The sequence below is a fragment of the Staurois parvus genome, unplaced genomic scaffold (assembly GCF_062004578.1).
Source record: "Staurois parvus isolate SC_StPar_1 unplaced genomic scaffold, SC_StPar_1.0 ptg000312l, whole genome shotgun sequence".
NCBI lineage: Eukaryota > Metazoa > Chordata > Amphibia > Anura > Ranidae > Staurois > Staurois parvus.
The window spans coordinates 1,800,800-1,943,957 of NW_028318108.1; the positions used below are offsets into that span (position 1 = coordinate 1,800,800).

Genomic DNA, 143,158 nt, shown 5'->3' on the forward strand with positions numbered 1-143,158 from the left:
CAATTCATGCAAAACTCCACGTAATCCTAAGGGGTTCACATACTTTTTCTTGCAACTGTGTTAATGCAGCAACCACAAGCCGAGCTGTTGGTTTGCAGCTGCTGTGTGGTCCCATTTCAGTGGGCGTGTTTGACAGGCAGGGCCACCTGTCAAACTTGACATACAGAGATGGACTAGGGTCTATGGACTATGGACAATGTGTACTGTGCATATAGCATTGCACATGGCCACAACCAATGTGCACTGCTCATTTCCAACTAACGGAAGTGTGAGAAAAAGGGGAAGTTAGGGAGCTCAGGGAGGACGTTAGAAAGAGGCAGAAAAACACAGTGAGAAACAATTTAATGGAAAAAAAAAAGATTACAGGGCCATTAAAGTGGTTCTAAAGACTCAGATTTTTTTTTACCTTCATGCATTTTATGCATAAAGGTAAGAAACCTTCAGTGTGCAGCTTCCCACTCAGCCCCCCTAATACTTACCTGTGCCCGATCTCAATCCAGCACTGTGAACGAGAGCAGCAGCTCTCCGGGGTCTCTCCCTCCTCATAGGCTGAGAATACAGCCAGTGGGGAGGAAGCAGGGGGTGCGTGAACCATGCTCTGTATATCTCATGAACACACAGAGGCGGCTCGGAAGTGAGCACGCACTAGTGCCCCCAGAGCAAGCAGCTTGGGGGGAGAAGCCGGGAGCGCCGGCAGGGGACTCCAGAAGAGGAGGATCAGGGCTGCTCTGTGCAATACCATTGCATAGAGCAGGTAAGTATAACGTATTTGTTATTTTTTTCTTTTTTAAAAAACAAACCTTTAATATCAATTTAAGTAATGGATTACTTTTGGAGACCAGGGTTATTGTTTAGTGTCACTTTAACCAGTGTTTCCTTTATTAAAAATGAAGTGGTTCCAACTTATAAATAAGATGTAATGATTGATGGTGCTTAGCACAGCATCATATCGTAGTCTAGTGCTGGCCATAAGAATTTCCTCCAGAAGAAAACTGTGCCCTGGTCCTCTTGTGTTTTTCCTCCCTCTCCTGGCAGGGGGGTGGCTAACTTTCAAGCTTTTTTTTTAAACTATGCTGTATAAACTTTGAGAGGACATTCTCAGAGACAGACTAAAGCTGGGGAAAAAACACAGATGTTAGGAGTAAAGAGAAAACAAAAGCAGTCAGTGTCCTGAAATCATAACAAAAGAGGACTACAATCAGGAAGAACAAAGCCATTGCAAGGCAACATTCTCCAGTACAAACACTGCACAAGATAATGATGTACATAGGCAGGGATGAGACTTCTGAACTGATCACTGCATAGACAGCTCTCTCATCTGATATGCTAGTGTATGGATGACCCTTTAAAAATTGCTATCACCGGTCCTCTCTGTAGAAGTACAGATGCAATGATCTGTGTGGCCTTTTCAATCAGAACCAATTCATGCTTGCCCTCAGCCTGCATGTCATAAATATCCCCAGCAGCTGACAAGGGAGGGGAGCAATGAATACTGATGACTCCCTCTGTGAAGGGAGCACTAATTCATGTCTCCAGCCAGCACACACAGTCTCAGACACTCACATCACACCACAAGCTGGCTTTGTAGATGGAACCAATGAATTCTGAACCCCTTCCTTTCAATAAAAAAAAATCAACTATAATTCAGAGTGGGTTTGTCAGTTTAATAGGAACATTATCTGATGTGGAAGCCGACTTGAGTTTAATTTTCTGATCTCTACGTACTCTTTAGTGGAAAACTGAAGACTACGATCACATAATTGTTGCTTGATAAGCATATCAAAAAGCATATCAAAAACAGGGATAGTAAATGAGTGCATCTGAAATAAAGAAATTATCCCTTCAACAAACATTGACTTGATCACAAGGAACCCCAAAGGCCAATCCGCAGAAGACCAAAGATGAGCAAATTATCAGAGAAAATAAAACGCAATTGCCTATTCATAAATATACAAACAGGGGCGGACTGACCATTTGGAAACTCGGGCACTGCCCGAGGTCAGTAGGGGGCCCCATGAGATGCCCCTGGTACCTTTTTCATAGGCTTTTTTGAGTTTGGGCAAGGACACAGGGGCCCCATGATCCCCTATTGCCCGGGGGCCCCATGAGTTGTCAGTAGGCCCCTGCATAAAAACCATTCATTTCAAGACAAACAAGTTCTTTGATAGTGTTTCACCTGTATAAAGATCTTTTTCTAATGGAACAGGGGCAGACTGACCATTTGGAAACTCGGGCACTGCCCAAGGGCCCGGGGTCAGTAGGGGGCCCCATGAGATGCCCCTGGTACCTTTTTCACAGGCTTTTTTGAGTTTGGGCAAGGACACAGGGGCCCCATGATCCCCTATTGTCCGGGGGCCCCATGAGTTTTCAGTCCGCCCCTGAATAGGAATATCTCGGTTAGACAGTATGCCAACTTTGACTTATTTATTTATTTCAGGTACTTATACAGCGCTGTCAATTTACACAGTGCTTTACATATATATTGTACATTCACATCAGTACCTAACCCTCAAGAGGCCTACAATCTAATGTACCTAACTCACATTCATACATACACATACTAGGGCCAATTTAGACAGGATCCAATTAATCTACCAGCATGTCTTTGGAGTTTGGGAGGAAACCGGTGTACCTGGAGGAAACCCATGCAAACTCCAGGCAGGTGGTGCCATGGTTGGGATTCAAACCAATTACCCTAGTACTGCCAGGCAGAAGTGCTAACCATTTTTCCACTGAACGTCATTAAAAATATATTTGGGGCAGGGAGGTTTCACCCGTTTTCAGAGTTCTGGTGATTGAACACTTAGTCCATAAATGGTGCCATCTGTAAGGTACAATGGTTGGTAAGCAAAGCAAGAACAAGATGGTCTCCAATGGCATGGAATGGATACATTTACAGATGTGGTCATTGCTATGACTGTTGAACAACATGCCTTCTGGGAGCTAATAAGTGACCAAATGTGTGCAAGGAGCTAATAAGTTGCCAAATGTGTGCAAGGTTCAGCTGCTTACCTGTTGTCTTCCTGCAAATAGATATTTACAGTATATTTACAAAAGAACAAAATATGATGTATTATAATAAATTGCTAGGAAATAATCTATTAGATTGTAGATTTGATTGATTTGATTGATTGTAGAATGATTATTCCTATGCTGTTCGGCACCAAGATAAGTACAGTACTGTAGGCTGTTGAGTGGGCTGCTGGACTTTAGCATACATGTGGTCTGGTGGTTACCTGAAGCATATGAAGCATAGGTGCTCAAATGTTATCATGCTGTGGCTTCAAATGTCTTTTGTATTCTGCAACCCTCAAACTGTCTGCTTGCCTGTTTTAATAAAAGTATATCTAAAGCCACAGCTTTTTTCATTTTGGATAGAGTAGGAGAGGGTTAAAACCACTGTCAATTTTTTTGCCATCTGCGTCTTGTTAGGGAGATGTCTTTTCACTTATTGTCATGTAGACTTAACAGGAATTGAGAGCTTATCTTTCCTATAAGAGGAATATCCAAGCCTCCTACACATGATGACAATATCAGACGAATGATAGTCTGTTCTTTTTTTTTTAACACATATTTATTTATACACAATATACGCTGCATTTTTTGTTTATATGTGTTATATAAGGTCTTTGGGTTCCTTTTTAGTTCTTTTTTTTTTTGCATGCTAGTCTCATATCAAAAATGAAGAGGTACTAAAGTTATGAAAATTCTCATAAAACAAAATACAACTTTGGAAGTGATGTAATGTACTGTATTGTATTGTAATGTATTCTTCCATTTCTGAGCATGCGTGGTTTTGGTCTTCCATTTTATTTCAGATGAACCCTGTACTGATTCAACGAAAATCGTATGTTCTGGTATCGTTTAAGAAAAATTTTCATGTTTGTCCCTTCAGATAATTTTGCATGAACTATTGTGATTGGCTCTAAAAGGTTTATACTAATGATCAGATCATCGTACAATCACTTCGAAAGCGGTATTTTTCGCCTGATTTTCTAATCATGTGTACTAGGCATTAGACAGTTTTCATGGGAGCAAGTGTCTTCATTGGAAAATTTCCTCTCTATTCTTGTTCTGGTGACAACTCAAAATTTTACATTTACCTTCACTTTCATTCCCAATGCTTTGGTGATTGGGATAGGTTGAAACCTCTCAACACTCTATCAACAAAAAAGTTTTGCCTTTAGTTATACTTTTCATAATCTTTTTCCTAACAGAAACATATTAAAAAACATCATTGTATGTGCATCTAAGACCTAATAAAATCTAGCCTGTTTTTGTTTATATGCCCTTTTTCACAAGGCAATTCTGACCTGTAATCAATTTTTCTTAAAATTTTTTCTTACTGCATTCTGCCTCCTTGTAATGTCCATTTTGAGCAACTGAACTTCTCCTCTTCCCACTCACTTCTGTTTTCAGGCACTGCTCTGTGCACACCAAAAATCCCATAGTATATAATCCCTAGTCCATCTCGGGAGCAAACAAGAGAAGGTGACTACTTTCCTACATAGAGTGAGACCATGGAGAACATGGTCTCACTGTCACAGAAGCAAAAATAAAAGGAATTTGGAGATTTTTTTTTTTTTTGTAAACCAAAGTTTAGTGTCACTTTATAGCTCTGTCCACCTTCTTCTATAGCCTGCCCTTATTGTGTTGCTATAGTAACATCCAAACATTTTGGCGATATGCAGTAAGCTTCAATTTGATCTATCCAAAATGCAACAAGCCCCTTAAAGTGTAAGTCCACTTTTGTTGAGAAAACACATTTCCCCCTGGGTGATCTACAGTATGTACATTGCAAGAATTTTATTAAACATTGTTGTAGATTCCTACCTTTTGTTATTCTGAAGAAATAGCTGTTTGTTTGTCTGTGTTCATATGCAGAGTAAACCTGTATGGGAGTGGTTTCATAGTTATCAGTCAGCTACTGCACCTGCAGGGCCCTAATGAAGAAAACTGCAGGGTATGCATCCCTCTAGATGTGTTTTCCCTTTTGGAGTATTGCACCAAAAACGATATTTTTGTTGCAGGGGATGCCAAAAATCAGACTTATCTTAGTGCAGACTTCTGGAAAAATCAGTGAGCCAATCACACAAGCAAAAAATGACACATCTGTGTACGGAACACCTCCAGGTAGCCATATTGCATTGCATTTTACAGAAAATGACAACGCTGCAGATAGAAAATGAAAGGTACTGTAGGTTTTAATAACATTCAATTGCAATATGACATGTGTCTCATTTGTATACACTATACTATTCTTTTTTTTGTTTCCCAGGAAAATGGGGTTGTCCTTTAATGATTGTAAGAACCAATTGCAGCATATATATCTCTCATTGCAGATATGTGTACTAGTTCCAAAAAAGTGCATGGGAAAGGGCTCTTGGAGATGTAGTTCTGGGAGTTAGGAATTAAGCTCCCAATAGTTGTCCTTGCAAGACTTTTACAAATCTGGTGAAGATCTCACAGGAAGTAATAAAAGCTGTTTCTTGCAACACAAACAAGGTAAAAAAAGATCCTGGAACATGCTCTAGAAGGGGAGAGGGTCATTAAAAAAAATTGTTTAATTGTAACTAATCAGACTAGGGCTTTAAATTTCCTTCCTCCTATATAAGCCAACCAGCACTCTCTCTAACTAATGTATATACTGCACAACTTTTCACTGTCACTGTACCACCCATACATTAACTGTCTACATATGTACAGAATTACATATTTATTCATGTTTGCAAATTGCATATAATGATAAGGGAGGAGGCTTATTATATAATAATTAGAGATGAGCGAATCGAACATGGCGAAGTGGAATTCGTTTAGAATATTGGGAAATATTCGATTCGCGCCGAATCCGAAAATTAGCCAACTTCGGATGCACGAATCGAATTTTCCCAAAAATGGCGGCGACATGTGTGGCGACGGAGCGGGGATCTCTGGGAAGGCGCGCAGACAAGGCGCGCTGACCCATAATGCATTCATTCATGACATGTGATCGCATTAGCCAATCAGCAGCCAGCCAGCCAGCACTGTGTAATGGTGGAGCTATAAATTGCGGCCATCTTACAATTCTCCATTAGCCTGCGGTCATTCAAGAGAGACAGACCTGTCTAAATTAGGGACGGAGTTAGGGCCAGAGAGACTTTAGGGCCACAGAATCGTTACTTAAGGACACAGAATCGTTACTTAGGGACACAGAATCGTTACTCAGGGACACAGAATTGTTAATCAGGGACACAGAATTGTTACTCAGGGACACAGAATTGTTAATCAGGGACACAGAATTGTTACTCAGGGACAGACACAGAATTGTTACTGAGGGACACAGAATTGTTACTGAGGGACACAGAATTGTTACTCAGGGACACAGAATTGTTACTCAGGGACAGACACAGAATTGTTACTGAGGGACACAGAATTGTTACTGAGGGACACAGAATTGTTACTCAGGGACACAGAATTGATACTCAGGGACACAGAATTGTTACTCAGGGACAGACACAGAATTGTTACTGAGGGACACAGAATTGTTACTGAGGGACACAGAATTGTTACTCAGGGACACAGAATTGTTACTCAGGGACACATAATTGTTACTCAGGGACAGACACAGAATTGTTACTGAGGGACACAGAATTGCTACTCAGGGACACAGAATTGTTACTCAGGGACACAGAATTGTTACTCAGGGACACAGAATTGTTACTGAGGGACAGACACAGAATTGTTACTGAGGGACACATAATTGTTACTGAGGGACACAGAATTGTTACTGAGGGACACAGAATTGTTATTCAGGGACACAGAATTGTTACTCAGGGACACAGAATTGTTACTGAGGGACACAGAATTGTTACTCAGGGACAGACACAGAATTGTTACTGAGGGACACAAAATTGTTACTGAGGGACACAGAATTGTTACTGAGGGACACAGAATTGTTACTGAGGGACACAGAAACGTTACTCAGGGACACAGAATTGTTACTCAGGGACACAGAATTGTTACTCAGACACAGAATTGTTACTGAGGGACACAGAATTGTTACTGAGGGACACAGAATTGTTACTCAGGGACACAGAATTGTTACTCAGGGACAGACACAGAATTGTTACTGAGGGACACAGAATTGTTACTGAGGGACACATAATTGTTACTGAGGGACACATAATTGTTACTCAGGGACACAGAATTGTTACTCAGGGACAGACACAGAATTGTTACTGAGGGACACAGAATTGTTACTGAGGGACACAGAATTGTTACTCAGGGACAGACACAGAATTGTTACTGAGGGACACAGAATTGTTACTGAGGGACACAGAATTGTTACTCAGGGACACAGAATTGTTACTCAGACACAGACACAGAACTGTTACTGAGGGACACAGAATTGTTACTGAGGGACACAGAATTGTTACTCAGGGACACAGAATTGTTACTCAGACACAGAATTGTTACTGAGGGACACAGAATTGTTACTCAGGGACACAGAATTGTTACTCAGGGACACAGAATTGTTACTCAGGGACAGACACAGAATTGTTACTGAGGGACACAGAATTGTTACTGAGGAACACAGAATTGTTACTCAGGGACACAGAATTGTTACTCAGGGACAGACACAGAATTGTTACTGAGGGACACAGAATTGTTACTGAGGGACACAGAATTGTTACTCAGGGACACAGAATTGTTACTCAGGGACAGACACAGAATTGTTACTGAGGGACACAGAATTGTTACTCAGGGACACAGAATTGTTACTCAGGGACACAGAATTGTTACTCAGGGACAGACACAGAATTGTTACTGAGGGACACAGAATTGTTACTGAGGGACACAGAATTGTTACTGAGGGACACAGAATTGTTACTCAGGGACACAGAATTGTTACTCAGGGACAGACACAGAATTGTTACTCAGGGACACAGAATTGTTACTGAGGGACACAGAATTGTTACTGAGGGACACAGAATTGTTACTCAGGGACAGACACAGAACTGTTACTGAGGGACACAGAATTGTTACTGAGGGACACAGAATTGTTACTCAGGGACACAGAATTGTTACTCAGACACAGAATTGTTACTGAGGGACACAGAATTGTTACTCAGGGACACAGAATTGTTACTCAGGGACACAGAATTGTTACTCAGGGACACAGAATTGTTACTCAGGGACAGACACAGAATTGTTACTGAGGGACACAGAATTGTTACTGAGGAACACAGAATTGTTACTCAGGGACACAGAATTGTTACTCAGGGACAGACACAGAATTGTTACTGAGGGACACAGAATTGTTACTGAGGGACACAGAATTGTTACTCAGGGACACAGAATTGTTACTCAGGGACAGACACAGAATTGTTACTGAGGGACACAGAATTGTTACTCAGGGACACAGAATTGTTACTCAGGGACACAGAATTGTTACTCAGGGACAGACACAGAATTGTTACTGAGGGACACAGAATTGTTACTGAGGGACACAGAATTGTTACTCAGGGACACAGAATTGTTACTCAGGGACAGACACAGAATTGTTACTCAGGGACACAGAATTGTTACTGAGGGACACAGAATTGTTACTGAGGGACACAGAATTGTTACTCAGGGACAGACACAGAATTGTTACTCAGGGACACAGAATTGTTACTCAGGGACACAGAATTGTTACTCAGGGACAGACACAGAATTGTTACTCAGGGACACAGAATTGTTACTGAGGGACACAGAATTGTTACTCAGGGACACAGAATTGTTACTCAGGGACAGACACAGAATTGTTACTCAGGGACACAGAATTGTTACTCAGGGACAGACACAGAATTGTTACTGAGGGACACAGAATTGTTACTGAGGAACACAGAATTGTTACTCAGGGACACAGAATTGTTACTCAGGGACAGACACAGAATTGTTACTGAGGGACACAGAATTGTTACTGAGGGACACAGAATTGTTACTCAGGGACACAGAATTGTTACTCAGGGACAGACACAGAATTGTTACTGAGGGACACAGAATTGTTACTCAGGGACACAGAATTGTTACTCAGGGACACAGAATTGTTACTCAGGGACAGACACAGAATTGTTACTGAGGGACACAGAATTGTTACTGAGGGACACAGAATTGTTACTGAGGGACACAGAATTGTTACTCAGGGACACAGAATTGTTACTCAGGGACAGACACAGAATTGTTACTCAGGGACACAGAATTGTTACTGAGGGACACAGAATTGTTACTGAGGGACACAGAATTGTTACTGAGGGACACAGAATTGTTACTCAGGGACACAGAATTGTTACTCAGGGACAGACACAGAATTGTTACTCAGGGACACAGAATTGTTACTGAGGGACACAGAATTGTTACTCAGGGACAGACACAGAATTGTTACTCAGGGACACAGAATTGTTACTCAGGGACACAGAATTGTTACTCAGGGACAGACACAGAATTGTTACTCAGGGACACAGAATTGTTACTGAGGGACACAGAATTGTTACTCAGGGACACAGAATTGTTACTCAGGGACAGACACAGAATTGTTACTCAGGGACACAGAATTGTTACTGAGGGACACAGAATTGTTACTCAGGGACAGACACAGAATTGTTACTCAGGGACACAGAATTGTTACTGAGGGACACAGAATTGTTACTCAGGGACACAGAATTGTTACTCAGGGACACAGAATTGTTACTGAGGGACACAGAATCGTTACTGAGGGAGACAGAATTGTTACTCAGGGACACAGAATTGTTACTCAGGGACACAGAATCGTTGAATTAAAGAGTATGTCAGACAACACGCAGAGGAGTGGCAGAGGAGGCAATGTTTCAGGAGCGAGCAGACGTGGCAGCAGAGGAAGGGGTCGAGGCAGCACTAGTCGCAGCCAGAGGCCAGTGCTCCCGGTGTCATCCAGCGGTCGTGTCTCCACCGACAACCCTGCCGTCATCGTCTGGTTGGCTCGGTCGTCTTCCTCTTCCCAGGTCACCTCTGACACCTACAGCCAACGGTCGGTGGGTACGTCAGACACAACCGTTAGTTGGCATGGCCCGGGAGCAAGCCCACTGAAATCACGTGTCCTCTACCTGCCCCTGTCCTTTGGTGTTCCCTCACCAAGCGAAGTATCGCATGCTGTGGGCTCAGCCCCACTGTACAGTGAGGAAGAGCTAACAGAGGGCGGTCAGGAACGGGGGGAGACATCCGCCTCTTCAGCAGCCAGGCGAAGAAGTACTGGCGAGGAGAGTGGCTCGGTAGCCGGTCTAGAGACAGGTCTGTCTCCTGACCCACACGCAGCGAGGGGGCTAGTAGTGAGGCGGAGACCCTAATTGATGATGATGAGGCTGATCGCACTTGGCAGCCTCGTCGTCATCTGCCAGGCCCGTAATCTGCCATGGGCCCCCGTACCGCCTCCTCATGCTGCTGCCAGGTCCGTAATCTGTCATGGGCCCCCGTACCGCCTCCTCATGCTGCTGCCAGGTCCGTAATCTGTCATGGGCCCCTGTACCGCCTCCTCATGCTGCTGCCAGGTCCAGAGTGTCTCATGGGTCCCTGTACGGCCTCCCATTGCTGCTGTCTCCATTGCCACACTCTGCCATGTGCCACTTTCAGGTCTCCTCACACTGCTGGTGGGTTCCATTTTGTCATTGGGTGCTGGCAGATTACGGGCCTCCCATTGCTGCTGCCAGGCCCGTAATCTGTCATGGGCCCCCGTACCGACTCCTCATGCTGCTGCCAGGCCCGTAATCTGTCATGGGCCCCTGTACCGCCTCCTCATGCTGCTGCCAGGTCCAGAGTGTCTCATGGGTCCCTGTACGGCCTCCCATTGCTGCTGTCTCCATCGCCACACTCTGCCATGTGCCACTTTCAGGTCTCCTCACACTGCTGGTTGGTTCCATTTTGTCATAGGGTGCTGGCAGATTACGGGCCTCCCATTGCTGCTGCCAGGCCCGTAATCTGCCATGGGCCCCCGTACCGACTCCTCATGCTGCTGCCAGGCCCGTAATCTGTCATGGGCCCCTGTACCGCCTCCTCATGCTGCTGCCAGGTCCAGAGTGTCTCATGGGTCCCTGTCTGGCCTCCCATTGCTGCTGTCTCCATCGCCACACTCTGCCATGTGCCACTTTCAGGTCTCCTCACACTGCTGGTGGGTTCCATTTTGTCATAGGGTGCTGGCAGATTACGGGCCTCCCATTGCTGCTGCCAGGCCCGTAATCTGCCATGGGCCCCCGTACCGCCTCATCATGCTGCTGCCAGGTCCAGAGTGTCTCATGGGTCCCTGTACGGCCTCCCATTGCTGCTGTCTCCATCGCCACACTCTGCCATGTGCCACTTTCAGGTCTCCTCACACTGCTGGTGGGTTCCATTTTGTCATAGGGTGCTGGCAGATTACGGGCCTCCCATTGCTGCTGCCAGGCCCGTAATCTGCCATGGGCCCCCGTACCGACTCCTCATGCTGCTGCCAGGCCCGTAATCTGTCATGGGCCCCTGTACCGCCTCCTCATGCTGCTGCCAGGTCCAGAGTGTCTCATGGGTCCCTGTCTGGCCTCCCATTGCTGCTGTCTCCATCGCCACACTCTGCCATGTGCCACTTTCAGGTCTCCTCACACTGCTGGTGGGTTCCATTTTGTCATAGGGTGCTGGCAGATTACGGGCCTCCCATTGCTGCTGCCAGGCCCGTAATCTGCCATGGGCCCCCGTACCGCCTCATCATGCTGCTGCCAGGTCCAGAGTGTCTCATGGGTCCCTGTACGGCCTCCCATTGCTGCTGTCTCCATCGCCACACTCTGCCATGTGCCACTTTCAGGTCTCCTCACACTGCTGGTGGGTTCCATTTTGTCATAGGGTGCTGGCAGATTACGGGCCTCCCATTGCTGCTGCCAGGCCCGTAATCTGCCATGGGCCCCCGTACCGACTCCTTATGCTGCTGCCAGGCCCGTAATCTGTCATGGGCCCCTGTACCGCCTCCTCATGCTGCTGCCAGGTCCAGAGTGTCTCATGGGTCCCTGTACTCCCTCCCATTGCTGCTGTCTCCATCGCCACACTCTGCCATGTGCCACTTTCAGGTCTCCTCACACTGCTGGTGGGTTCCATTTTGTCATAGGGTGCTGGCAGATTCCGGGCCTCCCATTGCTGCTGCCAGGCCCGTAATCTGTCATGGGCCCCCGTACCAACTCCTCATGCTGCTGCCAGGCCCGTAATCTGTCATGGGCCCCTGTACCGCCTCCTCATGCTGCTGCCAGGTCCAGAGTGTCTCATGGGTCCCTGTACGGCCTCCCATTGCTGCTGTCTCCATCGCCACACTCTGCCATGTGCCACTTTCAGGTCTCCTCACACTGCTGGTGGGTTCCATTTTGTCATAGGGTGCTGTATGGCCTCCCATTGCTGCTGCCTCCACCGCCACACTGTGGCTCCACACTCTGGTTTTGGCCCCGTGACTGCCCAAATGAGTGAAGTGTGCGGTGATTCTAAGATCGACAGCACTCATCTGCATGTCATACTGACTGACAGTATTATTTCTCTTCCCCAGCAGACTCCAAGGGCATTTAAATTAAAGGTACAGTGTTCTGCACTAATATAAAGGCTCTCTGAAGCCTAGAAACACCCTTTTTATAAGTTAAATTCGCAGCGAATATATTCGACTCGAATCAAATTTATTCCGCGAATTCGCCGAATCAACCGAATCGAATTTTTGAATACTTCGCTCATCTCTAATAATAATGTTAACCCCCCTCTTTCTGAGCAATGTAGCAGCAGCTGCCTATACACTGCATAGAAAAAGGTTAGGTGAGCTGTAGCATGGACTAAAGTGTACAGTGTACACAAGTTATAGACCCTGGGGGCAATATTGGAGAAATCAATGGCTGGTGTGAGTAACAAAGCATATCAGTGGGGGACACTATAAATGGAGGGTAGGACCAGATAACATGTAGTTAAAAATGTGTATAGAGGCAGATTGTTAGAGACCTTGCTTTTTAGGGAAAGATCTCCAAAAACTTTGCTCTTAAAGTGAAGTTCCAGCTGAAAAAAAAAAAAAGTCAGCAGCTACAAAAACTGTAGCTGCTCACCTTTAAAATACAGCCACTTACCTTGTCCAGCAGTGTCCTCACCACAACTAGTTTCACTGGCCGTCTTCTCCCCCTGGCACCAGCATCTTTAGTGTGGGCACCCAGCTGTGACAGCTTGCAACTTCACAGCCGGGTGCCCACTGCACATGCGTGAGAAGCGCTGCGCTTTGTTAATGGCCCCATGCCAATCCTTAATGGGGAGCGGTGGACAAAGCATTAAAGCAGAACTTACCCTTTTGGGTGGAACTCTGCTTTAAGGAGGCTCCGTGAAAGTGTCAGTGAGTGACAGGAGACCTGGCAGCAAGCTGTCATACCAGGGTAGGTGTAAAGCTTCAGCTCCAGTGAAGAGGGTGATTCCCCTGAATACTTGTTTAAGAGCAGAGCTGAGATTGGGCTGCTGCAATTCAAACACGGGGTCTCACATAGACTAGAATAGCAAAAAGTAAAATGGTGAATAGAAAGAGAATCTGGAAACTGTAATTGACATTTAGGGGTTTATTTACTAAACCTGGTTGACTCAGAATCTTGGGCACCTGTGCATGGTATCCAATCAGCTTCTAACCTTAGCATGTTCAGTTAAGCTTCAGCAATAAAACCTGGAAGCTGATTGGTTTTTATGCAGAAGTAGACAAGATTCTGAGTCAGCCAGGTTTAGTAAATAAACCCCTTAAAGTCTACAGGAAAAAACTCTGATTACTATTGCTTTTCATAATACCTGTCTACAAGTCGATCAATATAGTTTTCTCATGATAGGCCTACTTTAAAAATTGTGCAGTAAATTGCTGCTAATTTATAATTTGTATTGAAATCAACCATACCAATGGGGTAGAACTGAAATGTATCTGCTAAAAGTACCAAGCCCCCTTGTTATAACATAGGTGTCTGTTTATGACACAGAGAATAGCTGCGATTCACAGGATCGCAGCTACTCTCTGGTCATTCACAATTTATGACACTCAGGAGATCAGCGGAGAACATGTTCAGCCCTTCACTGGAGATCTGTGTTCTCCCTCCAGATTCTCCAGCCCAGAGCTGGAGAATCGGAGGAACCACAAGCTAAGCAGAGATAATTTACCTCTGCTTAGTAAACTGATCTTTTACTGTAATCTCGTGCCATTATGGTAAAAGCAGCCGTTTTCCAGCGTTTGTAGACCGTTCTCCCTTCGTTTGGAGAACTGATCTACACCGCTTCATAAAAGGCATTCGCAGGAGAACTGTGTTCTCCTAGACTTCCAGAGAACTGAGCAGCAATTATTTACCGCTGGTTCATAAATGGACACCATACTACGTAAACAAGACCTATCTATCTAAATGGGATTTTTGAGGCACAACAAATATGTTTTTCATAAAACCTGTTTTTTATTTCTATATCCTATTATGATTTCTACACCATATTATTCAAATTTAATCAGTTCAGTTTAGCTGAATATGTTTTCCTTTACTTTGAATATTGACATGTTCTGTTAATCTTGCACCCTGAAATTATTAGATTATTATTGTTCTCCTTTTCATTGTTTTGTAATATTACAACCTTAATAAAAAATGTATTTCTCAAAAAAAAAAAAACAGTCAATACAAAAAGTGTACTATCATATGTGCATATATAAATTATAAAGTGCAGCGCTGATAAACTATATATATACAGTGGATATAAGGCTAACCACAACCTAAATATACAGTGTGAAGTCCAAAGACATAATGTCCAATAATGGTAACAAATAGATGAAACGGTGGCTTTGTTATTTTCCAGTGAGGAACTCACTCAAAAAACCGTGCAGGAAATATAAGAAATGCGCACTCATCAGATGCGCAATATGGAAGCGCAATAATATAAGCCAAAGATCCCCTTTTCCTCTTATGGAAGGTGCAGCTCACACTGGGCAGGTGTTTCCACAGTATTGGCGCCTTTAAAGGTCTTCTCTACGGGTGGAAACTGAAGTCACTCTCCTCTGGGCCTTAGGGTGGTCACCATAGGGTCCTGGGGGATTAAATGCTCAATGTGGAGCAGAGAATAGTGGCCATAGTGTAGTAGGTCAAAATATCAGATTTTATTGGAAAAAAAAGTAATGAACATACATGAAAAAGAACTTGGAGGCGTTCGCCGATCAAGTGTTTAAGGTAAAATCATTCAAACTATTCGGAACACTAACCAGCTGGTTGGTTATGGGGGCCACCGGACCTCCTTGATCCGGTGGCGTGACGTCTCAGGCGTGTGTGGCTCCTCCTTAATGCGTTTCATACACAAAGTGCAATTTCAATAGGGGTACCACCCCTTTTGAAAATGCACTTTGTGTGCAAAACGCGTCAAGGAGGAGCCACACACGCCTGAGACGGCACGCCACCGGATCAAGGAGGTCCGGTGGCCCCCATAACCATCCAGCTGTTTAGTGTTCCGAATAGTTTGAATGATTTTATCTGATACACTTGATCGGCGAACGCCTCCAAGTTCTTTTTTATGTATGTTCATTACTTTTATTTCCAATAAAATCTGATATTTTGACCTACTACACTATGGCCACTATTCTTTGCTCCACATCGAGCATTTAATTCCCCAGGACCTTATGGTGACCAACCTGAGGCCCAGAGGAGAGTGACTTACATGTGCCGACCTCCACTTCAGTTTCCACCCATAGAGAAGACCTTTAAAGGTGCCAATACTGTGGAATAACCTGCCCAGTGTGAGCTGCACCTTCCATAAGAGGAAAAGGGGATCTTTGGCTTATATTATTGCGCTTCCATTTTGCGCATCTGGTGAGTGGGCATTTCTTATATTTCCTGCACGGTTTTTTGAGTGAGTGCCTCACTGGAAAATAACAAAGCCACCGTTCCATCTATTTGTTACCATTATTGGACATTTTTTCTTTGGACTTCACACTGTATATTTAGGTTGTGGTTAGCCTTATATCCAGTGTATATATATACTTTTCAGCGCTGCACTTTATAATTTATATGCTTGAGAGGTTTATGGTTTCCTTTTAGTGTATCAGCTGCTTATGTTCTCATCATAGCGCTCACTGAACTACTTCTTTTCCATATGTGCATATATATCCATAAAATCAGCTCCATATTCATGGTACAAACAAGATTTTTTTGGAATACAAAAAGTATCTTTAAAAAGCCACCATTTATTTTTTGCAGATGTTATGCATCAAGAAGTATTAGGCTCGATGTGTTTGAATGAATGTTTTGGATGTGGTCTGGGTGGGGTGTGGGCCCCTGTGTGAGCCCCCCCCCCTATGTGGACTGCTGCAGGGGCGTCCCTAGTGTTGGTGCCACCCGGTGCTGGAACACTTGGTGACACCCCCTTCGACGATCCCCGCAGGATGGATCGGATCTGCGGATTGAGCATAATGGATCGGAGTCCGATCCATTATCCTCTGCAATCTGCAGATCCAATCCATCCTGTGGGGATCGTCGGCTTGCAACCTATACAGGTTTATCTGACCTCTCCACGACAAGGTAAGTTTTAAAGCAAGCCAACGATCCCCGCAAGATAGATCGGATCTGCGGATTGGGGAGCATAATGGATCGGACTCCGATCCATTATGCTCAGTCTGCAGATCCAATCCATCTTGCGGGGATTGTCAGCTTGCTTTAAAACTTACCTTTTCGTAGAGCGGGTCCGGTGTCATCCCGTGCAATAGGTGTCACCGGGTGCAGTGCGCACCCCCCGCACTTGCCTAGGGACGCCCCTGGGCTGCTGTATAGGAGGAAGTGTCATCTTTTGTTTCCCCAAGGTAACCAAGGTCTAGCAAATATGTATGTGTATATGTATATGCAAATATTAATATGTTTATCTGATTTTGGCTTCACCACATATTATTGTTTAGAATTCTTTATACTGTATTACTTATATGATTAATCCCTGGCTCCTGAAGAAGTGGACTACGTCCAGGAAATGTGTCAAGCCTAATGTTTCCTGCTGAATAACATCGGCAAAAATAAAGGGTGACTATGAATAGACACTTTTTGTAATCCAAAAAAATCTTCTTTGTACCATGCATGCGGAGCTGATTTTATGGAGATTTATGTACATATGACAGTACTTTTTTTGTATTGACTGTTATTTGATTAGAATATAGAAATAAAAAAGAAGTTTTATGAAAAAACATATTTGTTGAGCCTCAGAAATCCCATTTAGGGTCTTGTTTATGAAGTGTGTACATACCAATGGGGTAAATGCCAATGTGGTACACATGCAGAGCTGGATGTTGAGATAAAAACAAATATTTCAAATAATATACACGTACTTACAAATGAATGACATGATCTGCTTCAAAGAAATACACTCTCTAAAATATTATATTCTACTAAGTTTAATTACATTACATTACATTACATTACATTGAGTTTATATAGCGCCAAAGGGTTTGCTCAGCGCTGTACAAAAGAGGGGGGGACAATACATGAAACATTACAGCAGCTACGAACAGCACACGAGGGGTAAGAGGGCCCTACTCTTTCGAGCTTACAATCTGGGAGGGAGGGGGTAGTGGTACAGGAGGAAGTGGCTGTGGGGGATGGAGTAGTAGGAGGAATGAAGGAGAGCAGCAGTTAGGTGAGGGTGGGGTAGGCTTCCCTGAAGAGGTGGGTTTTCAGGGAGCGCCTGAAGGTGAGGAGGGAAGGTGACAGTCTGATGGATTGGGGTAGTGAGTTCCAGAGGATGGGGGAGGACCTGGAGAAGTCTTGCAGACGTGCGTGTGAGGAGGAGACCAGGGAGCAAGATAGAAGGAGGTCCTGTGAAGAGCGAAGGGTACGGGTAGGGTGGTACTTGGGAATCAGGTCGGTGAGGTAGTTAGGGGCAGTGTTGTGAATGGCTTTGTAGGTCAGAGTGAGTAGTTTGAATTTGATGCGTTGGGCGATAGGGAGCCAGTGGAGGGAGAGGCAGAGGGGGGTGGCAGAGGTGGAGCGGCTGGTGAGGTGGATGAGTCTGGCAGCTGAGTTCAGGGTGAGGTGGATGAGTCTGGCAGCTGAGTTCAGGATTTAATGATGTAATGATAGTATTCAGTACATGAATTCCTTGTTTAATCATGCCTTTACTTTTATAATGCTGTTATTTATATAATTAAATGTCATTGTTTTTTTCAATGGTTTCATTTTTGTTTGTGAAAAAAATGTTGCTGCAATTTTTCAAGCACAAATTCAACAAATTTCGAAATTCAAATACTAGAAGAGGTTTTTTGTTTCTTTATTGTTACTTTTGCAAAAATGTTAGTTTTACATTTTTTCATTGATTTTGTGTAGATGTAGCAAAGTCTTCAATAACTGCAGTATACATGTTTCATGTGCAGTCTTCACACTGCATGATCTGCTTTTGAGGCCCTTGCTCTTCAGTTGATGCCAATACAGTCCCTATCAGCAGCAGATGTAAATGCAGTTGATGTATTAATAAAGAAACCTGGTCATTGTAGTAAATAACAGTGTGTTGGGGCACGCGTGTGCCTGTAATAGGAGATATTACAGTGAGTTTAGTTTGTCTTCTGTGTTCTGTGTACATAGAGGTGTGCTGTCATGTGTTAATAAGTTGTGAGTGAGTCATCTCTCACAATACTGGACATCTGTTTATTTACGCCTCATCCCACTTCCAGGCGCTGTTCTCACGATAAAACTAGGCAATGAACTGCTAATGATAAAGATGATTTGGCTTTAAGCTGACAACTGACATGAGAGGGCAGTTGTTGGTTGGAACGGGCACACTTTTATAGCTAAAAGTGCCTGCAGACAATGGCAGCTTTCTTAAGATCCATCAGGTTCACAAAATGTGTCCAACTTAGGCTGGATTAACACATGAGTGTAGCGTTTTTGTGCGCTTTATGTGTGTTTTGTTGTGCGATTTATGTGTGTTTTTACACATTTATACAGCATTTTTCAGGCGTTTTTGAGCTTTGGCGTTTTTGTATTAGCCAATAGAGAAAAATATCATCTGTAGCATCATTAGGTTTTTCAGCTTTTGTAGCTTTTTTTTTTTGTAATTATTAATTTATTATCTTTTTTTTTGTTAGGGATAGGGGTAGGATTAGGGGTTATGGGTTAATATTTTATTTATTGTCTATTTTTTTGTTGTCAGGGGTAGGCTATTGATAATAATAATTGTAATAATATTAATAATAATACCAATAAATAAATAAATGCATGTAAAATAAATAAAATAATTATAAATAAAATACATGGATATAATAATAAATAATAATTAACCCCCAACCCTTAAAAAAATGTAAGTAATTTATTATTATTAATAATAATAATAATAATAATAAAATTACTAAACACCCTAACCCTAACACTAAATGAATACATTATTATAATAATATTTATTATTATTATTATTATTATTATTATTAATAATAATAATAATAATAATAATAATAATTGATTTTTATGTTCAGGTTTGGGGTTTTATTTATTATTTTATTATTATTAATATCATTATTCATAATTTATTACATATATATCTATATAGATCTATATATATACATATATATAGATATAGATAGATATATATATATATATATACCGGTGTGTGTGTGTGTGTGTGTATATATATATATATTATTTTTTTTTAGGGTTAGGGGGTTAAGGTTAGAGGTTAATTATTATTTATTATTATTATATATTATTATTATTATCATACAGGATTTATATAGTGCCAACAGTTTGCTCAGCGCTGTACAATATACATTTTATTAATGTATGTTATTTATTTATTATGATTATTTATTTTATATATATATTTACATTTTTACATTTGACCAGCAAAAATGTGCGAATATGCGCAAAAACACACAAATATTGCATTTCCATTAACCATTTCTGTGCCGCCCTATAGTAGAAATACTGCTATAGGGCATACGGGTACGCAAAATCACGTATATATACGTAATTTTGCTGCTCCGGGTAGAGGGCACACAGAGCCATACAAAGCAGTGTGCTTACACACAGCACACAGTAAAACAGCACACAGTTGACCCTTTGATCGCCCCAGATGTTAACCCCTTCCTGCCCAGTGCCATTAGTACAGTGTCAGTGCTTTTTATTAGCAGTGATCACTGTATTGGTGTCACTGGGGATGTCAGTGACACCAAGTCAGTTCCCCCCAGTGTCAGAATGCCCGCTGCAGTTCTGCAGTTCCGCTATAATTCAATCGTCAAAATTACTATTAAAAAAAAAAAATTCCAGTATATATGCCGCCATTTGTAAACGCTATAACTTTCACGTAAACCAATTAACTTACATGTATTGGGATTTTTTTTTTTAGCAAAGACATGTAGCAGAATACATTTTGTCCTAAATTTATGACAAAATTTAATTTTTACAATTTTTTTTACTGGACATGTTTAATAACAATAAGTAAAAAATATTGTTTTTTTTTATTGTCGGTCTTTTTTTGTTAATGACTCAAAAAGTAAAAAACACAGAGGCGATTAAATACCACCATTTGAAAGGTCTATTTGTGGAGGAAAAAGGATGTAAAAAAGCGCCATATCGCAAAAAATGGCCTGGTCAGGAAGCGGGGTAAATCCTCTGGAGGTAGTTAATTTCTATGGAAGTAGAAACACTCAAAATCACTCAAATCACTCAGATTTGAAAAAAGCTCCAGAACTTGTTTGCGCTTCAGGCATTTGCCTTGGAGTGGAGATCATCTCCATTGAGAATAATTGATTTTTTTCTTCTGAAGCGTTTTGGAGCTTCGATCTACAATTAGCTCAAGTGTGAATGGGGACTAAATCCAAGAAAATTGTAATTTGGTGTATAGAAACCAATCAGCTTCCAAAGTGTAATTGAACAAGCTGAAAATAGAAGCTGATTGGCTACCATGCACAGCTGCACCCGATTCTGAGTGCACCAATTTTAGTAAATCTGGTAATAGGCCTCCTTTGACTAGCAGATAGAAATTGGTCAGTAGTTCTCTGAGGCAGTCCTGTGGTGGTATGTGAACAGGGATTGCACCATACATGTGAGGTACCACCACGAACGTCAGATCAAGGGCAGTAATTCTAGAACTAACCCTCCTGTGTGAATCTAAAGTGTTAACCTGTAAAGACTTTTAAAACATCACCTATGGATATTAAAAATGTATGTAGTTTGTCGCCATTGCATGAGAGAGCACAATTTTAAAGCATGTCTTGTTTGGTATCTATTTACTCGGTGTAACATCATCTTTTATATGTTACCAATCAATTGGGCGATATATTGTATTTTTGGTCATTAAAATTAAAAAATATTGCATTTAAAATATTGCTGCATAAATACTGTTACATAAAAAATTCCAACACCCACCATTTTATTCTCTAGGGCCTCTGCTTTTACAAATATATATAATGTTTAGGGTTACTAGCAAAACATACTGATTTATTCACGTAAATAAAACATGACAGAAAAGACTTGGTCTTCAAGTGGTTAGAAGAGTGGTTAATGCGTGGCGGAAGCTTCTAACGTTGGCCATAAAATGCCAGGATAGTCCAAAACCCCCCAAATTACCCCTTTTTGGAAAGTAGACATCCAAGCTATTTGCTGAGAGGTAGGATGAGTATTGTAAAAATCTCATTTATTGCCACAAGTTTTTGGAAAATGAAGAAAGGAAACAAACATTTATTTTTTTCTTTTCTTATTTTTCAAAACCCTGTGACAAAAATTATATCTGAAAAATACCATGTGTCTTATACAATTTCTTGGATGTCTACTTTCCAAAAAAGGGTTATTTGGGGGGAGGGTGTTTGGACTGTCCTAGCATTTCAGGGCCTCATAAACTGTGATAGGTAGTGAGGAAGTGACATGAGGAAGTGTGTCCTTTGACAGCCTGAAGGTGGTCTTTGGATTTTGGGGACCTGCATGTGGCTAGGCTGCCAAAAAGACTCTCACATGTGTTATCCTCATACTTGGGAGAAGTAGCAGAATGTGTTTTGGGGTGTTATTCCACATATACCCATGGCATGTGTGAGCAATATATCATTTAACTGACAACTTTGTGTACAAAAAAAAGTTTTTTTGTCATTTTTGAAAAACCTGTGGCAAAAAATAAAATATTCCATGGACTCAACATGCCTCTCAGCAAATATCTTTGGATGTCTACTTTCTGAAAAGGGTAATTTGCTGGGGATTGAGGTATGCTGGCATTTCATGGCCTCTGAAACTGTGATAGGTAATGTGGAAGGGAAATGAGGAAATTAAGCACGTTGAAAGCCTGAAGGTAGTCATTGCTTTTTGGACCCTGTACGTGGCTAGGCTCCAAAAAAGTCTTACGCTTGGTATTCCCATACTCAGAAGAAGCAGCAGAATGTATTGGGGTGTAATTCCACATATACCTATGGCATGTGAGTAATATATCATTTAAGTGACAACTACATGTAAAAATAAAAAAGGAAAACTTTTTTTCTCATTTTTTTTAAAAACTTGCGACAAAAAATAAAATCTTCCAGCAAATTCCTTGGGCTGTCTCCTTTCCAAAATTCCAGTATATATACCACAGTTTGTAGACACACACAGGGCTGTGTACACAGACCAGCTATTTGGCAGGGAGAAAAAACAGCATGGTCTGTAACAGCAGCACACACACTTGTTAGGCACGCAGTTAACTTTTTGATTGCCCCTCAATGTTAACCCCTTGCCAGCCAGTGTTACTAGTACAGTGACAGTGTACAGCATTATATCTGATCACTTTTTAGGTGTCACTATTGATATCAGTGTCAGTTAGTCAGTTAGTGTACCTCCCAGCGAGGATCTGTTAGTGCCAGATTGCCTGCCACACTATCACAGTCCCACTATAAGTCACTGTAACTGTCATTACCAGTATAGCATCATAACTGCATTAATTCCACTGTATATACCATAGTTTGTAGACACTATAACTTTCACGCAAACCAATTAATATACACTTATTAATTAGGATTTTTTTTTTTTACCAAAGACATGTAGCAGAAGAAATTTTAGTTTATTGAAAATTTTGTGTAAAAGAAGATTGAAATTGTTTTCAAAATTTTTGGTCTTTTTTTTTTATATCGCTAAAAATGTGATCAAATACCACCAAAAGAAAGCTCTATTTTTGTGAAAAAAAGGATATACATTTTGTTCGGGGACAGCATTGCATGATCATGCAATTACCAGTGCTGAATAGCAAAAATGCCCTGGTCAGGAAGGGGGTAAAACCTTCTGGAGCTGAAGTGGTTAATTAGGAGACTAGTGATACAGTAGCAAAAAATTAGCCGGTAACAGGACAATTGTAATGAGTAGACATGTGCAGAACTAAAAAATATGTTTAGTTTTGATTCATTAATCAAATAATTTTGTTTAGTTTAATTCGTTTTTTTGGAATTCGTTTTGTTTATTGAAATCTTCTAAATTTGGTCAGACTGAATTCAATTTGACTAAATTCAGAAAATTTTAATTTGAATTTATTCTATTTGAAATTCAAATTTCGGAAAAGGGTTATATTCTTTCTATTTTATTGTTTTTTTCTATTCAATTTTTTTTATTTTCTATTCTATTTTATTCTACTCTATTCTGTTTGAATTTGAAATTATGTTATTTGAAATTTGAATTGTGGAAGATGGTTATATTCTATTTTATTGTATTCTATTATATTCTTATGGGTTTTTTTTATTTATCTATCTATTATATTTGAATTTATTTAATTTGAAATACGAATTTTGGAAGATGGTTATATTCTTTCTATTTTATTCTATTCTATTGTATTCTTTTTTTCTATTCAGTTTTCTTCTGTTATTTTTTATTCTGTTCTGTTTTTTTACTATTTTATTCTGATCTATTCTATTATATTCATTTTTTAATTTATTCTATTTGAAATTTGAATTTTGGAAGACGGTTAAATTCTTTCTATGCTATTGTTTTTGTTATTCTATTCTTTTCTATTTTTTTTATTATATTCTATTCTAATCTATTCTATTTGAATTCAAATGTATTTTATTCAAAATTCAAATTTCGGAAGACGGTTATATATTTTTTTTATTGTATTGTATTCTATTATTTTTGCTATTTTAGTCTATTCAATTCCTTTATTTTCTATTCTGTTCTTTTATTTTCTATTCTACTGTGTTTTACTCTATTATTTTCTAATCTATTCTTTTATTTTATATTCTATGCTTTTCTATTTAATTCCCTTATGTTCTATTTTATTCCATTCTTTTATTTTCTCTTCTATTCTATTCTGTTTCACAATTTTGTTTTCTTATTTAAAAAAATCAAAAAATGTCACGCTCCGAAATGCATAACAATAAAAGTAATAATAATAAATCTTTTAGTGTTGTATCTCAACATCCACTTTCATGATTTTCTAGTTAATACTAATTGTGCTTAGTGCCAAATATTAAATATTCAAATTAATATTTAATTCAATATGAAAATCCATACAAATTAATCATCTGTGCCATCTAATCAAAAAATTTGATAATAATCAAAAATTTAAATATTAATATTTAATATTTGGCACTAAGCACAATTAGTATCAAGTAGAAAATCATGAAATTGGATGTTCAGATACAACACTAAAAGATTTATTATTATTACTTTTATTGTTATGCATTTCGGAGCGCGACATTTTTTTATTTTTTTAAATAAGTATAAATATACATAAAATGAGGATGTGATTAATGTCAGCGAACCATAGTACTAATTAATTCACACACAAAGTGGCTCACAAGTACAAATTTGCATATTTACGATTTTGTTTTCTATTCTATTATATTCTATTGTTTATTTGATTCTTTTATATTCTGTTCCTTTACTTTCTATTCTATTCTATTTTATTGTATTCTTTTATTTTCTATTCTATCCTGATCTGTTTTACTCTCTTCCTTTCTATTCTGTTCTGTTTTGTTCTTTTCTATTCTATGCCTTTATTTTCTATTCTATTTTATTCTATTCTGATTTTCAAATTTGAATTTTCAGATATAGTTTTAATTTTGGATGTAATTTTGTTTTGTTATTTTGTATTCATTTAAAGTCATTGTAATTCAGAAATGTGGATACATCCAAATCTCTGAATAATGAAACATTTGTCTGAATTTCCATTCAGAGCGAAATGAACCGCACATGTCTAGTAGTGTGCAAGGCTAGGCCCAAACTGACTAAAGACAAATAGTACACTTCACATGGTGCATCAGTGTAAAACTGGCCAGTAACAGAACAATTTTAATCAGGGATAATTGGCGTAACCAGTGCATGCCTAGTATTGGAATAGGAGGTGCAGTGAATGTGACTGATCTAATTTGAGATTGTTTAGGTGCACAATTTTCTTGCCCTTGTCAACATACAATAAAAACAATATACGCCCAAAATAAATGGAAACCCAAAAATACCCTTTCTTATACAAAAGTGCATATTTTAAAGGAAATGCTTGCAGCAAAAAAAAAGTTTGCAATGAGCAGGATAGCTGCTAAAAGTGACCACTGACCTCAAATAAACCACAAAACAAGAACAAAATTAAGGCAGCAAAGAGGTTGATTGCCTAAGGAGCTAGAAATCAGAATTCAAGTATAACTTCCCAATCCTCATGTCTCCCTTCAGCTTTCCCTAACCTTTTCCTATAGCAACTTCCAATAAACTAACACAATGGCAGCTCTGTGCCCCTGTTTCATTGCAAAGAGCTTGACTTATCCAAAAGCCCCTTAATGGTCCTTCTAAGCCTGCTGGTCATAGTTCAAAGGCCATGCAGTGCATCGTGGTTTTAAAAAAAGACTGTCCTTGGCGTTTCTGCAGAAAAATGCACCAGGATTGTAAATTTCCAACTTCAAACCCATGGTAGCAGCGAACTTGAACCACATCCTTACAACTAGTCGAAAGCACAGTGAACAACAAGAATATGCCCTGTTTGTTCTTAATTCTAATCTAAGACATGCTACACTGTGCACAATATGTAGCAGGGTAGCCAGGCTATACATAAACAAAGCAGAGTTTACACTGGGTTGGTCATGTGATGTTCATGGGATGGCAGCTCTCAAAGCACAGAGAAAGAAAATACAATGGCTGAGGGTATATTTTCAAAGTTGCTAAAGAGGTAGTAACTAAGTCTAAAAAAAATACCTTTTTCCATGCAACTTAAAATGATTGTAAACCCTCCCTCATCTTGTAAAACAACACATTCAATTTACAAAAGAAATGGAAGGCAAAACATTTGTGTATAGATTAAAAAAAAAATAAAAAATATATATATATATATATATATATATATATATATATATAAAATTTCTCTTCCCTTTTTTATGTGAATACATGCCCTCTGTTCTCAGCTGGAGGGAGGAAAAACAGCAGTACACTGCTCTGCTCTGCACTGCTACACTGCTCTTCCCAGTGAAAGGCTGTACAAGGGAGGGTTGTCAGGACAAGTCTGACCATTGGAGGAGAGCACACTAAGTTCCCAGCTTAGCTAGAGAGCTGACCACTGTGTTTTCTCCTGCTTAGTAAGGTCAGTTATTAATATGAAAGAAGAGGGACTGGCATGAACACCAGGGAATTCATGCAAAGAAAGCAATACAAAGAGAACCTGATACTTTTTCATACAAGTACATGGTACAGCAGGCAGATATCAGGGATATGAAATAATGGGTTTATATATTCTTTAAGGGCATAATGTGCTAGTATACATCTCATACTGGCACATTATGAAAGACTTACCTATTCAAGGGATCCCTCCAGCGGTGCACTGTCACCGCCGACAGGGCTTCCATCTTCATTTGGTCTTCCCTCCAGATTCGTGGCCTCTGGCCATTTAAATGGCTGAGCTGCGATGACGTCACACCCACACATGCACACAGGAGCCACGATTGCAGCACAGCACTGGATTCAGAGTGCAGTGTGCAGGCACTGGTGCCGTCACCGGCTACTTCAAATCTAGCTATCGTTTATACCATATGGGGTGATTCTCTCTTTTAACTCAAGTTCCAATAGTTTGAAGCAAATTATTTTTGGAAATCATAATCATGTGTTAAAGTGTTACTAAACCCACAACAGTAAAATCAGTCTGTATATGCAGTAAAGCATGCTTGTTATACTCACTGTGGAAGCTAAGGGGTTAAATATCTGCATTGTGTAAAAACACTGCTTTATCCTCTCTTCTCTGATCCTGCCCTTCTTCCAGTGTCCCCCTCTTATCTCCTGATAAGACATATCAAGTGGAGTCACTCTGCACATGCTCAGTTTGGTGTGTATTGCTAGAGAGTTGTTTTTTTTCTTGGGAGAGTGCATGTGATCAGCACAGGGCCAATCAGCACTGTCCAGACAGATGTCAGGGATTCTGCATCCTCCTAGAGCAAAATGAAAACTCCTCCTACAAGCTTTAACATTTGCTCTACTGAACACTGATAGAAATCACAAGATTGCTCTAATTGCTGATGAGAAAAGGTATTTAGCAGCTTATATTTACTAAAATAATTGCACTTCCTTGTCCTGTGCACTGTGGGAGACCAGATATAGTGAATGAAGGGTCCTGGGTTTAGTAACACTTTAACATGGGACATTTGCTACAAGAAAATGGGTTTGTAAGCACATCAACTGAAGAAGAATCATAGATCTGTAACAGAAATATACAGATATCATGTCATATCTGAAGACTATGGTGTTGATGCAATAATAATCAGGCTTCTGAGAGCTTGGACCTGCATTATAAATGAAGTAAAAGCTTTCTCAGAAAGCAAATCAAATCTAGTCAAGGGATTTATCTTGTGGAGGTTCTGTGGAATCTGTTTGTAGTGAGCAGATGGCTGTAAATTGCTACAAACTGCAACTGCAGGATATTACATTTGGCAGAAGGGATTGCTGGTGATTGTGAGAAGTGCCTCTGAGAAGTGGTGACACAAAAACCTGAAATCACAGAAAAGTTACCCAGTAGAGCAGTCTATCTCTGGCAGGTCAACAGGATGGTAAAATGCAAAATTGTATTAACATGCATCCTATAATAGAATACATATACTGTATCTTGCTTCTAAACCCAAAAGTAGACCTGTCATTTACAAATAACAGAACTTCTGCAGAATAGGTCACTTTAGACCTTGTTTGCAGATAACCTCCTAAATATGATTCATGATTCCTCTAGACATCACAAGAGAAACAATTGGGTGTGAGCAAGAGAAGAGACAGCCAGCCTGCGGTACACATATATAAACAATATGGCAATTGTAGTGCATTTTTTCAGCAATCTCTAAGGCCCAATTCACACTATGGCATTTTGAAGTTCAGGAGTTTCTTTTGGGTGACACGCTTCAAGTGATGTGGTTTTCTATGATTGCAGTGAGATTTATCATGTGGCAATCATAATAGAACCTCACTGAGTTTTTAGGTGGCATGAATGAATGACACCTGAACACACTGTTGTGTGATTTGGTATTTTAGAAAAGCATTTTGAAATTGCAGGCAGTATCATGGCGATTCAGCCTGCAATTCAAAACACCATAGTGTGAATGGGGCCTAAAAGTATGTAACAACCAAGATGCATCAGCAATAATCAACCTTGCAACCTGCTGACACAGAGCATCATCAAGAGTACAGGAATATACTTTGAGCCCTTAGTCCCACTACACTAATCATACAACAGATTTCAGAGAGTGTTCAACAGGAAAAAGTACCATCTGTTTCCTTTTGGTATTCATTATACTTAGGTTCTGATCTTTTGTCTCTAAACTTCCCTAGTTTATAGCCAATCTTATAATGACTGCATCTACTTGTGTATGTGATAGTTCCATGATTGCCTCTTCTGTTCCAGCATAATTTCAAATTAGAGCTTTGGTTCAGAAACTTGATATCATTCAGGTTTGCATATAGCAGGTCCTCTAACATGACTCAAGGTAAAAGGCACTGCTTGTGATCATCTGGTCCTACATATTGTGATCATATTTAAAGAAAATGTGCAAGATTACCCAGAAAACATAAATATGCTCTCTTCCAAACCTCTTTATTCTATTAGCTTCAAAAAACTTTCCAATGCAGTAGCTGCCATACAATCCCTAACAAGTCAGCATTTGGATTTCCATAGAAACCCAAGCCCTGAGATGTCCTCTTCAGTTTGGCACATGTGCGTTGCAGCCCATAGCCTATAATTGATTCCTGTTTTTCATGTCCACTTGCAGGGAGACAGAAGTAATTTACAGCCAGGAGGAAGGTGCTTTCATTAAGATAAAAAGATATTTGAGAATTTGTGTTTCTATTTAAAAAATGGCTAACTTGTTAGGCACTGTACAACACCTTCTACATTGGAAAGTGAGAATTTTTGACTCTTAAAGGATAGAAAGGGTTGGATTTTAGGCCTGCTAATCATAGGCGGTTTTGTACCTACTGGAGTGGCAAGGCCTGATTTTTCCATTAGGCTTAATTGGCTTGTGCCTATAGTTGACACAGGCAAAAAGGTTTCTCCCCCAACATCAGCAAAAGTAAGATAATTTTTTTACACAGTTAAGGCCAGATTTAGACCTTGAGGGGCCCAGGGAACTTCAGGTTCAGGAGACCCCTTAAACACAGAGTTGGTTTACATTCTCAATGACAGTCACACATTTTTAAAATGCATGACACAAAGTCATTTTGAGGTCGTGCACACACACACGCAACCATAGCGCTCTATGTGTGGTTCAAAATTCATTTTTAAAAACAATAAGATATACCAGTCCAGAGTAAAAGCTTTTACAGATGAGAGCCGGCAAAATATTACTTCCCAAGATACATTTAATAAAATAAACAATTTTTTATTATTCATTTTATATTGTTAATTATTTTATATAATTTTTAAAAATTGTGTATAGAGAGGGGGCCCCTTCTGTCAGGGCTCAGGACAGTTGCCCCCTTATAAATCCGGCAATGTACACAGTCACAATATTATAAGCTAGATAAGGACCATTTAAATGAGAAATACTATATGTAGAAGAAGTGATCCTAGCAGAGGTGAGTTGTACTGGGCGCCAAACACTGTGTGCCTACAGGCCCTAGTGATGAAAATCCAACCCTCGGAAGGAGTTATGTTTGAAGATCTGGAATGGCCTATCACTCTCAAAGTCAGGCCTGTTTCTTTATGTGCATAAAGCTGGCCATGTACTGAGAGAATGTCAGATGGACTGTTTAGCATGGATGGAGAAATTCCCTAAGATGACTTAAAATTAGGGCGGCTTTATTTAGAAAACCTCAATTTATTTATAAAAATGCATGTAAAGTGAAAACCTTGCTCCCACTTCACAGCAGGGTGATTATGTTTGCTTGTACTTTATGCAAGACAGACAGAAAATTACCAAAACTTTGATGTTGTGTACCAATGTCTGTGAAGAGACCAACTCAACAATGGATGTCTGGGAGCAATAAACAAATAAGATGTGATCACAAAGGGATATGGGAGGGCTTGCTTGTGTAAACTGATGAAGGAAAGTGATGTTCACTTTGACAGGCAGGAGACACTGGCCCTTTTATTGTGTAGGATTAGAAGAAACAAAATAAGATTAGTAAATAATATCATTATATGCTCATCAGGTGAGATAGGAGCTGCAAAGAAGGACCATAGTACTGAAGTTCTCATGAAGATAATAGACATATACATAGCTGTTGTTTATTCGATCTATTTAAAGAGCATTGTCCTCTTCATTGTTTTATTTTAAGACAACTGGACACCAAACAATGCAACAATTAGCAGTGTGCTATTAGCATCTCTCTTATTTCAATGGATGTTGGGTATCTGTTTTGTTTGTACTTAATCATGCGCCACCTTTGTCCAGAATTTGGATCCCAAAGGAAAAGGTAAAGGGGTTTGATGCTAAATATAATACATATTTCTTCTGCTCCAGTTGTATGGTCCAATTTGCTAGGACAGCTTTGGATTTATTCAAGCAGGTTGTACGGAGTCCATGAGCGAATGTGAGACTGCAAGAGGGAGATGGTCATTTTGCATGTTGTGTTGCTTTTAATGAACGCTACCTCTGGTGACAGCACTTCAAGTATATGTAAACTGAATTACTAAAATCTCATATAAGCTATCACAAGTTACTGTAAATTCAAAAATAATTTTCAAAATGTTTAATCTACAACTTTCACTAAAATAATACCTGGTGATCCTATGATGGAGAAAAAAAGTGGTTGTTTTAACACACATTACTTACTGCCCTGAGAAATGTCATTGAGCCATTGCCAGAGATAGGATGCAGCTGCAATGAGACAGTAGGGCATCAGCATCACAGAGATGCAACAAAGGACAAAAATGGGAAAACAAATATTTTATTATATATGGTAATTGTTGCTTTGAAAACTAAATGTTAGTTAGGGTTTACCTCTAATTTAAAAACACACTATTCACTGCTTCTAAAAGCATACAGTATATATTGTGAATAAAACCAGGGTGAACTGCTGAATGATTCTCCTTTCACTCTGCATGTACATCAATGAAAACTGTGGCCCCAGGTTATAGCTATTTTTCAGCAGATTAGTAAGGTTTCATTCACACAGGCGCATAGACCCATTCCTCCGCGCAGAGGGTCATGTTTATGTGCCTGGAAAATGACAGGTGTTCTGTGCAGCCATGTTCAACCGACTTGTCAAACAAAAATGTAATCTATCGCAGCTTAGTTCATAAAGTGTTACTAAACCCAGGACCCTGCATTCACTATATCCGGTCTCCCACAGTACACAGAACATGGAAATGCAATTTTTTTAGTAAATATAAACTGCTAAACACATTTTCTCATCAACAGTATAGAGCAGTCTTGTGACTTCTATTAGTGTCCAGCAGAGCACTGGTTAAAGCTTGTAGGAAGAGTTTTCATTCTGTTCTAACTGTCCTATGAGGCTGCATAACCCCTGACCCTCTGTCTGGACAGTGCTGATTGGCCCTGTGCTGATCACATGCACCCTCACAAAAAAGAAAAAACGTTCCTGACAGATTCCATGGCAGCATACGTATGGGTTAGTCCCGCCCTCTCTTCTCCTATAGGACCCCACTCCCATAAATTTTTGCTCCTTGCCAGAGGCCGTGTTCCTTTTTTTCCTCCTCCTATGGACCTAGTGCAAGTCTTACCTGGTTACCGCACAGAAGATGGTCCGCAACCAAGGCCTGGCAAGCTTTTTCAGGAGATGCGAGGTGACTGGCCACTTGTCAGTTCCACGGGTGTATAGAAAACCCTCAACGCTATGGACCTCCTAAAAGAAGAAAAATTTAAATTTGTGCGGCTAGTATATAATGTGTTCCCACATATACAACATAAATAAACAAATCAAAAATGCAGTGCAACAATATAAATATAAAATATAGTGCTAGACAATAAATACGTGCAAAAAACAAACGACTATGCTTGTGAAAATCAATGTGTGCTATACAAGACGTCTAATCAATACATGCATATAGGACTCATACAGGTCTAAGTTCATGGACTATATCTCGACCGTGGATGGATCCTTTAGTAATCCGAGGATTCAGGATGTTCTGGGATTCCTGCAGTCAGGCCTGGACCTGCCCCTGTCAGTCAGCACCCTCAGAATTTAAGTGTCAGCCATTTCGGCCTTCACTGGAGTATTATGGGTGGACCACTCTCTGGTTTGGCAATTCTTCAAAGGGGTAGTAAGGTTGAGGCCGCAAAAGAAACAGAGGTTCCCAAAATGGGACCTGCCACTTGTCCTCAACTTCTTCTCTGGAGGCGTGCCAGAGTCAGCTGGGCCTCCCATAGTGAGGGAGCTCTCCATCATGGCGGCCTTTCTGGTGGCAGTTATATCGGCAAAAAGAGTCTCCGAAATCGGGAACCTTGGCTGTAAAGAGCCATTTTTGACATTCTTCCCGGATCGAGTGGTCCTCTTCCCTATGCTAGGTTCTAATCCTAAAGTGACCTCGGTCTTCCACGAGGTTGTCCTGCCAACATTTAGAGCCTCGGGAGTCGATGATGCTCACCCCCTGGACGTAGGTAAGCCCTTAAAGCATCCTTCTGCAGGTTGGACAGTCTATTCATCCTTTTTCATGGGAAGAGTAAAGGAGACCGGGTGTCTCCCAGGTCAATTGCGGCCTGGATCATCCAGGCCATCCAAATGGCCTACAGAGCTAACGGCTTGGCGCCTTCGGAGGCAGTGACCGCACACTCAACCAGAAGTGTGGCTACGTCCTGAGCGGATTTCTGGCATGTCGCCCCTGAGATGATCTGCAGAGCAGCCTCATTGTCCTCAATCAACACGTTATTGCTCATTACTGTGTAGAGCCTGCCTCCTTATCCTCTGTTAATTTTGGTTTGAAAGTCCTGTTGGTTGACGGGGCAAATGAAAGTCTTTGTTTGAGTATCTGCCCACCCGTGTGTGTATGGCTAGTTATTTTCCATACGTATGCTGCCATGGAGTCTGTCAGGAAAACGGAAAATTTCCTATCAAATACTTACTGTAATTTTCCTTTCCTGATCTCCATGGCAGCAGAAGTACCCTCCCAATGTCATAAGTAGGCTAGTTATGGAACACGGCCTCTGGCGAGGAGCAAAGAGAGTGGGGTCCTATAGGAGATGAGAGGGCAAGACTAACTCATATGTATGCTGCCATGGAGTCCATCAGGAAAGGAAAATTACGGTAAGTATTTGATAGGAAATTTTCCGTTTTCCAGCAATACACACCAAATAGAGCATCAGAACATGTACAGAGTGACTCCTGGAACTCTGTACTATCAGCAGATGGATTGGGGACTGTAGAAGAAGGGGAGGATTAGAGAAGACAGGATCAAACAGCCCTTTTACACAATACGGAGGATGAACCCCTTCGGTTCTACATTGAGTTTACCAAGCATGCTTCACTGCATATACATACTGATTTTACTGTTGTGGGTTTAGCAACACTTTAAATAATCATGGTTGCATTAGTTTTATTTTTCCAGACTTTCCTTATGTTTACCAGTATTTCTGTGAATAACACACTTCTGGCTGTGATGTTTCCTCCACTGTATCTGTGGAGGGATCCATAGTTACCAATCAGGCTGGACTTTAAAAAAGAATTCCAGGCATGGATATTTTTACATAGTTACATAGGTGCAGCTTGGACCAATGTAACTATGCATATACCTTGCATGCCGGATCTCTCTAGAAGCTGAAAGCCACTATAGTTGGCACCCCCACTACTTCAGTAATCTCCACTTGCTTCCAGCTCCCATGCCAGTGATTGGCCTTCTGGATTCTAAACACAGAAGGTCGGCCACTGGGCACATGCACTATTCAGAAATGCTTTGATTTTTTTCAAAGAATGCAAAGCAATTTCTGATTGGATGAGGTGGACAGCGTGATTTCATTGCCCAATCTCTCCACCTCATCCAATCAGAGAACACTTTGCACTCTGCAGCCATGTGAATGAGCTCTTTCAGGATGCTGGTCCAGAGAAATGATGTTCAGCCAATGAATGAGAATGGAATGAGAGCACGTAGACAGAAAATGGCCAAGAAATGCTGAAGGAGATCAGCAGCCAGAAGAAGCACAAAAGGATGGGAAAAAAGTTGAGAACAGTATTTTATGAAAATAATTGCAATTGTTTTTTAACGTAGATCGTTAGCAAAGTGAATGTCATGCATTTAGGGTTTACACATACTGTACTTAAAATACGTACTTACACTAAATATAAAGAGAACTGTTATATTAGTTGCAGTTCCTTTATATTCAGCAATGTGCAATGTAAAAAAGTTTGCTATGAGTATTTGTTACTCATGTCCAGTGTTACAATTACTCTCTTAGTAGTGCCATTAAATGCTTTGTTCACAGAGGATTGGACTCTGTATACTTGTGTTTTGTTTATACAGCGACTGGCATACTGACATGAAGGTGTCAGAAGAACAGGGTACATAGTGATTTTGGGATGGATTTAAATTGGCAAGTTTGCCATGACTGAAATTACATCCCATGAAGAAGGCAGAGGTGTTAATGCTAGAAGTGAATGAAGTGGCATCTAGCTCATTTACAGGGAATCATGCCCACAGACATCTTAGAAGCAGTCAGTTTAATTATAAGGTTGTTGGGTTCTCTTCACCTTGTTTTTCTGCCCATCTACAATTATAACTAATGTGTTTGAAATTCACACAGTGCTGAAGGTATTCCATGTGGAATGATATATACTGTTGTCTAAGCCAGAGGTAGGCAGTTCTTTTCTGGTACATAATTCAGTGGCAAAATATGCCAACTTTTTAACAATATTGCAGGAAGGTGTACAATGAGTTGTTCTGTCCTCACTACTTGTTTCCCTGTGTGTAGCTCAACATGCAGCTAAACCTTCCAATTCTGCAATAAGCCATACTGAATGTAATCTTGAATCTTTATTAACAAAACAAGGTGGGTGAAACTATTAGGAAAAAAACAGATCAGAAATACATTCAATGAATATATGAAATATACAGAAAACACAATTAATAGTTAGGCTATAGGTCTTGATTCTCACTAGCGATGTTGCCTTTAGGGAATGCAAAGGGATGCAGGTCTTAGTCCAACATTAGCTCTGATAACTGGTTCCTTTTCTCACAGTTTCTATGATGGAGTCTGTGCCCCCAAGATTAACTATTTTCTTTCTCTCAGAATTATAGAATTGTTTTAATAACTCCTGACTAAACAGTCTCTAGTTTCTGTAAAACAGCAAATTTATTACCAGCTCCATCTGGTGCTCAAATTTAATATTGCAGGCAGGACAGGCATAACATAGTTCCCTGCTGAAGGACGAACAAAAGGAAAATAGAGTGGCCCCCTCACACCTAAAGAGTGTAGCTATGGCATACAAATCCAACTCAACCCTGTCATGCTAATTGACTTACTTCTATGGAGATAGGAGGGGTGAGGAGTAGAACAAAGAGCAGAATAGGCTTCTGGTGCCAGCTTATTAGTTGGGAAAAAATTATGGTAGGGACAGATTTGTGATCAACCCCCCTTCTGCTTCCAGCACACAAAAGCCAGCGTGGGGGTCTTGGGGATTACCTACAGACATGAGACAAATGGCCAATCCAGAGGTAAATGCTATATTGAGCATCTATTATTTGTGGGAACTCTCAGACTGGAGATTTATGTGTACATACACTGGCTATACCAGGAGCCCAATGAGATTTTTAATAAAACAGTGGTTTTATTTCAACACTGTGATTTGTTGCTTGCAAAGTAAGGCAAAGAAGGCTTCAAAGCATGTGGAATCTTCAGTAAAGAGTGGAAAAAGCAGATAAAATAACATATGTGCTTAAAGCGGAATTTCACTCTCTCAGTCAACATTGACTATTTTAAATTCTTATGCTGTATGTATTAGTAAAATGATAGGTAATAGATAGGTAAATAGATATGTATATCATATTTACTTTTGTTGAACTATTTTTTTTTACATTTTTTCAGTTACTTCCTGGTTTCCATGCCTAGGCAAATGATGTCATACATCTCAAGAGTCTTCAGCAGGGGAGGAGGGTTGAAGGGTTTTGTCAGCTAAGTACATCCTTCTGTCTGCATGCCTGAGCTAAGGGCAGGAATAAATGCTACATAAATCATCTGCCCTTACTCAAGATGGCCATGGCCAAAAATAGAAGGGGGTGTTTTTCAAAGTGATTTCCCAGCAAAATAAAGCAGGAAGACATGGATGGATAAGTGAGTTTGCTTTGAATATTAAAAATGAATTAAATACTGTTTTTGGTTTGTGGTGCTCAGATGCAGTGAAGTTCCACTTTAAAACATACATTTGCCTTTTTACACCTTTGAAGTGAAAAGTTGTACCTTGGGCATGCAGCTTATTGAAATATCTCATTCCATGTGTATCTCATTCCATCCAATGATAGTTTTCAGTGCAGAGGTCCTACTCCGAGAGTGATGTCCTAATATAAGCCCTCCATACTATCCCTCCCAGTAACCCAACTGTAATCACAACCTTTACATTAAGCCTTGCAACTTCACAGCTGGTTTCCCACTGCTCTGTGCTTTTTGAATGGCCCCGCAGTCTTCTGGAACCTGTGACATATCCCAGAAGGCTGCGAGGGAAGGAGGGGGGCAGAACATCCGCTTGGATTGCCAAAACAAGGTACCCGCCCCCCTTCCCAAAAAAGTGCTGATTGTTAAAGAAGAGGGGGGGACTGCAAACAAGTGGAACGTCCCTTTTCAGGTGACGTTGCATTTTAAAATTCTAACTAACTGCATAAAGTATAGTCTTTTCCCTATGGCTATGCTATCTATAAATCCAGCAGGTTCAAAGTTTTAGGGATTCTATGTGAAATTTTTACTTTTTATAATTATTTTAAATGTTTGCTATATTGAAGACAGATATGGGGGCATATGTTAGCAAGTATGCATGTGTGGTTGTGTTATTTTTTTATTATTATTGCTGTTGTAAAGATTACATAGAGAAATCTTGTTGTACAGTATGTATACAATGACAATAAAGTAGTAGTGGTAGTAATCAGTAGATTTCCTGTCTTGGCTATGAGACAGGAAGTGAAGGGAAGTCTTCCCAGTGAGATACAGAAAGCAAAAAAAAACACAAAAAACTAATGGCTTATAAGCCTCCATTCCCATCTAAAATGAAAAAAAAATGTTTTTGTTTTTGGTTTATTTTAACCTCTTCTTTGCATGCTAGCCAATTGTGAATTGGGATCCTCTGCGTAAATTTGGTCCACAAAGGAGTTCACAATACGTCTTGTTCTAAACAATTGATTTTTAGTGTTACCTTTGCCAAACTAGTCGTTTTTCATACTGCAGTGTTCACTGCATAACAAGAGACAATACATGCATTCCATTCTCCATTTTGGAGGTCAGTTGGGTCATGTGGTCTTTAGAGTGAAGTTCACACTGTGACTGCAGGCTCTGGAGGAAGGATAGAAAAGACCTTCCATGGTGCACATGATTGAACATACCATCAGATAAATTTTACTACAATTATTAAACAGAACTGTTCAACAAATCCTTACCGATAAAGTCAATGGCTGTGTCGATTTGAATTATTTGTGACAGAATACAAATACTATTTCTATCACAGACAGAACTGCAGAAGGGAGGACACCACAGTGATTTGTTATGGCACCATGGCAACGTGTAACAGATCAATACTATTCCAAAAATGCAGGGCCAAATACTTTACTTTTTGTATCAGGGTTTTAAATTATGTATAGCACTTGTATGACTGTCTAAAGAAAGGCAATACATTTTTTGTATAAATGTGAATTGTGTTTTGCTTACTGACATATATTGTAACCAGACAAAACTTGTACATCCTATTAAAAACCTTATAAAAAACTATTGCAATGGAAATGTGAACTACAGTGGGCAGTTGTGGCATAGCCCCATCCACTTTAAATGGGCCATGTTCAGTGGCAACATCACCCGAAGAATGTGACATGCAGTTTAATTTTTCCTGTAACATGTATACAGCCCTGACAGGCCACATGCCCTTCTGTATGTGGGCAGTTGGAGGGCTGTAAAGCTGCGGCTTAACCGTCTGTTTTTACTGCTTCCCTGGCCACCCATGTGAACGAGCCCTAAAGGAAAACTTTGCATTCATTTGTATACAAAATATTTGGAAATATAAAACTGACCAAAGTTTTTATTTCTAGTCAAGGGCTCATAGTATGTCTAGGCCCTCCTGTTCCAGGCTTTGAGGCAAGCAGGGTTCCTCCAGAGGTTCTTTGAGCTGTGGCTGATTGACCTGCCATTTGATGGTGCCTGCATAGTTCCAGGACCAACACCACGTTCAAAACCACTGGCATGACACCAATTATCATTTCAGTTGTCTGTAAGGGTAGCATTCTGACCATTACTATAAGATCGGCATTCCTCCAGCTGACCATCAATGTAAGGGTGTATTTATCATTGATCAGTAGGTTTAAGTAAGGGTTTCCTGAGAGTTCAAAGTTATTTTAGGGATTCCTCTGGGGTGAAGAGGTTAAGAAAGGCTGCTCTGAAGGATACAGAGAGGAAGTCACTCTCTGTGATGCATGCAGCCATCATTGAATCCTATGGTCAGTACTGTTGTGTACATGGTGCTCTGAGATGGAGACTGGTGGAAGTGGATAGTGGAGGGTTTACTGCCCATAGGGTTCAGGATGCTTCATTCACAGATTGCATTTTCAGTGACTGGGTACACAAAATCTGAAGCAATCCTCTGAATCATTTAAACAATTAAATGTAAAGGATACCTGCTATTACCTTGCTAGGCTTCTCTTTGTTATGAGGGGCCCGAGTTCAGGGCTAACCTTCATTAGCTTACACATTCCTTTACTTAGTGGCCAGTAAAGGGGAAAAGCAATTAGCAGGGGTTCAGAAGTCAGGGCACTCAGGTCCCCATAGCAATCTGAAATTAATTTCAAACAGGCACCTATATGAGTGTTGTGTGGCTAATGAAGTTAATAACAAACATCTTGTGGCATGTGCACTTAACAGGACTTGTAATTGCTTAAAATGGCTGGCGGGGTCCATTTAAGGTTGGCTGTCTGTTGACATATGAGAAGCATCTGATATAAATTGTCCTTAATTCTGAAGGAATGGTCATCATCGCTAGCTGATGACTGGCATAAAGAAAGACTACCAAGTACTTGCTGAAAGCATCATAAATGTATGTAATCCCATGATAAATGCAGAAGTGTGGGTAGTCTGTGGTAGCACGTGTGTGAACTATCACTAAAACTTTGTTCATATGGGTGTAACAAACAGGAGTTTACTGTGTGATATTAAAGTTTTCCAAACATTTTTATAAAGCCAATACATGTTCTATAAGATATAAACAGCTGTCTATTGCACACGTGAATATCAGACTGCCTTCAGGTTGCTTTGCTTCTTGTTGTTTCGGATCTTGGCAGCAACATTTGGCAGGCATTGGTAACTTTCAAAGGGTGCCAAAAAACCGGCCCTCTGCTGCCCGTGAGGTTGCCTGAGGCAGGGAGATGTGGCAATGAGGCTATAGTGTTTACACCAGAAACTCCATCTTCAGTGCACTTTCAATTCTGTGTATATTCAGGCCCCGGGCCGCACAGTGTCATTGCTTGTTATGGTGCAGATGGCACTCGGGGAGGCAGGGTAGGGAAATGGCACTGAGGTCAGAGTGTGAATATTGGACACTCCATCCTCAGTGCATGTTCAATCCCATGTATATTCAGACCTCGGGCAGCACAGCGTCATTGGTTGTTATGGTGCAAGAAGCACTCATGGAGGCACAGAAGTGGGGTGGCACTGAAGCCAGAATGTTCACAACGGACACTCTGTCCTCAGTGCACCAGAGTGTCTATACTGGACATTCCATCTTCAGTACATGTTCAACCCATGGGATGCACAGCATCATTGGTTGTTATGGTGCATATGGTACTCATGGAGGCACAGTAGGAGAGTGGCACTGATACCAGAGTGTCTATACTGGACATTGCATCTTCAGTACATGTTCAACCCCTGGGATGCAAAGCATCATTGGTTGGTATGGTGCATATGGTACTCATGGAGGCACAGTAGGGGGTGGCACTGAGGTTGGAGTGTCCATAGAGGACAGTGCATGCTCAGCTCTGTGTATGCTCACACGGTGTCACTGGTTGTTATGGTGCGGTTGGGCGCTGTAGTATCCTAGCAAAGACACTATGTATTGGAGCCAACTGCATCCTGGCAACTGAACAGGAGGAATGAGAACAGCAAAAATGGCTGACTCAGGTGGCATCTGCCCCTGGCACAGGTCTGTATACACCTCAAGTTCAGGACATTGACTGTCTCTCCTAAATGAGCCTTAAAAGCATAGTCCACCTTTACCACAAAGCTGCCTATGCGGATAAGGGGTGCCTGCAGTAGATAAAACAGAATGTAAATCACCAGCAAACCACGGATCTTCAATTAAGTCCAAACATTTTTTTTATTGACGAAAGATCACAGAGTAGTGCAATGTTTCAGAGCCACGCAGGGGCACCCTTGCCGGACACAGGGGTCCTGCGTGGCTCCAAAACTTTGCACTACTCTGTGAAGTGATCTTTCTTCAATTAAGAAAACATGGGTCTTAATTGAAGATCCGTGGTGTGCTGGCAAGTGTTTACATTGTTTTGTGCATGCTCCAGTATCCAGCTGGTGGGCACTAACAAACCCAGTACTTTTGAGAGCTCATTCCAGGAACGTGTGCAATGGGAATAAGAACTGCTATCTTTGGTTATAAACAAACTGTGCAGCTTTGACCAAAGCTGAATAATGCCCTTGCTGTAGGTTTAGGCCACTTACATACCTGATGAAGCCTGACTGAAATATTCCCAGCAATTGCATCATCCTGTCCTGTTGCTAGGGCATTGCTAAGAGAGGCCTGAGAGACTGTTCACATGCACCATCATTTATTGGTAAAGGAGAACTATGCCTTTACTCACTTATGAGGAATTTTGAACGATTTTAATAAATGTCCATCTGGAACAAACAAGATTTCTGAAAGGTTCAGATGCTTTACAAATCAGAACACATGTGAAATATGGCAAAATTGCTCATTAGTGCTATCTTCACAAGCATTTTGGTACTTTCTTTCAAAGTCAATGTGAGTGGAAACAATTACGGATTTTGTTTCAGGATTCAGTCAGTGTTTAATGGTGGTGGTGGCTAGGCTCATATAGGCCACACATAAAGCTCCCATAGCAGTGTGGCGCCAATTGCCTGCAACATGGCACCTGTGATAGACAATGTAGTCCCAATAATACACTTAATAGTGTGATAGTAAATGTAGCTTCCACAAAGGAGTTCATGAGATGCCAATAAAAAGTTTGAACAGTTCATCTCTCCTCTGGTACATCTGAATGAAAACAGGGGTTGTGGCTGGCAGCAGTGCTCGGTGCCCCCACCATGTACTATGGCCCCCTCCCATTGCACAGACACTATTTGTATATATTAACTTGATAAGCGCCTATAGCAATGTACACGTGACCAGGCTGCGGCTGCTGAGTTGAAGAGACCCCAGCTCCTGCCGTGAACGCGCTCACACACGGGAACACGCTCACAGCCAGTCTTCATTGTAGAAGGCGCGTTCTAGTCCCCGCAGCGCAAAACGGCCGCTATCAGGCTCGGCGCGCTCTCGCCTCTGCAGCAATAGCAGAGATTGGACTCGGCGTGTGCGGCTCCACCCTCCTGCGCAGGACTCCCCTCCACTAGTCTTGACCGCGCTCGTAGGCCACGCCTTCCTCCTAAAAGGATAGGCTTTGGATCCGCTAACGCCCCCGCCCCTTTTACCCATTGAATATCCTGACTGGCTGTGCGCGGTCACGCCCAAATTTTGCTGTGCCGGGGATTTGTGTGCTGGTGCCGCAGCAGCCTCAGATTGGAGAGCGGCCGGCGGGGACGTAGAGTGGTCCAGGCTGCGCTTTTTCGCCTCAGAGTGCACCGCAGCGCCGGGACTCCATTGCCTTATCCCCCGCCATCTCCAGCATCAGCATGGCCAAGGAGGAGAACAAGAGCACGGAGCAGTCCACCTCTGAATGGAAGCAGTTCATCTACAACCCGCGCAATGGAGAGATCCTGGGCCGCACGGCCAGCAGCTGGGGTAAGCAGGCTACGGCCACCATTCCTAAGGGGGGAGGATGTGGGAGACATGATAGAGATCCTCCATCACCCGACTGCGGCGTGCCAGTCATGGGAGCAGAGCTGTGCCCGGCTCATTGATGGAGGATACATGATCCTCTCATTCCACCTATTAGAGTGCTCCTTAAAGGGTTAGTCCTCTCAAATCTGATGTCTGTGTTCTGGGTAGATGACAGTTCCCTGACAAGCCCACCTTCTTCATACATGTCACAGCCAAGTCTGTACACCTGAGCCCCCCACCCACTTGCCATCGCCAGGGGGTGGAGGGTTTACGTGTTCCCATTAGATTTTACGGGGCCAATGCAGCAGAAAGAGTGAGATTTCATAGCAAGGGTAGGCAGACATGGAACTGGACTCCTTGATAAATAGGAGATGCTGATGGATGACCTGATCCACCACTGTAAGCCATATTGGTGGTCTTCTTCTCCTACAAGGACGCTCATCTTCCCAGAACTAAAATGTCTCCGAGCTGGAAAGCTTTCTGCCCATTAATGTGCATGGTGATTGGCTTCTGAAAGTTTCCATTCATTGGTCATCAGGCTAGGTCGGTGTTTGCTATGATCTGTCTACAATGTCTGTTACTGGTGTCCATGGGATCCTCAATGTTTGAGGTGCTTCTAAATATTAATATTATAATTCTGATTGGGGCTGATGCATTTATTTGGCTCCCTGGCTGAGGTCAAGTATTAGGCCCCCTTTTCTCCTATGTAGATCTATGCAGTCCTGCACCATCTCTATTTGCTGACAGCATGTACTGAGGTGTAGTAATGCAGATGCCAGTGTTGTCACTACAGCCTTGAGCTGAGCATCCAGGCTTAGAGGTTATCCTATAGGACAGTGGTGGGGGCAGTGATGCAGCAGGAATGCTAGTTGGGTGTAGGTGATCGGAGGATGGAGAATTAACCCTGGTTGGGTGTAGGTGCTCGGAGGATGGAGAATTAACCCTGGTTGGGTGTAGGTGCTCGGAGGATGGAGAATTAACCCTGGTTGGGTGTAGGTGCTCGGAGGATGGAGAATTAACCCTGGTTGGGTGTAGGTGCTCGGAGGATGGAGAATTAACCCTGGTTGGGTGTAGGTGCTCGGAGGATGGAGAATTAACCCTGGTTGGGTGTAGGTGCTCGGAGGATGGAGAATTAACCCTGGTTGGGTGTAGGTGCTCGGAGGATGGAGAATTAACCCTGGTTGGGTGTAGGTGCTCGGAGGATGGAGAATTAACCCTGGTTGGGTGTAGGTGCTCGGAGGATGGAGAATTAACCCTGGTTGGGTGTAGGTGATCGGAGGATGGAGAATTAACCCTGGTTGGGTGTAGGTGATCGGAGGATGGAGAATTAACCCTGGTTGGGTGCAGGTGATCGGAGGATTGAGAATTAACCCTGGTTGGGTGCAGGTGATCGGAGGATTGAGAATTAACCCTGGTTGGGTGCAGGTGATCGGAGGATTGAGAATTAACCCTGGTTGGGTGCAGGTGATCGGAGGATGGTGAATTAACCCTGGTTGGGTGCAGGTGATCGGAGGATTGAGAATTAACCCTGGTTGGGTGCAGGTGATCGGAGGATTGAGAATTAACCCTGGTTGGGTGCAGATGATCGGAGGATTGAGAATTAACCCTGGTTGGGTGCAGGTGATTGGAGGATTGAGAATTAACCCTGGTTGGGTGCAGATGATCGGAGGATTGAGAACTAACCCTGGTTGGGTGCAGATGATCGGAGCATGGTGAATTAACCCTGGTTGGGTGTAGATGATTGGAGCATGGAGAATTAACCCTGGTTGGGTGTAGATGATCGGAGGATGGAGAATTAACCCTGGTTGGGTGTAGATGATCGGAGGATGGAGAATTAACCCTGGTTGGGTGTAGATGATCGGAGGATGGAGAATTAACCCTGGTTGGGTGTAGGTGATCGGAGGATGGAGAATTAACCCTGGTTGGGTGTAGGTGATCGGAGGATGGAGAATTAACCCTGGTTGGGTGTAGGTGATCGGAGGATGGAGAATTAACCCTGGTTGGGTGCAGGTGATCCGAGGATGGAGAATTAACCCTGGTTGGGTGCAGGTGATCGGAGGATGGTGAATTAACCCTGGTTGGGTGCAGGTGATCGGAGGATGGTGAATTAACCCTGGTTGGGTGCAGGTGATCGGAGGATGGTGAATTAACCCTGGTTGGGTGCAGGTGATCGGAGGATTGAGAATTAACCCTGGTTTTGTGTAGGGGATCGGAGGATGGAGCAATAATTAGTACTGGTTGGGTATAGGTGTTTGGAGGATGGAGAATTAACCCTGGTTGGGTGTAGGGGATCGGAAGATGGTGAATTAACCCTGGTTGGGTGCAGGTGATCGGAGGATGGAGCGATAATTAGTACTGGTTGGGTATAGGTGTTTGGAGGATGGAGAATTAACCCTGGTTGGGTGTAGGGGATCGGAGGATGGAGAATTAACCCTGGTTGGGTGTAGGGGATCGGAGGATGCCACATTAAGGTTATCAGAAGATGCAGCATTCATACTAGTTGGGTATAGGTGATGGGAAGATGCAGCATTCATACTAGTTGGGTATAGGTGATGGGAAGATGCAGCATTCATACTAGTTGGGTATAGGTAATGGGAAGATGCAGCATTCATACTAGTTGGGTATAGGTGATGGGAAGATGCAGCATTCATACTAGTTGGGTATAGGTGATGGGAAGATGCAGCATTCATACTAGTTGGGTATAGGTAATGGGAAGATGCAGCATTCATACTAGTTGGGTATAGGTGATGGGAAGATGCAGCATTCATACTAGTTGGGTATAGGTGATGGGAAGATGCAGCATTCATACTAGTTGGGTATAGGTAATGGGAAGATGTAGCATTAAGCTTATTAGGCTAGGTGATCAGAGGATGCAGCATTATTGATTGTTGGGTATAGGTTATCAGAGGCTGTAGTGTTAACACTGGTTGAGTATAGGTGATCGGAGGGTAGGTGATCAGAGGATGCAGCATTATTGATTGTTGGGTATAGGTTATCAGAGGCTGTAGTGTTAACACTGGTTGAGTATAGGTGATCGGAGGGTGTAGCAGTAGTACTGGTTCAGTATAGGTGATAAATAGATGCAGCATTAACGATTGTTGGGTGTATGGGATTGAAGAATTTAGAATCAATGTTTGTTGGATGTAGGGGATCAGAGGATGTAGAAATAATGCTGGTTGGGTGTAGGGGATCAGAGGATGAAGAATGAATGCTGCTTGGGTGTAGGGGAGCAGAGGATGAAGAATCAATGTTGGGTGTAGGGGATCGAAGGATGTAGAATCAATGTTTGTTTGGTGTAGGGGATCAGAGGGTGTGGAATGAATGCTGGTTGGGTGTATGGGAGCAGAGGATGAAGAATGAATGCTGCTTGGGTGTAGGGGTGCAGAGGATGAAGAATCAATGTTGGGTGTAGGGGATCAGAGGGTGTGGAATGAATGCTGGTTGGGTGTATGGGAGCAGAGGATGAAGAATGAATGCTGCTTGGGTGTAGGGGAGCAGAGGATGAAGAATGAATGCTGCTTGGGTGTAGGGGAGCAGAGGATGAAGAATGAATGCTGCTTGGGTGTAGGGGAGCAGAGGATGAAGAATGAATGCTGCTTGGGTGTAGGGGAGCAGAGGATGAAGAATGAATGCTGCTTGGGTGTAGGGGAGCAGAGGATGAAGAATGAATGCTGCTTGGGTGTAGGGGAGCAGAGGATGAAGAATGAATGTTGCTTGGGTGTAGGGGAGCAGAGGATGAAGAATCAATGTTTGTTTGGTGTAGGGGATCAGAGGGTGTGGAATGAATGCTGGTTGGGTGTATGGGATCAGTGGGTGTGGAATGAATGCTGGTTCGGTGTAGGTGAATTGGAGGATGCAGCATTAATAGTTGTTGGATGTAGGTGATCGCTGTTGTTTGGTATAAGTGATCGTAGGATACAGTGGTAGTGTTTTTCTCATTGACACTTGTACATTTTGCCTGTAGGTTCTCAAGTTTATTTTAATGATCAAACATTTGTATGTATAAAACATGTATGACATCCCCCTAATTCTGTCTTCATATCTGGAATGGTTGAGATGAAGAGGGGGATCAATGAAGTGATAACTTCCATAAATTGGTGACCCCTGGTGGACAAAAGCTGAAATGACTTCTGGCTAATGGAGTCTTGTGTAATGGTGAGGATTCCCAGTGATGGAGCATCTCTTCCATTAGAATGAATATATCGAGAGATGTCCGCCCTTCAGAACAGACAGATATTAAATGACTTCAGTTAGGTATATGGGTGTCCAGTATATTGGGCGTAATTATGAAGGCTAAGTAATGGTTTGTTATTTTGCAATAAACAATTTGAGTTGCTATATTTTTCCCCATGAACGTTGGTGGCAGATGTCAGGTTGGTGACATTCCGATGACATTTCTGTTCATGGCTCATTGCTGCATCGTGCCGGGCTGCTGCAGTTTACATTTCAGCAGTGGAATTCTTATCTTAAAATGGGTCAGTGAATGGAGCTTATGATGCAGAAGCCATACAAGAGTTGGCTGTTCCGTAGGGATGCTGTGCTGGATGTGTAGGGAAGATCTCAGGGATGGCCACACTTGTGTAGAGGAGCACCGTGCATTACCCATTTAGTAGCAGGGGTTACGTTAGGCAGAAATGGTGGGGAAGGCTCTGTATCTATCGGTGGTGTGACACAATTCTTGGTATCTGGGAGGAGGTGGGGGGCGCTTCTGAAGTCAGGCGCATTGGATGCTAAAAATAGCTCTCTGACTGTGGATGGGAGACATTGAGGGGGGCTGCCATCTTCTTCTATTCTGGCAGAAAATCTCACCATCACCACGTCTCTGATCTTTCGTTTTGCAAACCTCCACCTGTATAGTAAGGGAGGTGGCCTTCCTTAGAGCAGGTCTGCTGAGGCAGAAGACAATTAGGGGGATTCTTGATGTGTTAGGTGAGATTGTCCTGATTCCTCCATCTCCTCCTTGTTTGAATGAATCTTTCAGCCTCTCAGAGGAGATGGAGATGGGGTGGGGGATGGTGTGTCATAGTCACAACTGCAAGAACACAATCCATTAACTCTTTCACACGTTGATGGCCAGCAATCCCTAGTTACATGACATCCTTCTGCGTATATTCTGTACAGATTCTCAGCTTCTCTGTGATTTCCTTTCTCTCATGCAGGGAACACATTTAAGTGGCTTGAAATGTTAACCGCACACTGGCAGAAATGCTTGCTGTAAATGTATGGGTACGGTCTTTGCAGCATTCAGCTTATGGAGGATTTCTTAACCTGTTATGTGCAGAAATATTATATTCCCTGCGGTGCCCTGATGGTTTGTAAGCCCATCAGAGGCAGCACTTGTTTTTATGGCTTCTTTCAAACACTCAAAAATATCTTGCAAGTGTAATTTGTTTTCTCTATGGAATGCTTTTGCCTTGATGGATTTTTTTTTTACTGATATTTGTATGTGGCTTAGTCCACAGCCCTATGGTATGGGAATTCAGATTGTGCAGTTGATACTCATGTTCCCGTGCTACGTCAAATGGTATTCTCCGTGTAGGTTGCCATTTGGCCCCGGGGTTTTGTTTTCGGTAATACTGCACCCCTCTGAATATGCTTAGGGTAGTTTGTGGTCTGCAGCTCTCCCTAAGGCTGGCTGGATAAAAAAAAACACTGGTAATAGCAATTTTTATTAACATTTAGGCTCCATGCACACTGGGCGTTTTTAATAACGCTGGTAACGTTAGCTGTGTAAAGTCACGTTGAAAACGTGCGGTGTTTGCATTTTTGTATTTAGCATTTAGCAGCATTTTGCTGCGTTTTTTCGCATTTGCGTTTTTAGAGCTTTTTTTTTACCAGAAAATTTTTTTTTCCTAGTCAAAAAAAGTCAAACGCTGGTTTTCCATGATTTACCATGTTTTTTATCCTTGGAGCGTTTTTACAGCTAAGAAAGTCCTCTAGAAACCCTCTAGTCCTGGTTTTTTTTTTTTTATTCCAGCCAAAAAATGTCCCAGCCAAAAAACATTGATTATAGTCTGTGTGTGCATGGACACATGGGATAACCTGCTGGGGAGTTTACTGGCTGTAGAAAAACATCAAAAGCCAAAAAACAGCTGTAAAAACATCCAGTGTGCATGAGGAATTAGAGGCGTTTAAGAGTGTTATTTTATTTAGCGTTTTTACAGTACATGTAGGAAAAAAAAAAGCTAGCGTTTAGTGCCTTTTTCTGCTGGAAAAACACTCCACAAAGACTCTACAAAACCAATTTTGTTTTCTGCTCCTAGATGCTCAGAAAATGCGAATAGCCTAAAGTAGTGTGCATGGACACAGGCTAACATTTGGCTTCTAGGAGCAGAAAAAAAAAAAATTCTGATCGCTTCTAGGAGCTTGAAAAAACAATAAACGCTAGTGTGCATGGAGCCTAACAATGGTTAAGTCCTCATTGGTTGAGGGGTTCCAGATTTCCAGTGCCGTTTGTGGGCCTGTAGGTGAGCTAAGGTGTGGACATGTCTTTCTTTCAGTAAAGTAGAAAGTTTGGAGTCCAAGTATTGTTAGTTTTACTAAACTCGGGACCCTGCATTCATGATATCTGGTCTCCCACAGGAAACAGAAAATGGAAGTGCAATTAGTTTAGTAAATATAAACTGCTAAATACCTTTTTCTCATCAGCAGTTAGAGCAGTCTTGTGACTTCAGCAGAGCACTGGTTAAAGCTTGTAGGAGGAGTTTTATTTCTGCTCTAGGAGAATGCAAAACCCCTGACCTCTGTCTGGAAAGTGCTGATTGGCCCTGTGCTTATCACATGCACTCTCCCAAGAGAAAAAAAACCTCTCTAGCAATACACACTAAACTGAGCATGTGCAGAAAGGCTACGGGTTCAGTATGTCTTATCGGCCTGGACATTTGAACAAGAGGAGGGGCAGAGAAGTCAGGATCAAACAGCCTTTTTACACAATGCAGAGGATTAACCCCTTAGGTTCCACAGTAACAAGCATGCTTCACTGCATACACAGACTGATTTTACTGTTGTGGGATTGGTAACCCCTTAAGTGCAGTACAGTAGAAAGTTTGGAGTTGATGTGTATTCCCTCTTATGCAGTCAAATCTGAGAAAACCCCACTATATGTTCAATGTGTTCCCATTCACACTGTGTACCTTTTTAAAATTAAATAAAAATTAAAAAAAAATGACTTTAGATGTTTCCAAAGAGAAGGTGTCATAGCTGATTGTAAGAATTTCTGGCCAGTCTTACAGTGACTTGTCACCACACTAAGCTATATCTTGTTAAAATGCACACAAGTCTTAACTCTTTATTAGAACAGACCGTGTTCAGATCTAGTTTACAGCTGATAATGAACTGTGAACAGTACAGTATCTTAAACATTTCTCCATAACCCCCTCCTAACCATCACAAAGCAGGGAGAGCATGCAAGGACTTTTAAGCAAGTAAAAGTACTTAAAAAGGTAACCAGCAATCATTAAATATTTTTAAGTTTTGCTATGTTAATGGGAACATGTAACAAATATAAAGTGTCAGCCAAAGCAGAAATACCCTTTAAGTGGTACCAAAATGATTTGCCAGTCTGTGCTCCAGCTTCGGTAAGAACAATGTTGATTTCCTTTAGAAGCTCAGTGCTTCCAAGATGTCTAATACCTGTCACAGCTGAGCTTCCTGTCCGGTGCTGGGGCCTTCATTGCCTAACTCCCAAAATTAGCGCTAGATCCACGCCAGCCATGTCACCTTTCTGCATTCACACTGCTCCTGCAAGTTGGGCTTTGGTATCTTGCAGCATTGGATGGAAGCCCGGGGTTTTCATTAACGGAAACTTGTGCTTAGCATATTATGGACGCTGTCATTAATCACCTCCTGAAAATATAGAATTGCCTGCAGATTTAGTTACTGAAGTACCTGCCATGGAGAAAATATGCAGATCAGGAATTTAGACTTCACTTGCTGCATGCTTGCTCTGGGATAGAGACCAAAAATATTATTCAGAAAGTCAACATGACTGCCAGACAGCTAGAAATTTGAGGTCATCAGCAATGGTGGCCCCTTATTTTTTTTTTTCTCATAACAGGTTTTCTTTTTCAGCACTTAATTTTCAAGGTGGACTAACTTTTAGCTTTTATTACCTTGAAAAACATGTACAGTAAAATGACCTTTCCACAGCTGGACTCATAACTACATTTGTAAATGTCTGTGGCCTAAGCCCCGGTTCACGCTAGAGTGGCTTCTGATGTGATTGAGTTGCACAGACTCACAAAACAAAGGATATCACATTATTTTCATTGGTACTCATCCATAATGCGACCGCACAGTGCGATTTTGTAAAAGGTTCCTTCACCAAAGAAATAGAATCCATGTCCCTGCACCTCAAAATTATTTTGCTTTTCAGTTCATGCCAGGCTCAATCTCTGTGGACTGTGGAGCACTGTGACCTGGGTACCACAGCTTTGTCAGCAGACGTCATTAGAAAATTGGACAAAACTTGCTAAGCTGCTAATTTCCAGGGATCCTTTGATCTAGTCATTCATAATCAATACACAGAGATTAGCCAAGGACTGCAATGAAACCGTTCAGCAATGGCTTCCAGTAGGCAGAGAAGTAGGACTGAGCACCTCCAACGCCTTCTCATTTTAGAGAAAAAAATAATCCAATCCTGTTGGACCTTTTTTAGTCTGCACTGTTTTTTAGAATGTTAAGACAGTTTCTACCCCTACTGTAGCTAGATAAATGTGTGGATGTGTTCAGCAGCAGCCATGTTGGACACTAATTACATAGCATTAAGCAGTTCGCTAAACAAATATGGCCAGTTTGTGGTTTTAACCCCTTCATTATTTAGTGGCGAGGTCATATGACCTGCAGAATGGTGTTTTCACAGCTAGCTGAAATCCTAGTGTTTTGGAAAACATCAAGATATTGAACTTCTCCTGGACTGGCATGGGTAATTCAGGTTCTGATTTAATAGTAATCCATTCGGTCAAGTATACGTTTTCTCCTTCTCCATGATACAAGTAGTTTTCCTTTACTGCATTCAGTTAATGGAATTTGGTAGCTAGCCATGATTGACCACCACATGCTGGTGTCTGGACAACTCTGCAATCATGAAGATGTTGGGTTGTCATTGTTTGCTGCTTTTATTTGTATCAGATAAATATACTCAAGTTGTTTCTCACTCTTTATTTATCTGTACCCAGCAACTTACAGACCTTATGTTCTCATATCTGTATAGCACTGTTCTTAAATTAAATGTCTCAGGACGTGCAGAAGAAGACACCTGACGGAAAAGGGAGTTAATGGACTCCAGTATTTTTGGTAATGAATGAAGACATCCCTCTTATGCCTTTAGAGTTGTGTGTATGTGTTAATCGCTCATTCTTGCAGGCCATTGAGAGACTACCAGTGGATTTCCAGCTGGCATTCCAAGATTCAGCAAGCCAAAGACTGTATAGGTTCATCTAAACATTGGCAGGGCATTTTGGAACTTCTATTTCCATGGCAGTTGGGAGGTCTGCTGGTTGACGGTCACTTCTGTGGCCTAGTTATGAGGTACATATGCATCTCTTCTTTGCCATATGACAGAAGATGCCTGTAGAGAGGGCATTATAAAGGAATGAAATAAAATCTGAACCTAGACGAGGCTGTCATATCCTCTGGGGAACAGTAGGGCTGCATGACTTTTATGGTTTAAGAAAGATGAATGCAGAATACCAAACAACCTGAGCAACTATCCATTTCCAGTGTATGCTACTTGTAAGTATTGTTTGGGATCTGTGGGCTGTGTCTTAATTTGCTGAGATGCAGGCATATTAAAAGAGAAGTCTAGCCAAATGAAATGATGACAAAGGTTGTTTTAGGCCTTCTGTACTAGTAATTGACCTGTGTATGGGTTGTCACCAATGTTCAGGGCCTGGAAATGTAAGCTGGAATTCCAAACAGTTAAAATAGGAAATGTTAGCCAATGAGGGAAACATCAGTGTGTGTATATACTGTATTGTCGATCATGCAACCTGTTGTTTATACATTTGGGCAGCTAAAGCTGTGTTTATAATTGATTTTTGGGTGTTAGTAAAAGTGATGTTTTTTGTACTTTTTTTTTTTTTTTTTTTTTTTAAATCCTTTAATTGTTAAAGATGTTTTCCATCTTCAGTCCACTTTTTGTTGGCCACAATTATTGTTGAGTCTAACCTGTTTAGCAGTGTGGTTCTTTTCCAGCAGGACACAACTGCTGCAGAAATCTTTTTGCTTATCAGAGGGCATAGAGGTAACCACACCCATACTAAACTATTGTAGGGCTTTAAGGCGGCAAACCACAAATTATTTAACTGTGATCAACACTGCTGCAGAAGAAAATCTAAAATCCTGTATAATGGTTTCATAATGTTCTTTGTAGCAGATGACTGACTAGCTAGGCCGCTAGCAAGAAAGACCTCCAATAAACAAACAAAGCACTATGCTCCATGTTTTGTAAAGTCTTGCAATTTATGGAAATGTACAATTTCTTTGTGTTGTTTTGGTTGATTGAGGTCCTGTACATCCTCTGTGTTGGGTACTGTATAGATTTGAATGGGGCTGTAGTGGGGATAATACAAGTCTATGGGGAGTTACTGTGCAAGTGAGGTCAGGGCAGGAAAGGATTTCTTCAGAGGTAAGTCACTGTTGTCTGAGAAGGTAAGTACGTTTTTTTTTTTGTTTTTTTTTGTTTTGGTTGGGGGGGGTTGGTTGTTCTGGTTTAAAGTACAACTCTGAGAAACTATAAAATGTTCTTTTGCAATGGGGTTGCACCCACAGTGTAAGGGTTATTTACCAGTGTTTCTCAACCTTTTAGCAGTCAAGGCACCCTTTAAAATTATGGACAGTTCCAAGGCACCGTTTAAATTCTAAAATGTGAAAAACTATTCTAATAGTTTTATATAATGCAGCAACATCCACACACATAGGACACCCAACATTAGAGGTGATTTATTCTTCCAAAGCAAATACACTTTTGCACACTGGTACTGACTAGTATTCCAATGTTTCTCTCTCCCCTCAGTTAATTTTCCATCACTGAGCTAATGTGACCCCAGGACTGAATGAAAGGGGCAGGAGAGGGTCAAACTATGATGCTGGGCAACCAACCAACATACTCTTTATCAACTGATGTCATTGGTTGTCAGGAATCCGGCGGCTAGAAGGTTGTAATGGTGCACAATGAAAATCTACCTTTTGTGTAACTAAAAGGCAGGCTTGTTCCACCCGCTTGCTTGTATAAAAGTTTTGGGCAATTTTTAGACAATTCACCAAGGCACCCCCTGAAGAAATCTCAAAGCACCCCAGGGTGCCTGGGCACCCTGGTTGTGAATTGCTGGTGTAGAGGAGAACTGATCTTCCATTCCTCCAGAAGATGGTGCTCCCCCCAAACCCCATCAGTAGACTGTCCTTTAGCACCCTTACGTCCAATGCAGTCTGGTCTTGTTGTCAGGATCCTAGGCTGGTGAAGCATGGGGAAAGATGATATGGTGACCAGACTAGTAGCGGGGAAGAACACATGATCAAAGTAAATCTGCTTTTCTGTGTCCCCCAGACCTTAATGGGTACAGTCCCACTGCAAGGGATGCTTTTAAAGTTTCCCAGAGTTGGGCTTTATGTTATGGCCCCTTTTTTATTTCTATTAGTTATACGTGTAATTGCCCTCTTAGCAAGGGTTATCAGCTTGCCTTTCAATATAATTTCTGTAGATCTTCCCCCAGGAACAGAGGTAGCTGCAGCTGTACATTTATTTAGAAGGAAATCCCAATGGAAGGGGGAGGCGAGGCAACCTGCATTTCCATTATATAAATGAGAGCATCTATTGCAACCCTTTCGTGATAGTTTGGGATTTAAACATTTTTGTGTATTGTGTTTTTATTCTGGAAAAAAAAAAAAAGAAAATTTTCAGACTGTTTGAGGGTTAAGGTATCCCTACACGTAGCATATCTTTACATCAGATACATTGACAGAGTTGTGTAATGTTTAAAAACAGAAAAGTGCTTTCTGATCCTGCCAGATGTCCAGCGATCTTATAAATTCCTTTTCACTGAACTGAAATCTCAAACCATGTTATCTGCCTTTCCTGCTCTCTTCTGTGGACTACATAATACCTTCTCCCGTGTTATGGAGAGGTGGACGTGGTAGAAGTTCAAATCAGGTGAGCAGCCTAGGGAGACAATGCTGCTACTTCATAAATACAGTGAGTAAGCATTGTCACCCTAGGACAGGAAAGGTGTTAATGTCAGGATCAGCAGGTGAAAATAGAGGAGGGAAAAGCACATTTAATTACTTGGAACTTCAGTATATTACATGTTTGTTCTTTTGGTACGTAGTAAGGCAGTGCATCAGCACGCCTCAATGCTTGAGATCATGGAACTGCTCTGGGCATTCTTATATATGGAGCATTAATCCGCAGGTTTTGGCACACATTACTGCAACACACATGTAAGATTACTACAGAAAGCTGAGGTCTCCAGCTCTTTTTGGGAAGGTGGAGGTATAGTGAGATCGTATTGCCTGATTTATATTAAGAGGACTAAAGTGTACCAAAGGTATACTTTTGCTAACAGATTATGAAATCTGCATGCCCTTGTTGCACATTTTTATACTGTACAGCGTAATTGGGGCCCCTTATCCTTTCCATTGCACCATGTTAGCACTAGTTTTGACGTGCTTTGGATCAAGACAACCTGTTCATTGTGAATGGACTGCCGGCGCACCACAAGGGATGATAAATGTGCACCCTTTTTTTAATGCAGCATGTTACAAAGCAGTGTATTTGCTGGGGTGGTCTACTATTGTGGGCTCTACTGCAGGTGGTTTTAGGGTGCCATTCACAATGACTGTTGCTGCATGTAGAGTAGGTGCATTGCCATAATGTGTAAGTGTGTATGAGCTCTTAGATTTTCTTTGGGTGGTTTTGTTGAAGGGTCATGTTGTGTGGATATCCATTTACCACAATATCGGTGGACAGACTGATGTCAGATCAGTCATTCCAGTACGAACGTACAGAAAGAGAGCACCACTATATCTGATTACAGCATGGTACCGGATCTGACTAATGGCAGCTCTGCAGGTGAGATCTAGGATTGCAGTTCCTGTTCATTGTACATGTTACCCCTCAGAGGGGTCATAAGCAGATGAGTGGTTTTAATTTGTTAGTTTAACAATTTATGATGGCTCAAGTCCTTTGTCTTGCAGGAGATGTTGTCGATTGTTGTCATTATACAAGCTGGATATTTTGTATGATAGCTCAGCCTGCTTAAGTACAAATATGGATATTAACAGCTGGTTCACACAAGCAGTCCAGTGCGTTTTTTTTTTTTTTTTTTTTAAATCAAAAACACATGGACAGTAGGCTATATGGGTTCCAATGACCTTGTTCACACCACCACCGGAATGCATCAAAAACACACTGAAATGCACATATCCCTATTTAAGATGAAGGGGAGAAAAATGCATCAAAAATGTGCAGTCAAAACACATCTGGACTGCATTTCTCGCCCTAAGGGGACCATTTACACCTGTCCATTCTGGCGCAATAATGCACACACTATGTCATGCGTTAACATGCACTCATGCAAATAAATGGACTGCCAATGCACCAGAAAGGATTCTGGACAGGCACTATTTTTTCCGAAACAGTGCACCTCGACACATGGTATGTGCTGTGGTGTGCTGCAAAGCATGTGCATCAGAGGTGTATTCTGTTAATGTGTTGAGGTGCCCTTGACAATGGCACTGCAAGGTGCTCATACACATAATGTGTGTGTACACTTGTTAAGACATGTATTCCCCCAACGCAGTGCACTGAAAAGGTAAGAATGGACCCTTAATGATCACCCACTAAAAAACAATATTTGTATCTCCTTAAAGTGGTTAAAGCAGAAGGGGGCACTCGGTGAGGGGTGGGGTCAGGAGCATCGGCAGGGACCCGAGAAGAGGAGGTTCGGGGTCATTCTGTGTAAAACCACTGCACACAGCAGGTAAGTATAGCATGCTTGTTATTTCAATAAAATAAAAAAAGCTTTACGATCGCTTTAAACTGACATTAAACCATATCCTTATTCTGCAAAAATAGTCCATGCACATCCACTACTTCTGTTTTTAGGGAATCTTTTCTTACGGTGTTCTGTTTTTTTGTAACATTCTCTATGAAATCTGAAACCTCTCCATTTCCCTCTTCCCTTTGTTTGGAATGATTAGTGCACTGCTCTATCCACACTACAAATCCCATAGTCCATCTCGGGAGTGAGCAAGAAAGGATGGCTACCTACATACAGTGAGACCATAGAGAATGAACATAAGTTAGATCATCGTAGCCCAAAAAAAGGCATTTGGAGGAGCCTGAGAGTAATAGAAGGGACTTTTTGAGTCAATGGTACATGCTTGAATATCTTTGTGTGTAGGATCGCCTCCATTACATGACGGCGTGTATTCCTAGAATATGACCATACATATGTACAAAATGATTGTTGGTAAGGGTTTGATCAGATTTGGGCTATCTGTGGCTTGCTTAACAGCAAAAATTGTTTGAGGAATAAAGCCTCATTGACTACTCTCTGGATTATGTGCCTGGGGAGTGACAGGTGTTCGTTGCCAGCTTGTAAAAATCAATGACAGGCCGAGTTTCAGGAGCTGTACAGATCTTCCACACATCCCAATGTTTACATCCCTATAGGGACATATGCAAAACTCTGGAATACTGAACCGTGCCTCCATTTCTGTACCAATGGGTGGAAAGATCTGTATAATCTGAGTTTCAGCCTGTCAATGATTTTTACAGGCTGGCTGCATTAACACCTGGCACTCCCTAGGTGCATAACATGGCCCTTTGCAAGAACCTAGGGAATGAGGCTAATGCGTTTATTGTAGCTCTTGTTTAACCAGTTCCCAAAGATGCCATCCCCATTTATACCTTGCTCCACTGTGTAGGGAACAGGTATACAGTAATGATTGCATTTACCTCCATTTGATCTGTAAAATTAAACCCACTAGAGCTGAATCCTGTTGTTCATTTGTAACCATCAGCAGCTCTGACTTTGTAAAGTTTGACCTGTACCACAGGTGATCCCAACCTTCTGGGGTATAACCTTACACCCCCAACATGCTTGATGGTTTATTTTTATATCTGTGTGCAATAGGATCCAAGCGTGCCTGCAGTGTGATATTGCCTGCAAATGTCACATTCCCAACAATGCCACAGCTATGGGCAGTATTATCATTCTTGTATGCTGAGCAGGGATGTCTGAACTGGTTCTTCTAGGGGCCAGAGCTGCTGCTAGCCAGAACGAGTGCTTTAAGAGGGGGGGCCGTGGCTTCCTTTGAATGTTCCAGGCTGCTTTTGTGATGTGCCGCCTCCCTACAATTGAAATGGAAATAAGACCCTGGTAATGCCACTCACTGAAAAAGGAAGGGAAATTTCCACTCCCGCTGCTGCTTGTCTTGTGATTTCAGAGCCCAATCAGCACTTTCTCTGCCTCCCTCCTTTTATTCATTCTGTGCGTAGGTCGAATGAATAGGTGAGTGTCACAGTAACCGTTACAGCACCCGCATGAATTTGTCGGCTTCTTTTCGCACTTGTTCTGCGTCACTTCTGGGTTAACCTGCTGTTTGCCGGGGCCCTCCTTCCTATACAAAACAGACTGCTCTAGTTGTATCATGGGGTGGTTCAGATTGCTGTGCTGGAACCTGCTGGAAGCTTTGGATCAGAACATTGTTTTTTTGTTTCAGTATTTAAATGTGATTGTGCTAAAGAGCATCTAGAGCTGCAATGATTAGGAATCCCATGAAAGCTCAATAATCTTCTACGCTCTGTGAATTCCCATACACTTGTCTGCGGTTTGATTTTCAATGAAAATGATGAGCACAAACTTCTCACTTTATGAAATACTGTCTATACAGATAACAGTGCAATCATACAAAAGAAGATTGTGTCATAGGATTGTGTTCTCCAGAAATCCACTGCATTGTGATTCATGTGAAAAAGGGCAGTCAGTCCTGGAAGAAGAGCCAATCAAACCATATCAATCTACTGTTGAATATATAATTTTTATTACATGTATGAGTAACAACTCTTAGCTCTTGCTTGCCTGTGAGAGCCCAGAGTCTGATTTGACCCAGCAGGGGCTCCCCCTAATGGACAGTTCAACGCAGTGCATCAAAAAATTGATCCTCGGTTCTTTTGTTTTTTGTGTTTGTTTTTTTAATTAATGCAGCACACATATAGACACAGATTGAGTTTGATATATAAATCTTTTTTTTATTTTCAAAAATCAATATTTGGGGTGACCACACTTTGCCTTCAAATCAGCATCAATTCTTCTAGGTACACTTTCACACAGTGTTTGAAGGAACTCAGCAGGAAGGTTCAAATCTTGGATAACTTACCACAGATCTTCTGTGGCTGTAGGCTGCCTCAAATTCTTTTGTCTCCATGTAATCCTAGACAGACTTCATGTTGATCAGGGTTCTTCGGGGGCCAAACCATCACTTCCACGTGCATAGGATGCAGAAACAAGGCTAAGTGACTCAACTCTGTATGAAAACATAGGAACTGAGGTGCAGAAAAATGGCAGGTGCTCTGGGCTGAGGAGTCAAAATTTTAAATATTTGGCTATAGCAGGAGGCAGTTTGTTTGTGAAGGGCTGGAGAGCGGTACATTAATGAGTGTCTGCAGGCAACAGTGAACAATGGTGGAGGTTCCTTTACAAGTTTGGTGCTGCATTTCCAATGGAGTTGGAGATTTGTTCAGTCAATTGTGTCCTCCATGCTGAGAAGCACAGGCAGATACTCATGCTATACCATCAGGGAGGTGTGTGATTGGCTCCAAATTTTTTCTGCAGCAGGACAACCCCAGACATACAGTCAATATCATTAAAGGAGAATTACAGTCAAAGCTCGTTTGGCTGTACTTCTCCTGTGAATCACGGGAGTGCAGTTCACTCAGCCGGTCCAGAATGGGTAAAGATCCCTGAACTACACCTGGGTTGGCCTCTCAGCGAGCCACTGAAAGCCTGGGCCAGCTGCTCCTTCCCCCTCCACAGCTCGGCACTCTAGTGAGCGCTGGGGGAGGGCAAAGCAGACAGCGGTGACTGATGGTTTCCGCTGTCCGCTCAGAGCGGCAGGAAGAACTGAACGATCAGCGGTGTCCGATTGCTCAGTTCTCGCCCTTAGAGCCGGTGGGGGGACAGATGCAGCATCGGAGCGAGGCTGCATCCACCTAGGTCGGTATAATTTAAAAAAGAAAACCTATTCCCATACTTCTTTTAAGAACTTAAGAGTAAAGAACGAGTCCTGGAAGAAATGTTTTGGCCTCCAGAGTCCATGATCTCAACAACATGGAGTCAGTCTGGGATTACATGAAGAAACACAAGGATTTGAGGCAGCCTATATCCACAGAAGATATGTGGCTAGTTCTCCAAGATCTTTGAAACATCCTACCTACCAAGTTTCTTCAAAAACTGTGTGCAATGGTACCTAGAAGAATTGATGCTGATTTGAAGGCAAAGGGTGGTCACACCAAATATTGATTTGGATATCTCTTCTGTTTATTTTTAGCCATTAACAAAATGAAAATCAAATGAACCAACTCTTAGATTGTAAGCTCCAAGGAGCAGGGCCCTCCTATCCCTCTTGTATTGAACTGTATTGTTGCTATATTGTCTCCCGTTATATTGTAAAGCGCTGAGCAAACTGTTGGCGCTATATAAATCTTGTATAATAATAATGAACACTTCTATTTCTGAAAGCATTCATAATTTATAGCATTTTTTCACACCTGCCTCAGATTTTTGCACACTATGTGTAATTTTATATATATATATATATCTATCACACAAATACCCTATAGAATATATCCGTTCTTTAATCTTTTCCTGTTTGAACACCTCCATAAAGACCTGTATTGTATCTGTAGCCCTTTTCGGTGTCCCCATATCTTGAAAACACTAGTTCTGTGTTAATTAGTAACCATGCTTTAAAGAAATACATCAGACATAGTTGACAAGATCATTCATAAAGCCATTCTTTGCCCTTTTTGTTTCCAGGCCATTGATCATTATGGGCTGGATTGGAAGGGTTTTTCCTCTTCCAGAAATGCAGGTGTGCGTTGTGCAGTGCAGATGATGCTCTCCTGTGTGCTCTCTGATGAAAGCATTGCAGAGTTTCTGCTGAGTGCAGGTATAGATTCTTGTACTGCAGTGCGCTGTCCTGTGGCCGATTCTTGGCTCTGGTACCGCTCTTGCCTTGCCCTGCCCCCCTTTGCTCAGAAAACAGCCTCTATTCATGCAGTATTAATTAGGTGAAGTGGAACTGAAGGCTTCCACTGGTTCTCAAGAGGCTGCAACATTTCTCTGCAGAGCAATGCCGGCTTCCTGGGAACCAGGCTTACTACCTTGATAGATCAGCAGTCATGTGCCTTGAGGTACATTGTTCTAATTAATGCCGTGTAAAGCGGCTGCAATCAGGTTCCTGAAATTTGTTGCATACCTCTCGGAATGGTATTTTGAATTTGGACAATTTGTTTTTTAATGGCTGGAGTAGGAGCCTCAGGACTCTGGTAGTGAGATTGCTACATTTTTGTTCCCAGACCTACCCACCACCATATAAATTCTATGAGAACAAAGCTAGAGGAGTTGGACCCCAGAGCAGATGACATTGCCTCAGCAACTATGTATTATGGTGGCAATAGACATTGCAATTCATTCAAAACCATCAAATCCACAATCTTACAGTCAAACCTTTTTGTTCTGATCGATTTAGACTTTATTTCGATCAGATTCAATAATGCGAAGTCATTCTGCCAGGGCGAAATATTATCAATCATTTTTAATCAGTCATCGACTCAGATACTTTTTTTCTGATTTACTATCAAATTGAGATCGATCAGATTATAAGGTTATGGGGGGGAAACAGATGCGATCGATAATTTAGGGTTGCAGTTATGATTCTATTTTAACAATTAAAATTCTCATTCCCTCTGTGTGGCATATCAGTTGAATGTGTTGTCTGCTATGGATCAAATATTCCTGTCGGAAGAGATTGACTGGGAAACGCTTTACTGAAGCATTTATGGCAGCCCATTCTAAGCGCTCATTCACGTAGTTGGCCAGAAGGGGGTAAAAGCAAGTGGATGAGCCATGGTTTTACTGCCACATCTATGGCTAGCTCATGGAAGAAAAGTCTCTCAGGGCTTAGAAAGCTCCTCCCTGTCCCCATTTTTATAATGGTGCGGGTTGGCGATTTTCCTTCTTGGGATCCCAGCATTGTGTTATGCGAAGCAGAAGGGTATCATGTCCATGCCTGTGTATTTCAGGAGCTTCCTACAAGAGACTCTGGGGAAGGTGAGTAAAGACATTTGTATAGTGTCTCTAGAAATGAACTTTTTGTCCATTCTTTATCACAGAGCATTATAGCCATTGTTATCCAGCATTTTCAGAAGAAGTCCCTGGCAGCCTGCAGTTCTCCCATTACAGGTTTCCCTTTTTAAAGCTGACCTTCACCCCAAAAAACAAATTGTTTAGATCTGGTTCTAGATTGTTTAAATCAGTTAAGCGTGTACAGGACCTCTGTTCAGTCTTTGCACAGGGCTCTGCCAAGTCCCAAAGGCCAGAGATGGCCCTTTGGCACATCTGTGCAGGCGTCAGGCCATCAAACATGGCGGCGCTGGTAGGGGGGCACCAGCAGTAAGGGGACTACGTTTCTTTAATGTCAAACTGAGTTTTATAGGACACATGCGTTTCCCTAACTCTTTTTGTGGCCCTCGGTGGTTCAGAATTATTTTGTCATGAGAGAAGTATGGGAGCTGCCATTGCTGACCTCCTTTTGTAAATGCCAGTTGCCTGGCTGTGTCTGGTTTTAGTACTTTTTGAGTTAAAGACCCAGAACAGACATGCTGTAAATGTGTGCCCTTATTTCTGTATTTATCCTGGATCACAAACTCAGACAGAATTGAAAACTAAGCTTCTGCTTGACAGCCCAGAAACTAGCATTCTCAGCATGGGCAGCCTCTATTCTCTCATGACATAACACCTTCAGTTTTCTCCATTTTATGGTCTAATTTACATGATCTTTCATGGATCACACTGCTCAGATCAGCACATTTCTCCAAATTCCTTTTTTTTTTGGTGCAGTGATCCGACTTGTTCCAAGGTGGCTATGTTCGTTCTCCGTGGTCCCACCATGTGTAAGAATGTAGTCATTCTCTCGTTTTCTTCTAATATTGAATACTGACTATGAGATGTGTAGTTGGCCCAGGGCAATGAACTGCTTGTTCCACACAATGGAAGTGAGGGGGACAAGGGGAGGTTTGGTAGCTTACAGCAAATGTTACGAAAGGGCAGAGAAACGCAGTAAGAAACAATTTCATGAAAAATCAATCACAGGGCTATTAAGCAGTGGATGTATATGAATTCTATTTGGAGAATAAGGATATACCGTATTTTTCGCCGTATAAGACGCACTTTTTCTTCCCCAAAACTGGGGGGGAAATGTCAGTGCGTCTTATAAGGCGAATATGGAGCGGCCGGTCCGGTATTTCCACCGCGGCCGTGTCAGAATACCGGGCCGGCCGCTCAGCTCTGCAGCGGGACCTTACCTGTTCCTCTATCCACCGGCGTGCTGTCTTCCCGGATTCTGTAGTGTGGGCACTGGGCATGACAGCCGGGTGCCAAGTGCGCATGCGCAAGAAGCGGTGCTTTTTGTGAATGGTAAGGCGGTACCTGGGACACATGACAGATCCCAGAAGCCGCCGGACCAATCACAAAGCGCAAGTGCTTCTCGCTCATGCGCACTGGGCACCCGGCTGTCATGCCGAGCGCCATTACAGAAGCCGGGAAGACAGCGCGCGGCTGGATCGAGGAACAGGTAAGATCAAACAAAAACTCTGCGGAAGTAAGAGCGGGTACCTGTCAAATTCAGGTACCCGCTCCCCACCTCTCCAAAGGTCAGCAGTCATCTGTGCTGTCCGCAGTCTCTGGTCATCCCTGTGCTGTCCGCAGTCTCTGGTCATCCCTGTGCTGTCCGCAGTCTCTGGTCATCCCTGTGCTGTCCGCAGTCTCTGGTCATCCCCTGTACTGTCCGCAGTCTCTGGTCATCCCTGTACTGTGTCTGCAGTCTCTGGTCATCAGCTGTACTGTGTCCGCAGTCTCTGGTCATCCCCTGTACTGTGTCCGCAGTCTCTGGTCATCCCCTGTACTGTGTCCGCAGTCTCTGGTCATCCCCTGTACTGTGTCCGCAGTCTCTGGTCATCCCCTGTACTGTGTCCGCAGTCTCTGGTCATCCCCTGTACTGTGTCCGCAGTCTCTGGTCATCCCCTGTACTGTGTCCGCAGTCTCTGGTCATCCCCTGTACTGTGTCCGCAGTCTCTGGTCATCCCCTGTACTGTGTCCGCAGTCTCTGGTCATCCCCTGTACTGTGTCCGCAGTCTCTGGTCATCCCCTGTACTGTGTCTGCAGTCCATTAGTTCAGAATTTTTTTTTTTCCTGTTTTCTGCCTCTAAAACCTAGGTGCGTCTTATGGTCAGGTGCGTCTTATACGGCGAAAAATACGGTAGTTTACTGTCTTCTTTTTTAAGGCTGGCTATATATTACACAATCAGGGATGTTTGATTCCTATCACCTGATGCCCGGGACATGTAGTTTTTTTTTCTACCTTTTTAGCCCTGCTGTGGGCAAGCAGCGGGCTTTCCTGCCAGGTGGAAACATTCGGGTGGCAGTGTTTCCGCCCGATTGCTTCCACACAGTGCCAGCCTCTCCCCTCGTGAGGTCTCCCAGGCTCCGCTTGCCCATCTGCAGGCCCAGGGCCAGCCCACCGCTGTTGGCTAGAGGAGAGTGTACACGTCTGCTCCCCTTCTTGTTCTGACCTGGAAGTGATGTTATGATGTCACTTCCGGGTCCCCGTTGAAAGATTCCCGGCCATGGAAGCTGGAAAAGAATGTAATGCAGTGCGATGTGCACTGCATTACATTCAGGGGAGCACAGAGGAGACATCCAGGGTATTTTAGACCCTGGAAGCCTCAATAAAGAGAACCTGTCAGCAAAAAATCATCACATAAATAAAAACCAAAGTGTTTTTTTTTTTTTTATTTTTTATAATTGTAAAAAATGAAAGTTGCATGTATGGCCAGCTTAAAGCAGAGTTCCACTCAATCTATTAAAAAATAAAAATCAGCAGCTACAAAAACTGTAGCTGCTGACTTTTTAAAAAAAAAAAAAAAAAAACAGCCACTTACCTGTCCCTCGGTCCCGTGGTGTGTCCCCCGCAGCTCATTTCACCGGTCGTCCTGTATTCCAGGATGCTGGCATCTCCAGTGTGGGCACCCGGCTGTGATAGCTTGTGGCTTCACAGCCGGGTACCCACTGCGCATACGGGAGTAGCGCTGCGCTTTGTGAATGGTCCTGTAGTCTTCTGGGACCTGTCACATGTCCCAAAGACTACAGGGAGGGAGTACACCTTCCGCTTCCGTTAGGAACGGAAGTGGGAGCTGGTGCCTGTCAAATTCGGGTACCCACTCCCCCACACTCCCCAAAGGTGCCAATCCTTAATGGGGAGCAGTCCTTAAAGCTGAACTTCCTCTTTTTGGTGGAGCTCCGTTTTTAAGGGTGCCAAAAGACGAAAATTACAAATTTATGAAATAAAAATGATATAACTGTCCTCGTTCTATTCAAAGATTGGAAAGATTATTTTCATAAATCTTTTGCTCTGAAGCTGTTTTTTGATCATGTCTTAATGCTTTGGTTTGTGAACTACCCACTCCATATCATGCAGTTCAGAATCCTCCCCATTGTATTCTGTAGATTAGCTGTACACGTTCTTGGATACGATAAAGTGATTTTAATGTATTGAAGTAAGTCTCAAGCAAAATAAATGGCAAAAGTACTTCCATTGTGACTGGAGCTCTCCTTTAAAGGGTTTATGTCCCATCTATGCTTATCGGAGGGAAGTCTGACAGCTTACATGGGTGTCCAGTTGCTGATTCAGCTTCCAGATGCATGTAGACTTGTCAGTGTAGATGGCTCCAAGTCATTGGCTGTATCTTTACTGATATGTAGGTTAGGAAGGCTGAATGTTTGTGGATGTTTCCAGTTTGCTGAGGAAACCTGTTCCTAGATTACTTTGTATTCAACATTTACAAGATTATAAATTAAAGTTAACGAAGATTAAACCGCCCTTGTAGTTTTGCTTTTAAAACCCTATCAGCTCACAAAGCTAATCGCCATGATAAGGATCCTTATGGTCAGTGACTGTTATTTTCAGTCTCAAGTGATTGAAATGGTGGAAAATAAAGTTCCTAATCATTGTGCAAATCTTTGTAAATTAATCCTTATGTGAGTAGAATAAAAAAAATACTTGTTCAGGGACTAAATCGGTGTCCCAATCTACTTGTCCCTCCTGACAGTTTACTTGTCCTGATAAAACAAAATACATTTTAACCAAAACCGTATTTAAATCTGAGGTGCTTTATGGAATGTCTGGGGCTTTTAAAAAACAAAAGGGGCTTTATGGCGACTTAAACGGGTAATACTTTTAACATTTGTGCTGTATATCTCTTCCTCCCATCCCTGCCAGTCTCCAGCACCGCCCCCACAGACTAGCAGGGCGGGGAGAGACCTTGCAGTGTAATGAGCACCGATTGCCTGCTCCTCAGGAAAGGGGAGTGTCGGGCTTATCCTTTATCCCTTTCGCTGCCAGAGCAATTTTTGCGGTTTTTGCATATGTTTGAAAAATCATTTAAAGACTGAAGATTATATAAAACCCCCACATTTTGTATTTTTGGAAAACAGAGACCCTAGAGAATAAAATAGCCATAGTTCCAATTTTTTATGTCACACGATATTATCACAAAGGTCTAGGAAACCAAAATTGCAGTAAAAAAATACACTTAAGTTAATTTTAGGGCACAAAAAGCAATAAATTATCCAGTTTTTTTTTGTAAAATATAAAAGTTGAGGTTGCAATGAGTAAATAGATATCCAACTTATCAAACCTTAAATTTGCGTGTGCTCATGAAACGCCACCAAACTTTAGTACCCTATATTTTCTATAGGTGACGCTTTTAAAGCTCCTTGTAGTTCATCAGTTTAGCGTTGTGGAGGTCTGGTGCTAGAATTATTGCTCTGGTGTGTGATATGTTATGTGTACCGCAATTGTCGTTTTCATGTGTAGGCACCCCAGCATGTGCTTTTATATTCGTGCGTACATATGTGGGGGGACCTTTACAAATTTGGGGGGGGGGGGTTATATGCTATGGTGCAACTTACATTTTTTTTTTAAAGATAAAAAAATATTTTTTTACTTTTAACTTTTTTTTTTATCACATAGTGGACAAAAGGGCCCTATGTGATGATTTTGGTAACAGGTTCTCTTTTCTTGAGACATCCAGGGTCTAAAAGACTCCGGATATCTCCCCTGTGCCCACTTGAATGTAATGCAGTGCACATCACACTGCATTACATTCATTCTCGGCCTCGATGGCCGGGAATCTGACAACGGGGACCTGGAAATGACGTCACATCACTTCTGGGTCAGAACTGCATCCCGAAATACCGCCGGCACCCACTGGCCCGGGCCTGCAGATGGGCCCAGGAGATATAGGGGGTGGCGGCTGGCACTGTGGGCTGTGTGGAAGCAATCGGGCAGCAGCGCTGCCGCCCAAATGCTTTCACCTGACATGGGCTAAAGTCCCAAAAAAACTACCTGCCCAGCGCCCAGAACTACATGGCTCGGGCGTCAGGTGATATGAATTGCACATCCCTGTATACTGATTATTTGCTTGAACCAAATATTAGGGCAAGATTTAAAAAAAAAAAAAAAAAAAAAATCTCTGCAACACCTGCACAAGACCTCATATCTCATCCCTTTTAAACAAGCTGCAGTACAGGTTAAAACTATTGATGTGCCGGAAACGGTTTCTCTTAGTTTTGGATTGGGGAGGGTTAGAACTCCTGTAGGGGGGAGAGAGGGAAAGAAAGAAGGGGGTCAAAACCAATAGGTCATAAAAACAGAGAGAGCCACAATCAATAGCTCTAATTGGCAGGCTCCGCCCCTATTTTCTCATATGGAGGGCATGAGGTGGGGTCTCCCTTATCATTTGGTCCCCTCTTTGACCATCCACATGTATAGCATTTCAGCTCTGTGGAAAGGAGCTCGACTCACGAAACGGGTTAGCACTTTCCACTACAGGATCCCTGCTACCTGGGACCATTTATTGTGGCTCTCTCTCTCTGTTTTTATGACCTATTGGTTTGTGAGTATCCATTTGTTTATCAATTTCCTCTTTTAGTACGGTAATGCATGAGGACAGTGCGCCCTTTTTATTCTTTTTTTGATAGTACAGCGTAAGCCTGTGGAGGGCTGCATTTACATACATAGGTGTCCTGTTCGTCTCTGTGCAGGCAGGCCCATTGAAGTCAGTTGGGACGCAGCAGCTGCACATGCGCAATTTTACATCCTTGCGCATGCACAGCCCAGGTAGACGGTGTGAAGGACATGCACCCATGGATGTCAAATTGAAGGTAGCTGCTGCATCCCAGTTGTCCTCAGTGGGATTGCCTGCTCATTGTGTGTGGAACAGTGCGTCCCCATGCTGGTAAACGCAGCCCTTCACAGATGTATACTGTAGTATGCCTCTATGGGAACGATGTCTTACTCTGTCCTGGTCTGACCCAGTCCCTCTCACCCACCTCCACACATGCATCTGTGGCCTTCAGTGTTTGTTTGCATATTGTCCATATTTGTGCATTACAGCGTCATAGGATTCTATAGGACTGCTTCCCTTTGTGTCCATCCTCAGGACACAACCCCACAGTCTTTTGAGCTGGACAGTGAGACTGGTGGCGCTGGATGTAAACCATTACTGGAGGAGGTGGCCGTAGGTTTGAAGTAAGTATAGAGATGTGGAGGGGGAGGGTGGGTTAGTTAGGTCAGGATAAAGGGGCAGAAAGAATAAGTGCACTTTTGCATACATTTGGAGCCTGTAGTGATTAGTTGTTATAAAGTGGGCAGTGCAGGCATCTAGGGTGTAAACTGGCCCATTTCCTTTCATTAGGAGCTGCTGGCAGTTGTGGTGCTTTTGAGCTCAAAGGACTGTAGAACATGCTGGGAGTTGTAGTCTTTGCCATTTTTTGGGTTTGGTATGATGTAAGGCAGACACAGCTTCTTGTTCTGGTTTATATCTGTGGCAGCAGCATGTGGTTGGGCTGTAGTTCAGTGTAACAGCTGACTAAGCATTCCCAGAGACCGGTTTCTGTGGAGTTGTTCTTTTAAACCGGACATGTTATGTTTACCTAATTTTGCTCAGTAATGAAGGCCAAATTACAGTTTATTCACAGACCTGTCCTGACTGCTGGTGCTGACAATCATTGTTTGGTGGATTAAATCTGCTTCCTGCCCTGGAATGTAATTCAAATATGACTTTGAGTACACAATGTCATCCCTAAAAACTGAAGTGACATATAATGCATAGTCAAACAGTGTTGGTGTACCATCTGTCAAAAGGAATTGTATTGAGATTCCTCCAGTTATCAGTACACACTGATCTTTTTATTTGCCAAAGTGTAGAATCTACAAGCCTTTAAGACAACTGACGTTAAGAGGGTATTAGAATCAGCTGTATGCTGTGGTTCCATCTGCCCGTAGCCACGTCACCTTAAAGGGGGGGGGGTGTGTGTGTTTTCAGACCTCCTTCACTTTTTTCATTTTTGTTATATTACAGCCTCATACTGCAGCTAATCTACTCTCAGTACCCCATAATGGCAAAGTTACTATACAAATAAATTCTGCTGTACTGAAGGTTCCTGAGAGCACAGTGGCCTCCATAATTCTCAAGTTGAAGAAGCTTGGCACAGCCAGGACTCTTCCAAGAGGTCGCCAGGCAAAACTGAGCAATCAGGGGAGAAGGGCCTTAGTAAAGGGGTGACCAGGAACCTGATGGTCACTCTGACTGAGCTCCAGATGTTCTGTATGGAGATGGGAAAAAGTTCTAGATGGACAATATCACTGCAGCTCTGGGCATTATGGCAGAGTGGCTAGACAGAAGCCTCTCTTCAGTGCAAAACACCTGAAAGCCCTCTTAGTTTTCAGAAAAAGCCCCTGAAGGATTCTCTGTGGGCTTTCATGTGAGAAGGCCACTGTGCTTTTTGGAACCTTCAGTGCAGCAAACATATTATTTTTTTTTTTTCTTTGTAGCCTTCCCCAGATCTGTGCCTTGCAATAATCCTGTCCCTGAGCTCTGCAGGCAGTTTCTTTGACCTCTTGGCTTTTACTCTGATACAGACTGACTGTCAGTTGCGAGACCTTTTATAGAGAGGTGTGTACCTTTCCAAATCATGTCCAATCGATTTAATTTACCACAAGGGGACTCCAATCAAGGCGTACAAACACATCGGCAATGAACAAGAGAATTGGGAGGCAGTTGTCAAGTGTTGTTGCAAAGGGTCTAAATACTTGTGCCAATGTGATATTTAAATGTGTTCTTTTTAATAAATTCAGACATTTCTAAAATTCTGTTTTTGCTTTATCATTATTGGGTACTGAATGTAGATTTAATGAGATAGAAATGAATTTAAACAACTCTGTATAGGGCTGCAACATAACAAAATTTGAAAAAAATGAAGGGGGTCTGAATACGTTATGAATGGTGTGTGTGTGTCTATTATATTTTATGTTTTGTTTTTTTTAAGCACTTCATTTGTTTTTTTTGTGTTGTTCTCAATTCACATACTCGCACACCCAGTGGATCCAGTGTTCTGCTGTGATCTGCCTCTCCTTGCTGCATGCTGGGTCCCACTCTGCCATCTTCCCGTCTTATTTTATCGGGAGCTGGTTGTTTATTCTGGATTCATGCAGCTGGCCCCTGATAATATTTGCCAGGCCTGCCCTTCTCCAGTGCCTCATTGAAGCCCTGATTATTCCAGGAGGCACCAGAGTGGGGACCACACATTCTTGCCTTTGTGAAGTTGGATGCAGAGGATGGGGAGGCATGAATAAACACAAAGGGAAATAAAAAGTTGTCTCTTCCACCATTGTGGAGGGAAAAATCCAGTGATTAATTGGAAAAGGGAAAGAAGAGTGGGGCTTTTAAATCCCCCTTTGTAAACCCAAATCTTACCCTGTGAATAACCGCAGTGACCTCACTGTCTTTTAGATGGTCGGAGCAGAGCTGTGGGAGGGACCCAGTAGGCCCAACCCACTACCGGCTGCCTGTGCAGTGAGCAGTCTTTATTACAGGAAGCTCTGCACAGAGAAACGTTTCATACTGGATTACTGCACAGATCTGGAAGAAATATGAAAGACCAAGTAAGAATGCACATGGCTCTTGTAAGTAGACAATTTCTTAATGACCCTGGAATTCATGCTTTATCAAGCTTCAGCAAGGCTGCCAACGCTTGCTGTAGCCTACCAAATGCTATATCCAGCACATGTAGACTAGAGCTGAAGGTGCTTTAAAGTAAGGCTAAAACAACTAATCCACATAATCGATTATGAAAATAGTTGTGAACAATTTTCAGAATCCATTAGTTGGTCAGCCGATTAGTTGGCCTGCATACAGAATGCATTATTTGTTTACATATTAGAAAATAAAGTGCAGCACACATACACCTCAGTACACTGTTCATACATGTCAGTACATGCCTGAAAACTTGTAAATGTGTGAGAAGCAATGCCTCGTGGGACATGTAGTCCTGGGCAGAAGAGAGTGATTCTACAGACAAATTTTTTTACCTTGTTATAGGGGCCATCTATACTATACTTTGCGGCTTGCTGTGGGGGCACGCTGAAGGCAGGAGGAGCCAGAAGTGCCTGTGGGGGACCACAGAAAAGGAGATTTAGGGCTGCTCTGTGCAAAAGCATTACACAGAGCAAGTATGACAAGTTTGTTATAAAAATTATTACCAGCCAGGCCCAACTGGTCTGCTAAGAGGAAGACAGGATAAAGCTCTGTGAATGTAAACACAGAGCTCTGTCCTGTCAGCGGAGACGTGTAAAGCAGGGAATAAAAACCGTGGGTTTATATCTGTGTGATACAGATGGGTGATACTTTAAAAATGCCACAGGGTAGCAGTGTAACGTTAGAGGTCGTCTAGTGCTAGAATTATTGCTCTTGGTCCGACATTCATGGTGATACCTCACATGTGTGATTTGAACACCATTTATATATGTGGGAGTGACCTATTATGCGTTCATCACTGCGTGCGAAGACGAGGGGCACATTAAGCAATTAAAAAAAAAAAAAAAAAAAAAACAGTTTAAGGACCACCCTATAGCAGATATACGGCTACAGGGTGGCACCTGTGCGCAGAATCACGTGTGTGTCTGTATACGTGATTTTGCATTTCCGAGTAGGAGGTGCGTGCAAGCCCTACCCACGGCGCTATTCACGGCCGCGGATGACAATCACCAGGTCCCGGACTGTTATTACGCGCCGGCACCCGGTGATTACCGAGCATCTCAGACGGGGAGGAGGATTGTTTTGTTTACAAACACCCCCCCCTAATAAAACACTCCCAGCACACAGTTAACCCTTTGATTGCCCCTCACATTAACCCCTTCCTGCCCAGTGCCATTAGTACTGTCAGTGCTTTTTTTTTTTTTTCTCTTTAGCACTCATCACTGTACACCAAATTCCCCCCCAGTGTCAGAATGTCCGCCACAGTCCCGCTAAAAGAAGCTGATCGCCGCCATTACTAAAAAAAAAAATGGCCAGAACTGGAAGTGACATCGCTCCGGTCCTGAGGCCATCTTTCCTTCACTAATCTCTATGCCTAGCGCCGGGATTGTTCGATGGTTGAGTAAGGCTGAGCGCTACCGAGCAGCAGCAGCGAGGGGACGGGGTTTTTATATCCTTTTTAAAAAAATAAATAAATAAATAAATAAAATACCCCAGTGGTGATCAAATGCCACCAAAAGAAAGCTCTATTTGTGTGAACAAATGATATAAATTTCATTTGGGTACAGTGTTGCATGACCGTGCATTTGTCGGTTAAAGTAGCGCAGCGCTAAATAGCAATAAATGGCCTGGCCATGAAAGGGGTAAAATTTTCTAGAGGGCAGGTGGTTAAACTTTACATATTAACTAAATTATAGCATACTTTTTTGAGGTTTTTATCCAATTAATCAAAACAGCAATTGGTCAACTAATGGATTATGAAGATAATCGTTAGTTGCAGCCCTACTTTAAAGCTAATTTGGGTGCTTTTATATAATCACTGTAATGCAGCCTTGCTGAAATAAAGTTTAGTGAGATCTGATATTGGAGCACTGTGTAGGAGGCCTAGAACACTGCACTTTGTATTGCGTAAGGCTCAGTTCACACTGGCTTTGAAAGCAGGTGTTTGAGGGGTGTTTTTAACGCTCCTCAAATGCCTATGAAAATGATACACATGGCAGCACTCAGTGCTGTTCACACTGAAGTGTTAGTGTTACGTTGCATCAAAATTGACGCCTCATGTTGAGCCAGAATGAGTTGAAGTCTTTCAACGCCTCCCATTCAAGTCCATGGTGACACTCCTCAAATGCCTCTCAGACCTTTGCGAGGTGTTAATACCATTAAGTTCATTATAGGCGTCTCTGGTGTGGTTTTAACGCCTATAAAATGCCTCAAAAGGGAGCATGGGGTGTTTGGGGACCATTTTAAATGCCTGTCTAACACTAGGGGCGTTTGGGAAGAAGTCAAGTGTGAACAAACCCGAACAGTCCCCTTGTCCAGCATGCTGTCATCTCCAGGTTACAACACACTAGTTCAGTTAAAACAGATGCCCATTGTCATTTTTGTATATGCAGACTGTAATAATACATGGAGGTTCAGTTGGGCTTTGATGGCTTCAGTAAAGTGGCACTTAAGGCTTTTGTTTTAAAAAACAAAGCAAACATTTCTATACTTACCTGCTCTGTGCAGTGGTTTTGCACAGAGCAGCCCCAATCCTCTTCTTTTTGGGTCCCTGCTAGTGCTCCTGGCTCCTCCCTTTCAAGCAGCGCCCTCCAGGGAAAGCTGCTCTCCCCCGAGCCGCTGATCTATGCATCCATAAGACACAAAGAACCACGGTCGGCCCCATCCCCACTCGCTCGTCATTGGCTCACTGGCTGTGATTGACAGCAATGGGCTCCCACTGCTGTCTCAGCCAATGGAGAGGAACCTTCCTTCATAGAATATGTGAAGGTAAAAAGCCTTTTGGCCTTTAGAACCACTTTAAAGGTGTGCCAAGCTTGCGGAATACAATTGTTTACTAGCTGATGACTTTCATGTTATCAATTTTAAAGTATCAATAAAGGCAAAACCTTTTTTATTTTAGTTTTTACATAGAGTGAAGAGGGATTAAAATAGCGGTTGGGTTTTCATTGCCGTTTGTGGCCTTGTTACCCTCCTTTTTGTCCTGGTGACTGTTATCATCGAGTGTGAAAGTAAATCACAAATTTAGCGGTTTCACTAGAACAGGAATAGAGGGGAAATCTTCCAAGGGTGACTCTAGTTTTGGTGAAAATCAGGGATTCCCGCACTTTGGAGGGATTTCTTCTTGCTTCTTGTTTTGACTGTGGGACATCTGCCAAATTGGACCGATTTCTAAGAGAAAAAAACCCTTTATCCTTACCCGTTTTTCACACCACCGTTCTGACAAAGTCCGCCTGTCAGTTTTTCAGGCAGACCCGATCAGACTGTCCATTCCTCTCTATGGAACAGTGGGGAGTAAAAGGACTTCTTTGTTTACACCCGCCTACCTCCAATTCGATCTGGTTTGCGAAAAACCAAGAGAAGTGGATCCGTTCTCCTCCGTTTAGGCAGATTAGAGGGCAATTGGGTGTAAACGCACAGCGGGCTTGGTCTGTGTCCGCTCTGCTTAAACTAAGCTGACTTGGACCTGTCATCTGCCCGCTTTGCTCTTTCCATCGGGGGATAAGCAGACAGATCCTCTGCTGAGCAAATCCTCATGTGAAAGGGGCCTAAGCCAAGTATGTTTTGGAGCCTAGAACAGGCAGTTAGTTTCCAGACTTAGCTATGCAAATTAATTTATCCTGGAGTCTGATACCTAAAGGCTCTGAAATATTTCGAGTAGGGTTGCACCAATATTGATATTGGTGCCGATACCAATATCTTGGTATCAATAACAAGTACTTGTACAAATGCTCTGATACCTGAAACTGATACCTTTTGCGGTGCGATTTGATCCCGTACAAAATGAATGGGCTCAAATTGCACTGCAAAGAATCACGTGATTTGACCAGAATGTAGTGCAATTCATGTCCAAATCACATGTGGATTCACTGCGGGTGCAATGCGATTCGAGCCATTCATTTTGTGTGGCTCAAAGTGCTTTGCAAATTTCACTGCACCTGCAGGGAATCCGCTTGTTATTTGGACAGAAATTGCACCGCATTCCTGCTCAAATCACATGCGATTTCTGTGCGGTATGATTTGAGGCCATTTATTTTGTATGGGCTCAGATCGCACCACGAAGATATTGGTAATCAGTATCAGTGAGTACTTGAGCACAAGTATTGGTTCAACCCTAATTTTGAGTTTTTCCTCGATTTGATGTCAGCGGAAGCACACACTGCCCAACTTCTAAATATAGCCAGTGGGTTTCTAGATTGGACTGGAATGCTCCTAAATTCCACATCATTGTGTCTACAATGTCTTATCAGGTTTGTGTAACCCGAGGCCTATTTACTAACTACCCGATCACAGCAGTGAAGCTCCAGAAAAAGCCACTGTGGACTTGGGGTTACAAAGGCTGTCACGCTGCTTCTTCTGTATTTTTGGGAAGTCACAGTCCTGGAACATTCAGGTGGATGGATATCACGTGTTGACACATTTCATTTTGCATTTTAATATTCTTGTGGGTTCAGTCACTTTGGGCTTTCAAATAACATCAAATGTATACCACCATGCTAACAGTTTTTAACTCATTCAGCAGATTTTTATCATTTTAGACCTTTGTACAGGTAGTATATCTTCCCAGTATAAAGGAGGGCTAGAGCATTGTTTCTCAACCTTTTTCCAGTTAGGATGCCTTTGAAAATAATTTTCAGTCACGAAGCACCCCCTGTCCAAGGCTTGGTTCACGTTACTGTGTGCCACGGAACGCATGCAAAATCGCTCTCATTCCTGACACACAGACAAATGCTCTGCTCTTTAGGGGTACCCCCATACTTTGGCGAACCCGGGGTGTTTTTGGTGTGGTGCAATTTAAAAAAAAAAAAAAAAGCGGTCAGGGATGACTTTCCCTGCACTTCTGCGGGTAAGGCAGCCCGTTGAAATGATTGGGCTGTCCTCTACACACAGCCACACAGATGTGAACCAAGGGCTTGTTCACCTGTGAGGTTGGAGGGCGGTAAAAACCATGCAATTGAGCTACTTTTACCCCCCAACTGCTCCCCCTTTAGCTGCAGAAGCAGCAGCTGGGGGTATACACATGCAATGGCTGCAGCTGGAAGTATACCTCCAGGTGAATGGGGTTGAACTACAACCACCCCACAATTGTGTGCGCATTGCACGCGGTTGTACTGTGGTGATGCTGCTTTTTACGGGGTTAAAACAGGTGGTGAGGAGGCAACATATTGCCGCTTTACCACCTGTCAAATGCTTCTGAAAAGCAATCTGAGCATGAATTGCTTTTCAGAAGAGCAGCAGTCCTTGCTGTTAATATGAACAAGTCCTTAAAAAGCAGTTCTAAAAGGACAGGAATAGGGGGTCAAGATTAAAAGTAACATGCATACACACGCATACAAGCGCATGTACGTACACACACGTGTACATCCCTATAAAGAGTTGCAGTACATTACCTTCCTTTGCACAGCACTCGCTCTCTAGGGGGAGGCAGAGAGCACAGAAGACATTCCCCCTCCCTTTTCTTTCACTTTGCTCAGCAGTCTGGTGGCTCCCAGTGCTGGTGTACAGTGTGGCTGGGGATCGGGAGCTCGTGCTTAACTGACAACCTTTCTCTATTAGGACATCACGGCACCCCTGAAGACCTCTGGTGGCACCCTGGTTGTGAGAGGCTGGGTTAAAGTATGAGAAAATCGGGTCAGCATTATACTGCTGTACCTTTCTTTTATCCCATAAGCTTGGGCTGTATTATTTCCTTGGGTTGTAAAGGATGGTGGGTAGCCTATATGTCAAGTCCATAGTGCTATCTAGAAATCGTATACCTGTACTTTTATTGTGACTGCAATAAATGCTCTTCTGCATGAATAAATTCCTACCATATACAGTTGTAACATGAAATAAAAACACCTTGAGCTGCAGGCAAGTGACTTTGTCTAAGGGGATGTCGGGCTGCTGCATGCAGGAGAAAGCATTGCCTGTATTTCAGTGATCAGACTGTATTACATTTTTGTAACAATACATAATGAGGGGCAGACCCTGATGAAGCCACGTGTTACTCGTGACGCAACGCGTTGGTATGCCTAACGTTAGTTCCGGGACCCGGTGACGTCCTTTCCGGCGCACGCGCCATATTGGGACTCTATGAAGCCACATGCTATGAGGACAGCTGGCGTTTTCTGATACCTGCTAACATGTAAGTGGGTATTTTTTACTTGGATTGAATAAAGTGAACATATTACACTATGGAGCGTATCTATTTGTGTCTGAGTGGAACCTAAAGGGACGTGAGATATTACCAGAACGGTGGAGTGCAGGAGAAGGTCTAGTCAAAGCCCTGGCTATTAACCATTACAGTCCAAATTGGAAAGGTGATCCTTAGGAGACCGTTGGGAGGCTATTACAAAGCTGGCTGGCCCTTGTGGTCACTGCAAGGAGGTGAGGGGACACCTAGACCATTTTGGGATCCTTGGCACATATGGCACCTTCACATTTATGAAGTTTTTCTCACTTGTGTGTAAAGTGGACTGATATATCACCATTTGTCACTGATTAAGTGTGGAACACTTACACTAATGATTGCTAATTCTATGGTGTGATTCACTGATGTGGATTTATGTACATTGTGTGTTTTTACTTCTGATCTTTACGGTAACCATGTGAATATGGTATATTCCTCATAATCACAAATGATTATTTCATTCCTGGTACAAGCATATATGCCAGCTGTATGATTTTTTTTTTTTTACTAGAATATGAGCGCTACACCATTTATTTATTTGTTCAGGAGAAAGCATTGCTTGTATTTCAGTGATCAGACTATATTGCATTTTTGTAGCAATACATAATATGAGGGGCAGAACTATGTGACACAGCATATGTACATACATCTCAGAACATAAAGGGTACCGCACAGGCACCAGGATTTACAGAATTGCTATTTCTGTTCCAAAATCTCCGTCCAAGAAGCAGATGCTGAAAGATGCTTGAACAAAGATAGTGCCGTACTTTTAGATAGGAAGGTGAAGCCATTGTCAGGGGTACCATCATTTCTGGAAGAGGTTAGAAATACTTGTAAACATTAGCTAAACCCTGCTTATACTTTTAGGAGCATCTCATGAGGAAATAAACCTAATGTGTGGCAGGTTGTGTTTCTGTATTGACTTTGATACCTTGTTTGCTGAGGACTAATGACCAGAAAAGATTCCCCCCATTTCTTGGTAAAATTGTTGGTCTGTGAATTCAGGCCCCAAACACTCTTCTTCTAAGTGCTATTTGCTGAAGGGTTTGTATTGAATTGTCAGCCATGCTAGATAATGTGTAAGGCTGAATTATTCATACCTATGTATTTTTGCTTGATGTGGTTTCCATTGAAATGGGTGGAAATGCATAAAAATGCGTTTGTTCAGTTGCAATTCGTGATGTGCATCAACACATCATGTCCGTGTGCATTTCGACCTACTTGCACATCCAGTACAGAGTACTTTGCAATGAGCAGTAACAAGTGTTTAGGTGGGGTTCACACCTTTCTGTGTATCTCAATATAAATACCTTTTTTCTTTTTCTTCCCCCCCCCCCCCCACACACACATTTTAAAAGTGACCATATTCCTTCTAAGATTCTTATGCAGCTGAGAACAGAGAGTTGGGGAGAAGAATCAGCTGCACATTGATCTGCCCAGTGAATGGCTGGGGGGGGAGATGTCAGTGCAAGTCTGATCGTTGAAGGAGAACTGACCATGCTGTGCTCCCATGCCTAGTATAATCAGTTTTTAATAGGAAATCAGAGGGACTGGCAGGAACGTCAGGGATTTCATACAAAGAGAACAGGATACATTTTCCTACAAGTACATGGTATAGCAGGCACATATCAGGAATATGAAATGTTGGGTTTACATATTCTTTAAAACATGTTGTGTTTTCATATGCTGCCTTTGCCATCAATAGATCCTCAATGTTAATGCATTAAAAAATGGAACTGCACTTTTACCATTTCATGTCGTCACAAATGTGAATTTGCACCATTAAAAACAAGGGCAAAGCTGCGCATGTATTGACACATGCAAAAATGTGAACAGCTCCTAACACACACTGACCCTCTTTCCATTGATTTCAGTGGAAAACACATGGATGTGAGTAGGCCATAAATGGCAGCAAGTACGTTGCACACAAACTTATTTTGCCGTTTTCTAACAAGCTAGCAGTGCTTTGAGCACATTACAGTAACAAATCTGATTGTGTGATTTTTAAATCAGAACCCATTTCTAATCAGAGTAATACAAACAATGTAGTGTCATTAATGAATTCTGCTGCTTAGTCTATGGCTAGTGTAGTACAGCATTATCTTCTCTACAGAACGGCTTCCATTTAGTGTAATCTACTCCCATTTGTCAGCTCTGTACACTTAATGCGGCTTAGTGTTGGCTAAGTGTAAGCTTTTTTTTTTTTTATTATTATATTTAAATGCAAAATGACCAAATTAAAATACAGGTGGCTAATATCTAATAACCCCACAGAAGAATATTACCAAATGTTAATTTGAATGTCACAGGAAACAAAAAATTTAAGGTGGTGTTCTACTTTAATAAGAAAAAACATTTAAGGTGGTCTACTTTAATAAGAAAAACATTTTTATGAATTGGTAAAGCAAATAAATTTAAAGCTGAGCTTCCGTTAGGATGATTTAACTTGTCTGTGATAGCAGATGGCAAGGTTACTCCTAACCCTTATCGTCTCTTCAGTTCAGCTTCAATTAAACTTCCGGCTGTTCGACAGGCAGCATCATACAGCCTTCTTCAGACTCCTTTTTGTGTACTTCTTCGGGCTCCAGGGGTGATGTTCTGACAGTACAGATGTTGGTAGTGGCAGACCACCCAGTAACACCCACCATCAATGATAACCAACTTGGAAATGGGATTACACATGATCATTTTAGTTACTCCCAAACAAGCTGGAGCGTAATACCTCTAGCATCTCAAGCCACACGGTGTTCTGTGCCGTGTGAGCAGAGCAAAAAAGGTATTTAAAGTACTTTTTAAAAAAAATGGCATTAATGAGTGAATTGTTCTCAGGATTTCTTCTTTATTTTGTATACTGAGACAGACGTGTGTGTATACAGTATCTCACAGAAGTGAGTACACCCCTCACATTTTTTGTAAATATTTTTATATCTTTTCCTGTGACAACACTGAAGAAATTACTCTTTGCTATATGTAAAGTAGTGAGTGTACAGCTTGTATAACAGTGTAAATTTGCTGTCCCCTCAAAATAACTCAACACACAGCCATTAATGTCTAAACCGCTGGCAACAAAAGTGAGTACACCCCTAAGTGAAAATGACCAAATTGGGCCCAATTAGCCATTTTCCACAGAAATGCCACAGAAATGCCCAGTTGCAGTGGTGTTTATTTACTAAAGCTGGAGAATACAAAACTAGGCTCACTTCTGCGTAGAAACCAATTGGCTTTTAACCTCAGCTTGTCCATTTAAGCTTTGGCCATGAAACCTGGAAGCTGATTGGTTTTTATGCAGAAGTGAGCCTGATTTTGGACTCTCCAACTTTAGTAAATAAACCCCAATATGTCTGACAACACCCCTCACTGAGCTTTTTTTGTCCTGATCTGTAATTTTTTTCAATATCCATGCCAAAATGTAATTTCTGTTAGGGTATGCAAACTTTTGAGCACAACTGTGTGTTTGTATATGTATGTGTGTGTATATATATATGTATATATATGTGTGTGTGTGTGTGTGTGTGTGTGTGTGTGTGTGTGTGTGTGTGTATGTGTATATGTGTGTGTGTATATATATATATATATATATATATATATATATATATATATATATATATATATATATATATATATATATATATATATGTTTTAAATAAAATACCTGTATAGACAATTTTTTTTTCTGTTACTCGGCACCCCAGGGACCTTTCTCTTGTGCTGTGGCAATGCAGCGGACAGTCCTGGATACGCAGCAGAGAACAGGGATCACATAGCAATGTAATGTCGGCGCCATTCTTTGCAGTATTCCCATTTCCGTTAGCCTTTTGTTCCAGGCTTCTCAAAGGCAAAATTGTCAGTTATAAAGCCCTCTGCTTTCTTTCATATAATCCTTATAGCATGCTTGTTGTCTGACAGTTTTAGTGTCTGTTATCAGTAGGCAGGAGATACAACAGCCAAACATTCAGCCTGCACTTCAGATCTGGCAGGGAGAAAAAAATAGTAAATAATCAAAAATCAAGTAGCCCTAAGAGAGAGGTAGGGCTCCACTATTGTAAGTTTAATAGTGGCGATTCAGATTATTGCAATTGCCTAAAGCTGCTTTCACACTGAGGAGTTTTCAAAGCACTTTTGTGTTGTTTTTTTATATTAATATATTAAATAAAAAAAAAAAGCGCCTGAAAAGCTCAAGATAAATGTTTCCCTATGTATGTTTTCACACTGGGATGTTTCTGTTGCAGTGTAAAAAAAATGTTGCTTTGATTGCAACATTTTTGGAGCATGTTTCGGCAAAAATGCCGTTTCCCATTGAAATCAATGGAAAATTTCTCAAACGCACCGCAAGTATGGTAAAAACATGGTAAAAACATGGCAAAAAAGCATATGTGTTTTTGCGGCAAGTCAGTGTGAAAGTGCCCTAAGGATGACTGGTTGCCAATTAAATAGATATCTTGTATTTTTAATTATAGCTCAGAGATGGCATACAGCGCTGTGGCAGAACTATATGCAGCTTGTAGTTCTCTTCCTACAGGCAGCAGTGCACATCTGTGGTCCTTGATAAATATATAGCTGCCACAAACATAGGGTCTTTTTGCACCTTTTTTGTGGGATGTGTGATCTGCCATGCCACAGATTCAGAAATAAACCCCACAGCCTGGAAAGTGTTTTATAAATACATTTCAATTATTACACTCCTCTTACAGAGTCTCTCATCTTAACCATGACATTAGAAGAAAAAAACAATTCTAGTGCAAAATTAAAGTAGGCATTTGAAAATGGTTGCTGTGAGCAGCTGAAGATCTATGCCTTATCTTCACATATTAATGGGACATACTGTATATGAATTGCACATGGGATCAAGACAATGATACAAGGGGGAGGGACAAACAAAATGAATAAAAAAAAAAACCAAAACATTATTCATGTCTGCCTCATGTCACTTTGCTAGAGTTGGATCACGTGGGTAATCTTCAGTGGGCCAAACACAAGCCCTTCTGCCAACTGGAAAGGGCTGTTCATGGCATACCCAGGTTTAATCATCTTTGTGAGCAGGAGTCAGTTGTTCCCTTCTGTATTAAGAAAAGATAGTGAAAGTTCTCCATGAATGCAGTGCCAAAACTGATCTGAGTTGCATTGATGGTCACTGTGTGTCCAGGCACTGCAGTAGTACTTATAGATTGACATAGTGTGTGCCAGGTAATGAGCATTTTTGAAGAGGTGAAGTACACCCTTATGTTGAACCTGTATTCAGTTTAGGTTGATTCTCCACGTGAGATTAAGGTAATACCCCCACTTTTGTTGGCTGGGCTGAGATACTATATATGTTGTATTTGATTTTAATTTTTGTATGCTATGAATAAGGCTCTCGCTGAAACGCGTTAGCATTTATGGATCTTGTACTAACAGTTTGTAACCAATAAATAATTTGGATTAAGCAATCAAGTTGCCAGCTAATATTTTGGAAGAAACACTACAGTGGTAAGTTTTTGAAGACAAAAAAAAGCCTATGTCTCACTACCTGTCACAGTGGGTTCAAGCATCTGTCATGCTTTATTTACTGTGACTCTGTTTTGGGAAATATCTTCTCACTTCCTGTGTAGTTGATGGGGATAGACAAATTCACATAACTGGATATACAGCAATGAAAACAAATCTTGTAATCGAGTGAAGACACTTTGGAACCACTGTCATGATTTTATTGCTGTCTTCATTGTCTTCATTACCCCATGACTTCTCTGCCTTATTCCCCAAGTTTTCATGGGGAGTTTTATTGATGTGGGAACACATTTAGGTGCTTGCAGCAGCTTATTTATTTGTGGCAGCGCATGAGTATTGTATCCTTATTTTTGTTTCTACCTTATTGGTATCCCTATAAAGTAAACCTAACTTCACATCTGTCCATTCAGTACTTATCAGAACAGAAACTGAGGCAACATTTTACAATGGACCAGGGCTAGTCTTGAGGCACCTCAAGACCAGACAACTTTCACCCCCTTCCTGCCTAGGACATTTTTCAGCTTTCAGTGCTGTCATGATTTGAATGACAATTATTTAGTCATGCAACACTGTACCCAAATAAAATGATCAAATGGAACCTTCTTTTGGTGGTATTTGATCACCACTGGGTTTTTTTATCTTTTGCTATATAAGTGAAAAAATACCAACATTTTTGGCAATTTTGTGGTACATATATTTGATTACAAATAACCCAAATCAATGTATATTTTTTGGTCTGTGTGAAAGTTTTAGAGTCTACAAACTATGGTGTGTGTGTGTATTTGAAAATTGATCGGTCCTGAAGTACAGATGGCCCTAATATGCCAGGACAGTACAAATACCCCCCAAATGACCCCTTTTTGGAAAGTAAGACTGTCCAAGGTATATATTAAGAGGCATGGTGGGTTTTTGAAGTTGTAATTTTTTTTTTTTTGCCCCAGGTTTTTGGAAAATTAAATATTAAAGTGATTCTAAAGGATTTTTTTAAAATAACAAACATGTTACACTTGCCTGCTCTGTGCAATGGTTTTACAGCACCAATCCTCCTCTTCTTAGGTCCCCCACCGGCACTCCTGGCTTCTCATTTGCTATGGGGTACTCATGCATGATTACTCGCGAGCCGGCTCTGTGTGTCTATTGACACACACAGCACAGTCTTGCACCCCATTCCCTCCTCACTGGCTAGGATTGACCGCATCAGGAGCCATTGGGAAATGAGGAGAGAGAGTCAGAAGAGCTGCTGCTGTTCTGTGCAGCTCTAGATCAAGGTTGAGCTCAGGGAAGTATAAGGGGGGGCTGCTCAATGAAGGTGGGTGTGGTGTGTGGTTTTTTGTTTTTTTTTTTTTTCTTAATACCTTGCAGAGAAATGCATTAAGGTAAAAAAAACTTGAACCCTTAGAACCACTTTTTTTAATTAAAATGTTTGTTTCTTTTTTCACAGTGTTCATTTTAATAACATATTTCTCACAGGCAGCATAGACATACTTATAATTACACCTCAAAACACATTTCTGTTATGCCTCATGAGTATGGGGATACCATGTGTGAGACTCTTCACAACCTAGATGCATAGAGGGGCCCAAAATCTAAGGAACACCTTTTGGTCTTTCAAGGAGCCTAAATTATGTATCTAGTATCCTGACCAAGGTATTTTGTAAAAGGCATGGTGAGTCTTTTGAAGACTTCCTGGTTTTGTTACAGGTTTTTGAAAATGTAGAAATGTTATATAATTTTTTTTTTTCAATTTAATAAAATCTCTATGGGCATACTTAGAATTATACCCCAAAGCACGTTCTGCTACTCTTCCCAAGTATGGAGATACTGCATGTGTGATATTTATTCATTGTCTGGACTGATTATACACTGGATATTATTGTATATGAAGTATCACACAAATCCACCAATTGTATCAAACCAATGTACTGTAATAACTGCCTCTATACAAATGGGCAGGGAATATAGCTTAGTGTAATGTCACCAGCAGTACCATTTTATATAAGCCAAAACAAGCCTAGCCTACTGGTATGTGGCTGCCCCCAGGAATGCCATGTTCATTGTACTGGAGGTTGAAGAAAGGAAGAACAAAATAGTTCCCATGGTTCCAGGAGTGCAGTTGTCAGGCTGGGACTGGTGTCTCGCAGGGACAGTGTAAGTGGGACATGCAGATGGGCATTTCAGGCTGCAGGCATAGACCTGGTCAGCAAACAAGCAAAGGATCGGTCCAGACGGCAGACCAAAATATGGTCAATACACAGACAAGGGTTAGTATAGGCAGTAAAAGAGAAGAAACGAGCGCAGGATAAATAAAACATAGTATCCATTTTTTATAAAACAATATCCACACTTACATGTAGGAAAGGGCAGGCAGAGGCAACACTTCACTGGTGTGGCAGCAATAGGGAACACTGCTGTTGACTTGCACCGGTCTGGTGACACTGGTTCTGGTGTGGCAGTAATCAGGGACACTGGAACTGGTCAGTGATCAGGAATAATAGGACTTATGTGGTAGTGATCAGGGAAACTGGCTGGTGTGGCGGTAATTAGGAACACTGATTGGCAGTACTGGTCTGGTGATGTGTTCTGCTGTGGCAGTGATCAGATATAATGGCTGGTGGCACTGACATCCAGTAATATTTTTTTATTTAATCTATACCGTCGGGCACGACAAGCATCATTTTGGGAGGATGTATGTACATTGGCCAGGTGGAAAGCCGTTAAAGTGCCTACAGACATAAGAACTCTGTAACTGGCTGGTTGAGTAGCGATCATATGTCTTTGCACCCATTCACCTTGACAATTGTCCGTGGGTTGTGACCTCTTGGAGGAAGAGTTGGTTACTTGGTTTGATCATTGTGGTTTTCCACATAGACTGGGGAATTTTGAGTGCTCCTTCTCCATCCTCCAATGGCCCAACCTTGCATCTTCTGACAATTTTAGCATTTTTGTCAGTAGAAGCTGTGAGGGAATGCTTGGACATGTAGTGTTTACTAGGTTGCTTGTATTGCTGTTCGAACAACAAAGTATGGCAGATCTTTCTGCTTTTCTTAACAAGTGTGTAATCAGGATTACATGTAATCGCCCCCTGGAGGCTCCTTTCACAATAAATCCATCACAAATTAGGCCTAGCAGATTATTGCAGTGCAATGTAGTGTGGAAAGTTTGTATTTCTTTCATTTAAATCTTTGTGTAGATTGGGTTTCTTGGCAGTTGATACTGGTTGTACATGATGTGTTTCCTAAAATGGAATTTATCATCGGTATAGACTGGTGAGAGGAGCCACTTCACAATTCCCTGCACTGTTCTCCAGCAGACAAGAGATTGACAGGCTGTAACAAGGGGATGTGTCACTTGGCCAAAAGATCACTTGATAGCCTTCAGTGCAGAGCAATATTGAGAAAAGGGTGCGCTACCCATGGTTCCACAAATCAGTCACTTAAAGCATGTGTGCGCGTGTAATTCTATACAAGGTATTTGTGTTTATACAAACCACATTTGCTGTTCACTGGTATATGAGAGTCCCCAGTATGACAGTCATCTGTCTCATTCAGTAATTCAAATTGAAGCCTATAGTAACCATCAGCAACCAATAAGATATCCTATTGCACTGATCTTATTAGTGTAAATTTTAAAATTGAATGGCTGTAATTGGATTCCACACTTTCCAAATAGATCTGGTCTTACTATGATGATTAAGAAATAAACTCTCAATCAACAATAACTATTTTAATCTATTGGCAAACTGATGGGAAGGAATATTATATCGTTTACATTTTTTTTTGTACCATTTCTTCAGTTGCTTCCTGGTTCATGGCCTATTCCAAAATGTCATACATTCCAAGAGTCTGAAGGAGGGGCTTTCTCAGCTAAGCGCACCCATGCCTAAGCTAAGGGCAGATGGACTCTAGGAAGCAAATGCTTTGAGTCATCTGCCATTACTCAACATGGCCGCAGCTAGAAATGCTAGTGGGATGTTTTCAAAGTGATTTCTCAACAAAATAAATCATGGCAACATAGATTAAGTTTGCTTTGATTATTAAAAATTAAGTAAATTGCATTTTAAGTTTTTGTGGTGCTCAGATACAGTTACCTTCCACTTTAAAGCTCAACTCCAGCCAACATTTTATATTTCAGACTTAGATGCAGATGGGTAGGGATGAACCCCTTCCTGACCCGGTCAGCCTTATCAAATTATACTATCTAGGCAACTTTCATATGGGGCGGACTCCGTTGAGCGGATCTGCCTGCTCAGTGGGGGATCTCTCCACTGATCCCCGCTGAGAAGGTGGATGAGAGATCCGTGTCTCCTCTGCTATGCTGAACAGACAGTCGCAGGCTGTTGTTTTCTGTGGGCCGGACGGACAAACGGACCCGATCGGACTGTCGGTGTGAAAGGGGCCTTTTTAAAGTGATTGTAAAGGTTCAGATTATTTTAATCAGTTTTTTTTTTTTTTTTTTACGATCATGTCATACCTGCTCTGTGCAGAGCTGCCCCAATCCGCCTCAGGTCCCCTGCCAGTGCTTCTGCCCCCTTCCACCTGCTGAGTGCTCCCAGAGCAATCTGCTTACTCTGGGGGTACTCATGTGCTTGCTCCCCAGCTACCTCTGTGTCTGAGACCTACACTGTGCGGCTCGTGCGGCAATTTTTGCTGAGTGCCCTCTTCCCACTCATCAAAGTAGGTATATCCGTTTGCCAAGTAGAGAAAAGCTGCTACACTTTAGAGATATCCTGTCAAGACAGGTGGGAATCGAGGGCTAAAATAGGTTTATTCTCCCCTTCTGGCCTCAGGAGACATTAAATATCGATGGCCTCAAGGGCTATGAGGTGAGGAAACTGAATCCCAAAGGTGTGGCATAGCTGGATGTACCTTTAAAAACATTGGGTTGGTTAAGCTGCGTCTACTTTTAAGTTCATCAAAGGTGAACAGCCGCCAAGGGGACGCAATATCGCCCAATGTTTTTATGTCAAATCAACTATCATAGGATCTGTAATGGATCTAAAATGTGGGAGAGAGGGGTTACCCCATAAAGCGGTGTAAGGGTGACCAGAAGTCAGCATTTGCTACTTTAGCACTAACCCCCAAACCTGGAGGGTGGTCCTCATGGAGAAAGTGACTTTTGGGGTGGAGTGTGGGCCTCGATGGAGTAGGTTGCACAACTCAGAGTAGGAGCCAAGCAATGCCATTTCCAGGGTAGCCACAGGGTCAGCAGGTGAGTCAAAAGCCATCAACAGACTGTGACTAAAACTGCGGCCCAGTAATATTTGAGAAAACACAGCAGAGCAAGCGCCCCCCCCCCTCCCCCCCCCAAAAAAAAAGAAAAAATCCTACTTTTAATGCACAAACTGTGTGTAGATTTAAAAAAAAAAACAAACAAGGGTTAGTTTCCTTTTTGTATTTGAATATTTTATTACATTTTATATACAGTACAAAAAAAGGATATAGCACATCTTACTAAAACATTACATAGACAAACCTATAAACCCACGAGACATGACATATAAGGGAAAACTGATCAACGGGTACCAATCCAAATCACCCTTTACACCGTATCTAGTAAAATCCCTACTCTTTACTAAGCATTGCCTGCTCCTGGATCAGGAGCGGACTGACCATTTGGGAACTTGGGCACTGCCCGAGGGCCCGGGGTCAGTAGGGGGCCCCATGAGATGCCCCTGGTACCTTCCATAGGCTTTTTTGGGTGTGGTTTGAGTGTGGGCGAGGACACAGAGGCCCCATGATCCCCTATTGCCCGGGGAGCCCCACGAGTTGTCAGTCCGCCCTTGTCCTGGATGCTCTCTTCTCTTTTACCAACTTATGCCTTTTAATACTCTAGCACAGAATATGATGATGTGGTACTGGTTGGTACGTGTTGTGTCTACAGGACAAGTGGAGGGAAATTTCCCCAATGGAACACGGAAAGCAGATAAAACTTTGCCAGAGATTAACCATGCACTCTATACTTTAGAGTTTTATGTTTATGCAGATAGTAGCTTATCTCAGGCAATACAATAGCAGCATGGCCAACCACCGTTTCCACGTAATGGGCCAGGTTGGTCTTGTGCAGTGTGTTAGAACTGGTACAGATTCGGATTCTCTTATTGTGGGTGAATCTGATCATCCCATATCTTTCTGCAGCTTCATTCTTGGAAACTGTTAAGCTGAGTTTTATTTACTTTTTCCTTGCGGGAATGGGAATTCACTACAGCTGATAAATTCATCTGAAATAAGTCAGATGAATTTTTGTGGCACGCCTTTTAGCCTTTGACCATTTTGAAAGGTGGACATGCGTAAAATCTTTTGATTGTGTGATCATTTAGTAACAAACTGCCTGAACTTCCTATGCTCAAGTAGGAATTTTTCTGTTATGATATGCTATGTTGATTGTTTTTGTAGCTGAATGTTGTGCTTAGGACTTGTTCGTGTGAGGGTATTTATGGGTTCATTGGGGTTTTTTTTTCTGGACCTTTCCAGACCCAAGTGTCAATTTAAGACATTGATAATCGTTCTGAATATACCGGAGTGGATCTTTAAAAAAAATTAAGTAGTGGTGCACCAAAATGTAGATTCTGGACCAAAACAGAAAATTCTGGATGCAAATGACCGAAAACCGAATTGGACAGTGGCTGTTTTTTTTTTTTTTTTTTTAAATATATTTTTTATATATAATTGTATTTTATATTCAAGGTTTTAATTAACATCATGACTATAAATGAATATGAATTTAAAAATACAATTCAATAATGTAAAATAACTTATTAAGCGCAACACACAAAAATTATAAAATGAAATTGTGTGTGTACAGCTTGTATGTCCTCCACTCGCCAAGACTTGTAATGACAAGCCCCCCCAATGCACAGCCATTCACTGGGAAGTTCGGTGTATTGCTGGTTCTCCACTCTCACCTCTCTGAGCCCCTTATGTAGCTGAGAACAGAAATTATGTGATCACTTATTAAGAAAAAATAAGCTATGTATGTTTCTTTTATTATAAACAAAAATGTTTTGCCTTTCATTTCTAATTCTTTATCGTACATCACAGGACACAGAGCAGGCTATGCATGACTATGTGGGTTATATGCCACCTATAGTTGAATAGACTCTGGCAGATCAAACAGGAAGTCCTCCCCTATATAACTCCTCCTACACAGGAAGTACTTCAGTTTTTTTGCCAGTGTCTTTAAGTAGGGTGGTCACTGATGTGCTCTTAGAGCATATCTGTTCTTCTGTGAATCAAGGACTGGAATTGGACATATTCAGAAAGCTGTTAACTAAAATGGATGATGGTATTTAAGCCTCATTGGATAGGCGAGAAGAGTCCTCAAGGTTTGCCTGTAATGCAGCCTTACAGTGCTGGACCCTGTGCAGTGGAAACCTGTGCAGTGTTTGTACTGATCAAGGTGCTTTCCAGCAGGATGCTATACAGGTCCAAGGGGTTGGAACCAGATGTAAAGGAGATAGAATCCTTGAAGGTATTTTATGGCAGAGCCCGCCATGATGGATGAACATTGGACTTGCTCTGGATTACTGGATGAACTGGTTGCACAGGTTGTGGTCAGGGTTTGGTCTGACAATGCCACGGCAGTGACCTATATCAAGCACCAGGAGTTGTGCAGTTCAGGAAAAGGTGAACTACATTCTGTCAGGAGCAGAACAGCAAGTGCCGTCTGTCGGCAGTACATATTCCAAGTATAGAAAACTGACAGGTTGTGTTTTTTGGGGTTTTTTTTTTGTTTGTTTTTTTTTTTTCCCCTGGAAGTCTGCAGCTAATACCGGGATAGTGGTCTCTACATTCCGAGACATTCTCGGCAATCTGCAAGCGTTGAGGAACTCTGGATGTGGATCTACTGACCTCCAGGTTCTACAAGACGTTAGTCAAGATGTGTACAGGATGAGCATCCCACTGGCAATAGGGGTATATGCACTGGTAACATCTTAGGGACCAGTTCTTCCTAATATATGCCTTCCCTCTGATTTAATTATTGCTGTGTCTTTTGTGCAGCATCGGGGAGGAGGTAACACTGATAATAGTGGTAGCCAACCTAGCCCAGGGGGGTCTGGTACACCAAAATAGTGTATCTGGCAGGGGACACTCTTTCGACACTTCCAGTCCGACCAGACCTATTTGCTTGGGTCCAGTAATGTATCCTGCTTTATAATTGCTGGTATTGAAGGTTTGGCTTTTGAAGCCCAGGTCTGGAAGAATCGGGGTGTCTTGGGTCCTGTTTTTTCTCTGCACTGTTGAGCGCTAGGAGGCCGGCTTCAGGGAGCTTCCATCACAGGACCTGGAATTCGTCCTGTCATTTTTTCCCCAGAGAGTGTTGTTTCTCACGCCTTGATTTGTGCAGGGTGTAACGTGGATGGTCCACCCTTGTGTCCTCGGGACTTGAACTTGGTCTTGGCTGCCCTTGCAGAAGCTACCTTTTTAGAACTAGTTCACAAAACTTAATCCTTTGACTTGGAAGGAGGCTTCTTGGAATACTGTCACTTCGGCAGAAGGAGTGTCAGAGCTGGCAGCTCTTTCATATAAGGAGCCATTCTTGGTCTTGCATCATAAGGTGATGCTGCATCCTCATCCATCTTCTTGCCTAGAGTGGTTTCTAGTTTTCACTTGAATCAGGACATTGTATTGCCTTTGTTTCCTAGTCCACAGTCTGCAGGGTAAAGATGGCTGCATACTCTGAATGTAGTTCGGGTGGTCAGGATTTACTTGAGTTTGGCAGCACAGGTCAGGGAATCCTTGTTTGATCTGCCAGAAGGGCCCAGAAAAGGCAGGTGGCATCCAGAACAGCTATTTCCCATTGGATCTGCCAGTTAATCATTCATATCTATGGTTTGAACTATAAAGTACCACCCTTTCGGGTGAAAACGCACTCAACCGGGAGCGTGGGGGCATCTTGGGCTATCTGCTATCAGGGATCAGAGGCTCAGGTTTTCAATGCAAGAGCCGCAAAGGATTCTGCCTTTGGCCGCAGTTTGTCTCGTACATCTGAATAAGACCTTTGGGATTGATGGTGGTCATTATGGTGTCACCCACCCCTCAGTTGTGTTTTTTTTTTTTGTTTTTTGTTTTTTTTTTATTGCTTTAGGACATTCCACATAGTCGGTAGAAAATTGGATTTTTTTCGACATGCTTACCTGTAAAATCAATTTCTTGGGAGTGCATCACAGGAAACAGAGGTCCCTCCTATCTTTCTGGAATTTCATTGCTGCTTCAAAAACTGATGTACTTCAAGTGTAGGAGGGGTTATATAGGAGAGGAATTCCTGGTTTATTGATCTTCCAGTGTCCATCCACCTATAGGTGGCATATAACCCACATAGTCATGAATACCTGCTGTGTCCCGTGATGTACAATAAAGAAATGGATTTTACAGGTTAGTTTGTAGAAAAAAAATCAAATTTTTATACTGCCTGGTTTAAGGATTCACAAACTTTAAGCTGAGGAACTGGTAGAAAGCAAGTGTAAATTTTAAAGCTATGTCGAATATTTGAAACTTTCATGTTTGTAGAAGCTCTTTCTTCTTTTGGCTCCCAGATTGGCATCAGTGGCAAAGAACCAGGCAGGTCTAAAACTTGTTGCAAACAAAGCTTTTTAAGAGTTGGTGTTGGTTAAACATTGGGGGTTATTTACTAACTGGTACAAAATCTGGTGCAGTTCTGCATAAAACCAATCAGCTTCCAGGTTTTATTGTCAAAGCTTAATTTAACAAGCTGAAGTTAGAATCTGGTGCATGGTAACCAATCAGCTTCTGAGTGCTCCAGTTTTAGTAAATCTCCCAGTGTTTAAAGAGTATGTACACCCAACATTTCATATTCCTGATATGTGCCTGCTGTACTTGTATGAGAAAGTGTCTTGTTTTCAATGTATTGCTTCCTTTGTGTGAAATCCTTTGTGTTCCTACCAGTCCCTCTGCTTTCCTATTTAACACTGATCACACTAGGCATGAAGGCACCATGGTCTGTACTCTAGCTGTGGTGGGAACTCAACCTTCTCCCCTCCAGTGATCATCCGACTTCTTCTAACATGTCTTCCCCCTTTTTCCTGCACAGCCATTCACTGGGAAATTCAGTGTGCTGCTGTTTCTCCTCCCTTAGCTCTGTGATCCCAGCTGCGTAAGGAGCTCAGAGGTTTTGTGATCACGTATTAAAAAAAGGGGGAAAAGGGTATTTATAATTTTTTTTTTTTTTTCAGCTATACACATACACGTTTTTGCCTTTTTTTTTTTTTTTTTTTTTTTTTAAATGAATGGGTTGTTTTACAAGGTAAAGTTTTGCATATACTTAAAATCCAAGCAAGATCTGAAAAGCTGAAAGCTTTTTCCACTTGATCTGCTTTTATGCTTCTGGAAGCACTGTCTCCCAGTTTGCCATCATGATTCCTAAATTCTAGATGAGCTTGGCCAGCACTGAAAAGAAACTAGCTAGATATGTCTGACCTTTTATTATACGCATACAATATACTGCATTTGTTTTAGGCTGTGCATTCATACGCCCTGGCAGCCAAACAGCTTGGCAACTTAGGGCACAATAGCAATAACAGACTGATAACCGCATACAATCATTCAGTTATTTCACCTTATTAAAAAGTGTGTGTGGGTGTTATTGTGCAGAGAAATCATTAGAAATATCTAAATGTAGGTATACCTCCAGCATGCAGTCTTCCATAATTTCAAAGCAAAACTGTCACGCACCCTGATAAAGTAAACTTAATTTTTGATGGATGGACTAGGGCAGGGGTCCGCAACTACGGCACTCCAGCAGCTGTGGAGCTACAAGTTCCTTGAGGCAAAATTCAGACAGCCACAGGTATGACTTCTGGTGGCAGAGGGCATGATGGGATTTGTAGTTTTACCACAGCTTGACTGCCAAGGTTGCCTACCCTTGGACTAGGAGGTGCCAGTTGGTGCTTTTATGTATATACTATTACTATAGTATGACCTGAGAGTCCCCAAACCCAGGCACTAGCAGTATGCAGCTTTTCAATTTTAAAAGCAATTCTTTAAAAAAAAAAAAAAAAAAATGTTATACTTCCTTGTTTGTGCAATGATTTTGCACAGGGCAGCCCTCCTCTTCTCGGGTGCTCTGCCAGCGGTCCTGGCCCCTCCTGCCATGTGCCCCCACAGAAAGCAGCTTACTATGGGGGCACCCAAGCAACCTTGCTCCTGAGCTGCTGCTCTGTGTGTCCATTCGCAAGCACACACAGCTGTGTCGTCCCCTCTCCTCATTGGCTGTGGTTTACAGCAGTGGGAGCCAGTGGCTCCCGCTGCTGTCTCAGCCAGTGAGGAGGTAGAGTCCCTGGAGAGCCGAGGCTTTCGTGCACATCGCTGGATCACGATTGGGCTCAGGTAAGTATTAGGGGTATGTCTACTGCACAAAGAAGGTTCATGCACGAAGGTAAAAATTGCAATGGGTGCCTGAGGGCTCAGTATTGCAGTTCCTTAAGAGATGAGGGAATAATGTGCTTCTGAATGAAGTCTTTGCAAAATTGAATGCTGTGGCGTTTAGGCTTTTTTAGCCTCTGAGAAGGTCCTGCAGCATTTGGCTTATCAAATAAAAGGCACCAATAGATACTTTGCAGAGCCAAGCCTACCTTTCAAAGGTAAACTTTCCTTTAATAAAAAATAGTCTTTTATACTTTGGAGAATAAAAAAAAAAAATGGACAATTTAAAAGTTCAAAGCAGAGAAAATCAGAGCCATAAATTAATATAAAGTTTTTAATGTGACTGTCTTCTGCACTTGGCCTAGGTAACAGACAAACTCTATAATCTCTTCATGATCCATGATCATATAGCAGACAAGGCTGACTTGTGCCGCTTTACCATTTGAGCTCTTTGTCCTTTCTTTCCCCCTTATATCAGTAGAATTCTGGCAGCAATGTGTGATACATAATAAATTGAATAATTTAACTAGTGCCTTCTCTTTCTTCTACCCAGCTCTGATCCTGCTCTTTTACCTGGTGTTCTATGGCTTCCTGGCCGGACTCTTCACCCTGACTATGTGGGTGATGCTGCAGACACTGGACGACACTGTTCCTAAATATCGTGATCGGGTTTCCTCTCCAGGTAAGGCTGTAATTTCACACTGACATTGTGCATCTGTATGTATTCTTATTGATATGATGTGTCTAATGTTCATGTGTTTAGATCTCAGACTTTAGATACTCAGATCAGACAGTGTAATCTTTACAAACAAGTGTGGTAGAACCTTGGAACAGCAGAAGTCAAATGATTAGCAGGGTTGGAAATTGTTGGATTTCCTCTGTGTATTTTATTGCCCATGAAGAGATAAGTGAAGTGTTTTTACAACAGAATCATGTGTGTACACATGTCAACGCTAATGATTGACGATGGTCTAACTACCCTGCAAAGTGTAATATGTTGGCACTGCTTAAATACTGGATATGTGTAAGTACTTCTGTTAAGAGCTTGATTGCCTATTCTGTATTACAGAATGCTGTTCACAAATTGTGTGCGGCCTTTTGAACTGGAAGAGCTTTTCCTTTTCCTAGATTGCACTGTGACCTATGGAAAAAGACTGTACATAGGCTCGCTAACGCAACTGAATGAAGCGCACCTCCTTGTTAATTTTTTTTAAACGCTCTAAAGTAAAAATCCAGTTGAATGGACAAGTAAACTCATGAAATACATGTTAATTTTTTTGCAGCTCTCTTCCAGGTACATGTGCGCTTTGTTCCATGTTTACAGCTTGTCTCAGTGGTGAGTTAGCAGAATCTCGTCTCGCCCCCTTCCACTGCCTTCTGACCATACATATAGCAAGGGGACGAATATTTCATTAAAGAAGGAATCTGGGCAAATTTTGTATTTTCCCATGCAGTGGGGCTTTTTTTTTTTGTTTTGTTTTGTTTTTAGTGGGTCAGAAAGTAGATATACTTGCCTGATCCTCCGAGCACAAAACCTGTACCTGCCGCTTCTGCCCCCCTGCACGCTAGCGGTCTTGTGAATGGGGGTGTTCCTGACGTAATCACTCCCATAGATCGGCCCCGGAAGTAAGAATGATGGAACAGTCCACCACTGTACGTAGGGGAGCGCGGTTTTCCAGAGAATTGGAGGACTGGGTAAGGATAGTTTTACCCTGAGCCCCTAGCCAAAATGAGCACTTAACCCATGCAGTGTGGGCAGTTGCATTGCATGGGAAAATACAATTTTTAACCGGAGTTCTGCTTTGACTCTGACAGCGCTTGTATTGGAGCCAGGTGCTTCCCCCAAAACCAGCACTATCACAAAGTATGCAGGGTGAGGGGGCATATTGGTCCCCCTGTTCTGCCCTCTCTTTTTTTTATTGGTCGGTAGGATGCAGGTGGCCCCTTAGTTGCTAGAATTCAGGCATCTGCCTGCACTGTAACAACCAATGACACCTGTATCTTATCAACCAAGGATGCTGGCATCAGGAACAAAAGATTCAAAGATGGGGTTAAACAGGAGAACTCGTTGGGATCCCTCTAGCTAGGACACCATCTCCCCCAAATGCACTTGCTGAACAGGGGGCAGTGGCAACTCCCACAAATTAAGCTTTTACCAGGAAAAGAGCAGAGAAGCTGGAAAGAGGGGATGGTCTTTACATTCCAATACTGTTTTATTGGAGAAGAGATTACAGGTTTCTAGACATAAACCTATCTATCTGTAATTAATTTTAGAATGCTAATGAGAGTTTTTGTTAAAGTGCACCATAAGTAGTTTATGCATTATAAACAATGTGTTCACAAGGCTTCGGAACCATGGGGATGATTATAGACTATTTTTCTTACAGCGGTACGTTTTGTGGCCCAGTGGACGTCACTGCTCCTTTTTTCTCCTAATGTGTTATACTAACACCTCAGATTACAAGCCTTCGCCCTAACCACCTTCTAGAAATGGCTTGTTAGAGTATGTCGGTAATGTCTCACACAGATTTTAGTTCCAGGTTTCATGTTCTGGTAATGTTGCCATCTAACACCCCACCACTTGAGATTGTTTGGACCCCTTTTGTGTTATAGTAAATATATCTTTTTTGTGTTGTTTTAATGGTGTAGGGGAGCTGCAACTCAGAAATTGCAGTTCCCAGAAACTGGGTTGCCATCTGAATGGAGGTGTTAAAAGGTGGAACCATGTGTAAAGATGGATAATTACCTTCTTGGGACAAAATATGGTCATCTTTTATTTATATATATATATATATATATTTATATATATATATATATATATATATATATTTTCATCATGTGTGTTTAATACCTCTGTGCATATTCTTCTTTCTGTATAGTTGTGGTAAAAGTTTACCTAACTAACCAGATTTCAGCTGTAATTTTACTTCTCCTGGTGAGATAGATTACTCTTTATTGGGTGCAACTGCTATATTTTCTATTATTGCAGTATATTCTAGACAAGGCTGCACTGTTTATCAGAAAGCAGAACAACTTTGTCCGTAAATCGATTTTATGAAAAGAAAGGAGGAATGCTTGCTTAGACTGCACGGCTGAGCTTAATGGGAGGTTACATTTATTTGTCAAGTAAATAATGGACCATTCACATGTTCTTAACCTGTTATGTAAACTATTTTCTCTTCACAGTGCTGAGCTCTTGCTTGCAGAACCCATGGATTTGAGTTGTTCAGTATAACTACATATTCGTTCCATGCAGGATATTGTATGTGAACACCTGTTAGATTTCCATCTGTTTATATTCTGATAGGGTTTTGATTGATCTTGGGACATTTATCAACGTAGCATAGATAATTTAACATTTGGACTGCCATTAATCTGATCACAACCTACAAAGCTGCAGACATTGAGAATTTAAAACAAATCCTTCTATAAAACAAAAAAAAAAAATGGGAGATTGTATCATTTTTTTGTAGGCCTCTTTCAGGTATCCATATATAGCTAACTATACTGCTAAGGTGCCTGCAAATACCTGCTTTCATCTTCAAGCCTAATTCCACATTTAGCACTAGTTCACACTGCTGTGACTTCAGGTGTGACATGCGATTTTAAAAATCGCACCTAAAGGCGCATCTAATGCATTTCTGTGTGTCTTAATGTGCCATTTCAATTAATGCAACTTGAAACATAGTTCCTGCATTACTTTTTCACCACTTCTTCACTCCATTTAACTCTCATAGACCTTAAGGTAAATGGCACCAAAATTGCATCTGTGTCTATCAGCTCTACTATTTCACTTTAAATGGGACCAAAGCGCACAACTTTGAAATCGCATTCAGTGTGAACCAGGGCTTAGTGTGTATATATAATTGTTTTTAAATAGTTTGTTTGGGCCAAGCTGCCCATTTACTGCACTAGCAGGTGCTCTTGCGGGGATTGCTGTATTACCTGTGTATAGCCCCAGCTACATCCAGTATATACAGCGCTGTGTTCAGGCAGTGGGACAGGAACTTCCCATCCAACTCCTGAAACAAAATAGAGTCAGGATCTTTGTATTCTGTGAACGAAATAGGAAGCTTCTTCTGATTGGCTCAGGCGGAGTTTGCGATATCATCCACTTGTCATCTGCACATATAAAGCTTCCCGTGAATGGCTGAGCAGCACTCAGCCTGACTCTATATTTTGTTCTGGGTGTGGGATGGTAAGTCCCCTTCCTAATGCTGGAACACAACGTTGTATACAGCTGAGTCTACATTCAGTTAATACAGCGCACCCAGCAAGCACACCTATTAGTGCAGTAAATAGTTTGTTTGGGTCAGCTTGGCCCAAACAAACTTTTTTTAAAAGGATGGTTAAATGTGGCGTTAGGCTTTTAACATACATTTCGTTGTTTTGATGAAGGACCCTATATACAGGGCTCACCTTTTGGATAAATCCGCTCTATACTCCACCCCTCCATTGGGTGCTCGAACACCTGTGCCACTATTGTCCAGTGGTGATTTGGCATTGAGCTGTGAAAAGACTGGAAGGGCCTGAGCCTAGCACAGGTAGGGTGCTGGGCTTTATACCCTGATATACTAGACTTGGATACCTTGTTGTGGAAACCCCTAGCTGTCCTTGCTGATATGCCTGCAAACTGAAGGAACAGGGCTTTTCCCAGGGATTGACTGCCATTCTGTTGCTAATTGTGAGCACCATTCTACATGAGAAATGTTTTTTTTTTTTTTTTAGTTCTATTTGCTCCTGCGTTGATTAATGTCTCTTGAATTAATTTTTTTAATACATGTAATGTGTATGTTATACATTATATGTATATAATATAATCAGTTCTACAGATAAGACTTTCTGTATCTCACTGGGCACTAATTGTTTTGTCTGCTCTTATTAGTTCACTACCCCTTCTTTGGCTCTCATCCTTCATTTTTTCTTTCTTCATCAGTCGAAATTCAACTGCTCACCGTTTTATCCCAGCTATAGCTGAAGTGAGGTTCACCGTGTTACAGGCTAAAATGATTTTGTTAGACATGATAAATAACCTAATATATTCAGTAATATTATGGATGGAATATATTAGGCTCTGTAGGAATAAGTCAACTAAACTTCCAGGTTTGCACACCACTTTTTCAGAGGCCTAGGTCTCCTCCAGGCCCATTCAGCTGTTCTGCTGCCCAGGTCTCCTTCAGGCCCATTCAGCTTTTGTGCTGCCCAGTTCTCCTCCATGCCCATTCAGCTTTTGTGCTGCCCAGGTCTCCTCCAGGCCCATTCAGTTTTTTTGTGCTGCTCAGGTCTCCAGGCCCATTGAGCTGTTCTGCTGCCCAGGTCTCCTCCAGGCCCATTGAGCTGTTCTGCTGCCCAGGTCTCCTCCAGGCCCATTGAGCTTGTTCTGCTGCCCAGGTCTCCTCCAGGCCCATTGAGCTTGTTCTGCTGCCCAGGTCTCCTCCAGGCCCATTGAGCTGTTCTGCTGCCCAGGTCTCCTCCAGGCCCATTGAGCTGTTCTGCTGCCCAGGTCTCCTCCAGGCCCATTGAGCTGTTCTACTGCCCAGGTCTCCTCCAGGCCCATTGAGCTGTTCTGCTGCCCAGGTCTCCTCCAGGCCCATTCAGCTGTTCTGCTGCCCAGGTCTCCTCCAGGCCCATTCAGCTGTTCTGCTGCCCAGGTCTCCTCCAGGCCCATTCAGCTGTTCTGCTTTAACTGTCCCCACAGGTTTTGTATGAATATTCTACCACCAGAAGGTTCAATCCTTTTTAGGGACATTAGGTAGATTTTTAGGAGACGCGATAGAGCCCAGCTCACTTTAACAATATAACCTATTTAGAGAAAGCATCACTTGCAATGATGGGAATAGAAGCCATTGCTAAAATAGCAAGCGACCACCTATTCTGGTCAGAAGATCAAGCCGGTGTGCAAAGCTGATCACCCTCAGTGAGTGTTTTTATAGGTTAAAAAGGATTCCTAAAATCCAGCTCTGCTCATGTAATGGAGTGTACCTGAGCAAGACAGCTTTGTACCCAGACAAAAGCAATAGCCAAGCCCAAGACATAATCGTTTAAAGGCTAAGTTCACCTTCGGCTCCATGTTACATGGTACACCCGTATTTAGTTGTAGATATGATCAGGAACCAATCTAAATGGTATCACCTTTCTCAGCAATGATCTAGTGAACATATGCAAGAAGGCTACATTAGGAAAAAAAAAAGTTTTCCCATGCATTGTGCTCTTTGGTTAATTAAACCATCACAGGGTGTAACTGGTAAAATACCATTTAAGGCTGGCCATACACTATACAATTTTCTGTAAAATTTCTGCCCAATTTCATTTAGATTTATCTTCAACTATGTAGTGCAAGAGCCTGCCTAATTGGATACAATTGAAAGTGCTAGGTTTGACCTCATATTATATGGTTTTTGGTAAATCTAAACCAAAAATCTCAAGCAAATTGAACCATGTATGGCCAGCCTAAGTCAGTCTTTCATGATTGCGATTTATAATGGCCCAGTCTAATACACCAAAATGTTCTCACAACATATAGAAATGGGTACCTGAAAGAAATGCTGGAAAATGGATCACTTTACTCTGCATACATTAAAGTGGTTCTGAAGGCAGAAGGTTTTTTTTACTTTTAATGCATTCTATACATGAAGGTAAAAAAAAAAACACCTGGGTCCAGCTAGAGGTTTTGCAGGAAAATAAAATCTAAGAATCGCAGGTGACAGGACACTGCTTTGCTTACATAGGCAGTGCTGTGCCCTGTCACTTTCCTCAACAATCAATGGGTGCTGTTGCTCATCTTTTGGCTGGCACCTGTTGATCGGCTTCTGCTGTGTCCAATCACAGCAGACGCGGTGCTTCGGTAGCGTGCACGCGCCCCCTACATCAGAAGTTCAAAATCACATTTATACACGCGATTTTGAACAGAACGTCTGCCCTGAAGCAGTAGATCTGCTATAGGGCAGACAAAGTGGTTAAAAAAAATGTACAACCTTTAGAATCACTTTAAGCATGTGATATGCTGACATTGCTTGCAGTGAGCAGGTCAGTAGACAAGACACAATCTGAGAATACAGAGAGGAATAGAGCTGCTGCTTATCCTTTCGTTGTCTTTTCGTCCTATATTACCGACCATGGGGCTTGCAGCCTGATCTAGTGTGACCATGTGTGCAATCTTAAATGCCATGTGCTCCATGTGTTTTTCTCTTCACTGATCCGTAAACCCTTTAGGTTGAATAAATTGAATTACCTTGTAAGAGATGAATAGCAGGATTTTGTCTTTAAAAATAGATAGGCCAGATGATGGCTCTGCTATAATCTCTGTAGTCCACGTGATTGAGTTTATAAACTTCCTTTTACCTGTTTTTCAGCCTTTGCTTTCTTGAAAACCTCCTGACAACAGGCCCAGTGTGCCCTGTGCGTCAATCCACACCTTCCCCCGTGATGGCAAAAAAAGCTTTTCATACTGAAATTCCACATTACCCTGTCAGTGTGCTGGCCTGACACATAGTGCTTTGTGAGCCCTGTCTCCTGAGGGCTCCACCTCCTGCTGGCACTGTCACTGGTTGCACGCAACTTGTGTACAACTGATTTTGATTTTTTTTTTCCCATGTCTGTCCTTTGTGTCTGATTGTCACCACTCATTGCAAATTTTGTTTCAATAAACCTTGGTTTTACCCTGTTGGTAAAAATTGTTTGGTCTCTTGTCTGTATTATTGTATTTTTCAGTGAATGAAACCAATGGAAATCAATGTCTTTCTACATTGGGAGATGGGTTTAATGTAATCAGGGTGTGATCAGTGTGATTTAATGCTATTATACTTGAAGGTATTGTTTGTTTGTCAGCAGAATTCTCATTTGTTTCCCCTTTAATTCCAGGTCTTATGATTTCCCCTAAATCAGCCGGATTGGAACTCACTTTTAGTAAAGGCGAAAAGAGTTCATATGACGGCTATGTGAGAGCTCTTCATGCTTTCCTAACGCGTAAGTATAATCTCACAATTATAAGTGAGAGGTCTTGCTATTGGAATTTGTTTATAGGCTGTCTAATTGGACTGAACATTCTAGTATACATAGATGTTGCTGCTCAGTCATTCTGTAGTCTTTAGACATACACCAATCTGTCATAACTTTGACAACCTACCTAGTATTGAATAGGTTCTTTTTTTGCAGCCAGGACAGCCCTGGCCTGATAAGTTATAGAAACCACTAGACCTCTGGAGGTTTGCTGTGGTATCTGGCAATAAGCCATCAGTAGCAGATCATTTAAGTCCTGTAAGTTGCAGGTTTTCCAGCACATCCTAAAGATGCTTGAATTGATTGAGATCTGGTGAATTAGGAGGTCAAGTCAACACTTTGAACTCATTGTGTTCCTCAAACCATTTTTGCAGTGTGGCAGGACACATTATCCTGCTAATAGGCCACAGCCATCAGGGAATGTGGTTTCCGTGAAGGGGTGTACTTGGTCAGCAACAATGTAGCTCTAACTAGCAGGGCTCTCTGAGCCCTACAGTATGAAATTGTATTGTAAATGTACTGTCTGCCCTTGTGTTGTAAAGCGCTGCACAAACTGTTGGCGCTATATGAATCCTGTATAATAATAATAATAGGTGGTACATGTCCAACAACAACCACCTAAATGGTAGGAACCAAGGTTTTCCAGCAGAACATTGTCCAAAGCATTACACTGCCTCCGCTGGCTTGCCTTCTTCCCATGCTGTATCTCAGTGCTGTCTATTCCCCAGGTAAGTGACTCACCTGTCCAGCCACATGTCAAGGAAAATGTGATTCATTAGACTAGGCCACCTTCTATTGTTGCTCCATGGTCCAGTTCTGATGCTCACGTGACCATTGTGTCCACAGCCAAAAGCGCCTACGGGTCACCCTGACCGGTATGCGGCTACGCAGCCCTATACACCGCATACTGCGATGCTAATTTTTTTTCTGCTTTTAGCACATCAATTTCATGGGCAACAGGTTTACTTGCTGCCCAATATATCCCACGGACTTTCGCATGCCATTGTAATGAGATAATCCATGTTATTCATTTAACCAGTCATTGGTTGACCAGTATATACACTGCTCAAAAAAATTAAAGGAACACTTTTTAATGAAAGTATAACATCAAGTCAATTAAACTCCTGGCATATTGATCTGGTCAATTAAGTAGCAGAGGGTGTTAATCCATTTCAGCTGCTTTGGTGTTAATGAAATTAACAGGTGCACTAAATGGGCAACAATGAGACTACCTCCAAAACAGGAATGAATTCACAGGTGAAGGCCAATTATGTTTTTTTCCCCTACTCATCTTTTCTGACTGTTTTTCACTAGCTTTGCATGTTGCTAGGGTCAGTGCCACTACTGGTAGCATGAGGTGATACCTGGACCCTACAGAGGTTGCACAGGCAGTCCAAATCCTCCATGATGGCACATCAATACGTGCCGTTGCCAGAATGTTTGCTGTGTCTCCCAGCTCAGTCTCAAGAGCATGAAGGAGATTCCAGGAGACTGGCAGTTACGCTAGGAGAGCTGGACAGGGCCGTAGAAGGTCCTTAACCCATCAGCAGGACTGGTATCTGCTTCTTTGTGCAAGGAGGAACAGGATGAGCAGTGCCAGAGCCCAACAAAATGACCTCCAGCAGGCCACTGGTGTGAATGTCTCTGACCAATCAGAAACAGACTTCATGAGGAGGGCTTGACGTCCTCTAGTAGGCCCTGTGCTCCCTGCCCGGCACCATAGAGCTTGAATTGGCACTTGCCATTGAATACCAGAATTGGCAGGACCACCACTGGCGCCCTGTGCTTTTCACAGGTGAGAGCAGGTTCACCCTTAGCACGTGACAGTCGTAAAAGGGTCTTGAGAAGCCGTGCTGCCTGTAACATTCAGCATGACCATTTTGGTGGTGGGTCAGTGATGGTCTGGGGAGGCATATCCATGGAGGGACGCACAGACCTCTACAGGCTATACAATGGCACCCTGGCTGCCAATCAGTATTGGGATGAAATCCTTGGACCCATTGTCTGACCCTACGCAGGTACTGTGGGTCCTGAGTTCCTCCTGGTGCACGACGATGCCTGGCCTCATGTGGCGAGAGTATGCAGGCAGTTCCTGGAGGATGAAGGACTTTATACCATTAAATCGCTTGCCTGACCTAAATACAATAGAACACCTCTGGGATATCATGTTTCAGTCCATCTGACGCCACCAGGTTGCACCTCAGGCTGTCCAGGAGCTCAGTGATGCCCTGGTCCTGATCTTGGAGAAAATACCCCAGGACACCATTCGTCACCTCATTAGGAGCATGCCCCTATGTTGTCAGGCATGTATACAAGCATGTGGGGGTCATACAAACTACTGAGTACCATTTTGAGTTGCTGCAATGTAATTTCAGCAAAATGGACTAGCCTGCTGCATCATTTTTTCACTTTGATTTTCAGGGTGTCTTTGAATTCAGTCTTCTGTAGGTTGTTAATTTTCCATTCCCTCAACCGATGTGGCAACCTTGCGTTCCTAACACATTACCCAAAAAACAGAAAAAAACTAATGGGACTTTACTGGTACAAAAAAAACGGACAACCTCATGTTACTGTATAAAACATGTTTATTGAAACACATCTTCTATACATTTTCCATAAAAACAGTATTTGGCTAGTCAGCCCAATAAATCACAGCATTATGTATTATGACATCAAAGTCCTCCAGAGGTTGACGCGTTTTGCTTATTAGCTTCCTCAGGACCCCAAAAGATTGGAGGCAAGGAAGTCCAATGCCCTAACTGGAAGATGCATACATACAACATTAGTCATACAATTGTGATTATTTCAGAAATCTTACGAAAAGAAACCTTCTCCACAGACTAACATGTCAACATGAGCGGTGATATAGGGTAGCGGCATCCACACAGCGGTCAAGATGGTCATGGATGAACATCCATACACAAGGCTACCTCCCCTTGTGACCAATGAAAACAAGCCCTGTAGAAAGACCATCAGATCATGTTCCGTTCCAAGACAAAAAATCCCAAATATGGCTCACAATAAATGACTCACTGGCAAAAGAGGCAGACAGCAGATCTAGCCACGTGCCGATGTCATTCACATGTAATGCATCCTGTACATAGCAATCTAGATATAAAAATAAAAAATCAGTGGGAATATCCATATTCCACACCATCATAATAATACTATCCAGTATCCAATGATCAAACTCCTACTCATACCTGGTTATCCCATCACAAAGATAGATGTAGGTAAGGTCCACCATCGGACACTAATTGGGCAATATCGTTAGATTGCTTTAATGTCCAGTAACTCTTCTGTGTCAGTCATTAAGATCCTCCACATATGGTTCCTGTAATCGCATAATCTGGCCATACTCTATAACATCCCCAACTGAAACTCCTCCATACATTCAAATTGGCATCTGTCATACCTATAATACACCGTATAAAGTCAATCACCCTCTGTGTGTGTCTTTCCCCTCTGGCACCAAAAATGTAATCTGTCGGGGCATTTAAAAGATGTAATCAATTAAGGCCAACAGAACTGCCCAAGTGATCAATCCCGCGGCAAGCGCGCATCACGAATGCACGTCTGTCACTTCCACCCTTACAGGCCATTGAGCGGAAATGCATCATCACACCTTGAGAGCGTCCATGACACTTGTGCGCTCTCCTCAACAGACCCCACAGCCTCAACTTTATGCTCCTATAGAACGACCCTAACCGCAAAAAAATAGCAACACGCAATGGCCAAACAAAGCCACCACTTGGCTGCCACCACTTCAAATCCCCCACCTTGGTAGACCCAGGGCCAATTATGGTCCAGTGTACTAGATATTATCCATAGCCGAAGGTTCCCAATTCATACATCGATCACCAGTATCATGGACAGAATTAAGTACCAATTAACTGTATTTAACTCGATGAATGGGCCAAGGGCAGAAATATCTACCCAAGCCAGACCACCAATAGATGCTGCAATCCCCAGAAAAAACACCCCCACATGACACATGTTACATCAATATGGAAAATCATTGTTTATCACAAAAAAGATTAGACCAACATAACTTTAGCCCCACATCAAAATTCTCACAAGTAGGATTTATGGTAACAACAAGGGTTATATGACTATAAAAAACCACATTGCATAGTCTTGTCGGGAGATCACCATATATATCCTGAGAAAACACACTGAACATACACAGCAAATATTATCCATCTTATTAAAATTGTGTATAGCTTAATGCCTCATTAAGGCCAGGGGGGGCCTTAATGAGGCATTAAGCTATACACAAATGAGGCATCCATCTTGCCTCTTTTTGCAATACCTTTTGATCAAAATTTCCACCCCGTGGATCCTCCAAAACCCTTTCCAGGTCTGCAAATCATATGATATCTGTGTTATGATTATGTTTCAGAGCCACATATCTTCCAATAGGTGTGTAAAGCAGATTCCTTCTAATATAGTAAATGTGGTCATATATCCTTCTCCAAAAGTATCTAATAATTTTACCCACATAAAAGGCACCACATCTACATAACATAATATATACCACACCTTTGGTTTGGCAATCCACAAATTGCCTGATTCTGTGTGTTCTCCCATTAGGTAAAATTATAGATGTCCCCTCCAAAATCCACGCAGAGTAGTCACATGATCCACATTTAAAAGTGCCCTTTTTTTTTCTTCCTCAATGTTAGATGGCCTGTCCTGAAAATGACTCCTGACAAGGCAGTCCTTGAGTGATTTAGATCTTTTAAATTTGGGGACAATCCCTAATATATTTGTTTATAATAGGGTCCTCAGTCAATAGATGCCAATGCTTCTGTATGGCATCTCTAATTTTCTGGTGCTGATTAGAAAAAGTGGTAACAATCCTAACCAGATCCTGTTGAATACCTTCCCGTTTCCCAAACAGCAAAGTATGTCTCGTCTATAGTTTTGCCCTATTGTAGGCCCTTTTAAGGACCGTCTTTTGTACCAGTAAGGTCCCATTAGTTTTTTGTGTTTTTTCATATGATGTATTAGGGATGAGGTATGTTTGCAGTCTGGTCTATATAATGGTGTAACACATTACCCAGTCCGTATCATTATAGATATCCAGCATGCTATTTTCCTCATTGAGGTCTGATGTTTTTTAAAAGTGTTCCTTTAATTTATTTGAGCAGTGCATTTGTATGTGTTCATTGGCTGCGATTGCTTACATCTTAAATAACTGCTTGGCTGGTTCTTCAAGATGTAAAACCTGCAGCAGCTTGGAACAAATAAAAAAAAAAAAAAAAAAAAAAAAAAAAAAAATTCCTTATCTCTGTTGCTCCTATAGTTTAGGGCTGGTCAAATGAAGAAATTTGCCTTTTTTTTTTTTTTTTTTTTTGTATAAAAGTGTATCTGTACCATGCCATGTTCACTTAATACATATGGCAGCCATGCTTTCTATTTACCAGTACTGCACTCTTTCCACTTTTTTGTTAATTTCTTTAGTCATTCTGCAGTGCTAATAGCACTTCTGCATACGGTCCTAGAGGGAGATTCTGTATATAAAATAGCCATGAAAGTATGGCATAGCAAATAAGTAGAATAGGATTGTGTTATGTTCAGGCAAGCATAATAGTAACTAGTTTCCTTCTAAATAAGTGTTTTTTTTGTGTTTTTTGTTTTTTAATTATGTTTTGGCATTAGCGGTCAGCTCTGCATTACTATGCAAAAAATGGAACTTAGGCCTCATTCACACTGGCATTGTCAAACTTGATTAAATGCAGGTAATTTATTTTTTAGTGGTGCCATTCACATTGTGTTACTTTTTTGTTTAGGTGCAGACATTTAGAAAGGAATATAGTGCACATCCAGGATCCAGTTAGTTACTCTAAGGCCCCTTTCACATGGGCGGATAGAACGCAGCTTTTAGTTGCAGATAGATGAAGTAATCTACCTCAGGTAAACTCAGACAATACCTTCCTATAACCCCATGCACACACTGCATTTAGCTACTTTTTTTTTGTGTTTTCTTTTTGTTTTTGTTTTTACATGCAGTTTTGTGTGGTTAGAAAAAAAATAAAGTTGACTGCGTCCTGGAAGGATGTATTGCAGCTATCTGTATATAACAGGTAAACGCAGTGCATAATTTCACCTGCTGATAGCTGTGGCAAGAAATTAAGGCAAAAAAAGAAGCATGTCAGAATCACAAGTGATACCTGGGAATGACCCAGAAAGTTGCATGGATGGTACAAATAAAGAGATGAGTGATGGTGGCCCATGGTATAGCTCGGTCTTCTCCTTTTTCATTCTCATAAGCAGCAAAAGGAGCATAGCAATCAAGTTGCTTCTGTAATCCATTTTCAGTGATCACATGTCAACAAAAGTCCAAGTCCTCTCGCTGAACAAAAAAAACACATTGAATAAGGACACAGGAAATAGGAGGGCACAAATGCACTATGGGTAGTCAGGACCAAAAAAAAAAAAATACAGTTGCTATAGAAATGGCAAGAATGTACCACCACAGTTAAAACACAGCCGCATGTAAGCTCAAGTAATCACAGGTTATTGTAATGTACTACCGCAAGTGATCGCTGTGCCTGGAGTCTTGGAACTTCAAAATAACAAAACATGCAGTAGAACAGCCACTCGTGTGAAAGGGGCCTAAATGATCCAAAACCTGATTTAAAGCATGAACTTCTAAACACTGGTAAAAGTTATGTGGGAGGCATAAAAAACTGGTAAAAGCAATGTGGGAGGCATAAAAGTTGTTTATACTTCCAAGGTGACTTCTCCTGCAAAGGCTAACAGTCCTATGTGTCATTATCAGAGGGCCCTTTTATTTTTTGCGAGAGGTAAACAAGTCTCCACCATTTTTGAGTAATTGTTGCTCTTTCCTTTCACTTGCAGTAGGGTCAGACAGTCAATAGGGCATTGTTCTTTATGGCAATAGACCTTTCCCACAGATTGTACAGAAGTACCATGAGATCCGGTTGCAGTGCGTTTCCAATAGTAATGCATACACTACTTTTTGGTGCAGTGCAATTTAGACCCAATTAAAATAATTAGGCACAAATTGTATTGCACGTGATTCGCACAGGAACGCGTAGCACATTTCTGTGTATTTCCTAATGTGAACCAGCCATCAAGAAAAAAAGCTTTAATTCTGCTATAGGTTTGCTGTCCATCAGATTACAACTTTTCTGGTGTTATGGAGACTGACTTTAGAGTACCAGTGCTTTCCACTGAGTGTTGGGGGAGCTGAACCAAAGCTGGTTATTACGATTTCACAAGGCTTTAGCTGTATTTATGGTGAAGCTGCACAGTGATGAAATGGTTACATGTGCCTTTCTTAGACGTGCTGTGATCAGAAGGTCACTTGTTCACTTCCCAGCAGGGCTGAAATGACCTTCTGTCCCGTAGAATTGAGGCAGAAAAATATCTGCAAAGATTGCTGTTTCCAGCATTGTACCTCCTAATAGTGATAGCAACTTGTTTTTTTGTGTTAACAAATATTCTTAAAGAGTACCTGTCACCCACACTGTAGACAAGGCCATTGTGTGGGTTAAACCAGACTTCAACTTATCAGCTGACTTGAAACAAACAATTTTACTAGTTTCTATTTAATGGGTCTCAGTGACAGAAAGTGATGTCTCTGCACAGCAGTAACTGAGGATGCAGCACTTCCTGTAGATGTAATGGGAAAGTATGTCTGGTATAGAAAAACATATCATTACATAGTAAAGTGCCTCGCAAAAGTATTCACCCCCACGGTGTCTTTCCTTTTTTGTTGCACTACAACCTAGGATTTTGGGGGCTTTGTACACAACTTTAAAGGTACAAAGTACCCCCTCTCCCTCCCCACCCCCCTCACTAGTAGTCATCTGTGAATGAGAGACTACAACTCCAGACAGCCTTAGCGGCTGTCAGCTTGTAGTCCTCAATAAACTACCATGGCTCTGTAAAACACCATGGTAGTTCATTCATTCTTCCTGTCAGTATATCTGCTTGTTCATACATACCATACGGGCAAGCATATATATTGACAGATCTGCAGGAGACCTGCATGGCACCAGCGATCTGCTGATCGCTGGTGCAATGGTTTACAGGATCCTGCAGGCAGAAATAATAAATGGACATTTTTTTTTACCTGCAAAAAAAATGTGCTTTTTTTTTTTTTTTTTTTCTAAAAGGTGAACTTCTCCTTTAATTGAACAAGCTGAGGTTAGAAGCTGATTTGCTACCATGCACAGGTGCAACAGATTCTGAGTGCTCCAGTTTTAGTAAATCTACCCCAGTTATTATTTCTAGTGGCTATAGCCGCTGCCAGTAATCACATGTAAAAATACAACATGCTGGTTGTACCCAAGTCATACAACAGTCTAATTGTGTACACTCAGTCTGCCCATAGATGATTTGAATGTCGGCTGGTCCCTGCTGAACTGGCAAGATTCAAACCATCTATGGCTGGCTTAAAGTGTTACTAAACCCAGGACGCTGCATTCACTATATTTGGTCTCCCACAGTACACAGAACATGGAAATGCAATTATTTAGTAAATATAAACTGCTAAATACATTTTCTCATCAGCAGTTACAGCAGTCTTGTGACTTCTATCAGTGTCCAGCTGAGCACTGTTAAAGCTTGTAGGAGGCGTTTTCTTTCTGCTCTAGAGGATGGAAATCCCCAGACCTCTGCCTGGACAGTGCTGATTGGCCCTTTGCTGATCACATTTACAGGAGAAAAAAAACTCTAGCAATACACACAACACTGAGCATACTGGTGTCCACACTATGTATTAGCAGATAAGAAGGGGAGGATCAGAGAAGTCAGGATCAAACAGTGTTTTTACATAATGTGGAGGATTAACCCCTTAGGTTCCACAGTGAGTATAACAAGCATGCTTTACTGCATACACAGACTGATTTTACTGTTGTGGGTTTAGTAACACTTTTAAGTAGAACCACGATTAGCTGCTAGTCCTGGTGTATGTCTCCATTAGCTTTGCACATGTAGCCACTGGGCTATTTGCCCATTCTTTAACCACCTCCTGCCCACCATATAGTAATATGATGGACGCAAGGCAGTTCTCTTGTTCTGGGAGGACGTCATATGACGTCCTCCCATTCTAACTGTGCATGCGCGGCTCCCGGAGCGCGCAGCGTGCAGATCGGCGGTGCGCTGTCCCTTGGATCACCGTTCCACAGAAAGAGCCGAAGATGTCGGTTCGGTCATGTGATCAGCTGTGTCCAATCACAGCTGATCACATGTAAATAGGGAAATGCTGGTTATTGGCATGTCTCTCCTCACGAGCTGTCACGTGGACAGTTTGTGAGGAGAGGAGATCCGGTAATCGGCATTCCTCAGAGGGGACATGTACACAGATCATCAGAGCACTGATGATCAGTGTGCCCTGATCTGCGTAGCCCCAGCAGCGCCACCTGTCAGTGTCAATCATTGCCAGCTCTCAGTGCTCATCCATGCCACCTGCCAGTGCCACATTTCAGTGCCCATCTGAGCTGCCCGTCAGTGCCGCCTATCAGTGCCTCCTCATCAGTGCCACCTATCAGTGCCCATCATTGCAGCTTCATTAGCACACATCAGTGAAGGAGAAAAATCACTTATTTACAAAATTTTATAACAAAAAACTAAAACTTTTTTTTCAAAATTTTCAGTGGTTTTTGGTTTAAAGAAAAAAACAAACAAACCCAGAGGTGATTAAATACCACCAAAATAAAGCTCTATCGGTCACACAAAAATGCTAAAAATGTCATATGGGTACAGTGTTGCATGACTGCGCAATTGTCATTCAAAGTGCAACAGCGCTGAAAGCTGGAAATTGGCCTGGGCAGGAAGGGGGTAGAAGTGCCCTGTAGGCTAGTGGTTAAGGCAAAACTACTCCAGCTCCTTCAAGTTAGATGGATTGCTTTGATGTACAGCAATCTTCAAACTATTCCACAGATTCACAATTGGATTGAGATCTGGACTTTGACTAGGCCATTCCAACACATTTTAAATGTTCCTTTTAAACCAATGCAGTTTATTCTTTTTATCAGTATATTAAGGTTGCAGCTGGAAGGTGAACATCCTTCTGAGCCTCAAATCTCTGGCAGACTAAAACAGGGTTTCTTCAAGAATTGCCCTGTGTTCATTGCCCTCCATTTTTCTGTCATTCTTGACCAGTTTTCCAAGTCCCTGTTGATTAAAAACATCTACACAACATGATGCTGTCGCCACCATGCTTCACTGTGTGGATGAGGTTTTCCAGTTAATAAGAAAGTGTTGGATTTGCACCAAACCTAGCATTTCCCATGATGGCTAAAATGTTCAGTTTTAGTCTCCTCTGACCAGAGAACCTTCTTCCATGTGTTTGGAAAGTCTGCCACAGATGTTTATCAAATATCCAAATGTGTGGTGTTCTTATTTATCTATTTAAAGCAATGGCTTTTTTAGCCACTCTTCCATGAAGCTCTGCTCTGTGGAGTATAGGGCTTAAAATGATCCTTTGGACAGATACTCCCACCTCCGCTGTAGACCTTTGCAGCTCCTTCAGTGTTATCTCTGTTGGTTTATTGCATCTCTGACTAATGCCCTTCTTGCCCAGTCCATGAGTTTCCTTCCATTTTGTTAGAACTGATTTTAATGGTGCTTTTTGCATTCTTCAAAGTTTGTAATAATTTATTTTATTTTTTTTAACCCTTCACCACTTTGTATCTGGCCTGTTTGGAGAGCTCCTTGGTCTTGTTTGCTTTAGTGGTGGTGCAGACTGAGGGGCCTTTCAGAACATTTGTATTATATTTGTACTGACATGCAACACTTTGAAGGTGCAAATTAGGCTTTATTGTGCCACCTGTATGCAAATTCTTAGACATGTTGTGTACATCAAATGATCGCACAAAAAATCCATATTCCAGGTTGCAATGCAACATGAAAAACACCAAAATCCATATTCCAGGCATTCGCAGGGCACCGTATAGAAAGAATTGATGTTTTTACACAATGATGTCATGAGGTTATAGTTACTGGTCAGTGTAAACAATCATTACTCTTATGTCAGTAGGTGGTTTTTTTTTTTTTGTTTTGTTTTTTTTTCCTAAAGATAATCCTTCAGGAAGGTAAAGCTGCTAAACCATGATGGCTGCTACATGTGTATCTCCCATAATCCCCGGTTACTGTTAACACACCAGGCGTGGTGCAGTAAAATGTGCTGCTTAACTTAGATTTCCTTATTGACTGAGATATTTAGCCATTTTTCTGCCATTCTTCATTGTTTCTGTTATGTTTTCCAGCATACAACGACAGCCTACAAGCCTCAAATGTGCAATGCCCGCAAGGCCACTATTTTGAACAGGAAGGGGAAGAGAAAAAACAGTCCTGCCAGTTTAACAGGTCCTCCCTGGGACCCTGCTCCGGGCTGGAAGGAAATGAGTTTTTTGGGTACAATGAAGGAAGCCCCTGTGTGATTGTCAAGATGAACAGGGTACGCTGTTGCATGTCTGTGCGCTGTCTGCAGAAAGTTCAATTTTTCTGAATGTTGGGATGGGCCAAGGTGGCATGAGGTTCCTTTTACGTAGACCAATTATTGGAATTGGGCAGCTTTAAGAAGCCAGAACCATTACATTACATACAGTGCAAGGTCTGCTATTCTGATTGTGTCTGGAGCAAGTTGATCCTGTATGGTGCCTCATAATAAAAGATGATTGTGAAGTGATAAAATTAATCTATTCCAGTGTTCTCATTTGTATTGTTTTTTCAATATCAATATTTTGTTACAAAGCGCATTATATTCGGATCATATACCAGAGGGGTCAAAGAGATCCATTGTGCCTAATGGGTGAAATTACAGCTGTATTGTAGAAGTCATGGTATTTACCTATCTTTATCCTTCCTTAAGTATTGAAAGAGACAAGCTTCTATAGCTCATATCCAACAGGTAGGTTGGCAGATGCTGATTGGTACATGTCCGGTCCTTAAGATTTGGCTTAATCCATAAATCCTATTGATTTTCTTTACTGAGAAGGAAATGGATTTGAAAAATACCATTATAAGGACTTGTCATATTGAAACAATGCTCCCAGGCACAGGAAACTCATACTGTGATCAGTATAATCACTTTTACATAGAAATACACATTACTCATCACACTTGCCTCCTGCGGTCCTTTTCTAATCAGATTTCTTGGAAATCTTTAATTGTGTTGCCAGATCCATTTACTTTTCTCTGATTGCCTATCAAATATCTTTTGTATGAGCAGTCTTTTTTCTGAACAAACAAGGCTTCAATTGCCTACTCCTTCAGACTGTATCTATAGGTAACTCTAATGGGAATGCCTGTTCTCTGAAAGTTGTCACTTCCTGTTGTGTCCCTGAGACAGGAAGCATAATCTTGTGTACAGAGACAGTTAAAGAAAAACCTGGTAGATGTTCTAACCAATCCCTGCTGTATCCAAACCTAAATAGAGGGTTTTTTTTTTTTTTGTGGATACTTTTTTATGGACTTTGCCCTTACAGCTTTAATGCATATGTCAGATTATTAGGGTAATTGGGGAGAGGCACCCCCAATAACGACATTATTATAAAATGTTTATCAGACGTTTTTGTTTCATGCATTGTTGTGAATGCTCATTTTATGACTATATCTTTTTGTGTATTTTTGTTTTTTTAATAGATAATTGGACTAAAACCGCTAGGAAATCCTAAAATAAACTGTACTTCTAGGGTGAGTATAAGAATTGATTATCCTGCAAATCATGAATAGTGGCAGCATTGTTGTGGCAGTTTAAGATCGTAGCACTTTTGTATTCACAGATTGATACTGCAGGGTTTAATCACCTACCAGTTTCTTTCCAAGAGGCTTTCACTCTTTTAGTACAGCGAGTAAAAGGTATAACCTGGCTGGTGGATTTGTGTGGTCAGAAGAGTTCTCCTTGAAACCTTTTGATAAATAAGCCTGTGAGTGCTCTCCCTGTGGGTGATCGGACGAGATTGTGGTTCTGATACTTTTCTTACAAGAGTATGTGGAGAATTCCCACAATGCCACAGAGCACTGCTGGGGTGTACAGAACACAGCAGGGTCTGTTCCTGTGTAACAGGCTGTAAGCCAGCACCTTTTACCCCCTGTCACACAGTCACACCCTTACTCATTGCCCCACGTGTTTTGTTTTTCTTCAGGCAGCTGTAGCTGAGCTCGGTTAACTCAGTTTGTGAGAGCAGCTGAATACACAAATCCACAATCGTCCCCACAAGCTATGGAACAAATGTTCATAAATCTTGTCCCCTGTACTGCCTCTTCTGCAGGGTGATCCTTCATGCTTTTTAGGGTGTAGCCCAGTATCACCTCATTTATTCATAGCAGTGCAGCTATGTGCCAAAAGTAATGTATTCATTAATAATGATCCTATTGATGTATCCGAGGAAGGGACTGCATAAGGCAATTTCAAATTTATTCAAGTTTTTTATCTGTATTGTATTATAGCAACCCATTGGAATTTTTTCTTTTTACTGGTCTGACTTCAGCCAATCATCAACTTATATCGGCACTGCGATATTGTGGCGGACATTTTTACATTAAACTTTGTGGGAACCAGTGACACGAGTACAGTGATCAGTGCTAAAAATACGATTACTGTACTATTCACACTGGTCGGGAAGGGGTTAATATCTAGGGTTAAGCATGTGCCTAGCTATGTGCTTGGCATATACTAGGTGATGCTGGTACAAGGGGAAGTGTCAGAACAGAGCTCTGCCTATGTAAACCTAGGCAGAGCTCTGTTGTTCCTCTCTGCACTACGATCTGCGGGTGCTGGGACTCTCGGGCTTCTGCTGTGATTACGCCCAGCAGAAGTGATCTGGCGGCGGCGGCGCTTGCACGCCCCCTATGACGGAAGTGCAAAGTCCCGTGTATATACATGTGATTTTGCACAGGAGGGCCGCCCTGTAGCAGTAAAACTGCTATAGGGCGGCCTTTAAGTGTTTAATGTAGCTTCAGGTGTGGAATTTAGAGCAGCCAAAGGAGGGGTGTGATCTTATAATACAATTTGGCTTGTGATGTGTCTCACTGCTTCTGTTTAGCATTGCTTTGCCTTGCAACAGGATTAATAAATATTTCCCCATTGTGCCTACTGCTATTTAATGCAATGGCTTTGACAAGGACCCTCTGACCCATCACATGACAGTACTTGGATGTAGCGATTGGCCACTTGACCTGAGCACTATCAGGAGGGCGGAGGTTACAACCCTACCAAACCAGAAGCACTGCTTATTTTGTACCTCATGAGGTAGTGGAAGGAATGGCAGGTGATAGCTGAAAACTATGAATAATGTCTTTAATACATATTTCATATTTTTTTTTTTTTGTAATGTACATGAGGGAATGTTTCCTAACGTGCCATTCTAACCTTTGCAGGTAGAAAACGTCAGCCTGCAGTATTACCCTGAATACGGGAAGATAGATTTGATGTACTTTCCGTATTATGGAAAGAAAACTCATGTAAGTGACATCTCTAGAGATGGGTTCTACAATGATTGGTTTTGTTAGCACTTTAAAGCAGAACACAAGCTTTTTTTTAATTTCCTTTTTTGTCACTCTCATTTGTGCATATTAAGGTTTTGATGTAGGGAAATGTCATGTCATAGTGAGAAGGAAAAATTTTCTTCTCCAAAAATCACAAGTTCATGAAAGCTGTGCAGTACACAGAAGATTCTAAGTACCGTATATACTCGAGTATAAGCCGACCCGAATATAAGCCGAGGTACCTAATTTTACCACAAAAAACTGGGAAAAAATATTGACTCGAGTATAAGCCGAGGGGGGAGGAATAGTGCCCCATCATTTGTGTCAGTGGGGGGAGGAATAGTGCCCCATCGTTGGTGTCAGTGGGGGGAGGAATAGTGCCCCATCGTTGGTGTCAGTGGGGGGAGGAATAGTGCCCCATCGTTGGTGTCAGTGGGGGGAGGAATAGTGCCCCATCGTTGGTGTCAGTGGGGGGAGGAATAGTGCCCCATCATTGGTGTCAGTGTGGGAGGAATAGTGCCCCATCGTTGGTGTTAGTGGGGGGGAGGAATACTGCCCCATCGTTGGTGTCCGTGGGGGGAGGAATAGTGCCCCATCGTTGGTGTCAGTGGGGGGGAGGAATAGTGCCCCATCGTTGGTGTCAGTGGGGGGAGGAATAGTGCCCCATCGTTGGTGTCAGTGGGGGGAGGAATAGTGCCCCATCGTTGGTGACCCCTGCTCTAGCCTGGGCTCGCTCGCTCCCTCGCTCTCCCATGGTACACACCTACCGGTCAGATGTCTTCCTTCTCCGGCCGCTCTCCTCCTCTTCACTTGCTCGATCTTCGCGGTGCCGCTCGGCTCCTCCTCTCCAAGCTCCACCTCCTCGCCGGTGATTGGGCGCCTCTGTGCCTCTCCTGAGCTACAGTTCCGGCGGCCAATCACCGGCGAGGATTGATCCCGGGGGTGTGTCCAGATGACAGGGACGGCATGTCATCTGCAGACGTTGACTCGAGTATAAGCCGAGGGCTATATACTCGGCTTATACTCGAGTATATACTGTATGTACTTACTAGACTAAAGGTGTCGTATACAAAAGAAAAGGCATAACAAATTGTTTAGCAGGATGAAAACCGAGCACTCTTTCCTTTCATTTGATAGAAGATAACTTCCCAGATAACATCGGAAATCTTTATGTGTACTGCCCCTTGAATTTTTTTGCAGCATGGGAGTTTAAGTGATTGTAAAGGTTCATATATGATTTTGCACAGAACTGCCCTGAATCTCTTCTGGGGTTCCTCGTAGGTGCTCTTGGCTCCTTCTCCCTACTGAGTGCCCCTATAGCAAGCCGCTTGCTAGGGGGCATTTGTGTGGGCTTGTATTTGAGCCAGGCTGTGGGCGTCACAGACACAATGCAGTTTGGCCCTGCTCTCTTCTCACAGATTTGACTGACAGCTACAGGAATCAATGGCTCTCACTGCTATCTGAGTCCTTGAGGTGAAAGAGCAGCAATGTTGCTGTCCGGCACAGTGCATGGTTAATGCTGGGCTCAGATAAGTATTTAAGGGGAGGCCTGGGGGAGCCGAACATGAAAGGTGTTTGTTTTTGTTTTTTTTTTTTTTTGTTTTTTTTCTACCTTAATGTAGAGCATTTCACTGACTGGTGCATGCACTGCAAGATTGTGTGCATGCACCGTCTCTTCTGAGTATTTTAGACCTGGCTTAGACCTGTGGCTTGCCTACACATGCGCAGAATCCCACTGTACATGCACACACATGATGCAGGTCTCAACTAAGTCCAAAATACTTGGAGACCTGTGATATACAGTTAAATACATATATATTTGGACACAGGCATTATTTTCTTAGTTTTGGCTCTGTAAGCCACCAGAATAAATTAAAACGAAACAATCCAAATGAATTTGAACTGCAGACTTTCAGCTTTAATTCAAGGGGTTGAACATAAATATCAAGTACAAATTTTAGGAACTGCAACCATTTTTTTATGCACAGTCCCTCCATTTTCAGGAGCTCAAATATAACTGGACAAATGAATATAATCATAAGTAAAATGTTAGTTTTTAATGTTTTGTTGAGAATCCTTTACTGGAAATGACTGCCTGAAGTCTGGAACCCATGCACATTACCAAAGACTGGGTTTCTTCCTTTTTGATGCTTTGCTAGGCTGTAACTGGAGCTGTCTTCAGTTTTTTTCTTTGTGGGTCTTTTCACCTTTTTAGTTTTGCCTTCAGCAAGTGAAATGCATTCTCAATTGGACATAAAACATGGTATGTATCTACATATACATATACGTGCCGCGCTCCATAATAAAGTGAACAACTCATATACTAGTGATAATTCAAGCAATAACGTGAACAAAATAAATGTGCTTCAAGCAAGTGCAACATATAGTGCATATCAAAATAATGTTCATCCAATCTTTAAACCGGTAATATAAACAGTCCTCTTTATACTTCTATAATATTTCAGTGACAAGTGAGGTGTATTGTGCCACACTCCTAAGTGAGGAGTGCTGATGCACCATTAGCTATATGTGATTCTAGTTATTTACTTATCACGTTAAGGGGAGTATCACATTTTGGCTCACGAGTATTATCAATCGCATTCTCAATTGGGTTGAGATCAGGTGATTGACTTGGCCATTGCAGAATATTCCACTTCTTTTCCTCCTGGGTTGCTTTTGCAGTGTGTTTTGGATCATTGTCCATCTGTACTGTGAAGCACCGTCCAATCAACTTTGCTGCATTTGGCTGAATCTGGGCTGACAGTATGTCTCTAAACACTGCAAAATTCATCCGGATGCTTCTGTCTTTTGTCACATCATCAATAAACACCAACGACTCAGAGCCACTGGAAGCCATACATGCCCATGCCATCACACTGCCTCCACCATGTTTTACAGTTGACGTTGTGTGCTTTGGATCATGAGCTGTTCGAAACCTTCTCCACACTTTTTTTTTCTTCCCGTTATTCTGGTACAGATTAAACTTAGTTCCACTTTATTGTGACAGGCAGCCTTTATTGCCAGAGATCACCTTTAACAGGAAAGTTAAAATGGAACTAAACCCACTGATTTATGGTTTCCCAAAACTGTTACATTTAAGGCATGCACTTTTCCAGCCAGCTTCTCTTTATTGTGATCATGTGTGCCAAGGCCCAATTCATTTCTATGAGGAGAGCCGTACTCTGAACAACAGCAATAGGCTGTCATGAGTACAGCTACCCAAAAGAATAAATATGACTGTGGTGAGCATGCACAAAATGAAAAGATGCTGGCCTGGACGTGGGGTAGGGGATTTACTAAACTCTTCAAGTCGATGGGCCGCATGTATGCAGCCTCTCAGCAGCTGGGCTTAATGCCCAACAGCTGCATGTATGTGTCTATATGTAAACCATTTACTGTACTGGGAGCACGGTCACTATGCACTCCAAGGCACAGTAACTGTGTTGCGGAAAGCTCCCGATTGCCGGAGTTTTCCAATCATGTAACCACTGTGACAGCAATCACATGATTGGAATGCCTGCCTCCACCTCTTGACATTTAGATACTCTTAAAGGGATAGGAAGTCGTGGTGGGAAGGGGTAAAACACAAATGCACCAAAGGGGAAATTGCCCTTTTTTAAAATGATCTTTTAGCCAAAACAAAGTACAGAATGGTTAAGACCTCATCTGGAGATCTAATTTTATGCTTCGGAGACAAAACCAAGGGTGGGAAGCAATACACTCTTGGTTATCACAAGATGGCATATAGCATTTCCCATCATTTTCTGTCCCAGTAATAATGGTGACCAAGAAAGAATAGGGTATGGTAGGGACTGCTGGAAGGAACCACATTGCTTGTTGGTTCAAAATGAGGTGGATTTTATGAGTACTGTAGCACGGGTGTTGGGACAGGTAATTAGAAGATCTCCTCTCTACAGGGGCACCATTGTTTCTCATTACATGGCTACTTTAATGAGTTTCTTACTATTCCAGCAGTGATCTCTCAAATGGCATCAATCAGTGTGCCTGATGGGACTTCAGATCTACTACCAGACAGTAGATGACAGAGCAGGCGTGAAAAGTGTCACTACAGATTTCCAAAGGATTATCCCCATTAATCATATATTTTACCCTAGCTTTACTTACACTGTGGCTGTTTTTTTGTTTTTGTTTTTTTTTTAATTTCCGTGTATGTTGTTTGAAAACCACATCCTATAAGCTGGTGCTGTCTTCTAGATCTGTAATTATTGCGGTTGTTAGTTTCAGGAATGACTGTTTTCTTGAGATAACCTTCCTGTTACTTTCTCCCTTTCTGCAGTTGCAATACGTGCAGCCTTTGGTTGCAGTGAAAATCACACCTTCCAATTCTACCGGTTCGTCAGAGATAGTGCTAGAGTGCAAGCTTCATGGCTCTCCTAACCTGAAGAACGAGGACGAGAGAGACAAGTTCCTTGGCCGAGTCAATTTCAGAGTCCAAATTAGGGATTAAAACTAGGCAGCTAAACAGTGTCCAATTGAATACATTGTTTTTTTTGTTTTGTTTTTTTTTAATATTATTATTTTTTTTTTTTAATTAGCCATACCTGCTTTTGTAGGATTTGAAACCATCTGGGAAACCGATGTAAATGGCACATGATCCAGGGTAGCATAACAAGTGTGCTTCCAGTCCTGATGATTTATCCTCTTCTGTGCTGAGATATGGATGGAGTTAATTCTTCCCGTATCCCCAGGTCACAAGTGGTTAAATCTTCCCTTAAACGCATCTCTAAGGCCCTGTGTGGGGCCAGTTTACAAACCATTTAAAAGAAATAAATTATCGTTTCATATTAGGGGACCTGTAAATAGCTGATTCTGAACATTATACTGGTGGTGTTCGTCATATTTTTGATGTGATTTTATCCCCCCTCTTCCCCCTCACCCAAAGCCCCCTCTGTGAGTGTTACAAAGCTTAATGTGTTGTGCTATGTAAATATTTAATTGATTTAACACTGGTTTAACGGTCATATCTCAAACGCCTACACAGTTTTAGGGAACAAAAATGACAAACAAGTGAATGGTACCTGACCAACATGTACAAACAAATATAAGGAATTAAAAATGATTAAAAAAACAAAAAAAGGAAAGATTTTATAACCTCTGCAAGAGTTGTGTGTCTTGTGCAGATGCCTTAAGTTCTGTATGAAAAAAGCAAAATAAAGTGGATTTTAAAGGTGGTAATTGGCAGCATTGGATTTATTTGCACTTCAAACCTAGGTTTTTGAAAAGATTATTCAGATTAAAACTGCATGCATGCTAGCATCTGATTTCCTCTGTGAATGCCATTACAGGTAGTTCTTATACTGACTTCCTATCATCCCCTACATGCAGTCAGGACCGTGTGTGTGAGTGCATTGACCCTTATTGATAACCAGGGTGATTGACTGATGTGTCAGAAAGCTTGTTGAGTTTAAACGATAGGAGCAGGGCTCTCCTTTTTATAGAGCACTTATGCCTAGGAAGTAATTGATACATAGACCGTACCATCTGACTGCATATAAGGTGACATGCTGTAAAGCAAGTGTGAATCAAATTGCTAATATCTGATAAAAGCATCAACATGTTAATGAAATCCCAAAGTATTTTTACATCTGCAGCTTTCAATTAGACAATTGGTGATTAAGGCCCCCGTTCAGACACTTCATTTTCTTGCATTGTCACATAAGGGCTTTTTTTCCCTCCAGAGAATAGGTGCAGGAACTCCACCCCCCCCCCCCCCCCCCCCCCATGGTGTGCGCTGTGTTAAAGGGTGGGTGTGGCCAGATAGTACAGTAGGTGGGCCTTACATGGGCATTGTAAACCTCTGCACCACACTGTCCACAACTCAACTCTGCCCCCATCCTCAGCTTCTCTGACACCACTATCTACAGCTCACCTCTGCATCCCTGTCCACAACATGCTTTGGTACCCTGTCCAAAACTGTTCACCGCTCACCTCTGCACCCCCGTCCACAACTCATCTCTGCACTCCCTGCCATAGCTCACTTTTACACCCCCATCCACAACTCACACCTGCATCCCGTCAAATATTGTCTGCATCCCCTGTCCGCAACCCATCTCTGCACCCACTCTTCTCCTTCCATGACTGCAGCTCACCCCTGGCCATAGTGAACTCCTGTTCACAACTCACCTTTGCACTTTTTTCTACAGCTTATCTCTGCAAACCCCCCCCCCTTCACTCCAGAGAACACGTTGGCCTACCCTTGTGGGCAACCTTCCCAGAAGAGTTGAAACTTATAGCTTCAAAGGGTGGGCCAATTTAATATTGAACCCTACGGACGAAGACTGGGATGCCATTAAAATAAATGTGTGTGTAAACTCAGGTGTCCCAATACTTTTTGGCAATATAGTGTAACTATCACTATATAAGCTCACCAGACCCTAACCCCCTTGACTTCTTTTTTTTTGGGTATGTTAAAGTGTGTACTCAATGAAAATCAGATATGAATCACCTGAAGGAACATATCATGAATGAATGTGCTCAAATTGATGGAAATGTGGAGTTGATGTGAATCTTGCAAAGCACATGGAACTTTACATCACAAGTGATGGAAATTGCATTGAAGATGTTATTGACTAATATTCCAATTAAAACATTTTATTGAAAATATGCATTTTGCCTATGTGTCCAGACTTTAGGGACACCCTGCAACAGGTAACTCCTATAATGAAATATATATAAATATTACTGTGCAAAAAAAGCTGTAAATTAGGAATACTTTCAGAAATAGAACAGGGCAATGAGCAAAAAAAAACCATACAGCCAATGTCATTAAGAACTATCTTCAGCATAAAGAAGAACCAAGTGTCCTGACAGTGATGGTTTGACTCCCATAGAGCGCTGATCTCAACGTCATTGAGTCCGTCTGCGATCACATGAAGAGACAGAAGGATTTGAGGCAGTCTACATCCACAGATGATCTATGGTTAGTTCTCCCAAAATATTTGGAACAACCTTCCTGCTAAGTTCTTTCAAAAACTGTAAATGTACCTAGAAGAATTGATGCTGTTTTGAAGGCAAATGGTGGTCACACCAAATGTTGAGTTGGTTGATTTGTCTTCTGTTCATTCACTTTACGTTTTGTTAATTGATAAAAATAAACTATTAACACTTCTATTTATGAAAGCTTTCTTAATTTACAGCATTTTTCACACCTGCCTTTTGCACAGTACTGTATGTCTAGCCATTCGCACTTTAATTTTTTTGTGTTTATCCCATGTAGCAAAGCCCACAAGGACATTTTATCATACAGACTACATAGCTACTAAACATGTTAAAAAGAAAAAAAAACGTACATTTATATCTGCTGTGAATGATTAAACGTACTGCCCTTGTTCATGTTAGAGTAATGAATACAAAACATGGAAAGCATCCTGGTTTCTTGGGAACTTTAAAGGTGCCACCTTTTGAAACATGTTACAACCATATTTAGGATATATAACCGTGCAAAGGAAACCTCCCACCCCTGGAATACCTTCTTCCTTCCTCTGTTTCAGCATGTAGAGATTCTTCTCCCTCACAGCTGCTGTCACTTTTGAAATTGTCTATCTGTGAATGAATGAACTGCAGCAGACAGACTTGTAGTTCTCAATGGCATACAAGTGCAATAATCACTATCCTTGAGGACTTTGCGACATCCATGTCTGCCTTGTCTGTTTCTGATTGCCCTCGTTGAGGTCTCTATCCTGGAAAAGGAGAGTGGGGGGGGGCGTTGGAGGCCGCTACCTCCCCTTCTCATCCTCCCAGGAGGAATCCCCCCCATTATATCATCAAAGCCTCGTGACACGATCTCCGTTTTTATTGATAAGATGAGGATGGGTTGGTCTGGTCCCATCAGAGGTCTCCCGACCTAAGGTTACAAGCATAGATTCCCTTAAGTGCAAAACTGCCTAAGACTTTTCTCTGAGTAAACTCCTTGGAGGAGGACATACTTTATAGTGACTGGCCTCATTTTGAGGTTTATGCCCTGACAAAACATTTTGCTCAACAATATCCTGTTGGGGATTAGTTTCTGTTGCTAATTCAGCTATTGTCTTAACAGGTTTCTGTCAGTGCCTGTGGGGGGACATTCCAGGATGCTGTGGATAAGATACTTGATGATATCTTTCACCCTGATTGGTCTTGCAATGCAGTCTGATGTTGCCTCTATGGTGTCATACTCTTGCAGTATGGACAAAGTGTATATCTGGGGACTGGAATCTATTTCTGTGGACCCTGAGGTCCTTCAGCATTTGGACTGACTGCCCTTAGATATTGCTTGAATGGGCTGACTTACTCCCTATGTCAAATGTCTATAGCCGGCCACCTATCTTTCAGATGCACTGACTTTTTTAGCTCAAATACTCAGCTTATCTGGCGTGTAAGAAACAGCTGGAGAGTATTTCCTTTGTTGGTGGACGTCTCTTTGGCCAGGACCTTGACTGCTTTATCAAGAATGTAACTGGGAGTATGAATACCCTTTAACCTAGCAAACACATGTCTAAGACTCCTGCAAATATGTCCCCAACCTCTACCCAGAGGAAAGGTTCCTTTTTGTTCCTCACCAGGTATATTCTTTCTATTCTATTATAAGCTATCATTCTATTCTGTTTTATTCTATTCAGTTCTGTTTTTTTATTATATTCTACACTATTCTTTTGTAGTCCTATTTTATTCTATTCTTTTTTTTCTTTTATTTTCTATTTTATAAAGCAGCCTAAGTGTGGCTCATCATCTTTTATCACTATTCTACCTTACTGTATTTTTTGCAATATGTTTCAATTTCCAATTCATTTTTGAATTTTGCTAAATTGTTTTTTTTTAATTTACTTTGGATTTGTTGAAATTCATTACTATTGTGATTCAGATACATTCGAATAATGAAAATGTTGTCCAAATTTCAATTTGCACATGTCTAACACAGATCAGCGCTGCATCCTGTTGCCTGCAGCACTGATCAAGCGGCTCCTATACGACAGGGCGCTCGAACTGAAAATGATTAGTAGATCGACTTCTGTTCAATCATAGTGTCCTCAAATGCTGAACTGACCAAATTTCGATCCATGTATGCTTCAGTCCTCTACCCCTCCCTGCTTCATGAACTCCAACCTGCAGGCTCTTCAAGTTTCTCTCCAACAGCCTGTTTACTTGGGGATCATTATATCAGTTCCAGTCACCGAGAGGTTTCAAGGCTTTTACTCCAACCTCCTACAGTCCCAGTGGTGGTGTGTCCCGTCTTGGACCTTAAGGTCCTCAACAAGTACTTTAAAAATCTGGAATATCAGCAGGGATTCTGCCTGATCTTTCATTGCCTCCCTCCAACAAGGGGATTTCCTGGCTTCTTTGGACATCACAGATGCTTATATGCATGTCCCCATTTATCCCCCACACCAACACTTTCTGTGCTTTTCCCTAGGTGAGAATTATTTTCAATTTGTGGCTCTTCCTTTTGGGTTGTCCACAACCTCTCAGGTCTTTCCGAAGGTCTTGGCTCTGATTGTTGCCATACTTCGTTCTCGGGGTGTTTCTGTCGTGGGGTACTTGGACAACCTACTGTCATAGACCAAATTTGTCCAGGTTCTACTCTGCAACATTCAGTGAATGGCTCAACTACAGCAGGCCTTCAGACTTAGATCTGCAGTCTCTAAAAATCTTCATTGACTCACCACTTGGAAAACTTAATTGTCCTGGATAGCTCAAATTATTTATTTCACCAGCAGAAATATTGATGTTGAGAGCTCAGACATGAATACTCTTGTCCCATCGCTGACTCTTGGTGCCGTTTTGCATGAGAGTCCTGGGTCTCTTGGTAGCCCTATCTTGAGGCAACTGTATGCTCAAATTCACTCCAGGATGTTAAAATACAGTATCCTGGCTGCATGGGGCAAGCAGACTTCTTCAGATCGACCCATGCACCTGTCAGAGGCCAGACACTCTCTAACATGGTGAATATGCGATCTAGCGCTGGAATCAGAACAGTCCTTTTGTCAACTTGAATTTGACAGTGCTCACAACAGATGCCAGCCTGTTGGGATGGGGAGGTGTATTAGGGACAGAAACAGTACAGGGGACTTGATAGGAAGTTGGGATTCCTACTCCAACCAATATCTTGGCACTCTGAGCTATGTACCTTTTCTTCAGAAGTGAACAAGCTTCTTTCAGGTACTGCCGACATGGGTTCAGTCAGATAATGCCATGTCGACAGTTGAGCAGCTCAGAGAGAATAGACCTGATTCTGATCTGGACAGAATGTCAAGTTTTTGGCCTTGTCAGCCATATACAATCCGGGTTTGGTAAATTGGTAGTTGGACTTTCTCAGTTGCCAGCAGCTGGGCTTGGGAGATTAGTCCCTACACCTGAAGGTATTTCCCAGATGTTTTTCATACCTGGAGATGCCACATGTGGATCTCTTGGCCTCACCCACAAAGTGGCGAGGTTTGTGTCTCAATCACGAGATCTTAGGGTCTTCACGCTGGATGGCTTCTAGCAGATGTTCTGTTGTTAACAGACCACCCTGATCTACTGTCTCAGGGTCCTGCTTCTCAGTTGCTGGCTTTGATGGCCTAGGTGTTGAAGCTCAGTGACCAAGAGAGAGGGGTTTGGCTAACTCTGTTATCCCTATGCTTTTGAGTGCCAGTACCTGGAAAGCTGTATGCCTGGTGTAAACAGGAGGAGGTTAGTCCTTGCCAGTACTCCTTGGGATGTGGGTTTCCTTCAGTCGAGGCTGGATCAGAAATTAGTGGGATCAAGGGCTAAATATTATCCCTGGTTATTCTTTTTCAGCATCTGTTGACGACTCACTCTTTAGTGAAGAATTTTGTTCAGCGGTTTGTTCATATTCCCTCCAAATACTATCCTGGCCTGACCTTACTTGCTAGGTGGTTTTCCTGATCATTATTATCTCTCAGGAGAGGTTTGAGGCTGGTTGCTTAATCTTGTATGGAAAACTTCCCATTTGCAAAGGGAAGGGTGTCCTTTGTCCCACTCCCAAAACACTTTCTGATTGTAGCTTGGGCTGTTAGAGGCTACCTCGCTGCCATGGCCACCCTGAGATAACAGGATGGCCTCTTTGTACTTCTGGAGGGATCTCTGAGGAGGCCCCTTGCATTTCATTCCACCAATACTAGGTGGATCCATCCGATTGTGGTTCAGGCCTATTCGGCCAAGGATAATGTTCCTCCCTTTCTGGTGGCGGCTCGTTCTACTATACCTGTGTATCCTGGGCTTTCCAGCATCAAGCGTCTACTTTGCAGATTTGTAAGGCTGCCACTTAGTCTCCAGTTCGCACATATACTTAGGTTTACTATCTCTGCTGATGTTACCTTTGGTCGCAAGGTGCTTTAGGCTGCCATAGTCTCTGAATCTGCTTGTGTCCTGTACTGTATGCACATGAGATTGGGATTTTTGATTTTACCTGTAAAATACATTTCATGGAGTAAAGTGCAGGACACAGGCCAGCCTCCCCTTTGTGGTCCTCATATTGATTGCTAAACAATTGAGGCTTTCTGGGAATGAGAGATATTATATGGGGTCCTCACAGTATTTTTTTGTTTTTTGCCAGTGACCAATCCCCTGTAGGTACCTGTCTTATAACCAGTCATGTCTGAATTTGCCTGAGCCCTTGCCTGTAAAAATCCATTTCTTGGAGCACAGTAAAGTACAAAATCACCTTTTGTCCTGTCTATTCTGTTGTCTCATTGTCCTATTTTTTTTTTTCTTTATTGATCATATCACTGAGGTAACTGCTTGCTTTTGAGCCAGATGCACAACTCTGTGTTGTGATAACTGTGTGAATCTCTGCAACATGCATTGTTTTGATTAACACCCCAATATGCTATGTAACACACCTGATTTGTAGCACACAACATATGCTAGTGCAGTGCACTAGAAACAGGTCATGTACAATTTTAAACACATTAAGGTTCATTGGCAGTTAATCTTGAATAGGCAAGTTAATGCGCAACATAATATCCTAAAATACACTGCAAAAATGTAAATGGGCCCTTTAAAGTGTTACTAAACCCACAGCAGTAAAATCGGTCTGTATATGCAGTAAAGCATGCTTGTTATACTCGTGGAACCTAAGGGGTTAATCCTCTGCATTGTTTTAAAAAGCTGTTTGATCCTGACTTCTCTGATCCTCCCCTTCTTCCAGTGCCCCACCCTTATCGCCTAATAAGACATATGGTGTGGAGACACGCTGCCCATGCTCAGTTTGCTGTGTATTGCTAGTGAGGGGTTTTGTTGTTTTCTTTTGGAGAGTGTCTGGATAGTGCTGATTGGCCCTGTGCTGATCACATGCAGAGGTCAGGGGTTCTGCATCCTCCTAGAGCAGAAAGAAAACTCCTACAGGCTTTACCATGTGCTCTGCTGGACACTAATAGAAGTCACAAGACTGCTCTAATTGCTGATGAGAAAAGGTATTTAGTAGTTTATATTTACTAAAATAATTGCATTTCCATGTTCTGTGTATAGTGGGAGACCAGATATAGGGAATGCAGGGTCCTGGGTTTAGTAACCCTAACCTATCATCTCTACAATTCTTGTTTGTTCAGTTTCTGGATCACAAATCTTAAATCAGTTTCACAGTAGTGCTGCAATCCTTGTGGATTTAACAGATATCAGACCATTTGGCTGCTTTAGAATTGATGATCATATTTTGCACTCTATCTGATCCTCTATAGTGATGAGATAGAAATATAATAAATGTGTGTATACTGTATATATATCCCTGTATAAACAAAGTTACAATTAACCCTGTCAGCAGTACTGAATATGGGGAATGTCAGGTTTCCTCCAACAGGGAAGTGTATTTATTGTCCCAGACAATGGCAATCTGGCATCAAGGTCAGTGAATACAGATGAAGGAAATTGTTCTTTGTTTTCTGGTCTATTCTTTCTTTCCTGTTCTTTTATGCAGTACTCTGTTAACCCCTGAAGTTTGAAAAACCAAGCTACTTAAGAACTACAGTGCCTTAAAAAAAAAAAAGTATTCATACCTCTTGAAATTTTCCACATTTTGTCATGTTACAACCAAAAACTTATTAGTATTTTATTAGCATTTTATGTGATAGACCAACACAAAGTTGCACATAATTGTGAAGTGGAAGGAAAATGATAAATGGTTTTCACATTTTTTTTTGTACAAATAAATATCTGAAAAGTGTGGCGTGCATTTGTATTCAGTCCCCTTTACTCTGATACCCCTAACTAAAATCTAGTGCAAACCAATTGCCTTCAGAAGTCACCTAATTTAGTAGAGTCCACCTGTGTGTAATTTAATCTCAGTATAATTGCAGCTATTCTGTGAAACCGTTAGAGAACATTAGTGAACAAACAGCATCATGAAAGCCAAGGAACACACCCGTCAGGTCAGGGAATAACGTTTTGGAGATGTTTCCAGCCAGGTTGGGTTATATAAATAAAATATCCCAAGCTTTGAACATCTCACACAGCACTCTTCAATCCATCATCCAAAAATTGAAAGGGTATGGCACAACTGCAAACCTACCAAGACATGGCTGTACACCTAAACTGACAGCCAGAGCAAGGAGAGCAGTATTCAGAGAAGCAGCCAAGAGGCCCATGGTAACTCTGGAGGAGCTGCAGAGATCCACAGCTCAGGTTGGAGAATCTGTCCACAGGACAACTATTAGTCGTGCACTCCACAAATCTGGCCTTTATGGAAGAGTTGCAAGAAGCCATTGTTGAAAGAAATCCCGTTTGCAAGAAGCCATGTGGGGCACACAGCAAACATGAAAGAATGTTCTCTGGTTAGATGAGACCAAAATTGACCTAATTTTGGCCTAAAAGAAAAATGCTATGTGTGGCAGAAAACTAACACTTCACATCACCCTGAACACATCATCCCCACTGTTACACGTGGTGGCAGCAGCATCGTGTTGTAGGGATGCTTATCTTTAGCAGGGACAGGGAAGCTGGTCAGAGTTGATGGGAAGATGAATGGAATACAGGGAAATCTTAGAAGAAAATCTGTTAGAATGTGCAAAAGACTTGAGACTGGGGCGGAGGTTCGCCTTCCAGCAGGACAACGACCCTCCTACACAAACAGCCAGAGCTACAATGGAATAATTTAGATCAAAGCATATTCATGTAGTAGAATGGTCCAGACCTAAATCCAATTGAGAATCTGTGGCACTTGAAAATTGCTGTTCAGACTCTCTCCATCCAATGGTAGAGACATACCCAAAAAGACTTGCAGCTGTAATCGCAGCAAAAGGTGGTTCTACAAAGTATTGACTCAGAGGCTTAATAAAAATGCACGCCACACTTTTTCAGATATTTGTCAAAACTTTTGAAAACCAATTAACATTCTTCTTCCAGTTCACAATTATGTGCCATTTTGTGTTGGTCTATCATATAAAATACATTTGTGTTTTTGGTTGTAACATTACAAAATGTGGAAAATTTCAAGGGGTATGAATACTGTAGCATGTTTCAGTAACCCATCTCTTCATTTTTTTTTTTTAAAGAACAATTGTATTCTATAATAAACAGTGTGAGGAGAGACAAAGAAAACCTTTGATATTGTGGAATAGTGAAAACCTGTAGGGTTTTTTTTTTTTTTTTATGGCTGAGGATTGTCCTGGAGACAGGTCAGGTGGCCTAATTGGAAGATGTCCCCTCTTGGTTAGGTGACAACTAAAATTTCTGATTTCCCATCATTTTCTGACCCAGTGACAGTGCCCACCAGGACAAACCGCATGATGTTTTCCAGTGCAAAAATGGACAATAAAAACTTGACAGGCGTTCTTGTCCTTTCATACTCTGTTAAAGACAAAGTTTTGATTGGATACACTTTAAAGCAACCATTACAACTTTGTTTACAAAGTAGAACAACCTCCCTGCAGTATAGCAGCACCCTGAGGTGCCATTATATACTTTTCCCATTTCTGCCAGCCATGCTAATCCACCACATCTACCTAAAAAATCATACAGAGGCTGACCTAGGACAGCTTGGATAACATCTCTGAAAAGGTCTAAAATTCTGCTTGGGAGATACACTTGATAACCATCTTGTGTCTTGCCACTATGCTCACCTTTGCCATGTTTCAAGATTGATCACATCTCCTACATCACCTTTTATGTCACACTAGCAACTACAAATTGTTTATTCTTTTTACTCTGATGATGTGTAGCTGTCCATAGCTGACTATGCTTCTAAAGGCAGCTACAGATCAACTGGTGATCATCAGCAGCTGCAATGGATGAGTAGCTACCGAAGTGGACAATGTCTTGAGTTCTATATCAAGCTCCGAATTCCGCAAAAAGCCACCCAGCTCTGTAGTCCAGGCCACCGTTACAAATTGCTTGGAAATTTCAAGACAGACTTTACATTGAAAGCAATTCATTATCTTCTACCACCAATAAGCGCAATTGTGTACCTGCTACAAATCTTCAGTCTGCTATGGGTTTTTATGTTGTCCCTTGCCCAGTTATATTCCCTTTACACAACTGTATTTGTACAAGTACACATATATTGTACTGACCTTACATGTTTCTTTGTTCCAGGGCAGCTGGAGGTGTTCCCCTCAAAATGTTTATCTCTTAAAAAAAAAAAACTACTTGGACCTGAATGTGAATCAATGTAAAAATAAAATGTTTCTTTTTTGTTCACTGAAAGACACAAAACTCAGAGACATTGTGGTTATACTGCCACCAACTGTATTTGAATATTGACAGACAAAACAAAAAAAAAAAAACACAAAACAGTGCCCAGCCTTATATAACCCCTCCCACTGCCAGCATTTCTTCTAGTGTCCTAAAAGATGAACATATATCCCATATTCTACTGTGCAAAATGTAACTTTTACTGGTGTTTCTTTTTTTAATTTTTTTTAATCCTCAATCAAGATTTGAGCTGCTCATTGCCTAATCTGGTCTCTTGCACTTATTTGAGTCCTATCCTCCGCAATAGTTTTGGAGACCAAACCAGGACCCCCTGGACAATTGTAGGGTCTGTCTAGAATGTAACCTTTTGGGCAGTGGACTCTGCTTGTGGTGTATTCCAAACCTTTTCAAGGTCCAGAGCACAGTCTCTGGTGTGACCCAGTCTCTAAAGACTCCTGCGTAAGCTGTGGGCTGAGCATTGGGAGCTACTTATTAGAACTGTTACCCGATGTATTATACATGGTGTTGGATCACAAACAAAACATAAGCAGAATTGGTTCTCTCCAGCTCTCAATCTATTAACAGTTCTGGGGTAACCCACAGTATTTTGTTTCAAAGACCTGACAGAAACAGCCTTAATTTTTGTCCCTTGCTTGAGTCTTCATAGTCCTCCTAGGCTTTGTTGAGTTTGACCTCCTCCTTGGCTTCAGCCTGCAAGAAATTCCATTGCAGTTGTTCAGGATTTTATGGGCCAAATTGCAATGTTACGTGCTAACTCTGTAGAGGATACAAGCATACCTCATCCCCTTCCCCTGCAGAGTCATTATGTGATCTGCCTACAGCCTTAGCAGCCTCTAAGCTTTCAATTGCGAAGACTATCAGAGTCTCAAACATCTTTGCAGGATGAAGTTGTCTCTCGAGCTTCTACTAAAGCTGCTAGTCTAGGGTCCATGAGAGGCCCTTGGGCCACTAAAAGGTTCCTCATTCTCACACACTATTTCCACAAGTTGTGTACACTTGGTGGAGAACTTCTGATAAACTTTTCACACCTTCCAAATGTTTTGTGGTCCCTTATCCATTTGAAGAGTCATTTGTTAAGTGGGCTGTTCCCTCAGTTGGTCTGGCAGTAATGTGCCAGTATAATGAGGATTCTGTAGATAAACCTCTGGAGCCACTCGTCAATTTTCCCCACGCAAAAGAAGCTCCTTAAGTTACTCACAGACTTCAGCCTATAGGCAGAACCCTAAGTCAGGAGCCCAGTTATACTGCAAACCACTAAATTGGGCCACTGAATTCCCCAAACCTGCTGACAGTTCTCTATGGCATGAGAGGACACCCTCACTTTCTTACCTTAGCAGACAGTTGGATAAACCGTTCTCAGTTTCATTGGGCTACAAGCTAGAGTTCTACTCTTAACCATCTTAACCCTTTCCTCACTCCGTGTTTTCCAACTTTCTGCTGTCACTGCTCAGATTAGCAGATCTTCTTCCAGTCTTTGTGGGTCTTTAAGAAAAGGGGTTATTGTCCAGTTCCTGTTTTGAAAAGATTTAAAGGATTTTATTCCATTTTTTCACAGTTTCAAAACCAAAAAGGTGGAAATGTCCCATTCTGGATCTCAAGGACCTAAATGTCTTCATTCTAGTCCAGAAACTCTGTATGGAATCTACAAGGTCTGCATAGCCACTTTTCATCAGGGTGATTTTCTGGCCTCTGTAGACATCAACAATGCATATTTGCATGTCCCTATTTTTCCTGCACATCAGTGCTATCCTCTCTTTGGTGTGGGTCGTCAACACTTCCAGTTCGTGGCTCTGCCAGTCAATCTGTCTTTCACACCCCTTGTATGCAATAAGGTTCTAGCCCTGGAGTATTCTTGTTACACTCTCAGGGCATCCCCACTTTGGGACATGCTGTCATTCCTGATGGTCCCCACAAAGGGGAACCTGCTTCTCATTCTAACATATATTGGTGGCTCAGAGAAATCATTATTCAAGATTGTGATCCTAATGGTCAGGTTGCACCTTTTTCCTGTCAATCTACCTCTGACAGGTCTTCAAGTTCTTTTTGGGCTTTTCAGCATCTGGAAACTGTTTCCTAGATTTGCAAGGCTGTCACCCATTTGTTAAGACTTGGGTCTGTTAGTGTTTTGTTTGCTGTATTGCCCACCCCTTAGTTGGACTGCTTTTGTTATGTTTCTAAAGTCTCTGTATCCTGTGTACCTTAATGAACAACCAGTAGGATTTTTGTACTCATCATAAAATCCTTTTCTTCAAGTTTGTTAGGGGACACAGGACATTGAGGGACATAGGTCCTACAGGTCTAAGCTTATGGTGTTAGGGCGAACTCATACATGCAGTGAAATGCCTGTCACCAGAAGTGCATACAGAAAACAAATATTTTCTGTGTGTCCCATTCATATGCTGCATTTTATTGCAGTCCACTGTACAGAATCGCCTGGCATTGGACAGCAGTGCAGCACATTGCGCTGCTGTACAGCAACATGAATAAAGTGTACTTTTGTACACTTCAAATAAAGTTTGTACAAAAAAAAAAAGGGAGCTGTGTCTGATGTGCTGAATCATGCATCACACTGCCCCCTACCACATTCAGGAACAGACAGCTGTTGGAGAGGTAAAGCAGCTGTCCATTCTTGTGTGAATTTGCCCTTACTCTCGGCACTGCTTTCTCACCAACTCAGGCATACTAAAAGTGGACAGCCAGTCACTGTTTTTTTGTTTTTATTGCCAATGTCCAAATCTTGCTGTAGGCAGCAGTAAAACCCAAAACGTCTCTGAATCCTGTGTCCCTTAAGCACTTCCCATCTGCACATCATTAATACATGGCTTCAGGTTGAAATGGTTATACCAGGATCATGACTGCAGTTACAGTCATGATCCTGGTATCATTCTTGTCAGCTGGTGATTCCCTATCACATAAATATTATCCTTGTGGCTATACAGCCACTGGATCACTTTTACAATCAGCAGAAGGGGTCCCTCCCGCTGCCTTTACCAAGCTTTTCCGTCCCACTAGAGTGTTTGATAAAGATGCAGCTGGTGGCATCGCCTTCTGTGCACACAGCGAGAGGAACTGATATTGTTTCTTCCACTGTGTGACATCAGAAGCCAGAAGGATGGATTTTGTCACCTCAGGCTGGTTGTAAACAAGCTTTGGATGCCAGAGGAGAGATATGGGGTCTATTAGACCCCAGGTCTCTCTATAAAGAGGACCTGTCACACCTCATGCTATCATAAGGGAAGTTGTTCATCCCTTGTGATAGTAATAAAGTTGATAATGAAAAATTAAAATAATGTTAAAAAAAATTTTGAGTGCCCCCTTCCCCTTGTGCAAATGCTAACGCACACATAGGTTTGACGTGCATATGTAAATGGTGATCGCACAACAAGTGACCTATCACCGCAAACGTCAGAGTGAGCACAATAATTGTAGGGCCTCTCTCCTAACTCTGAACTGGTAACCAGTAAAGGCTTTTAAAATGTTGCCTATTGAGTTGAGGTTTTTTAGGTACTGTAGTTTGGCATCGGTCCACGGGTGTACACAATTTTAAAGCGTGACATGTTAGGTATCTATTTACTCAATGTAACATCATCTTTTATGTTTTACTAAAAAAATGAATTACTATATTGTGTGCATTAAAAGGCATTAAAGTGTATGTTCTCCTGAAAATTAGCATTTGATAAAATGCATAAATATTGTGCAACGACAACCCTTTTAATCTGCAGGGACTCTGTTTAAAAAATATATAATGTTTGGGGGTTACAAGTAATTTTCCAAAAAAAAAAAAAATCCTGAATTTTACATATATGAGTGAGATGTCAGCGTTGGCCTGGACTGGAACTAATTGATCATCTTGGAAGGATTCTTAGGATGCATGGAGAAAAAAAAAACAAAACCTGCAATATTAAACTCTGTTCTATGCATCTGATATAATCTCTGGTTTAAGGGCAATACGTACAAATGAACACTAATTTTTACAATATGAATTGTGTGTGCCTTTTTCTTGAAGGAAAAAAAAATGCTTGTCTGTTTAAAAAAAAAACAAAACAAATGTATGTCACAGCAGTACACTGTACCTTAAAAGATACAAATGTACCCCCTTCAGCACAAATATCATTCTCCCCATTCTGTCTGGCTTCTTCTGGTGCTGTTCTGAGATAATCCTTCCCACTGAAGAAAAGAAGCAGTTGGGACTTGTTCAATAAAGCAACGCAGAGTGATGCTGATGATGATGTGCACAGTGCAGGACTGCATAGCATCCACAAATTACTTAACTGATCTGAACCCAGTAAATGGGGAAAAAAATGGTTGCTGTTACTTTTCTGTTACATGTCTACTACTCTGCGTTGCTTAGTGATGATTGTGTGCAATAGAGACATGGACGTGGTACACAACAGCCATCTTGTTAAGGTCTCAGCCATTTTGTTTCTTATGAATGATCACCTTCTTCCCTCCTCCCTCCTCTTGGATTGGAATTTGTAGCTATAAGTTGTAACAACTTCAAAAGAGCCTCATCTTAAATAAAACACAAATCGAGGCCAGATCCAAGAGCTGTAACACTAATTAGTCTTGACAGGATGTCTGTTTCCACACACTTTCCTCTGCCCTATCGTAAAACAATACCTCAGTCAGCCATCGCACATGACCTGTTAGGCATTAGGGCTCTAGGAATGCAGAGAGTGCTATAAAATGTCTTTTCCACATGTAACTATTTTCGCATATAGTTCATAGCATCCAACAGGAACTGGGCACATTAATATTAGGTATATATTTGGAAAGATCATTTCATGTCAAGCCGATCAAGGTCACACATGACTATGTTAGCACATAGGAGAGAGGAGAAGCAGTCTCTTCCCTCCTGGGTGACAAGGGTACGCTGTGTTTGGTATCCCTGGGTTTGAAATACAATTCTGAATATTAATCTGCCAGTTTCTAGAATGCCACCTGTACATATTGGAGGTTATTAACATTAGTATATGAAATTGTAAGGCAACTTGGTCACAAACTTGGTGGCTTCCTAGAACCCATCCCCCAAACTGGATGATTGGTTAGTTGTTCTCAGGTGACATCCCTTTAATATCATAGAAAAGGACTGACAGGCCTGGTGAAGGGAGCTCTTGTTTAACATCAATCAGGAACCATCTAATGGACTTGAGAGCCAAGGCAACATTTTGTGCTTGGACAACTGGACTCTGCTAAACCAGGACTTTTCAAGTATTCTGCCTTCTTAACTCCTTTATTTTATTTCTCTGTTGCTTTATTGTTCTCTTTATGTCTTTGTAACATCTTTTTCTGTGAATATTTTAATTGCACCATTTTGACATTTTTAGTAATAAATCCTATATTGAAAAGTGTTGAAACTGTTGCTAAAGCTTTTAATGCAAACTAAAGAATCCCTGTCTCTTGAAGAATGCTACTGTCTAAAAATCCTCTGAATACATCTGTCTGTGGTGACAGTGTGTGTTGCAGACACTTATGCTAATATCCTACTGTTATCACTAGGATTTGGGAGTTTCCTCCTCTCTAAAAAGGTGGTGGTGGCAATGTGAAGGGTTAATTGCGTAATTACCCTAACCCAGTAACAATCTCTCTCAGGCTGCTGGCACATAGATTGTGGTCCCATGAGCTGGAAAATCTTTCTGCAGGGAGCAGCTGAGAGTGGCATTGATACGCAAGTGACAGCGCAGTTCAAGATCGGCTGCTCCTTCAGTCATGAGTTGGTGAGAAGGGCTGGGGTTGGACTCTGCGTTCCGTCACACTTATAGCATAGTGCTATGTTTGACCTGCAGGAGCTACAGTATTCTAGCATTTGCTGACTGGTTGGTTGCTGTGGTGATGAGACTGCCATTAAGGGCAGATTGCAAGCAGGGCAGCAAAACCTGTAGGGTGATAAAAGATTACTTAAAAAAAAAAACAGGTGAACAAGTTTACATGCCATAGAAAGTGTTTCTAAAACAAGAAGGTTTTTAACTGTAATGCATTGCCTGCCCTAAGGTAGAAAACCTTCCACTTACCCAAGTCCTGTATTGATCCAGCGCTGTGCTCATCTGCAGCAGCGCTGGTTCTCCTTCTCCTCTCTCACAGGCTTAAAGCGGAGTTCCAGTTGAATAAATAAAGAAAAGTCAGCAGCTACAAAAACTGCAGGGGGGATTGGGGGCGTGAGGCCCAGCTGCACAATGTGTGTCAACAGATGCACACAGTCCAGCTTGCGAGTGAGTCCACAGGTGTGCCACTATAGGTAATAGCTTTCTGGTGGTCTGCACTGAGAAGAGGGCTGGCGAGGGACCAGAGAAGAGGAGGATTGGGGCCGCGCTGTGCAATACCATTCCACAGAACAGGTAGGTATAACATGGTTTTTATTTTAAAAATGCCTTTACAACCTATTTAACTTTACCAACACATTTTGCCTTTTAGATTTGAACAACTATTATATTTAAAGGGTGACTTTTACTAAGGAAATATGGAAGCTGCCATAACAAACCTCTCCCCAAAGATATAAGCTGGCTGGTGTCATACTGATCCAGAGACTTTATAACATTCTGCATCACTTTAACCCAGAAGAAACATGCAGATGAGGAGCCTGACTACACTTTGGTTGCTACATGCTTGTTCTTGGTCAGTGATTTAGTGGAGTTGATTTACTAAAGACAAACAGATTGTGCACTTTGCAAGTGCAGTTGCTCCAGAGGTTAGGGGAAGCTCTGTTGACTTCTATCATACTATCATGTGCAAGTAAAAATTGTTCTCTTGCATTTGATTGGGTATTCCTTGTAAAGTGAAGCTTCATCTCATTTACTAAGCTCTGGAGCAACATCACTTGCAAAGTGAAGTGCAGACTGCAGAGTATATTTGCCTTTAGTAAATCTACCCCAATATATTAATGCCAGAGACAGCCAAGAATTTAGCATTTGGTATTATTAGGCCAGCAATGGCAGCCTCATATTTCTCCCTGTATAGGCTTCCTTTCATCAGAGTGGAGATTGGTCATTTGGTGCATATTTAAAGTTGGTGTCCACCACATCTACTGTATATATTCCCAATGTTCTGTGTGGACGATCTGCTACCATGTTTATTTATAATAAAGCAGACCTTTAAACTCTCACCTTGTAAAACAACCCATTCAATTTAAAATAGAAATGAAAGGCAACATATTTCTGTATATATATAAAAAAAAATATTATAAACACTTTTTTTTTTTTAATAATTGATCACATTCCCTCTATTCTCAGCTGCATAAGAGCTTGGGGAGAAGAAACAGCAGTACACTGATCTCAGTGAAAGGCTGTGCACGGGGGTGGTCAGGACAAGTCTGATCATTGGAGGATAGCTAAGGAACTGGCCATGATGTGTGCTCCTGCCTAGTGTGGTCAGTTTGCAATAGGAAAGCAGAGGGACTGGTACATGGTACAGCAGGAATATGAATTTAAATAAGCCCAGTTCTATTCTCCAACATAACCCCTCTCTCATTTCAGCTCTGAAAAGCCAGTCTCAAAGTGCAATAGAGGCTCTAGCAATTGACAATTAAATGACAAATGGTGAGACTTAAACTAGCCATACATGTTCAGATCACCTCTACGCCGATGACACACAAATTTACCTCTCCACCCCTCACCTCACCCCCTCAGTCTCCGCCCACATCACCCACCTCCTAAACGACATATCAGACTGGATGTCGCTCCATTTCCTCAAGTTAAACCTTTCCAAAACCGAGCCTCTGGTTTTCCCCCCAGCCCGTGCCCCCCCCCATCCTCTCCATCACGACCAACAATGCCACCATCAATCCCACCCCGCAAGCCAAAGTCCTAGGTGTCACCCTGGACTCAAACCTTTCCTTCCAACCTCATGTCCAATCACTATCAAACTCATGCAGGCTCCACCTCCACAACATCTCCAAGATACGTTCGTTCCTAACCCCAGACACCACTAAACAACTTGCACGCTCCCTTATTATCTCACACCTGGACTACTGCAACTCCCTTCTCACCGGCCTACCCCAACGCAGGCTATCCCCGCTTCAGTCTATCCTGAACTCAGCGGCTAGACTCATCCACCTCACCAACCGCTCCACTTCTGCCACCCCCCCTCTGCCTATCATTTCCTTGGCTCCCGATTGCCCAACGCATTAAATTCAAATGACTAACTCTGACATACAAAGCCATCCATAACACTGCCCCAAACTACCTAACTGACGTGATACCCAAATACCACCCTACTCGCACCCTTCGCTCCTCACAAGACCTCCTACTTTCTAGCTCCCTGGTCTCCTCCTCCCACGCCCGACTGCAGGACTTCTCCAGGACTTCCCCCATCCTCTGGAACTCCCTACCTGAATCCATCAGACTGTCACCTACCCTCCTCACCTTCAGGCGCTCCCTGAAAACTCACCTCTTCAGGGAAGCCTACCCCACCCTCACCTAACATCCGTTCTCCTCCTACCACTCCATCCCCCACAGCCACTTCCTCCTGTACCTCTACCCCCTCCCTCCTAGATTGTAAGCTCAAAAGAGCAGGGCCCTTGAATCCCCTCATGTATTGTATTGTTACTGTCTTGTCTCATGTACTGTCCCCCTACTTTATTGTACAGCGCTGAGCAAACCTATTGGCGCTATATAAATACTATATAATAATTTCTCTCATTAAGCCCCATGTAAACAGCTTGAATGGATGAATTTGCAGTGCCAGCTATTGTCTTCTGACAGCTAACACTGCTGCTGTCAGAATACCCAAACAGCGTGTGCATCTAATTGGAATCAAGTGCTTATCACTTGAGGATCTTCTCGCCTGGCTCCTTTGACAAAAATCGATTGAAACATTCATCTCTGTTGAGCTAGGTGGTACCAATAGGACCACCCATAGAATAAATTTGGTCCATTGTAGCAGGAATAGGTTAAGATTTGATCTGTATACGGCCAGCTTCAGGACTCTCGTTATAAAGCAGGAGTATTGCCTTTTGACTGTTGTCTTTTGACTCTCTTTCTTGCACACACCTTTTCTCTAAAGATGAGCATACATGTTACAATCTGATTGTACAATCCACTAATTGCACAGAATTGTACAGATATCTTTATGTACAGTTGTGTTCAAAATAATAGCAGTGTGTTGAAAAAAGTGAATAAAGCTCAAAATCCTTCTAAGAGCTTTTATTTCCATACACACAAATGCATTGGGAACACTACACATTCTATTCCAAATCAAAACATGAAGAAAAATACATCAAATTTGTGTTGTTCCTCTAAAAAAATTGAAGAAAAGTGAATATTAGACTGTTCAAAAAAAATAGCAGTGTTTGTATTCTTCTTTACAAACTCAAACATTCACTATATAAACTGAAAAATGTTTGAAGATTTTGCTTTCCTTTGAATCACTTAATGAATATTTAGTTGTATAAGCACTGTTTCTGAGAACTGCTGTACATCTGTGTTGCATGGAGTCAACCAACTTCTGGCACCTGTGAACAGGTATTCCAGCCCAGGATGATTGGACTACATTCCACAGTTCTTCTCTATTTCTTGGTTTTGCCTCAGAAACTGCATTTTTGATGTCACCCCACAAGTTTTCTATTGGATTAAGATCCGGGGATTGGGCTGGCCACTCCATAACGTCAATCTTGTTGGTCTGGAACCAAGATGTTGCTCATTTACTGGTGTGTGTGGGGTCGTTGTCTTGTTGGAACACCCATTTCGAGGGCATTTCCTCTTCAGCATAAGGCAGCATGACCTCTTCAAGTATTCTGATGTATTCAAACTGATCCATGATCCCTGGTATGCGATAAATAGGCCCAACACCGTAGTATGAGAAACATCCCCATATCATGATGCTTGCACAACCATGCTTCACTGTCTTCACAGTGTACTGTGGCTTGAATTCAGTGTTTGGGGGTCGTCTGACAAACTGTCTCCGGCCACTAGACCCAAAAAGAACAATCTTACTTTCATCAGTACACAAAATGTTGCGCCATTTCTCTTTAGGTCAGTCAATGTGCTCTTTAGCAAATTGTAACCTCTTCATGTCTTATTTTCAACAGTGGGACTTTGCGGGGGCTTCTTGCAGATAGCTTGGCTTCACATAGGCGTCTTCTAATTGTAACAGTACTCACAGGTAACTTTACACCTTCTTTGATCTTCCTGGAGCTGATTGTTGGCTGAGTCCTTGCCATTTTGGCTATTCTTCTATCCATTCGAATGGTAGTTTTTCCCTTTCTTCCACGTCTTTCAGGTTTTGGTTGCCATTTTAAAGCATTTGCGATCATTTTAGCTGAGCAGCCTATCATTTTCTGCACTTCTTTATAGGTTTTCCCCTCTCCAATCAACTTTTTAATCAAGTTACGCTGTTCTTCTGAACAATGTCCCATTTTCCTCAGAATTTCAGAGAGAAATGCACTGTAACCAGCATGGACAACATTTGCTGCCTTCCTTCCTTAAATAAGGGCAATAATTGTCACCTGTTTTTCAAAGAATGAATGACCTCACTAATAGAACTCCACACTGACCTCACTAATTGAACATGCTCCTTTCAATTAGTGATTTAATTACACAGAATCAGCAGCATGCATGTCATGACTGTTGGGTCTGTTGGATTTCTATTACTCTACTACACCTGCTAGTAAATTATTTGCCATGTAGAAATATAATTTCTACCAAAAACAGTGATTGATCAGGTTAGTGATGTCTGACTGCTATTATTTTGAACACAACTGTATGTGGACTTAGGATTCAATGAGGAAGATTCATGTGAATGAGGCCAAATGTTAAAAAATAGTATTTACATGGGGCTTTATTATTAAATGTACACATAGCAATGGGGTGGTAACATTTTAAAGTTGGTTTACTGCTTAGCTTTTCCTTAAGGGAGCCTGACTGTAGGACCGCACATGATATTCAGTGAGTGTAAAGCTACAGAAAGCCATCAGACTGCAGACATGCTACAGGAGATGGTTAAAGACTTTGACCATGCTATAAGGGACAGTCAGAGACTGCAGACATGCTATAGGAGATGGTTAAAGACTATGACCATGGTATAAGCGACAGTCAGACTGCAGACATGCTATAGGAGATGGTTAAAGACTTTGACCATGCTATAAGGGACGGTCAGAGACTGCAGACATGCTACAGGA

General features: G+C 41.9%; 1 protein-coding gene across 1 annotated transcript; it reads left to right on the top strand.

Moving 5' to 3' along the window:
• The first annotated feature begins 42,217 nt into the window (after window positions 1-42,217).
• ATP1B3 (ATPase Na+/K+ transporting subunit beta 3) lies at window positions 42,218-121,595 on the top strand. Its single transcript, XM_089683518.1, has 7 exons — window positions 42,218-42,485; window positions 94,490-94,618; window positions 101,797-101,901; window positions 113,181-113,371; window positions 114,559-114,609; window positions 116,296-116,379; window positions 120,701-121,595. The coding sequence occupies exons 1-7, from the start codon at window positions 42,377-42,379 to the stop codon at window positions 120,869-120,871; spliced, it is 840 nt and encodes a 279-aa protein (XP_089539644.1). The 5' UTR covers window positions 42,218-42,376; the 3' UTR covers window positions 120,872-121,595.
• Window positions 121,596-143,158: the final 21,563 nt, after the last annotated feature.

Coding starts and splice junctions, on each gene's coding strand:
- ATP1B3 (XM_089683518.1), top strand. CDS start 42,377: ATGGCCAAGGAGGAGAACAAGAGCACGGAGCAGTCCACCTCTGAATGG. Junction 101,902..113,180: donor TCTTCATGCTTTCCTAACGC/GTAAGTATAATC, acceptor TATGTTTTCCAG/CATACAACGACAGCCTACAA. Junction 116,380..120,700: donor ATTATGGAAAGAAAACTCAT/GTAAGTGACATC, acceptor CCCTTTCTGCAG/TTGCAATACGTGCAGCCTTT.